Here is a 144179-nt window from a genome sequence, read left to right on the forward strand (position 1 = left end):
AATTCAAGTAAAATTCTTTCACCAATTTCCAACATCCAGGCAACATTTTAATACAGTTTTATAAAATTATTATTATTATCATTATTATAATAATTTTTTTTTTTTTGTCTATCACAGTCATCCTATTCGACTGGGTGATTTTTATACTGTGGGGTTCCGGGTTGCATCCTGCCTCCTTAGGAGTCCATCACTTTTCTCACTAAGTGCACTGTTCCTAGTAGCACACTCTTCTGCATGAGTCCTGGAGCTACTTCGGCATCTAGTTTTTCCAGATTCCTTTTCAGGGGTCTTGAGATTGTGCCTAGTGTTCCAAAGATTATGAGTAATATCCACTGGCATATCCCATATCCTTCTTATTTCTATTTTCAGGTCTTGATGCTTATCAATTTTTTTCTCTTTCTTTCTCATCTACTCTGGTGTCTCATGGTATTGGCACATCAAATCTCATCTACTCTGGTGTCCCATTGTATTGTGACATCATTATTATTATTATTATTATTATTATTATTATTATTATTATTATTATTATTATTCAGAAGATGAACCCTGGTCATATGGGGACCTCTTGACTTGGCCCAACTAACCAAGACAGAACAAAGTGGAAATTGCTAATGATCAGAGACGAAGATGGGAAAAGTTCGGTAGCATTAACCTGTATGTTATCCAGCATTATCAAAACCTACCTCTAAACTATTACGTCACTACATTAGACATGTGCTAGGTGCTATGGGATGCTGCCACAGATATTGGTGAAATGTTCCATGAAGGAATCTGTAACATCAGACTTCTCACAATTGCCAAAACCACAAAAGTTCCCTCTGTAGGTGGCTTCTGCAGTCACAGAGTTTAGTAAAACGTTCATGGTTGTGTAAAATATCAGCAAGACTGAGAGACACCCTTCTAGCTAGGTACAACTGAATTTGGCTCTAACATCCGTGACTGCGACAGTCAAGGAAAAATCTTCGCCACATGAGTTTTAAGTGTTAACCCAAAAACTGAGTGACTGAAGAGACTCTTGTTACAAGGAACCAGTAGAAACATTACCTGTGTACTGTCTCTCCTCCTTCCCTTCAATTATAACTCACTGTAATTCCTTCTGCCTGCTTGATTGTTTGTTTCCCTCTTGGGTGGTTGGTTTGCATGCCATTAGGATTATTCCAAGTTATCTGTCGATTTCCTTGAAAAACAATAACATTCCTTTTATTTCCAGTTGAAGACTGCAAGTGGAGATGGAAGAATATCAGAGATACGTACTGCAAACGGAAGAAAATGAGCAAAATGGATAGAAGAACAAAGAAAAAATGGCACTTGGAAACGATGATGAGATTTCTTGACAATGTCCACTGTGGGAGGAGGTAAATTGGTCTATACCAAATGTGTAGAAATCATAGTTCTCTTTTGCCTTAATTGTGTATTATTTACATTATTGCTTCCAATATCTTTCCAATTTCCCAATGAGCAAAAAAAAAAAAAAAATCTGTTTCAAATACAATTATGCACAATGATTAAAGTCTAAACTTCCTTTAACAGATCGAAAAATCACTTGTCTACTGGAATGAACGAGGGTATTGTGGACATCACTGACACGGCCTTTAACTCTGCGTATGGAGCAAAACCCAACACTGCCTGCCCAGGCAACAAAGAAAGTCCCAGAAATGTACAGAGAGTCACCATATCTCCAACTTCCCACATGGACACAACTCCACCTCTGGAAGACACCAAAAGGACAAGGAACTTGAAGAAAAATACCATTAAGGACACTGAACCGGACGACCTTGCAGAAACACCAAAGGAGCAGACTACTGAACAAAGTACTCCAACTAATAACGTTTTGGGAATGCAAGATGACCACGTTGACCTTTTTTTCAAGAGTGTAGCAATGTCAGTGAAGCTCCTTCCTAGACACCTTATCAGTAAAGCTAAATTGAGAACCATACAAATGCTAATTGAACTTGAGACTGAATCTTCTACAGTCAGTTCTTTCTCTAACAAATAGGAGTACCTCTCATACAATATCCCTCCATCTGTGTAAGGAACCATAGTAATTCTAGTTTCAGTGCATTTGATTGCATTCATTCCAACACTAAGCCCTGACAACCCCCAAAAAACACACTGGTCCAGAAGGTGGACTTTGATATTCTTGAAATCAGTCAACTTTCACAAGCCATACATGAAATATGTGTACATGTACTCTAATGTTTATAGATTACCAGTAATATGGTAATGTTTCCTCCGTGTCCAGAATAAAGTATTGAAATAAACATACGAAGTACTGATTTGTCTCTCATTTAATAACATATTACATAATATACTGTAATGTTCAAGCCAGCTGCTCGTCAAGTGTTACTGAGTAAAGAACAAGTTTAGTAGAACATTTCTATGGGCTGTCTTGAACTAGGCTCTAAAGAGGCTCTATAGTGTTAATAATTCTCTGGATTTCTTGTCATTTTTCAATAAATTCCTTCATCAGTACATTCAAATTTATTCAATTTTGAATCTATTTTTGTAGATGTTCTTTCTTTAATATTGCTATCCCCATATTATTGTCCTCTTCTGATTCCACTGAAGGGTAAATTAAAGGCTTACGGTAATTTTTCAGAAGAAAGTTATAAAAGACAAGGAACACAATACTGTGGAGCAGCACAGCAAGGCCAGTGGCTACAGAAATGGGGTGCCACTTGCCTCATGCCTTCAGTCTAGAAACTGTGGGTTGACATGACCTATGTCACTGGGGGAAGAAATACAAGACCTCTAGACATAGACCTGACAAGTGTAAAGAATAAGTCAGGATGACGTCACCAAATCTGACAAATTGGACCTATTGCCACTTGAAATTTATTCAGGATTCTGAACAATGAAGATACATATTCTAGACTCACTTGAGTGAGAAGTGAAACTTCGAGCTACGATAGATACCAGGTGTCTTTCAGTTTTATTAGTTTTCTAAGTTGCCTTTTTTTTTTTTTTAAACAAATAGAGAAGCCCTCTGATGGCTGTTGATTCCATCTCTGCACTTTTTCTTTCTTTGCTTCCCTTAACTATAAATATCTTGATAATCATCTCCACCTTTCTACCATCCCTTGCATAAAAAACTTCTATGCAGTTATGTTTATCTTGAGGGAATGGAATCAAGCCAGCTGATTAGCTGAATGTCTGCAGTTAAGGAAGCAAATGAGCAAATGACATGCAACTGAGAGGAGCAGGCCAGACCCACTTGTAATGTAACTTCGTGGAGCAAAGATTAACAATAACCTTTATCCAAATGATACGGGTAACACCTTAAGCAAAGTGAATTATGCGTGTGTGTATCCTCCTTGCCTTTGTGGAAGGGTGTTAAGCAGTTCCTGGTGTCAGAGAGGCAAAGGGCTATTTTGCAGGCCTTGCAGACAAACCTGGAGCCATGGGCATCCCCCTTCTTTGAACAGAACTTGTAAGTCTGCCTGTTGGGGACGAATGCTGGTGTGTGCTTGGCCTGGTCTGCCCTCTGTCCTTTCTTTGGCACTGATAGCTCCAGTTGTAGGTCAGGGGACCTCCTGGTTGCTCTCAGCCTCAAGGCCTTGGGTGTCTAATATGAACTATAATAAGAAAAATCCTTGAGTGAATGGTAGTCACAATAACTCACTCAAACATTGACCATACACAAACTAAGCGATATTGCAATTCTAAAAAATGGTCCTGCATTGCAAAACAGTTCCCTGAATGAATGGTAGTCGCACGTTATTTCACTCAGTTGTTGGTTATACAAATAAGACATTCAGGACTGTGACACTTTTCAAGCCTAACATGTAATGATTATTTGCTGTGGGGAGAAACAGCAACAAACTCACGTGGGCGTAGCATCCTAATCAGGAAAAGCAGCAGCAAAGCCTGAGCATGTATAGTGTGGATTACAGGAATGGATGACCAAGGGCTACATTAACGTTTCACTTATGTATGTAGCACCTTAATTTTCATTTCTGCTCATTTTCACTGTTACGAGCACTAAAATCCATCAATCATGATCACTAAACTCCACTTGCAAGAACCTACCTGCATTATGGAGATCATAACAACAGGGTTTGTTGGACTGATGACAACCCTTGTGGACTATTTTGTTCCTGGAACGTTGGTGCCGGTTCTTGGCTCTCACAGTTTTGCTGTTTGGAGATGCCAGTTCTTGGCTCCCACAGCTTTGTTGTTTGGAGATGACAGTTCTTGGCCCCTACAGCTTTGTTGTTTGGAGATGCTGGTTCTTGGCTCTCACAGCTTGTTGTTTGGAGACTGTAGGGGTTTTTAGTGAATATCAAACAGAGACAGAGGAGTCTGTGAGCATCTTGGAATGAACGAGTAGCACGACCTGATTCTAATTTTTTTTCTCCTTCTAAAACATCTGTTGCTATTGTTGATTTATGCACATACGAAACCAATTTTGATGCTTTGCTCAGTGTAACATTTAACTGTCCTGCTTCTTTGACGCCATCTTTCACAACCAGTTGCAATGTATGTGCAAAGCAGGAATTATGCTCAGCTGGTAAAACTTCCAACAGTTCAGCAGAATCAGTGCCACTACCATCCAAATCATCGAGATCCTCTTCTTCCTCATCAGTGTCATCATTTCCTTCTGAAACAGCATCAGGAAATTCTGGCAGAGAAAATGCAGTGATCATATTAGTAGCCTTGTCAGTTATGATGTTTGTAATTTTGAAGCCTATACCAAAATCCTTGATGATCTGCTCACACTCCTCCACGATACTGCAGGCAGTATGGCGTCTACGGAGGCACTTGCAAGCTAGCACTACATTTTCAAATGACCAGTTGATAATGTAATGAGCTGTGATTCCCAAGTATGATCTCATCTGATGGCTAGACCAGATGTCAAGTGTCAGACATAGGGTTTTTGCCCTCCCCAGATTTTTTTTTAACATTCCTTCACCTGTGAGAGTTTGTCTTGTAGCAATTTGTTGACTAATGGCCTGTCCACACTAGCGGGCATGCCCGACGGGCACCTCCAGCTGTTTATGTTTTCTCTTGCTTCTGAAGCAGTGTTACCAGACAATCGCATCGTTCTGGCTCCATACTCGGTCGGTCAGTATAGTGGAACGGGTTATGGGAACAGTGTTTGCCCGTCGAGCAGTGCCCGCTAGTGTGGACAGGGCTTAAGTGCTTGCTTGTAGGCATCTGATAACGAGGGTCAGCTGAATTGAGTAAGCCACTGAAATAAGGGCTTTCAACAACAGAAAATGGCACAAGATCGCACGCCACAAAGAGCACCAGTGCATCATCACGTTGCTTTTGCCGAGAATCATGTGGCCCATATTTCTTTGGGTCTGACACTGTAACGAAATCTTCCATGGTTGACTGGCTTGTTCCAGGAGACTCAGTAGTGTTCCCACGAGCACAGACTCCTCTCACAGGAAGCATTGTGTTTCCGCTGGAACAAAGAGAAAAATAAACATTAATATATAAGAACATCTACTTATAGCATGTGGAGGGTGGACCATAAATCAGGAAGGGGTTTGAGTATTTAATATCTCGTTTATCTTTTATTTGAAATTTGTGATATTTTGGTATGTTACAGAAAAATGATGTGAGCTTTACACATGCTCTTTTTAAGGGGTTTTCCATAACAGCCCTTACGTTTGGGGATCCAGTGATCTAATTTCTGTTATAATGTTATTATTAAGATCTGCAATTGAGTGAAGGCGAATTTAGCATATTTTTGCTAACAAGGAGAATAAATATCCATAAGATTGATTGCTATGTTTGAGATAAAAAAAAATGTCAGGTATTCGTGTAGTTCGTTATCAGCCATACAGTATATGCTCAAGATATAGGTAATTAGGAAATCATTACTTAATGTTAGCATGCAACAATGTCAGCAGTTTGTTAATGACACTTGAACAATACACGTTTGTCTTATGTAATACGTACCTCATTCAGTAATGTGTGGCGAATATACAAATAATAATTTATCGAAATTATCATCATTTTAATAAGATAAAAAAATCAAATGTGAAACGAACATGTTCTTTTTGATACGGAAAACAAATTGGTAACTAATAATAAAACCCATAAGCTATTTGCAATAGACTTAATATCCCACACAATCGTTAAGCAAGAAAGTATGAAAAACCCTTCAGAAAAACATTTGCTTCAACATGTTTATTACATCGTTGCCTGACGTCTAAACATGATATAATTAAGCATTTCTTATTCTGCATGATAATATTTTCATTCCTTCAATAGTTATTAATAAATGGAGATTTGGGAATAATTTACAAATACGCAGTGAATAATACTAGGCCGTAAGACACCCAAGATGTTTTAATGAAAAAATAGAAATTGTAATCGAAAACTTATCTCTCTCTCTCTCTCTCTCTCTCTCTCTCTCTCTCTCTCTCTCTCTCTCTAACATTAATTTCAGCTTTGATATAACCACAGTGTATGTAAATTACTGCTACGAAGTATATTAATATGCAAGGTATCAATATGTTATCAAGTTTACATTGGAAATGAACAAAAAAAACAAAAAACTGATGATGCTGATTTATTCAAAACATCCTATTTGGCAAGAATTTATGTCAGTGTTCGACGTAGCTATCTCCGTTTAAATATTGCATTACTGAACATTTTAAACAAAAATTTTAAGATAAAGTAAAAGAATTTGTTGTAACCTTTCAATTTGTTAATGAATGGTTGCGTAAATTAATCGGAGTGTTAACCAATGTTCAAAATCGCATCTGAAAACCAATTGCAGTTTGATATGAGAAACGATTGCGAGTTGGCATAGATTATGATGCTATTAGTGACCATTGCAATGCACGGCAATTAAAAAACAAAAGACAGTGATAAATAGTGCTTCCAAATGAATTTTTAGGGAAAACGGCATTAATTTGAAAGCTTCTGCAAATCAGTTCTTAATAACATTCTCATCCCTCTCTCTCTCTCTCTCTCTCTCTCTCTTCCGTTCCCATATCTCTAAGCAATTTCATAGCTCTCTCTCTCTCTCTCTCTCTCTCTCTCTTCCATTCCCTTGTCTCTAAGCAATTTCATAGCTCTCTCTCTCTCATCAACTTGACGCAAAACATTGTTGTTTTGAGTAACTGTTCAAGGTCACAGGCTATCGATTGGGTAATTGCTTTCCTGATAGTTTGCTGACTATACTATTTTGAAGTTATAATAGTAGTAAGCTGACAACAAGTTGAACGTTTTATTTCTCTTTCCGTGTATTCTATGTGATCCTTTTAACTTGGAATTTTATTACAAAATTAAACAAATGGGTAAGAAATACTGCCCTCTGTAACGAGAGGTCCTTGGGTCTATGGATTCATACGGATGATTGTTATTTTTAGGTTTATATTTATAATTTACTTTTAACTGAATAATTTTCGTAAAAGATATTTTTATATTTTCATCACGTTTATTGTTTAACATTTTGTTGCCTCGTTGTTAAAGGGAACTATGGGCCTGCTATATCGACGTGAAATAAGTATATATATATATATATATATATATATATATATATATATATATATATATATATATATATATATATATATATATATATATATACTGTATATATTATGCGATAACTTTGCCATTGCCCCACAACCACAACATGTCAAATTTAAGAAACTCAGCTTACCTTCATATGTTTGTGAAGACTGGATGTAACCTTTCTGGAGCATGGTACCCCGCAAGCACACTTCTTGCAGATTGCCTTGAACGTGCCACAGGTATCCTCTGGCAACTCGAAGTGGCTCCATATGCCCGAGTCCTCAGGTGATGCCATAACGACACTAACACAGCTATGAATTGATGGCTACTGAAAGACTGAACACTGTACAGAACTGATCATGACACTACCGCAGCTATGAAATGATGGCTACTGAAAGACTGAACACTACAGAACTGATCGTGTTGCCTGCAGACACAGACACGAAGAGAACAGGTTGTCGCAAGTTCGTTCTCGAATTGATTGCACGAAAATCGACTGATATTCTGTTGATGCACTACATTAGATGTTAAATTATTTGAATTAAACTTGGTATATCTTTATTACCGACATACATGATTCATTACAACAAAAAATCCACGTATTATCGTCTAGTTATTGTCGCTAATAGTGCAGGTTTTGTTATACGATTAGTTATGCAATGCAGCCTACTAAGTATGTAATGTACTTAAAAAAGGTACTTAAAAGTACTTGATTTTTCAAGTACTTTTTGGCCAAGTACAAGTACATTGAAATTTAAAATCTCAAGTACAAGTACAAGTACTCAAAAAATTCGCACTTGAGGCCAAGTACTTGTGCTTGGACCCATGCCTGATTTAAAACGTGTAACGGGAGGAAAACCTCTCAGTTGCACTATGAAATAATTGTTAGGAGAGGCTCGATAGCAAGATGGAAGAAAGATAATATGAACGGAGGTACAGTAAAAGGAATGAAAGGGGTTGCAGCTATGGACCAAAAGGACCCTGCAAAGAACCTTCAGTAATGCCTACGGTTTAGGCGGCTTTCGGTTTTATCCGCTTTTCTAAGCCGAGAGTTTAATTCTGGCCGTCAGCCTACAGTGAAAGGAGCGAATGAGTGAATGAAATGTGGTGTAGAAGAACAGGGCAGACCCACTTGTAAGGTTTATTGATAGAAAAATGGTTCATAAGCAACTACGCAATACGTAGGACTAAAACAACCAACCGCCTCATATTAGCGTCATCTGTTTATGCCGTTCATTTTCTCAGGAAATTAAATCGTAAGATACTTAATAAACTTTGATAAATATTTCCTTCTATCGGTCTATTTCGTTATATTCTATTCCTTATATTGTTGTTGCTTGTGTTGGGCAAAGCTGGCATGATGCCAGCGTAGTTTTTTTTCTATTTATTTATTTTTATTCTGCCTTGCGACCGGTGCAAAAATCTCACCGCATCTCGAGTCCAGCATTCTTCTTCTTCTCCTTTGTTAGTAACATTGTATCACAACTCGACTTTTTCAAGATTCCTTCTACTATACATCAACCAAAAGCATGTATAACGTGAAAAATGTGGCTAACAAACAACTAACTCATCGAGTACACACACGCGCTCACACATAAATATACACATGATCGTACACGAACACACATACACACACACATCGCATACCGACAGACTCCTACACTAACACCGTCAGACCAGAGGTGTGATTATAGTCTCGATGAGGTTGCTACGAACTTTCAAAACTCTTGGAGATATATTTCGATCAGCGGCATTTCTCTCTATGAAAATAAACTTGAATATGAGTAAAAACATCCGGAAAAAGAGAAAACACTTCCCAGTGTCCAAACTGCGACACTGGGGGCCCATCAGAATGTTGGGTAAAACGTGCAACGTGATGAAGATCCTTCAACTTAATATTAGACCAACAGAGTATAAAGGGGACAGACGAAGGAAGCAAGGGAATATTTGCAAGAAGAAGAAGAAGAAGAAGAAGAAGAAGAAGAAGAAGAAGAACAGGCTCTACCCCCTCCGGGTGTTCGTCCCTCCCTAACCCCTACGACCTCCCCCTTCCAACAAGGGAGTTCCACGCCCCTCATCCACCACCATCCCAGGGATGGCTATCTGATTGACGTTGGAAAAGGGGAAGAGAGAGAGAGAGAGAGAGAGAGAGAGAATAGCGATTGTTAAGAGGGGTGAAAGAGAGAGAGAGAGAGAGAGAGAGAGAGAGGCCACATTGGAAGGGGACGGGAAGGGTTGTCGAAGGGAGATGGTCGGGGTGGAGGGGAGGAGATGGACGGGGAGAAGGGGGGAGGAGGGACGGGGGGATGGGGGGGGAGGGGGAGAAATTGCTCCCAGCTGCAGAAGAAGTGTACAGCGTTGCCACGTCTGGGTCCCACAGCGGCAACGCCCTCCCCACACATGATAATGAAGCTGTGCGTGTGTGTGTGTGTCTGTGTATATGTGTGTGTGTGCCACGTCTATCTCTCCTTCTCCTCGTCAGGGCGGCGTTGCCAAACTCTCTCTCTCTCTCTCTCTCTCTCTCTCTCTCCTTCCAGTAGCGACAGACGAAGGCAGACGGCTGCGAGCCAATATGACCCTTATGGTATTTGTGAACTCGTATGATTTGCATGACAATGGCGTCAGGAGCTGGTGGCATGCATTCCGTGCTGCTGGTAGCCATATATATATATATATATATATATATATATATATATATATATATATATATATATATATATATATATATATATATATATATAAAATCTGTGTAAAAGAACTAAATCGAGACTCAGGAACAAGCTGATGTCACACACATGACGTACGGGCGAATACATTCGGTTTTACATCCTGGGCACGTTAACGTGTATGCCCACAGCATACACCATTCATAATAGCAACTCCGGCCCTCATCATATGGCTTGATATATTTGGAATTTAGCCAATAACGAGGAAATGAAACGATCACGTCACCCTTTACTTTTTTTTTTTTTCCTGTAAATCATGACTTTCTGGAGACATCAGGGATGTGGGACAGCTCGCCTAATGCATTTTTGGAGCCTTCTGATTTCCAAACGTTTAAGCGAGGAGCAAAATGCATTCCAGTTCTCCGCTGATGACGTCTCCTGAATTCCGGTGTATCTTTTATTCTCTATTCCCTGATGTTCGTTTGTTTATCACCTTTTCCTTTAACTTATCTACTTCCCATTCGAGACCTCTTGAGTTTATAATGAAAGTCTGATTCTGTCCATAATGGTTCACGGATATATCAGTTGAAAGGAGAAAGAAAAATAGAAGATTGTTAAGAGAACGGGACTTGCAACGCGGATAAGAAAGACTGCGAAATAAAATAAGAGAAAAACAGAAATTATGATTTTTTTTGTCATTGCCACTCACACGGGGAAAGTCCAAATATAAAGAGTATTTGAATAATAATACATTTATCAGTGGTTTGCCTTCGAGTAGCTTAATATTAAAGATAAAATTATTTCTAATAAAATCATTATATATTTATATATATATATATATATATATATATATATATAATATATATATATATATATACCATATATATGTGTATATATTTACAATATATATATATACTTATATATATATATATATATATAATATATAATTGTATATTAATTGTATTAGAAATAATTTTGTGTTATATTAAGCTACTAGAAGGCAAACCACTGATAAATGTATTATTATTCAAATACTCTTCTATATCTTGACTTTTTTATATATATATACTGTATGTATATATATATATATATATATATATATATATATATATATATATATATATATATATATATATATATATATATATATTATATATATATATATATATATATATATATATATATATATATATATACATATACACACACAGTAAGTAAAGTTAAGGCTACCACCTAAAAAAATAATTTCACACTAGGTAAAATAAAAAGTTGGAAATCGGGTACTCACATGGAACTTGGTACTTGGTGGTATCCCCCTGGCACTTGACTACTTCCTTGAGGCGTTTAGGGACACTCAAGACCAGGTCCTGGAGGGTTTCCAAGGGCAGCTTCCCCCACACCTGCCGAATGGCTGCCTCCAGCTGAGGGAGAGAGGAGGTCGGATACTGATTCAGCTGCTTCTTGATTATGGCCCAGAGAGTTTCCATGGGGTTCAAATCGGGGCTATTCCCCGGCCAGTCCTTGAAATATGGCACAGAACAGTCTGCAAGCCAGCACTTGACGCTTTTGGCGGTGTGGCACGGTGCCCCATCCTGCATAAGAAATTCAGCACCACTTTTTTCAAAACTTGGCTCTAACACATCGTTGAGGAGCTCGTAGTAGTTGTCCTGGTTCATCACTTGGTTCTTAGGAAGAACCACTAACTCCCCCACACCCCCATACGAAAAGGAGGCCCAGACCAAAAGACTGGGGGTGTGTTTTACGGTATTTACCATGGACTGGGGGAGGTGAGGGTCCGACCCGGACGGCCAGTATACGTGCTTTGCGCTACTACCAGTCACAAAAAAAGTAGCCTCATCTGTCCAGAGCACTTTCTTCCACTCCTCTTCACCCCACACTAAATATTTCTTGGCGAACTTAACACGCTGGAGCTTCTGGGCATCAGACAGAAGCGGCTTCTTCCGGGCCTTGTAGCTGCGTAGCAGCAAATTGTCATGGATGCGCTGCTGTACCGTCCTCAAAGAGACCTTCCCGAGCAGCTGAGGGTTTATTTTCTTCACTTCTCGGGCTGTAAGGGAAGGATCAGACTTCAGATTGCAATGAATCACCTTTAACGTCCTCGGAGATATTATCCGAGGGCGGCCAGACTTCGGCTTTGGGACAGGGGTAGACGTACTGCCACCCTCCTGATATCGCTGCACCCATCGCTGCACAGTACGAACACCCAGTCCTTTCTGGGCTGCAATATCCTTACTGCTGATGCCGGCTACGTGCAGGTCTATTATAGAGGAAATCACATCAGGTCCCACAACACTACGAGACATGGCTCAGCATAAAAAAAAGCACAAACGCCATGAATGGTAGGCCACAATTAGGGGTCTCACGTGGAGCAATATTATTTGTACCCGATCAGCAGCAAAGCCTTGAGGCAGCTGACACTGTGGTATTGGTTTAGAGGAGTGCTGCCATATCGTACGGTGCTGCCAGACATCCGCCTTAACAATTCTCTTACTCATAGCGATTTTAAGGGATACTGTCAAAAAGTGCTAAAAGTCAAGGCACCACCTTGAATCTGTCCATAAGGGTTTTCAGATATATCAAATGAAAGGAGAAAGAAATAAAGAAAAAAAAAGGGTGTTAAGAGAACGGCATAACACGGATAAGAAAGATTGCGAAATAAAATAGAGAAAAACAGAAAAGATGATTTCTTTGTCATTGCAACTCACACGGGAGAAGTCCAAGATACAGAAGACCATTTGAATAATATACTTTTATCAATAATTTGCCTTCTAGTAGCTTTAAATAACACAAAATTATTACTATTAAATCATTATATATTTATATATATACATTATATATACATACACACATACATATATATATATATATATATATCCCTAAGTTTCGTTTCGATATTTTTCGGAAAATATGCACCCTTGTGACGTCACAAAGACTATGAATCATTTGCCTATGGAATTCCGATGCATAACCAGCAGTGTCGTCCTAATTACTGAACCTATTGCTGCCAAATTTCGTAGAGAGAGAGAGAGAGAGTAGAGAGAGAGAGAGAGAGAGAGAGAGAGAGAGAGAGAGAGAGACCTATATATAATTTCTGATGAGCCTCTAATAAATATATAAATAAATAAATATACACAAATCTATACACACACACACACACACACACACACACACACACACACATACACATTATATATATATATATATATATATATATATATATATATATATATATATATATATATATATATATATATATATGTACATGTTCTGGTCACTACGTGAATGGTGATCACCAAGTTAATCCAATATCGGCCGGCATAAGAGCGCAGGTCATGGGCTGGTAGCCTCTCCGCGGAAATAATAATAATAATAATAATAATAATAATAATAATAATAATAATAATAATAATTCATTTAAATACCATTAAAAACAAATTCATTTTTCAAGTAAACTGTGAAATAAATATTAGTATTACCGCCTCTCGTGGAGAGAGAGAGAGAGAGAGAGAGAGAGAGAGAGAGAGAGAGAGAGAGAGAGAGAGAGAGAGAGAGAATTTCCGAAGGTCGATTGATTGAAAGGAGATCTATAAGAAGCCCGAGAAGCATGGGGATAGGGGGATGTGTCCCTGGGGAGTGGGGCCGGGGAGAGGGAGAGATGTTTGCTTGGTTGGCTGGGGTGGGTCTTTTGGGAGGGATGGGGTATGGTGGAGGAGGTAGGGATGGGTGGGGGTGGCATGACAGGGGCCATTGACTCACGCAAATGCTTCTCTCCCTCTCTCTCTCTTTATGCCACATAATCCCCCCTCCCTCCCCCTTCCCCTCTACTCCCACAGGGCACTCATCAAACCCCCCCCCTCCCCAGTAAGTCTTCATCCATCTTACACTTCTATAATTGAATACACCTTGTTTTCGCATAACCCCCCCCCCCCACCTTGCCTCCCTCCCTCTTCCTGTCATCCTCCTTCCCCTCTCTCCCCCCGTTCTTCCTTTCCTCCTCCTCCTCTCCCCCATCCCGGGACTCGTTCTTCCCCCATTCACTAAACCTTCGTCCGTGGCCTTCAAAAGCCTTGTTATACACCGCATCCCTTCCCCCCCCCCTCTCTTCACTTATCTTCTGTGTTCTCTTCCCATTTCGTTCTTTGCTTCCTACTGTCTCTTCTTCTTCTTCTTCTTCTTCTCCTTCTTCCATAGGAATACCTCAAAAGCTGAGTATATATTACTTACGCATGTCCAACAACTAACCTTGTAATGCAATACCGAAGTATGATACTTCTTCTATAACCACGAACATTTACATTAAAAAACAAACTACTTATTTCAAAAGGCAGAAAAGTTAAGATATTTCAAACTGCATATTTTTAATCCCCATTCTTGCCATTTTTTGAATAGTGGCGAGAGCTTAGATTTCTCTATTTTCTACGTACAAATAAAGTTCACCAGAGCTCTATGGACAAGAATAGACTTTGACCGACACTGAGTAAAATTAAGTGAAATATTTTTTACCCTAAATAAATTATAATCATTCTTGCGCCAAATTACGTTAAATTTACTTTACGCTGAACGCTGCACTACTACGGAAGGCTAACACGCGTAATGCAATTGCAAATCTTTCGTGAATGGAAATTTATTTACGAAAACCGTCTAGTTTTTTACGTCAAATCTCTTCAGAGAAAACAGGACGACCTTAGCTTCTATATGGGTAACTTGTCACTTGTAACTGATATTTTTTTTATTTTCCCATTTTAATTGTTTGTGGAATTTGAGTAATAGCCATAATATAGTAATAATATCAATAATTACATATATATGTGATGTCTTTCTCAATGAATAAGAAACCTGTAAAATACGTCTAACGACATCTGCTACTTCTCTACGATGATTTAATGGCATTCTTCAAGAACAGGTTCTGCTTAGTGGATTTTCATTTTTTTGGAGGGGTGGGGTGGGTAGGAAATGTACACAGGGGCTCTCCAAAGGGCCCCATAGACGACACGACCGCCTGATCAGGCCGTCTGAAGCGGAAGTGAGCCTCAGTGCCTGCGTCGTTCCCATCCGACCAAAAGTGGGCGGAGTCCGTCGGCCTCTCCGAGCTGCTCGCAACCCGCCGGTCGCTCGCTCGCAGCTCGCCGGGTTCGAGCGGCGTCCGTTCTAGTTCAGGTGGCCCGAAGCCTCCGTCGCACCGGGATTTGCTCGTTCAGTTCCACCCAGACGCTCGAGGGGAGACAGACATGACGGCCACGTCGGCAGATAAGCAATATTGGGAGGAGTTTATCGAACTTTACAGACAGCATCCTTGCCTGTGGAAGATGAAGAGCAAGGATTATTCGGACAAAGGAAAGCGCAACAAGGCTTACAACGTGTTGGCTGAAAAGTTGCGGGAGCGGGACGCGACGGCCACTCGAGTGACCGTGGCCAAGAAGATAAACAACCTCAGGAGTTGCTTCCGGAAGGAGATCAAGAAAGTCGAAGCCTCGGTGAGGTCGGGGGCTTCGGCGGATGACCTGTACGCCCCGGCGCTGTGGTACTACGACTTGCTGCTGTTTTTGAAGGACCAAGAAACACCGGGGTCGTCCACGTCCAGCATAAATGATGAGGTTAGTGATATGGGTTGTTTGGTATTTTAAGGCACAGTCGGCATCGTCGAGATCGTGTCAGGCAGTCTCCCCATCATCACTTATAAAACGATCCACTCTCTCTTCTTCTTCATCCTTTCATACGAATCCATAAAAGGTGCGTTTATTTTACTTATGAACTACACTAGAGGTCATTAGTGGATGCAAATGGTCTTTAAAATTGAACAGGCCGCGACCAATATGTATATATATATTATATATATGCATGTGTATGTATATATATATATACATATATGTGCTTGTGTGTACACACACCACAGACATACATATATGTATTATATAATATATATATGATTATAATCACTTTTGTATGTGATTCATTTATCTCACATTACCACAACTGAAAATGGTAATGTGAGAGATATATATATATATATATATATATATATATATATATATATATATATATATATATATATATATATATATGTATATGTGTGTGTGTGTGTGTGTGTGTGTGTGTGTGTGTGTGTGTATAGTGTGGGTGTGTAGGCATATTAAAATGTACAAAAAAAGTATATTCTTAGAAAGCAATCCGTAGTCAGGTAATAATAATAATAATAATAATAATAATATAATAATAATAATAATAATAATAATAAAATGGAATATGATCCACATACCGCACGAACAAATACATGTGCCTAACAAACAATTTTGGCTATCGGTGACTTAGACCTTCAGGAAGGAAAGCGAAGGCACGGCCTCCTTCTTCAGCAGCCTCTTGTTCTTGGCACTCTCAATCTGGAGCAGCCGAGCCTTCATGTCGTCAATGTAATCCTCCTTCGTGAAATGTGCGGAGCAGACGACGGCGTTCTGAGGGTTGAACTCGTCAGCGCGACCGCAGGCTCGAATCCAAAGACCTCTGGCCGCCTCGCCCTTCGGGAACGTAAAGTACCTCACGCTCGAACCCCTGGTGCTCGACTTTCTGTTGAAACAGCCGAAAACTGCGCAGTTATCCGGCATTGTTATTGTTATATCGAATAATGGCCGGAATCGACGCTCCGCGTCACGGAGATACAACCGGAAAACTGAGGAGGCTGAACGAACTTGGAGCGTGCAGGCTATATGCTATCATATTGACCTTGAGGCCATATAAGAGAACCATCGGCTCGTGTGACGTCACAGCGACCGCGAAGGGATCGCCCGACCTCCTCCGTCAGGAGAGATCTGGCGACGGTTGGGGGTTCTTCTGCGCGCCACGGGAGTGACGGCGTCCCGGATGGCGCTTGGCTTTGGCTTCAGTTTGCATGACCCGGTTGATTCGCTTCGTAAAAAGATTAGTGTTCGCTTTGCTCATCTTTTTTTCTGTGTGCAGAGTGTTGCTTTGATTATCATTTACGAAAATGGTTCATTTTCTTCGTTTATCACGAATATTTATGCGTTTACATAAGACTGTGTGCAATGGTTCCCACGATGATCAAAGTTGCTCACTGTGCTAGTCCAGTGGTAGGGGAGGGCTGGGGTTATCCCACCAGGGAGAGCCTCACTCCCCCCACCTCACTTCCCAAGAACCCATTACAATATCCTCGGCTATAAGCAATTCTAATATTATGTATACTGTATATATATACGACTCGTGACATTTATTGAAAGAGAATATTTAATATCGCATTATCTCCGGGAAGTTACGACTGGCTGGTGTCGAAGCCTATTGTGACGTCAAACTAATAGACCGACCATATCTCATAACTCAAAATCACTAACTAAATATGGCCGATTTTATCAGATTTAATTCTTCGCGTGCTTATTTTGGAGGGCCAGGAAGTCCCTGGTCCTATGTAGCCCTGCAAAGGGCAAATTAGCATTGTGACGTTCCGTAGCAGATGATTTATTTCTCTCTCTCTCTCTCTCTCTCTCTCTCTCTCTCTCTCTCTATATATATATATATATATATGTATATATATATATATATATATATATATATATATGTATATATATATATATATATATATATATATATATATATATATATATATATGTATATACGCATACATACACACACATGAATATATAATATATATACATGATACAAACCTGTACGCATTTGCGTGTGTACATATAATTCATCCATAAAACAGCAACGAAAGAAAGATAAGCTTATATCCCCTAAAATTAATTTCATATCTTGCTACAAGAAGTAAGATGGCCCAAGCGAAACGTGGTCGGGAGGTAAGTTGGTACTAAGCAAGATCTTGGTCCGGCGGCCGTAAGGCAGAGAGAGCTCAGGAGGATCTGCCACTGCCGTAATTTTAGCCTCAGGCCCACTTCGGGCGGCCTGATGAGGACCATACGTCCGCCTTTAACCTAACAGCAACTCTCGGCGGGGGGGAATATCACGACAATATGACAGCCACGTCGACTGACAAGGAGTTTTGGACGGCGTTCATCGAGCTGTACAGGAAACAAGAGTAGCACTACCTTTGGCTTGTTATCTAAGAGTCGCCCACTCCGAGGTGCTAGTACTAAACTATTAATCCTGGTACTAAATGTAAAGTAGACGGCCGCATGAAGATATCATTTACTTATATAACTTGTCGACTACACAATATACAAATGGGTGTACATAATACTTTGATTCCCGAGGGGTTAGTACTAAACACGGCGTCCCAGGGAGCTTCCGCCATGTTTAGTACTAGCACGTAGAAGAAGATCCGGTGCCGCTGCCGAGTAGGATGCATACGTTCCTACTTTATGGTACTACGACCTGCTGTATTTGACCAAGGGCTAAGAGATGTCTGCTAAGTCCTCTTTTCCTCATGGAGATGAGGCAAGTTGAACATGTTTGTCCCGTAAGTGATTTATTGAGTAATACTGAATTGAGGTTAAACCCGTTTTCTGCGAGGTCATTTAAACACTTAGGATATTAAGCTGCATTCAGAGGAGTCAGTTGCATAGTAAATGAGAGAGAGAGAGAGAGAGAGAGAGAGAACAGATCCTATCACGTACTCTGCACCTCTCTCTCTCTCTCTCTCTCTCTCTCTCTCTCTCTCTCTCTCTCTCTCTCTCTCTCTATATATATATATATATATATATATATATATATATTGTACAGTAACACTGCTCACTGTTACTATACTTATATATGTGTATATATATGCATAAAACTATATTACTATTTAAGCTAAAACTGTGATATATATATATATATATATATATATATATATATATATATATATATATATATATATATATATATATATATATATGTATATATGTGTGTGTGTGTGTGTGTGTGTGTGTGTGTACATACATGAACATGTAAACATTTGCGTGTGCACATAGCATGCAAAAAGAACAAGCAATTCATATTTAATTTGATTTTGCAAGAGAAATCAAAGAGCAAACGTGGTCGGTGTTGGGGAGGGGATTGAATGGGGGGGGGTGATCCCCATGCTGGGGTATGGAGTGAGGGAGGGGGAGGTTTGGGGGGGCAGAGTGAGAGTATCAGTCCCCACACTAATCAATACTCGGCTTCCACGAAAGGAGAGAGAGAGAGAGAGAGAGAGAGAGAGAGAGAGAGAGAGAGAGAGAGAGAGAGACTGCAAACGTGCCTTTAAACACTGAGTTTTACACCAAAATTATTATTTTGATCAGGAAAATAGAGTTTTATATGAAATACCAAGAAAAATATTTAAAATAGGAAGATCCAGATTTGAAAATATTTCACGAGCGAATTGAAAATGAATAATAAGACTATCATTGTTCTTGTTAAGAACGCAAAAATAAAAAAAATAAAAAAACACGTGAATATGGAAGGAAATCTGAACACATATGATTTGTTGAGATAATAAGGGTTGCCATAGTTATTCCAGATAATGCTATATTTGCCAAAGTCAATCAAAGATTACGACGAGTGAAATAGACCAATATCCATTCTTTCCGAGCAGGCTTGAAAAAAAAAAAAAAATTAGTCCTATGCCATTCCCTTGATGATTTATTTTTCGTGTATCTTTGAAAAAATATGCAAATGAGCCTCATTTGCATAATAGATGCTTTATACAGGTAGCTCAAAAACCGACTTGCTATAGCGGATAACTGTGGACATCTGCGTCATGGGGAAAAATGAAGATTGGACACGTAAGCCATATTACACCGTCAAGGCCAAAGTCTAAGCGCAGGTGGTGACGTCACCTAGCCTGAGTGTCCTAAATTATAGCAAAACGGAGTGATTAATGGAGGACTTTTATTTTTATGTTATTTTGTCCACTTCTCTGTCACACTATTTAACTTTATTAATTTCAAGTATATCATTCGTATTTAAAGAAAAGATAATATATATAGTATGATTAAAATATGTACGTAATGTTTCTGTCTGTTCTTGTTATAGTTTAAAGTTATTATTGGTGAGGAGTAGCCAGTTTACGCTGTACTCTGTAAGTAAATTACTGTGTAATGTTATAAATGACTGCGTAATATTATTATTAATATTATTATTATTATTATCAGACTTAAGTAATTACTTAGTAATTTATAAGAAGTTACTGCAGTAAATGAGTAGAAATGAGAGAGAGAAATGAACAAAGCATCGTGCGCATTATAATGTAATTTGGCATTTAATTAGATAATAATTAAGCTTGTATCCTCATGTCCGTTTTTGTAGATTTTCCAGCTTACCTTCTGCAGTGGAATAATTAGCAGAAAGTGATGAAATAACACCGAGTATAATGTGTATGTGGGGATTATGTTAAATAAGAGTATAGTGAAACTTTGACATCTTTTATCATAAAATTAGCAGCAAACTCTTATAATGTTCATAAGTGAAGAATTCAGTCAGGTTTAAAGTCGAGTAGGACAGGGATTGAAGGCAGGTAGATTGACATAAAATTATGAAGAGTTATTATACTCACTACAGAAAAACATAAACACAAATCTATCCACATGAATACCATTATACAGTGCAGTGACCTACACATTCTGTTTCTAATTTCAGACCAACAGTTTTGCAATTATTCCAGTTAAACGGGGATGCAGCAGTATGAGGAATTAGGAATGTCGAGTAATCAGAGTAAGGTTTGGCAAAAATAAGCGTGAAACTAATGAAGAATATTCTGATTTGGAGAAGATGACTGATGAGATAGAATAACTGTAGAAAAAGAGATGAAAATACAGCAATTGGGTATAAGTGGACAAACTGTAATTGAAAATTATTGTGGTGTAATATTCTTATTAGCACTTGAGCATACTCTCTCTCTCTCTCTCTCTCTCTCTCTCTCTCTCTCTCTCTCTCTCTCTCTCTCTCTCTCTCTCTCTTTATGAATTGAATAAAACCGTTCTACATCATCTTCCACCTTTCTCCTCTATATCGGTAGTTATCCAAAACTAGGTTACTGTTGGTACTATTTAGCTACTATTGTCCCATTCCGACTAATACTTGTTCGAACACTGATGAAAGTAAACATGAAAAAAATATCAGTGTGACTGACATACACTAGTCTTAATTTTTCTTTTAACAACTGAGTATTATGACACTTACTTAATGTAGGATCAGTGGCTGTGTCCTGAGTTGCTGGTTGAAGTAGCTCAATATCCTCAAAAGCACTATCTGAAATATGACAGTTAAAAGTTGTATACATTTATATTGATGCCGTACTCCTCGTTTGCTACAGAGATTTTTCAGAAACATACTTCGATGAGTCAGCCATGTAGGCCTAGCTTATAATCCATTTTAACAATCGAAGGAGGATTATATATATTAATATATGTAATATGTATATACTTAGATATATGTACATATATATTCTCTTTGGTTTCCTCCGATTGTTAAAATTTTAAGTATATAAACACTGCTGGTAAAAACCCGATAACTCGTTTTTTTATATCCCACAATGTGTATACAGGAATGTTTAAAGGAACCTTCTTAAGCTTTGTCCTTGAAATTCCTATGAGTCCTTCGTTTAGTATCGGCAAAATACTTATACTCAAATTTAGATTTCGAGTTACTGTGTCATTGTTAGGCTCACTTAGATTCAGGGGCTCACCTTTAGAAGCTGGAAGATGGAGTGTTGGTACCGTGTTAGCTTTCAGCGTTCTCATTTTCTTGGGGATCGGCAGATCGAGGAGTTCATACTTCAAATGTCTTTTGTAGTCGTTCTCGTGAAAGTGCCGGCTGCACACCCTTGCAAAAGCAGGATTTAAACTTTCTCTGTTGCAAAATGTGGCCCACCTTTCCCTCAGAGACTCGTCTCGTGGGAAACTGTGAAAAATGGTTCCATCTTTGTTATCATAACTGGATGTGCAGCCACTAACAGCACAATTGCTAGGCATGTTTGATTGTCGCAGCCACAGTGCTGCGCACAACACCGGCTCGTTGCTGCCAGACTGACTCGGTTCCATGTAACGGACCCAACATTTTGCGGGCTAGATGACGTCATTGCGCGGCTCGTGCTGCTTTTTGGCAGCAAGCGAACAGACTTATCTTTTATTATACTTCGGGCTAGATGACGTCGTTGCGCGGCTCGTGCTGCTTTTTGGCAGCAAGTGAACAGACTCATCTTTTATTAGACTTTGGTCAAGGCTATATTGACGCAATCTCGATCAATACTGATCACATGACGGTTCGCCCTGAAAACGTTTCCGATACTGTCAATATTCACTGACTGGCGGGGGCTAATATTGTCAATATTGGTCCGCTGATCGAGAACATCGCGCAATATTCTAACCAGGTGACGTAACATCGGTCTAACTAGCTAGCTGGGTCTAGCTTAGCTGCTTTTGATTTTTCCAGTGTTTAATTGCTTCCACTTCTATGCCTTTTTCAGTTGTAGTTCATATTTTTACTATTTATGTCTCAAGTGTCCGAATAATACGTCTGGAATTTTGTATAACCAGATAGTTAGGTATAGTTACTTTTGATTGTGAAGAGTGGGTTAATTTTCATTGCTTTTATGATTATTCCAGTATTTAGTTGTTTCTACGTCCATTCCTTCGTCTGTTATAGTGCATATTTTTTCTCTTTATGTCCCACGTGTCCGAACAATACGTCTTAAATTGTCTGACGGCCAAACACGGCAAGTTTGGAGACCCGTCCTTTTGAACGGTCCCGTAACCTGACATCGCCTTTTTAAACTCTAGTTTGTTGTAACAATTTTTTTTCTAATTGCTCCCATACACGTCTGACCCGCCTGTCTTTTTCGTGTTCTTTATTAATCTTTAAAGATATTTCATCCTCAAATGCGCGGATATCTTAGCAAAAAAAAAAAAAAGTTATCACTTTCGTAAGGTGTATACAATTTTACCCAATCAATGCATTCGGTCCGTGAATCAGCCTGACTCTATAATTCATTATTTTAGTTCCTTTTTTGGTTCCTGGAATTAATTTGGGTATTTATATATATATATATATATATATATATATATATATATATATGTATGTGTGTGTGTGTGTGTGTGTATATATATGAGAGTTTATTCTTCTATTACTCCCACACCATTTTTTTACCTGTTTTTATTCACAAGATTCTCTTGGTTTATTGATAAGGTTAACTCCCTCGCATATGCTCTTAGCCATTTTCATGTTCACTATTGGACTCACATGAGTTATTCAACAGTTGTTTCCAACATTCAGTTCATCACCCACTAGTGCATTCCATTGCCCAACAACAACAGCATGATGTTCAGCCTAAACTTGCAACTCACTTGATGCAATCTTTGTACATTTTTAATTTATTCACGACAAAATAAGTCTTTTTCCTTTTTAGTCAAAATTAGAAAAAGGAAGATGTGTACGAATGCCAACGTGGGAGGGAAGAGAGAGAAAATGAGCAAGATAGAATATTTTAAAGCTTTTGCTGATGAAAGTTTAATTGGTGTAGTATACATTCGAAATGGCTGGCTTTTCTCGCTTTACTGAGCACAGGATTCTGTGCGGTAGGATAGTATCACCGTTAAAGCTTTTCATGTAATTTATTTAATATTTCCCTGAAGGTTACTTTGCCCCAATTTTGCCAGACATGTTAATAAATGTGTGAGAATTTCAACCATTCACAAGAAAACTGTGATGTGTCAAGTTAATGTGCCTCTGAAAATTCTTCCATCTCCAGGATGACCTGACCCCTGCGGGCAAGGAGGGTACGTCCCATGACCCAAGTACGACCACAACTCTGCCCCGTAGTCAAGAGAGGGTGCCAGAGAAATTGAACGAACGAGCCGCTGCAGACTATGGCAGCGACAAAGTTCCCATGCCAAAGAGGCACAAATCATCTGCAGAAACGTGCCATACTCATCCCTGTCAGCCGGCTTGCCAGCAACAGCGCTGCTGCCTGCACGGAGAGTCTCCCCTCGTCCAGTCCTCCACAGAAGTCAGAGATGAGTTCAACAGTAAGTTTCTAATTCTCGGTCATTTTAACCTGGTTTTGTATCTTTTCAGGTTCTTTCCCTCTGTTCTATTTGCTAAATCGTCTGTCTCCTAAAAGTGTTTGTTGTGCTTCAATCAGTTTCCCCACCCATTCTACTCCCTCTAGTCCTTTTTACACCAGTAACAATTCTAAACTCCTTCAATAATCACAGTCTTCTCTACGTCAAAACTGTTTTTTTTAAATTACTCCATGCCTTTTCACTGTACTATCACAGTTAGCAATACCAGCGTGGCCTGAAATGCATAACAAAGTCTGACAAACTGTCCTAAAATTATCAGTGGGTGTTTATATGTGTGGAATACGTATTTTAATATTCCTTCATTCTTAGTTCGCAGTAACTAAGCATTTGTAACTTCTCTTGCATTTCATTTTCTGCCCGACAGTCTTCGCAGACTACGTAGCGAGCGAGCTGAGGACTGTGACAGACAGGAAGGCTCTGGCCCTGGCGAAACACAACATCAACACCATCCTCTTTGAAGCAACGACTGGGCTGTACAGCAAACATAATTCTAACGGTGACTAGGGACCAGGATGGAGACATCTGAGTGATTCAGCTGATAATGTAAGTTGGAATGGACGAGAACCGTGAGTCAAATGGGACTAGGGACCAGGATAGAGAAAGCTGAGTAACTCGGCTAGTAATGTAAGTTGGAATGGACGAGAACCGCGAGTCAAATGGGACTAGGGAACAGGATAGAGAAAGGTGAGTGACTCAGCAAGTAAATGTGAGTTGTAATGGACAACATCCTTGAGTCAAATGGGAAAAATGACTGGGACAAAGATAACTGAGTACTAGGCTAACGTAAGTTGGAAAGTGCAACAACCGTGAGTCAACTGGTACTAGGAACCAGTACCAGGAGTGAAACCTGATAGGAAGTGTGAACTGAGATGCAAAAGATCGCACAAGAAGCAAAAGAAGAAGAAACAAAGAACAGTGTTGCAATTCACGCCAGTACGGGCCTGGTGTGTGCCTCTGGAGTCAAACCAACCTACGGAGACAAGCTTCTCCTTGAGACCAACCAGTGCTTTGTATACAATTGTACAGAGAACTTATATCATATTGTATTTTTGTATTTTTTGATATTGGTTACCCTACGGCCTATGAATTTGTAGAATTAATGTAAGATTATTGTATCTTTCAACAAAAATGGGTGCAGTGACCTTGAAGATGAAATAAAATATAAAATTTTGTTTATTTACAAATTTATTTAATTTAATTCCATACCCAAAGTAGAAAAAATATACTTACAAAACAATTATTAAAATAGGAGTAAACACTGATACGTTACAAGTTACAAAAATAATTTTTTTTTAGATTTGCTTTAAAAGAAACTAAAAGGTTTAAAAAAATTAAATAAACGAGTAGTTCATTGAATACGATTATTAGCAGAATAATCACTTACGACCCATCCAAAACATTCTCTTGTCCGGATCTAATATTTTACCAAACAGAAAATGTAGAACGTAAAAGACATTGTACAATGTAAAACATTCAGCAGAGGACGATGTCAGGTACCGAATATTCTAAAAAGACGACGCCAGAACATCATCACAGCCAATAATTCAGGGAATTATGACTTAGATATAAGAGAATCGTGTTCGCTTTTTGTAAGAGGAATAAAAATATATACATATTTTGAAATGAACGAGACTCCTTGTAAAATGATATTTGTCCAAGATATGAACTTTTGGAATTATAAAAAAAAAGGTTGAGAAAAAGGAAGGTTTTGTCCATTTATTAATTTGTACACATACACAGCACTGTAACCACTTTGCACATACACATCGCTGTAACCACTTTGCACATACACAGCATTTTGTACCCACCCTTTAAAAAAGCAATATATTCATACATACACTATCACATACCCTCACATACACTTCAGTATGTCCACATATGAACAGTATAAACACATACACGCAAAAAATGCATATATCCACACAATGCAGTTTATCATCACACATAGACCGATATATCCTCCCTCTCTCTCTCTCTCTCTCTCTCTCTCTCTCAGCAAGTTCAAATAGGAAAATTGTAACATTGGAAAAATCACTTCCTCTTTGTCAAGAGAGAGAGAGAGAGAAAATTTATATTCCACAACAAACAGAAATCTAACATCGACATTATCTCTCTCTCTCAGCAAGTTCAAATAGGAAAATTGTAAAATTGGAAAAATCACTTCCTCTTTGTCAAGAGGGAGAGAATTTATATTCCACAACAAACAGAAATCTAACATCGTCATCAACATTCACACCCAACGTACAAATAAATTTATAACATTCGCAACCGACGCCAAACGTTAGTCTCAACACTGAATTCCAAACATCACTCCGTTTTGAGTTCTTTGTTCTAAGGAATTAGAGAGAAAAAAAGTGCTTTTCGAATGCTAACAAAATGTCCCATTTCAACTCTAAAGCAATTACGAGGCGGTAATTACATTCCCCTGGAAAAATCTCGACGGGAACGGCAAAGAAGAAGAAGAAATTATTTTTTCCATTTTCCCGTCATTCGCATTCTGAACATGAGTCTAATATTTCGGTTGGTGCACAAATAGCTTTTTTTTCTGGGCGTCTGTTGCTGTGAATGCTGTAAATATGCTGTATGAAAGATAGAATGCTGTTGTGTGTTCATGTATGAGTGTGTAAGAGAGAGAGAGAGAGAGAGAGAGAGAGAGAGAGAGAGAGAGAGAGAGAGAGAGAATCAATTGTTAATTGATGTTTCTCCAACGTCGATGGAGAGAATCTGATAGGATTTATTTAAGTAAACTTGAAAGACTATATCAATGAGAGAGAGAGAGAGAGAGAGAGAGAGACATCAACTGTTAATTAATGTTCCTACAACGTCGATGGAGAGAATTTCATAGGGTTTATTACTTAATAAACGTGAAAAAGTATATATACAAACTCGCTCTCAGAAGAACTGAAGTTCAAGAAAATAAAAAAAATAGCTTTTTGCAGTTTGACAAGGTGGACCCCTTTTGGCAAGTCTCCTTTCAAAGACTTTTTACTTTAAAGGTCTATTTGTCAATATCTTTAATGATCGGAAAAGAGGTCATTGTGGTCACTCTGAATATTCGCTCGCCAACGGAACAGACAAACAGACAAAAACACATCAACAGCGTCACTAATTTCCCCGTGTGTTGTAATTCTAGATGAGCGGCGTTGCCACGTCTCCCGTACCGAGAGAGAGAGAGAGAGAGAGAGAGAGAGAGAGAGAGAGAGAGAGAGAGAGAGATCCTGATGCGCTTGTGCCGCGTCACGTTCCCTGCGTGCTGATGTGCCACATTTATCTTCTCCCCCCCACAATACCCCCCTTCCTACCGACCCCCCTCACCAGGGGAGGCAACGGAGGCGGCGTTGCCACGTCTCCTCCGCCGCAGGCTATTCACAGGGTTGTTTGTACGAGTCTAATTAAAACACCGAATGCAACGGCTTCATCGTTTATCTCACCCTCGATAAAGTAGCGGAAGATCTTTCTGGCGTTGCCCACGACGATCGAAAAGGCTCCAAACGTTCTCGAGGAGCGATGAAACCGGTGCAATCTGGTGTGCGTGGTTATAACGGGGTTGAATTTTTACGGGGTGTGTGTGTGTGTGTGTGTGTGTGCGTGTGTGCGTGTGTGTGTCTGTGTGTGTGCCGTCAGCAGTATCAGTTATGTATATGTTTGGAGTGTTTCCCTTCCATGCTCAACCATGACTTTGGCCAAGGGCAAGATGCACTCTAGACTCCTTCTTTCATTATCTCCTTTTAAGCCTTAAAAACGGATAAAAAAAGTCCGCAATAAAACAGATTTTCTATTATATTTAAAGCGTCCCTTCAGACGACCAGCCTCTTGGACGCGCTATTTTGCGCGTCAAAATTTTTTGTCACCTAAGTTGATTCTCTCACAAAACGGTTCCACTTTTTTTTTTTTTGCGCTAAACGCCCATTGAAAAAAACAAAAAACATAGTCAATCATGAAAATATCTCCTCCGTCATCGATTAGTCTAATTGTTATGGAGACGTGCATAAAGCTTATGAGTCACTCCTGGCTTAAAGGATATATATTCAGGTATGAGGATGTCAAATGCTGTTGATGTTGTTTGTCTAGAAAGAGAAATAATGCTGCATCCTTTCTAACAGTGTGAATTTAATCCGGATTACATTGTGTCCTTAGACGAAAGAAATTGTAATCTATAATGTAAGCTAAAAAAAAATGTCCTATTGATGATTTCCTGAGAATATATATGACACATAGGCCTATTTCTGACGATAGGCGCTTCGCCGTAACTCACTTTACTAATCAGAACAAAGTAAATATATATATATAGTAGTCACACACATTATATATATATATAAAATGTTTAAGATAGAGATATATCACAAATATCAACAAGTCTGGTAATCGAACATGTTAGTTCAAACGAAAGTGAGTTTTATAATCTGGAATAAATTCAAATAAAGATATCGAATCGTCTGGCACTCAGATATACTGTATATGATATATATATATATATATATGTATATGTATATATATATATATATATATATATATATATATATATATATATATCCTGTAGCCCCAGATGTATTTAGTGAAATATGCTGTTAAGTAACATGCAACCATACATATATATTATATATATACATAATATAAATGTATACATGATTATGAACCAAATGTATACGTCGTATTATTGCAGTAAAACTAGCTTTGAGATTGATATTCATGACGTTCATATTTTCAGTTACCAAAGACGCAAGAATAATGGAAAGACGACGTTGCAAAAGGGATTTGAGGAATGATGGAGTTTCCCCAATTGACAAAGTCGGAAACACTTCCATTTGCAATAACTGAAAAAAAAATTTTTGAAGGCTTATGCTCAATCAGAATTCGATATGAAAAGGGGGTTTTCAGTGACTGGCTCAGTCGAGCTAGGCGTATTATGTTTGAAAATCTTTCTGGTATTTTAACTGATCATTTTCTCGTGTTTTCAAATGGCCTAACAATGGAATGGAAGGGAATATGAAAGGCCATGCACTGAGACCTATGAGGTCATTCAGCGCTTAGAGGGAACTGAATAAAAAGGCTTGAAAGGTTTAACAGAAGGAAAACCTCGCAGTTGCACCATGACACATCTGTTAGGAGAGGGTGAAAAGTAAGGTGGAATGAAGAGCAAATGAATGGAAGTACAGTAAAAGGAATGAAAGGGGTTGCAGCTAGGTGCCAGAGGGATGCTGCTAAGAACCTTGAGTATTGCCTACAGTGCATCGCATGAGGTGCAGTATGTTAGCTACTCTAGCAGTGAAAAAAACTTGGGTGTTTTATTTACGAAAGTTATGTAGAAACATTAGATACACTGTGTTCTAATATAAAACTGATAAACGCATTTCATAGGCCTGGTCTGTTAGCCATTAGGAGGAAGGATGATTTTGTAGCCAACCTGACTGACTAAAGAAATAGAAAGTTTGGTTTTAAATTTTCAGTGAGTATCTTTGATATGACGCAGGCCTACATTTTATATTGCTGTTGGACTTTTCATTACTTTTATTTTATGATCAATAACCGTCATGTATACATTTTTATGTTTAAATAAAAAAATCTGATTAATTTAACTCTTGAATATCATCATCAAACTGTAAGATTAGGCCTATAGCGCGAAGAGAGCCAAATGGCGTTTATTTTAATCCCATCAAAAATAAACGCCACTTATCTCTCTGCGCACTTTAGGCCTAGTCTTACAGTTTGATGATATTCAAGAGTTAAATTAAACAGCTTTTTTTTTAAATTTATACATAAAACTTTATACATGACGGTTGAGATCATAAAATAAAAGCAATGAAAAGTTCAACAGCAATATAAAATTTAGGCATACGTCATATCCAAGGTAATCACCGAACATTTAAAAGCCAAACTTCCTGTTTCTCTAGTCAAAGTAAGGCTGCCTCCCAAATCATCCTTCCTCCTAATCCTATTAAAAACATTTCGTCGAAAAGAAAAATAAAACAAGAGGGCTGACTTGTATCTCGCTAAATTGGACAATATGTTACTCAGACGAACCAATATTTTCTTCAACTTTTTGGCGCCAAATTTTGTAAGTGGCCTTCAAGATGCACCCTACACGATCAACTTTTTGGCGCAAAATAGTTGATCATCATCTAGGGAGACCGTTTAAAATTGCTCTCTCTCTTAGTTGATCGATTCTAGGGGGACCTTCAATTAGAAGTTTTTCTCTCTCAGTTGGATGTGTTCCAGCCAGATTCATTCTTTTTTTTCTCCCTCTCTCTCTATCTTTCATTCACCAAATTTTCTCCTCCCAATCTGTTTATCGCATGACCTCCCTTTCATGTTTTGCTTTGTCAAGTAGAAGCGGTTACCAGTATTTTTTTATCCTTTGAAAAATCACTTTCACTCTCGTACTTGCATACTTGTATAGAATCTTGATGAGAGAGAGAGAGAGAGAGAGAGAGAGAGAGAGAGAGAGAGAGAGAGAGAGAGAGAGAGAGAGAGCATTCTCCCGAGACGGCTATCGGGAACTTATGAGACTAGTTAGGGCGCCGTATCGCCGCTCGAAGGATTATCGGCGGCCACCAACCACATTTTGTGCTTTCCGGTCGCGGCTCTCGCGCGCACGCGCATCTCCCGCCAAGAACCGAGGCTTTCGGCCGACATTTCCTCGGCAAGAGCCCGTGGTGGCATAAGGCCAGCTTAGTGTATATGCTGATTGACTGGTTATCAGACTACGTTTCTGAGACAAATTATTCAGTGTTGAGTGTTTGAAGGTAAGTAGAGAAAATTTTGCTTACAAATATATACATTTATTTTCTTTACATAAACATGCCCAAAGAATGACTGAAATCCTTTTCAATTCCTTAATGTTTAATGAATCTCTCTAATAATCTGAGATGTTTAGCTTAAATCAAGGTCTAAATGCCTATTCTTCAGACATTGTTTGAATAACTATGCAAGTTAAGATGAATGATGAAAAATGAATCGGAATCTAAGAATTGACAGCAAAAATACAGCCAAAGCTTCAAACACCTCTCTTCTTGTTAAAAAAAAAAACATTACTGAAACTTGCAACAAAAGTTAGGGGTCTGGAGCAAGCAGCCACTGGTCACAAGCAATATTATGAGTCATTTGGGAACGTGACCATTGAGCACCAAAGTGGGAATTCATTCAAGAACTCCAATTATTTGTACATGATTGTAGGAAGACACTGGAGAGTTGTCAGGGAGACTCGCTGGCTCCGACTGTCACTTAGGTAGCCTCAGAACTTGATGTATTGAGGCTATAGCCTCAGAACTTGAAGTATGGGATACGACCTACTCTAGTATAACTGCAGGACTTTGAGCCTTCCCTGGAGCAGTAACAGAACGCTGGACTTTCTCTGGGGCAGTCACGGGACGCTGGGCTTTCTCTGGAGCAGTTACAAGACGCTGGACTTTCTCTGGGGCAGTTATTAGGCACTGGACTTTCTCTGGGGCAGTTACTCGACGCTGGACTTTCTCTGGGGCAGTTACAGGAAGCTGGACTTTCTCTAGGACAGTTACAGGATGCTGGACCTTCTCTAGAACAGTTACAGGAAGCTGGACTGAATCTGGAGCAGTTACAGGACGCTGGACTATCTCTGGAGCAGTTACAGGACGCTGGACTATCTCTGGAGCAGTTACAAGACGCTGGACTAAATCTGGAGCAGTTACAGGGCGCTGGACTATCTCTGGAGCAGTTACAGGGCGCTGGACTATCTCTGGAGCAGTTACAGGACACTGGACCTTATCTGGAGCAACTACAGGACACTGCAGTGGGGCTGGGATCTGCATGATGAAGTGACCATCGCTGGGCGTCACGATTCTTGAGATACTTCGCAGCGTTCCCATTTCCCCTTCAAATATGGCGTCGTTGATCAGCTTGCGAACGACGGAACATGTCTCTGGGGATTTCCTCTCGATGTCCTCCAGTCTCGCGGCCACGTACCTCCCGAAATTCTCGTAACTGTTGCCAGAACTCTCCGGCCTCTTCGTAGCGGGTGGATCGGACGCGTGTTCGGATGTTCTGAGGACACGGATTTTCTTGAGTGGCTGTGGACTGGTCAGTATCTCCAGTGGCCTGGTAGAACAGCTTTCTTCATCTCCTCCCTAAATTGAGGAAAAATGTCATACTGTATTAACTAGATGGTATTATTAATTAAACTATTCAAATTGAGCAAACAATCATGTGAATTATGCCTAAAAGGCCATTATTATTATTATTACTATTATTATTATTATTAGCTCACATCTACATAGGGCAAAACAAAATAGCCAGTAACTTGCAAAATAAAGCTGATTAGAAAAGAATAACGTCGTGTGAAAAGGAGAGAAACAAGCGTATAAGCCGTGGCCCATGAAACTTTAACCACGACCCATTGGTGGCCTATCCTATATCATAGCCAGAAGCACAATTATAGCTAACTTTAACCGTAAATAAAATCAAAACTACTGAGGTTAGAGGGCTGCAATTTGGTATGTTTGATGATTGGAGGGTGGATGATCAACATACCAACTTGCAGCCCTCTAGCCTCAGTAGTTTTTAAGATCTGAGGGCGGACAGAATTAGTGCGGACGGAAAGACAAAGCCAGCACAACAGTTTTCTTTTACAGAAAACTAAAAAACCCAGGACTACAAATTTATGATGGCCAGTACTAAAGCTACATGGTACAGGATACTGGATTTCTCTATTACAAAAATTTTTTGGCAAATCCATGAGGTTCTTCTTAGCTTAATCCCTAGCAGGGGTCGCTGCTTGTAATGGGCTGCCTTCAGCTGTTTCATCTTGGAAGTTTCATTTCATAATTAGCTCTAGCAGATGTTTTCTGTCCAGATGCCCTTCCTGACTCCAACCCTCCCCATTTATTCGGGCTTAGGACCGGCTCTGAGAGATTGATTGATTGATTGAATATAGAATTTAGGCCAAAGACCAAGCACTGGGACCTATGAGGTCATTCAGCACTGAAACGGAATTTGACAGTAAAAGGTTGGAAAGGTGTAACAGGAGGAAAACCTCAAAGCAGTTGCACTATGAATCAGGTGTTAGGAGAGGGTGGACAATAAGATGGAAGAAAAAAATATGAAAGGAGGTACAGTAAAAGGAACGAAAGGGGTTGCAGCTAGATGCCGAAGGAACGCTGCAACCTTATGTAATGCCTACAGTGCGCCACACGGGGTGCACTGACGGCACTAACCCCCTACGGGATAAGGCTCTGAGTGAGACAAGGCATGTGCACTACTGTACTCATAAGCTAATATGGCTCAAGAAACTGCAAAAACTGTTTGCAGCAACTGCAAATAACAACTGTTCATGATAATTGAAGAGATACTGTTGCTGATGATGGTGATGATTACACTGGCTTTATGCCAGCACAGGCTCTTGCTCCAAGAGTAGATTCTCTTGGAGTCCTTTTGGTAAATAAACCTCTGTATAAAATCACTATGGATATTTACTTTTAATTCTTGCAAGCAAATTTAGCATTTTTGCATAAATTTCTGATTTAGAGAGAGAGAGAGAGAGAGAGAGAGAGAGAGAGAGAGAGAGAGAGAGAGAGAGAGAGAGATGCATTTAGGATTTTGAATGTCAGAGAGTTAAGCGAGTTCCCAAGATCATTCTCGAATGTCATTCACAGACGGACAGTACTTGAAGACTGTCATTCCTGACAACGCACGATCATTGTGTGATGTCATTCCTATAATTCTTAAGTTTTGAAGACTGTCATTCGTGACAATACAGGATCATTGTGGAATGTCATTCCTATAATTCTTAAGTTTTGAAGACTGTCATTTGTGACAATACAGGATCATTGTGGAATGTCACTCCTATAATTCTTAAGTTTTGAAGACTGTCATTCCTGACAATACAGGATCATTGTGTTATGTCATTCCTATAATTCTTAAGTTTTGAAGACTGTCATTCCTGACAATACAGGATCATTGTGGAATGCCATTCCTATAATTCTTAAGTTTTGAAGACTGTCATTCCTGACAATGCAGGATCATTGTGGAATGTCATTCCTATAATTCTTAAGTTTTGAAGACTGTCATTCCTGACAATGCCGGATCATTGTGGAATGTCATTCCTATAATTCTTAAGTTTTGAAGACTGTCATTCGTGACAATACAGGATCATTGTGGAATGTCATTCCTATAATTCTTAAGTTTTGAAGACTGTCATTCGTGACAATACAGGATCATTGTGGAATGTCATTCCTATAATTCTTAAGTTTTGAAGACTGTCATTCCTGACAATGCCGGATCATTGTGGAATGCCATTCCTATAATTCTTAAGTTTTGAAGACTGTCATTCCTGACAACACAGGATCATTGTGGAATGTCATTCCTATAATTATGTGAATTATAGGAATGAGCAACAGGTGAGAAAGTGAGTGCCATATATATACATTGCTGGTGAATGACATAAGATCAACTGAAATGAAATGTCCTATTATAATAATTTTCGAATGTATATTAACAATATTAATATACACGACTATCAATCATTAAAAATAAATGAAGATATTAAATAAACTGACACAGAAAATATTTCTCCATGAAAATAACTAATGAATTAGTCAATGCCCCTTTAAATAAACTCTGCAGGACCTTGCACTTAGGATGAATTGAATTGAATATAGAATTTAGGCCAAAGACCAAGCACTGGGACCTATGTGGTCATTCAGCGCTGAAACGGAAGTTGACAGTATAAAGGTTTGAAAGGTGTAACAGAAGGAAAACCTCAAAGCAGGTTGCACTATGAGTCAATTGTTAGGAGAAGGTTAAGGAAAGTCAAATGGAAGAAAGAGAATATGAAAAGGAGGTACAGTAAAAGGAACGAAAGGGGTTGGAGTATACGTATTTAATGAGTTACAGGGACTAGTCCTACCCACCTCTGGCGCAGCCTCCACCGAGCCCCGGTTCTTCGTCGGCTTCTCCAAGTCCTTCAGAAAGAGCAGTTCGTAAAAAACCCACGACGAAGGCTCGTACACTTCTTCAGTAGTGACGCCACTCCTCTTCGAGTCGTGAACCTTCTTCAGTTCCCTCCTGAAGTTGCTCCTCAGAGTGTTCAGTTTCCTCTTCACGTCGTCGACTGTGGCGTCGTTCTTCATGAGCCGGAGAATGTCCAGGAGTTTCTCGTAACCTGCGTTTCTCTTGTCTTTCCTCACGTAATTCGGATTCTGCGAGTCCCAGAGTTCAGGCAGATCTTTGTACGCGTCGATGAAGCGCTGCAGCAGCGCCTTGCTGCTGCCGCTGTTCTCCGGGGGCGTCGACATTTGGGCACTGAAGGTATATACTGTGCGCATTCACTCCGCGGGGAACGTGAGAACACTGACTGACGCGACTGACATTCAAGACTCTTGAACGGACGACCGTCAGTCTTTCCACTCATTCCCTAAGCTCCGCCCACAAGCATGATGGCGCGCTAATGACGGATTTCATCAAATTATTTTGAAATCCACCATTCACGGTTTTCGTGACTGACGTTCATAAATCGGAATGACATTCGCGGAAACGCTGACATTCCGAATGATCGTGAGAGCTCGGCTTTTCAATTTATTTCTAAATCCTTCAAGAAAGTGGGTTCGTTGAAGACACACGAGGACGGCTCGTGAACGCCAACAGCGCATGCGCCACTTCTTCAAGACTCAATTACTTCTTTAGCTCTTTCCCAAAATTGCTTTGCAATGTATTTATCTTCTTGTATTTTATTTTTGATTGACAGTTTGTGTTTCAGAAAATACGTTAATACTGATGGGAATGACAGTATTGCAACGGACACTCGATCAGTTATTTCATTTGGACTCCGTCCACATATGGACTGATAGATTTAAGATCCATCGGTACAAATTCTCGGTACTGACAGTACGTCAGTAACGGAGTGCATACCATCAGTAATACTGACAGTATAGATATTACTGATGATCCTGATGCGTGCGCCTTGCTCTGTAGTGTCTAAACGAACACATATGCCCTATTCCCCCAAAAAACTTTTTTTTTAGTGCTCTCTGGGTTTTCCCTTCCACAAAGCGCTGATAAAATCCAGCAGAATTTCTCTTTCCTTTTCCCTAACCGTCGTGAGAGTCCTTATAATAACCATGTCAACAAAACAGGAAATTTAAATACGATTGACAGGTTGAGTCTGATACGCGGGCGTTTGCACACAAGCTTAGCCCCGCCCACTATGCTCGATCAGGCAACCGACCACCAACATGTTGGTCAAACATGTTTGAAGTTAAAATAACCCTGTCAAATGTCTCAAACACGCTCACAACCGCCGTGTTGTCAATCAAACATGCGTGTGAGTGACCTCCTGGTTATATAAGCAAGCAATTGCTGAAGTCTTGGAATATTTCAACGAGGAAGGAAAGCTGGACATTTGGAATAAGCAGCAATAGATGATACTAACTCGACCTCTTCAAGTGGATTAAAATACTGTTTTTATTTTACTAGGATCGCGTGATGTTTGTCTGTGACATGAGAAGGAAGAATCTTAAAAGATCATCTATGATACCTTCCTTTGTTTATTTCTAGGCCTAATCCCACAGGTAAGAGGCTGAGTAGGCCTATCTGTAAACCTGTCAGATGGTGGTTTCACAACACTACAGAATGCTGATAAGCAGCGCGCCAACCCCCTTACAAATACTACCTCTCTCTCTCTCTCTCTCTCTCTCTCTCTCTCTCTCTCTCTCTCTCTCTCTCTCTCTCTCTCTCAAACGCAAATCTAGGCGTATATAAATTGGAATTGGGATATAAAATTTAAGCCAAAGGCCAAGCGTTGGGACCTGTGAATTCATTCTCCGCTGAAAATAATGTTGAAACAACTGTTAGGAAGGAGTTAAGGAAAGTAAGATGGAAGAAAGAGTATGAACGGAAGTACAGTAAAATGAATGGAAGGGGTTACAGCTAGGAACCGAAGGGACGCTGCAAAGAACCTTAAGTAATGCCTACAGTGCACCGATCTAGACGTATAAAACCCATCGTAAAGTAAACACGTTAGACATACAGGACGAACTATAACCATAATCTAATTCTAAACTAACTATTAGCATGGAAGTATATACCTTTACGAGATATTCTGAAAAACGTCAGCCTAATCTCGCCAGCCAGTTCTTCGTAGCAGTGATCGTTCAACCTTTTATTTGTGAATTCAGGAAACTTCACTTTCCTCGAATCCAGGTAAAAAAAAGTCACAGGAAAGTCACAATAATCTTTCCTGGGTTGCGACCCCCAAAGGTTTTAACTTATGTATCCACCTTTGCGGCGTGTTTAGTACAAGCCCGCTGGGGAACTCCGTATAAACATAAACAAAACATTGTAAATATAAAAAATATAATGATGACCACCAAGAAATATTGTGAATTTTTCCCCTGTGACTTCATTACCGGCCATCATAAATTAATGTGACTTTTTTTTCATAGCCAAAACTGTGACTTTTTCCCCTATGACTTTATTACCGGCCACCCTCTCCCCAAGGCGTTGGAAGGTTTTGTACAGTTCGATTAATTCCCCCTGGAACTGTCTCGGATGATTTGAGGTCCATCTTGAATTTCGGAACACAGGGGATATGTCTAGACCAAGTGACTTCTGGATGTAACCGATGGGTTCGGCCTAAAGACTGATTATAGAGCTCCAAAGACCGGCCAGCTGTACTCTGATGTTTGACATGAGAACAAAACACACACACACACTAGTGATATTAGAAAAAAACAATAGTTCTTTCGTTTTATAAGAAATTCCATCTTCAGGCATTTATACACTCCAGTTGAAACTTGACAAGCAACAGTTATGGCTACCTTTCAAAAACACTTCGTTTTCCCTAACAGGAGCGATAAAGAGATAAAACACCACGAGTCAATTTTACCATTCATACGTCACTGCTGAATCCTTAATGAACCTCCTGTGTAGAAACTTAAGAAAAACATTGTGTGCTTTATACACCTAAAGTGAGGGCTCATCGCCAGCCTTTCGAATTTCGGTACACTGGCACACCTGCACCAATCGCCTATATCTTGCCTGCACTCTCTCGCTATCAAGGCCTTTCCTTGATCTACTCTCTTGGAGCGGGCGGCTCCTAACGGCATTCAGCTCCAAGTTTTAATAAGTTCATTACGGACAAGCTTTCATCCCCACGCTCTCCACTACCACTGGGGCCATTACACCACAGTCAACCAACCCCCAGGAACATAATTCACTGCTTACGTCTCCAGGGGCACAATGTACACACATTCGTGGTAAAAAAAAAACAAGCATTCACAGACTATAAACGACCCACCAGTAAAACTTGACTAGTCCAGCAATGGCAACTTCAAACTCTGAAGTTTTCAAATAGGCCTTTCAAGTTGCTGAAGACTAAACCTCCCCAGTTACATAATTCTCCTCAACTATAATATTCTAGACCTAGCATAGATCAAATATAAAAAAAAATTCTGGTTACTTAGGGGAACACAGAGTCCTTTCTCCCATCTTGGTGTAAGGGACTTATCCTCAGTACCTCCCCATTTCACTTTCAATTTCGATCCCTACACAGGAGCCTTTGTTTGTGATATGGCTAACTCTTGGTTATCTAAGGAAGAGTGACATTTTTCTCCTTTTGGCATATAGCTAGTTTACCTTTGTCCTTACGTAGGCCAGTTCTCATGAGGCTTAAGAAAAAGTCACTTTAATAACAAAGTTGTCAGTTCTTTTACGTTCGTGTGACTTTTTTTTTTTTTGGTAAAGAATAATTACTAATGCTTAGCCCAGTTTCATTGTATAGCAAGGATAAATTCTTGTATATTTGATACCTTGAGCACAAATACTTTCCTTCAGAAAATTTAGAACATTTATTCTGATGTCCAATTATTTGGGGCTTACCAAGGTTTTTTTCCTTAGCTTCATTAGCAACCTTGCAGTTAAAAGGCACTGCCAACCTTGCAGTTAAAAGGCACTGCCAACCTTGCAGTTAAAAGGCACTGCCAACCTTGCAGTTAAAGGGCACTGCCAACCTTGCAGTTAAAGGGCACTGCCAACCTTGCAGTTAAAGGGCACTGCCAACCTTGCAGTTAAAGGGCACTGCCAACCTTGCAGTTAAAGGGCACTGCCAACCTTGCAGTTAAAAGGCACTAGCAACCTTGCAGTTAAAAGACATTAGCAACCTTGCAGTCCTGTCAATGGCAACCTTGTAATCATGTCAATGACAGCCTCGCCTTTCACTACTAGATACCTGTCCAACAATGGACATGTATCAATTCTCAGTATCATACTGGATCTGCAATAGGATGCCGCTGGATTTATCGAAGCTCCATTACAGAGGAAAATTTAATTTAAGCTTAATATCCAGAACGCTTACCAGAAGCTCTACTACTTTCAATCAGACATTACTTGCTTGCAGTGTTCAGTTGTCAGTCATTTCAATAAAACCTTTTGGTCCAGAGCAATTTCAAATATGAAAGACCATGACTTCAAAACATCCTTCCACACACACTAATCAAGGTTACCAACCAATGAAGGTTAATCAGTTCTTAATTGCAGCTTAAGTCAACAGGACTGACAGCTGTCAGCTAATTATAAATCCACAAAAATTTATCTAAAGTATGGTAAATACTTTACATTATGCAACTGATAAAGACCTAGCCCACCTGTGCACCCACCTGCTCACATTACTCAAGAAGCTGGTAATTAACTTTCCAGTTGTCTTACAACTACTTAAACTGACTTCCCCAAATTGGCTACATGAAAACTTCATTACAGAACCCCACACTATCGAGGCCCAAAACAAAAGCTAGCTTTTAATTTATAGCGTAGATTTCTTAACTAGGTAATTGCAGACTGGTAACCTTAATAGCTATAGTGTTTTCATTAGACCTTTCATGCACCAAGATCTTAAAAATTGCAATATTGAACCTTCAAGTACCTAGTATTTTAAAGTTACATATTAATGCCTCAGGTAAGCTTTAAGTCACAAATTTTCTGTTACCAGAAAATCTAAAAACTGCATCACAGCACCTTCATTCTAATGCTGCGTCCACACGATCGAGCTTTGTTCGACGAACTTTGTCCAGTGTGACGTCAAAGCGGGCAAACTTCTGACTTTGCTCGCCGTTTCTCCGCTTCTGACGTCACACGGACAAAGTTCGTCGAACAAAGCTCGATCGTGTGGACGCAGCTTTAGAATCAAGTCTGGGGCAACAAGACAATGCATTAGCCCATTTATAGACCTTGTTTTAAGTAGTATCCAACCTCTAGCTACTTAACGCTTAGTCCAGAATGACAATTGCAGACTTTTGTAAACCACCTTGCATTATCTGAATTAACTAGACTAAATTATTGGACACTAAAGTGCTTTGAAGCCATTTCTTTATTAATGAACACCTTAAACCTTACATTAATCACCCAATTCTTGATATTCTCAAACATCTGATACTGAAGTATCAGCAGCAAGTTAAGTCAGGTAAGGTAAAGCAAATGTGACATAACCAAATTTTATTCAAAATTTATTAAGTCCTGAGAACCGAATTTCAATTAATAGCATTTTACTTTGTAAAACGTTTTTTGCGCTCGTGTATTTTTGCAGTGTCAGAACTTTAGGGAATCTGCCTTCCCTGAAGGAACTACAGGGGAATCTGATTTCCCTGAAGAAACTACGGGACACTGCAGTGGAGCTGGGATTTGCATGATGAACTGATGGCTTGGGGTCAAGTCTCAAGTACGTTTCAGTGTTCCCATTGCCCCTTCAGACATGACATCACTGGATCAGCTTACAAGCAATGGATTAGGTCTCCGACGATTTTTAGTAGATAGCCAATCGTAGCCACATTAAAAATCCTCATGAGGTTCTCAGGACTCTCCACTCTTAGACAGGTCCCATGCATGCTGGGATTTGCCGGGCCCAGACTGCTGCTTCAATGACTGGAATGGACGGTAGCCAAATTCCCTTGTAGTTCCATCCATTCAACAGCCTCTGCCCTCTTCCTACAATTGAGGAAACCATTGACAAGTAAATATTCAAACGAGCAAAATCGCCTCAATTATGAATATTCAAGGCCAATACTAAAAATGAGCTCACATACAGGGAAAATAAAAGCCAAGTACTCGAAAAGCAAGCCATACTAGTTAATATAACCATATGTGAAAGACTACTGCAGGGCATTTATGATCAGTATGACAGCTTCAAGACAAGACTTCGGGACTGTCAGGACCATAAACATTTCCAGTACTGTCAGTATCCTCTCGTGCAGACAGCATGTGGTGGAACTCCAAGTGATACTGGAAAATATGGACAAAGTGCACTGCAATTTCATAGACTGGACTGCAAGATGCCAACCTAGTTTAAAAACCCCTGCAAAATAAATGGTATGACCCACTTAAAAAGAAACTTGGGTAATTACAAGTTACAGCTCTGCATGGAGATTTAGTTTAAAGAAATTCTATGACTAACTATACAGAAAAAGACTTATATGATGTAGTACAAGTTGGATAACTTTAGAAACTTACTGAATGAGAAATTTAGTTTTTTTACATTAATCCCTGAAGGGATGGTACTAAACATAGTAACCCTGTGGAAAAACAAAATACTGCATATTTCTCACACTATTTTGGTAAATTTCTCAAGTGGAATCACCTGTACTGCATGTACACCAGTCTCTGTACGGTTCAGTTTCAAAAATTTCATTAATGAACTATCTCCATGTGGAGATCTTAATCAGAATTACCGAAACGTTGATGGAAACACCAAGAAAATATTCCAGGAAGCATTTCAGCATATTAAAGATTGACACTAACTTACGTATAGACAAAGTGAGAACTTTCACATGTACTCAAGTTTGGCAAGGGAAAATGAACAACGGTGTACAGTACATGAAATACGTGAAACTATAGTGACTGTGCTTCAATATAACATTCTACGTCACTGTGTACAAAGTTTGTAATAAGTTCAGTAATTTTTGAATATTCTAATTCGCACACTGTACGTCGAATTACAGTGTCAAAAGTGGTACATATTTGACCTATCAAAACTTGAGCTATGAAGCCAAGCACTAGGGCACTTAAAACCATTCAGCAATTAAGAGTTGGAGTGGTTGGGCTGCAAGATCCGAGAATTGCACTGGAATGTGATCAGTCTGGAGTTCCCAGACCATAACTGACCTACCATAAACGCCCGAGAAATCCATAGAAATTGAAGCATGCCAAAAGTTTCTTAATACTAAGTCTATTGTGCGCAGCTAAGTTTCTTGACTTTCAAATGCCTATAACTTTGGTCCGTGGAGAGCGCTTTGTCAAAAGAGGGGTGTCTGGAGGGTGAAGCAGCGATATAGACTTGTGATTCTTTTAAAGTATGAGAAACTTCTAATAATTAAGGGCAATCTTTAAAGAAACTGCTAGCAACTTATGAAAAACTTAAATTAATCCTGTAACAAAGCTTTTCTCATGTGTTACCTAAACTGCGTTTACCCCAAGGGTAATGGTGAGGGCAATTGCTATTTTGAGTCAAGTGGCTCTGGGTCAATCGTTAAAATTTAAGAACCTCTGTACCTGAAATCGTGATGAACCTTTGCAAAGCGTAAAAAATAAACCGACCCCCTCAAATTAAAAAGAAAGCCATGCCTTACAATGATTTAAATATGAAGTCCAAAAATATTTACAATATTTAATGTCATTCCTGAGAGAGAGAGAGAGAGAGAGAGAGAGAGAGAGAGAGAGAGAGAGAGAGAGAGAGAGAGAGAGAGAGAGAGAAGAGATTAAGATTATAACAGGTCAAGATTGAAGGAAAGGCATCCACAATCCGTGAGTTACCTTCGAGAAATTGAAACATGTCAACAGTCAGGAGATTTGGCGGGGGGTGGGGGGATGGGGATGTCTGAGACATCAGTGGTTCACCTATAAGAAACTATCGGAGCGCTTAGTCTAAAACTAAACCGCACTCCTGATTGAGGAAAACCTCAAACGACGAGAAGCGACAGAAGAAACATGTGGAGGTTCCACACTGTAGAAAACAGTTTAGGTTTGACACTCCCTGTTGTACATGGCAGACAAAGTCCGCCATGTACAACTTAAAAGTCCAACTTTGCCTGAGGCAGCACAGCCACCTCGGCAAAGGTGGACTTCGGGGAGTGTCGTTTGAAAACAAATATAAATGAACAGCTACATAGCACAGTATCAGTTCTACTTTACAACCCTTAAATTAATCTAACTTTCAAGACAGCTCTATAATAAAACAAAAAAAGTTACACCATAAGTGAAAACTTTAAACCAGCTGAGCTGGACTAAGTGTTGGCCCCCCCTTTAAATATTTCAAAAGTTTTAAAATAATTTTCCAAAATTCACTTACAAATTTGCTAGTAAAAGTATTCTTCAACTGAGGTTACACACGCAAAATACACCAAGTATGATACTGTACTATTTTCATATTATAATGAACTATAAATTAAATCTCGAAGAGCTGCTTTGCGACACCAAGGTTAAGTAAGTACTTGTTAAAATAGGCCTAACTCAACACATCAACTGCTATTAATTCTCCTAACACCTATGAACAGTTCTCCGATCGAAACTGAAGTCATTAATACGGGTTACACTAATTGCAGTTTTACAGAAAGTTATGTTGGCAAATTACAGTTTTCCATACCAAAGTCAACACAGTTTTTTTCCCCTGAGTTCAGTAGCTTCAGCACAGAAGTTAATATTTCCTGCTAATTTTAAAGACAAAAGCTTTTAAACACTATTATGGTCTTAGTACGAAAATATATGAATTTAAGGGTATACGAACACAAGCCTCCCGTGACTAAAGGAATTCGCCTAGTTGGAAATATTCAAATCAAATATATTGAAACCAGCAAAAACCACGAAAACATTTTATCTGTGGTATAAAATTAAAACCTGACTCAAGTCATTAAATTTAATCGCTAAAATCAAAAGGGTATAAGTTATATCTCCCTACACCTATGAGACTTAAAGACTCCATCTGAAAACTCGCAAATGCTTATCCAAACTATGGTTAACTTGCATGGGATAAAACCACGAATCCTTAGATTCTAAAGTAAATAGCTTAAAAAGCCTCAAAACTAAAACAAGACCCCTTAAAAATGGTAATATATGTAAATAAATTACACACGAACTAAACTCCCTTTACATTAACTGACCTAGACCTATGGCTCGAACGCGCATCAAAATATAGCAAACTTACGTCACACCATCTGCTGCGAATTTGAAGTTTCTCGGTGACTACGGCTGGCAAGGTGAATCCATAATGAGTGCTGGAACGCCTATTATCAAGGTTCAACCTGCCGAAGATTCTCAAATTAGTTTTCTTGCGAGATTCAAAACCATTTTAACGTTTAACAAATTATCAAAATCTGTTGCAAATTGAACACGTGAAAACTCAATAATGCCTATGACTATACAGCTTACAAAGCATCGAGGTTTTAACTAAAGAACGTAGTTCTAAGATTAAAAATTACCTTCAAACGGAACAATAAGTACCATTAAACTAATCGCAAAATTTGCACGTGAAAATTTCAATCATGCTTAGGCCTATGCAGCATTTTAAAAACCAGAGGGTGGTTCAAACACACTAGGAAACCATACATAATTCTCCTGAGAGATTAAAAATCACATTCCACGTGAAAACTGAAACCATACCTTACTTAAAAAAGCTCGAGTTGGGTCCTAATTGACACTACAAAAAAACCTAATCCAAAAAGTTACGGAACACTTACGTATATATATTTACAAAATACACCAGCGGTTGTCTACAAAACCTAAACACTAGAATTTAGCCAATTCAAGAATCACCATCACAGAAAGGAGGAAAAACGAAAATATTACCAACAGGTAACAAAACTAAAAAAAAAAAAAAAAAAAAATGTACACTTACCAGCCACCTACGAAAGCACGGTCGGCCAAAACACTCAATGTAAAACACTACATCAAACAGCTCGCTAAACACACCACGCGAAATGACTATTCAGTGCGACTAGCACTCGCGAAGCCACCGCGAATATTCGCTAGTCGGGGATGACGGAGTTAGAGGAACTTCAGAAGAGGACCCACGGATTATTATTGCCGGTACTTTTCGCAGGGACCAGGACCCAAGCAACAGACAGGGGGCGCTGGTAGTACCGCTCAGATGCGCCGAAGGAAAGAATGGTGAAAATAAAATAAAATGTGCTTATTATTATTATTAGTATTATATTACTATTAGCGTGTGTGTGTATGTATGTGCGTTTGTGGCACTTGCACACACGTCACTATCTGTTCATATCTTTCAACATACTTTCCACTCTCCCCTAACGGTTGATTCATGGTGCAACTGCGAGGTTTACCTCCAGTTACAGCTTTCAAACTTTTTTAGTCTCTATTTCCGTTTCAGCCCTGAATGATCTCGTAAGTCCCAGCGCTTGGCCTTTGGCCTAAAATCTATTTCATATTCGACAGTACTGAGCAGCGGATTTTCATGGCGCGAACCTATTGGGTCACCAATTCGTTTAAGCAACGCCAGAGTGACTTTAGGAGAAAATAGGTGCAGAACTAGGTAACCTTGATTCAGAAGATGGCACGTAGGCCGTCTGCAGACGTCGCCTTCGAAACGAGTTGCAAAATGGACAACAATGCATGCATAGGAAGGTTGGGGTGTTACGTTGTACCTATTTTCAGAGACAAGGACGATTTTCCATAGGCTGCATATTCCTACCAGTATCCTGTTAAATAAATATACTTATATATTTTACATATTCTAATTATTTTTTTTTCCAATTTCTCGTTCAAGGTGTGAAGAATTGCAACCAATTATTTTCTATGTGACATCTCAGTTTTCGTCCACGACTCCTACCCAAGAAAGGAAGAAGACGGAGGAATCGGATTTTCCACAAACAACAGATGTTCACAGAGAGGAATTGTGGTTTCATTGACAATGCAATATAAAAAAATTCCCGGTAGGATTTGTTCGACAGTCGATTATCAGTTCGACAATTTTCAAGGTACACTGGCTAGTCAGTGCAAAGGCAAAGTTTGCTGGACCTTCACCTGAACCACATTTTAATTTTTGTGTGAGCCTACGTAAACATTCATATACTTAGTTTGGTTTGTCAACTTACATTTGCCTGATTTACGGCAATTAGCAAACAAGAATTATAAGCGAGAGCAGAAATATCTTCAAGTTTTCTATCTCTGAAAAACGAAATAAATAAAAATCGAATCGAAGTACGGTTTTCAATAGAAAATCTCATATAGTTTTCAGTGGTTTACAACGAAAGAACATGTCAGCGCTGCCAAACGCACGACGTCTTTCATCATGGGCAAAGTTTCAGTAGGTTTAATCAAAGGGGCGTCCACTTTGGCACTCCAAAATCCTGAATATCATTTATAAATTTGACTTATGATATCGTTTGTTACCAAAAACATTCAGTAAATCTAACATTTCGTTGCCATGTACGACAATTCCTTCTCAGCCGCATGAATCGTGGGTGAGAACGAGGTTTGTTTTCATAAACAAAAGTTTACTGACCGGTGTATATTTGTCCGGGTGGTATTGTTTACGAAGAATTAATCGTAACTTCCGCTGCAGAGTAACGTAATGCCGAGATTCAGTAAAAGACGCAGGTACTTGCAGGAGTCTGGGAGACGATTAGGTAAAATATACGGCGGTAAAAGAGCTAAAGCCCAGGCGCTCGCTGCTCTTCGAACATTAGAGGTAATGTTCAGAGGGAGGCAGTATGTTGTGATTTACTCGTAACTTCTGCCGCAGAATATCATAATGCCAAGAGTCAGTCAATGAAGGAGGTTCTTGCAAGAGCACGGAAGACAAGTGGCTATATGAAGGAGAGAAAAACAAAGAGCAAACGCTCTCTCCCCTTCGTGGGTATGGTAGAGAGAGTGAGATGCGGGCAGCGAATAGCGATCCACGTGTTGCGGAGCGGGTTCTGGATTGCGTCATGTCATGTTTCTCATGCCACTCGGAACTACGTTATTTATTATGTTCCGGAGTGTATTTAGGCCTTTCCTAATTTGACATAAAGACCAGAATGACTTTTTAATTTTTTGTTTAGTCTTAGTAAAACTGAGAGGTACCGATAAAAAGTGACAGATGTCGAATTTTAATTTCTTGCGAATTTCTCAATGGGAAACATTCTACTGATGACAGCCGTATGAAATTATGCAATAGTCTTGCCTCTAAAATCGGTAACAAGACTTGGTAAATGGGGGTCACTCGCATGACATTGGCGTTTTACTTGCTCAGTGCAACTTACTGAATATATAAAAACGAAATATTTTTCAACCAGTCCGTTTTTCATACATCATTTTCCCTACTGTGTGTTACAACAACAACAACTCGTTGCTGGCAACGAGGTTAAGTTCAATGTCACTGACTGGAGCAGTGCTCTTCCCACAGTTGGTCTGAGAGGTTACCCCGCCACTCTATATTTTTCAGGTGATTTTTGCTCGTTTCGTTAATATTTACCTACCATGCCTCGTGTCAGTGCATATAAAAGATCACTTCAAGCCAGGGGACGATATGCATCCCGTGTTAAACAGAGAACCTTGTACGAAAGACGTCTTGAAATTTCATGTTCTCTTTACGAGGACTGAAGAGTAAGGTGAGTTTAATGAGGTGTACCGGTAGGTGTGTGTGGGTCGTCTTGCAAAACAACCAACTTGGTCTTTCTGCCGTTATTCTTTCGTTTGTGGAAGGTGTGGAAAAGTACTTCTTGGGAAAAAGGAACGGAAGGGGAAAGGGTTTTGGGAATAAATACAGTCAGCTTTCATAATGCTACAGTAAGTGCATAACACATTTTTTTCTGTGTTGAATGGACAGTTCAACAGGGCATCAGAAATGAATTATTTGAGGGTATTTTATATAAAACATGTTTTCTAAAGTTCTTTATTGATAAATATGTTTTTGCTTGAAAATGTTCATCCCTGAGTTTATTATTTAAGTATCAATTAACCTAGATCCTAACAACTTTTTTGCTTTATGTTGGATTTTTAAGAATGAAAAAAATATTAATCTACATGCAATCTATAAGCATGTCCATTGTGCATTTTCTTTTCTGTACATATTTTTAAATAAAAAAAATTCCATCTTAAATACCTTTTTGTGTATAAAAATCAACTCTAACTCCAATAATATTATCATGAGAAACGAAGATAAAGGAAACTGCTATAAACTGAGACAGAAGTAGTTATATTATATACACACATATATGTACAGATTTTAAGATTTGAAGTTTACGCTGTGCTTGATATAGTTGTTATTAATTGATTTCTCATTATTGGAATTATAGCATTACAGTGTATCAGCTGTTTACATCATTATATAAAATTTGAAGACCTAACTTTTATATAACAACTACAACTGATTAATGCTTGTAATACGTCTTTCTTACCAGACTTGTAGCTACCGGAGGATCCTTTGCTTCCCTTGTTATCCAGTTTAGTGGTGGAGAGGCCACAGTACACAACATTGTCAAAGAAACAAGTATTGCTGTATGAAAAAACGCTGCAGCCACTTTATGTGCCAGTACCAAATGTGTTGTCTCACATGTACATTTCAGCTCAGCAGCCTCTCCTCACAGAGCGTCTATTGTACCACGATCTTGGTGGCTACGAGCAGTAGGGTCATATACAGTAGGGTGCTCTCGAACCAAAGTTATTTAAACTCCAGTTGCATGATGATCGTAACCACTGCAGACTTGCATAGACAAATGAAACAACTGGTCCAGCCCTGTGCGTGACTGGACTTGAGAATCGAGTTGACTCTGGTCTGCTCGTCTGGTGTGAATGGTTTCTGCATGCAGTACAGATGAATGTAATCTGGAGTGTTAACCTGAGATGAGTAATGCTTGACTTGATTTGTCTGATGGAAATGCAGCCATAAGATTCTGAGAATACCAGAAGTGTTTTAAAGTTATCCAAGATTCCTGGAAAAGATAAGAAACATGTTTGACTGAGAAGTCTCGGCGAATTTCAGATTTAGTACTTATAGCTTCTGCTCAGTGCAGGTTCTTGAAGTTACCTGCTAAAAGTAAAAAAGAAACTAGTTCCTCAAGTACAGTGTGTAGTAGTTAAGGAAAGTTTTCATTTTGTTACCAATGACTGAGTAAATATTTTGTATTTTCTTATTAAGTTGTTTTTGTGATATATCCTAGTAAAAAGTGGTACATTCAAGTTTAGAAGTGGTCACTGGGCTGCCTGATCATGATACTCACCTGTGAGGAAAGCTAAATCCCTAAGAAGCAAAATAGATTTCGGCAATTGCCCCATTTGCAGGGATGGGCGTGTGTTAACCAGTGGTTACGAGTTTTGTTTATCTAGTTATGTAAACCTTTGTGTGCTGAAGAGGCTAGAAGAGAGGCCTATGGAACAGCTGGGATTTTCCCAGTTTGCCCAAAAAATGCTGAAAGCTATATATATCCATTTTTCTTTTTCCGACTTCACGGCATATACATTTTTGGAGCTTTTTTCATAATTTATGATCAAGAATAAAGAAAATAAACTATATACAGCAACCGTATAGGCAAGTATGAGTATGATTGCTGGGCTAGGTGACGACAAAGTAAGGAAGCATGCGAGTGATGCCTCAGGCTGTTTATGGGGGTAAGCTGTCATTTGTCTAGGATTTTTTTTTTCAGGATGAACTACCATTTTCAATAAAAGAAAAATGTCATGGAAAGTAATTATTATTTAAGGGGACTAGTATCTTCTGTAGGATAATGGCAGGAGATTATTATTTTATGGTTGACTGTGCACGCCATTGTTTGATTCTCTCAAGATAATTGGCTGCTCTTCATGCATTTACTCACCAAATATCTTCTCAATCTTTTACATGCACACACTATATACATATACACACACACATATATGTATTATATATATATATATACATATATATATATATATATATATATATATATATATATATATATATATATATGTGTGTGTGTGTGTGTATATATATATGCACACTCAGAAAGTCACAGAAGATATATATTTTAGTATAAGGGAAATCTCATGAAAATAAGTCAGCCACCAAAAAAAAATGCCCTGCAAGATGCTGAAATAAACAGCGAAAGCAGTATGTATGTTAATGCTTTTGATAACTAATTATGTATATATTTATATATATATATATATATATATATATATATATATATATATATATATATATATATATATATATATATATATATAATATATTTCTAGCCACCGAGTAAGGACGTTGTATTTGAAAGGAATAAAAGTTTAACGCTTCTACTATAATATCTTCATCCGTTCGAGTTTTACCGCCCTTACCCATGTATTTCCAATATATATGTAAAATAAAAAAATAAAAGAAGAATACAAGAAAAAAAAATGCCAAAGTTATTATCATTCGTGTGCCAGTGACTGAGTGACGTCACTGTTTGTTTACATCGCCATGTTGGAAGTATCGCAACACGTGAGTCCTATTGAGTCCTGGACTCCTGACTCGAAAATTACTATCCTGGAGAGGGTACATTGAAGGGCGCCGTTGTGATGGCGATGCCGGACGCTCGTAGTGTGACAAATGACCAGATCCATCAATTAAATAGTTCGTAAAGACAGATATTTGGGGGAGAAGTGTGATTCCTGGATTTTGGGGCGTCTTTCAGCCGCGGTTTTTTCAAACAGAACGAGATGTGTCATGCCCCCCGGACCATATTTTCGGCCAATAGACGTCCATTTTCGATAGGCCCGCCTGACTTAGGGCCCCTATTCTTGCACATTTGGACGTAGGGTCATCACGTCGAACGGGTCTCGAGGAGAGGGAATATTTTGGATACAGCCTGTTCGAGTATTTCATTAAGGTAAGACGAGTATTATCGGCTCTCTTTTTACGTCAGTAGATAATGTTTGAGAAATAAATTGTTTGTGGTTTATGCTGCTTTTAATTACTACTTAGTTCTACCGTCAGTTGCCACTTTTCAAGTATGTGGTACAACGGCATAGCCATTCCAATCAAGCATGTTAAGTCGAGGCCTCTTACTGCCAAGGTTCCCCGTAGTTGGGTACTTTAGGGGTTACTTAAAGTTCTTTGTGGCGTGCCCTCGGCCCCTAGCTGCAACCCCTTTCGTTCCTTTTACCGTAGGTACCTCTCTCCATATTCTCTTTCTTCTTATTTACTTTCCACCCTCTCCTTACAATGTATTCATAGTGCAGCTGCGAGGTTTTCCTCCTGTTACGCCTTACAAACCTTTCTACTCTCTATTTCCGTTTCAGCACTGAATGGCCTCACAAGTCCCAGTGCCTGGCCTTTGGCCATAATTCTGTATTCGGTTTAATTCAATACTGCCATGGTTTGGTAACGTACCCAGGGTCGGTTTGGTTAGGTTAGGAACGCTTGGTTAGGGCGATCTAATGGACCAACTTGTAGAATATATTTTTGCATGGGTAGATAGATAGATAGGTTGTATTCATTGTTCTGATATAATTTTGCCTGTATGAAGCTGGAAGCCTTCATAACCAGACCTTCCTTGAAAATTTGCTGCCGATGAAACCTTCTAACGTTCCTTGGGCTAATGTAGATGGAGGGGTCAATTAGTCTGGGTAATTTTTCGGAAGACTCCAGCCAGCCGTTTTTGCATGGAAAACCAAATTTTCTGGTAGTTTTTTTGTTGTTTAGTTGTGCTCTGATGATGATATCTCGCGCAAATGTATAGTTTGCCCCCTTACTCTATATGTATGCAAAAGGAATGGGTAGTAGGCGGTAAAAACGGCGCCGCGCCTTTATTTGCATTTTTTAAAGATTGGCAGGCACGTATATATTAAGCGGTAACCAACGCGCCGCCACAGGGTCACAGGACATTAGCAATTAGTCAGTGCATTAAAAATGACACTTTAGACTAGATTTTGTTTCCTTACCTTACTTCTCGGAGTCTGATGTTTCAGCAACACCACCAGGGTGAACGAGAACACAATCCTTGCCACACTTGGGACACTTCACCTTCTTTGAAGAACGCCGTGATCTCTGAAAAATTGTACAGATTCGTCATTTTTCTTGCTAATAGCCTCATATTCAGTTACAGCACAACTGTCACAATTGGAAGCCATGACTACACTAACTTGGTTTTCAGTCTGAACCGGCTTTTTCCAACGACATCCTTGGAAACACGAAAGAAAAGTACTGTATAAAAATATCTGAATTCTGATTGACGATTCAAAATTCAACTCCAGTAGGTCAGCACAGATAAGGAACAACTGAGGGGAACGATGCGCAAACGGGTTGTCGTCGTAAAACACACCAACTGAAGTCCAGCAAAAGCAGGTGCCAATAGTAATGCTTTTACTATAGGTACTGTATTCTAATTGAAGAATCTTGTTTAGTGGGTGGAGTCATTGCGCATGTAGGCGAAAATTGTCACAATGCACATTTATCAGGAGTGAAAACAAACATACGAACGTAACAAGAGCTACCCATCTTAACAGTGAAAACATAAACAATGGACTTGGAAAAAACTCGCAACTTATGTAAGTTTAGTATTTTTTTTCTCTGTTATTAATCATTTGCGAAGATAATGCATAGAGAAGAAGTTTGTAGTTTTTATGTCTTTTATTCAAGAAAAATATAAATTTTAATGTAGAAGGTGGCTGGAGTCTAACGAAAAATAACCTTAGTCTGGCCTAGGCTACCCCTGAACTGCAGTGGGCATTTCAGAGAGTAGCCTATGACCAAGCCGATACTCACTTTCGCCCAACTGTACCTGGTTCATTGTGTCCTTACCTGGCAGATATTTTCAAATCACTTTAAACAATGTAAGGATTTGTGATGAACATTGTTGTATAATTTAACATTGTGTGTTTTTAATTTTGGTGGTAGGGGCCTTCGTCCTTTCTAGAACATTTTCTAGTACCTCGGTTATTTTTTTCTGGTTTTCAGTGGAAAATCGCTGGTTATGTATGCGTACCTGTACAAGCCTTATACCACTATACCAGCCCTCCCATCTAGGTTAGGTTAAGATAAGTTTGGCTTGAGTTAAAAATTTTACATGAAGGCAGTTCAAGAGAACATTCAAATGCATTTTACATCAAAACCAGGGCTTAATCTCCACAGATGTACATAGTTACATACATCATATTTACACCAGGTTTATTCAGATCATGATAATATGTAAGAACCCGTAATTTGGCCTTTTTAGCCATTCTTGCGTTGAACTGTTAATCCATGATTTTTTTCTGTATAGATTTAATATATTGTAAACTTATTTCTCATTTTAAGGTGCAGATTGACAACGTATTTCACCAGACTTCCTCCCCTCCTTGTTTTCATTCATGACATCAGACCAGAAGAAGAAGATGGAGGCACTAGCTTGCCACGCACAGCCGATGGTCATAAAGAGGGATTGTGAAGCAGGTGACAAGGTACTTGTAAAATCCCTGACTACAGTAATGCAGTGAATAAAAAATTAAGTGTTAGACTCAAGTTTGGTAAAACTGAAGACTACTACCATGTCTAATTTCCTGACTGAACATCTGCTAAATTTGTCGATTTTGCTTAATTTTGGCCAGGTAAATCATATGAAAAGGCAAAAGGCTGCATATGGTAAAGGGGACTGTGGTGTGAATATGTGTTTTTTTGGTAAAAAGGCTTAGTTTAATGAGACCACTGAGCTGATTAACAGCTCTCCTAGGGCTGGGAAAGATTAGATTTATTTTTTTTGGCTAAGAACCAATTGGGGAGCAATGGGACCTACAATTGTGGACATTATAGGGAGAAATGAATTTCTATCACCAGAAATAAATTCCTCTAATTCTTCATTGGTGATTTTCGGAGATTGAACTGATTTTGAGAAACGGAACCCACTCACCCAACGAGGGAACTGTGTTTTGGGTGGGGGCATGAATACAAGGGGATAGGATACGTGCATCTTTGGTGATTTTTGAAAAATCCTTGAACATGTTAGTGGAAACAGTACTTTTAGAGAAGTAGACTTGCCGTTCTGCTTTCAGCTGCAGTGACAATGAACCCCCTCAGTTAAGTTTATGTTTGGACATGCAGACTGGCCTAAGCGACCGATTGCCTACAGTAAGCATTTCCTAAAAAATGCTACCCAACCACACTTGCCCTAAGCTAACCAATATGTGCCTCAGTGTAAATATACAATAAAAGAGTACCTTGTAATTGGGATGTGTCAATATGGAAACAAATATCAAAACTCCCAATTATGGGAAACAGGTGGGTGAAGGGTGGCTGCAGCATGTATGAACACAAGGAAAACTATCTTTCCATCCATATTTTGGGTACAGCCCCCCCTAGTGTCCCTCCAACCCTGCATGATTTTCTGTTGAGGCACCAGTTTTGGGAGTGATTTCTGTTTTATGAGTGTGTCGCCCAACGGTCACAAATTATTTTGGTTCCCAGTAATATCCACATGCAGTACTTATTTAAACAACTAACATCTCCCTTGTGCGATCGGGTACCAGCACCTTGAAAGTTCTTTTGGACTCCTGTTCAAGTTCCCCAAAAACCCACTCTCCTATGTGCCTTTCTTTATTTGTGTTTTCCAAATTTTTTTTCATCAATCTCCACAACTTTTCCAGGACCACTGATTAGAGTATATACATTCTAGTGCTCTCAGTCTAGTGCAGCACCACTTCCTGGCGACTTCTACCGGTGTCAGTCTGCCAGCAGTGAACCATAAGCAGAACTGGGTTTTATTGTTCAATTTTATGACACTGAAGCACTTGACTTGGGCACTTTTATTTTAACTTGAAATGTTATGCACTGAGAAAGCATATAGAGTGGATGGCCTGTGCATGTGTGCAATTTCAAAGGTATTAACTTCCTAGTGGGAGCACAGATCCATTGTATTTACCCGGTACTATGTTTGTTGTAAAAAATCAAATAGACGAGTTTCAGGCCAGTCAAAAGTGGGCTTTCTGATGTATTTGCAATACGTAGAATAACTTTTCTTCTGTGGTGGTTTGCTCATAACCTGGTGCAGTAGTTACAGAGGTACAGGCTGTGGTAGTATTCTTCACTTTTACTTTATTCAGCATTTTTTTTTTTCTCATGCAATGCATTGTTCAGGAATAATTTTTGTTTTACAACATTGTACAATATATGATCACACAAAATGAAGAGACATTCATGCAGCTTGTTAATTACCATTTTGTCAGGAACCAGTGGACATCAAGCCCTTTCAAGAGGCAAAAATTGAAGAGGAGGACCCATTCAACATCCCAGCCTCAACAGTTCAACAGCGGGACACCCCAGGGGTTCCATTTGAAGGCTTCATCCCTCTGAACAAGCTCTGTTCATCGGATCTGCAAAAGCCCAGTAAGACGTCAATGGAGTGTGATGTGACGTAGATAGTGAAGACAGCCGTGTTGATTTTGAGGCCAAAAGTGAAAGTACAAGGAAATGTTCAAGGAAGCATTTAAGCATCCAGGAAAAGCTGGATGCTGTTGCAAAAGTAGAAAGTGGTTCATCTCAGAAAAGTGTGGCTGAACATTATGGTATCCGTGCACAGACAGTGTCTGACATTATGAGAGCTAAAGGTAAACTTGCAACATTTAAGAGTAAAGGCTATGATATTGAACATGGAGGAGAGAAGGCTGGTGCTCCTCGAAAATTTATGAGGGTATCGGACAGTGACAAACTTGAGGAAATGGTACTGAAATGGTACAGAGAGCAACGTGCAACAGGAGTCTGCATCACTGCTGAACAGCTCATTGAGGCTGCCAAGAAATTGAGTGTTCATGCTGGACTAAAAGATTTCACAGCTTCGCTTGGTTGGGCTTTTCGCTTTAAAACGCAGGCATGGTATAGGCCGAAAAGTAAAAGTGTCAGGGGACACATTGTCTGCTGACGAAGATGCTGCTGCAAAATTCAGAGAAAGGATTTGCCAGTCGATTGAGGATGAAGGCTTGCTGCTATCTCAAGTTTATAACGCCGACGAGACTGGCCTTAATTTCAGGAAGATGCCTGATCGTACGAATGTTATGTCGGAAGAAAAGAGGGCAAAAGGCCACATCAACGTGAATGACCTGCCAGTTCTGTATGATTTTTCGAAGAATGCACAGTTCACCATGTGTATCTTTAAGCATTGGTTCTTCAATTATTTCATCCCTGCCGTCATCGCTGCCCTTTGCCTGCCACTGCCACATGGGAACTTGTTCTTCGCCTGTCATTACCACATGGAAATTTGTCCTTCGCCTGCCACTACTGCAGAGGGACTTAAGATCTTCAATCCACTTTCAAAGTGAGTACAGCCATTTTAAAGTAGCGTAGGCCTAGGCTAATTTCATTAATTTATTTTATTATTTTACTCAAATATTTTCCATGTTCATTGTACAGCTAGGTAAAATTTGTTATTGTTAGTGTTTCTTGAATAATTTGCATTGCTTTCAACTCTAAAAATTATAATAATAATAAGGCTTTTATCTTACTTTACAGGCACTATCTGTATATACCCTGTATAGCAAAAAGAAAAATGGAATGACTTCAGTACTATGAGAGAAAACTTGATTAGTTGTCACACTTCTGTAAGACAGACTTATTTAATTTGTTTTTTATATGGATATCTTGCTACGTTTACATTAATATTGATACTTTAAAGTTAGTAAATAATTGTTATAAGTGTTTAGGGGTGTACTGTACATTATATACTTATGAGTAACAGCTGTAGAAAGGTAATGTAAGATGACTGGGTGTTTTGGGATGTCCAAACTATTAAATTAGACAGTGAACTGTTAAAATAGGCAGTTATAAACGTTTTAGTTTAAGGGGCACAGGGTATAAATATACTTTATAGCAAAAACACGCATTCACGTATGTATACAACGATATACAGTATCAGAGTTTCTTGTATATCGGTGTAGGCTCGGACGCTTTTATCCATTATCCTGGTGAGCTATTGTACTGATAGCAGCGAGGAGATCCCCTTTGCGTGAATATAAGGCGAGGAGGGGAGGGAGTGGGAGAGGGAAAGGTGTGCCTGTCTCTCTTACAAAAATTAGCTGTAAGTGTATGGAAATGTGTATAGGTATTTCTCAGGTCCCTTTTATCCAAAAATGTACATATAAATTTTGTATTTTTATAGTTTTTTATAATTTGTGTTGTCAAACAGATGATTATTAGTTATTTTCAGATTAACAGGGAGCAAAGTTACAGGTATTTTTATTTTCCAGTAATTAAAGTCTATACAGTATTTTTTATACATGTATTTAAAAAAATTGCTTTCTTTATAATAAATATTGTATTCCTTAGTATCTTGGGTTTTCATATACCGTATATTCCCATCCTGGAAGTTTTTTATTCAAAACAGACCCAAATGACTGCAAATGGCCATGCATAATTTCCATCAGCTCGGGAAGGGGGCGGAATACACTTACATCAATAAGTCGATGTAGCACAGTTATTTTCTACTTTTCAAAAAAAGTTACAATAGCGAAAACATCTTGTATTTATGCTTAGGTTCTTGACAGATTTTTTTTTTTATTATCCACGATTTATGGACGTGCCCAGCGAAGTGTTAACTTGTCATTTTCTGTTGATGAATTCATAGTTAATACATACTAACATCTGACATAGAAATAGATAGATCTAAAGATTGTTTTTTAGAGAAAAAAAATTGTTGGCATTTTATCTTTTCCTTCATTTTGAAGTATAAGGTTGGATGAACTGAATCAAATCTCTTTCATATAATGGAAAACCACAAAATAAAAGTAACATTATTTGTAAACAGTCATTTTCATGCTTCCAGAATGTCAGAGCCCCTCCTTTCCAACACCTCCATTTTAATCCAGCATAGGGTGGGTCGTCCTTCTTCCATTAACCATTTTGCCACGACTTATCATCGCATTTCTCGCCCCTTTTGATTCTTACACCACTTGGCTCTATGCAAACAATATTCCTTGTACTGCTTAAAATGAGCTTCAGCCCTTTTTCATTTATTGCCATTCAGCTGCCACTGCTTGTCTGTAAGGGAGAATTGGCTTGACAGGTTTATTTTGTGCTGCATTCCAGTCATTGTTTATGTACATACATATATATGAAATTATATAATATATATATATATATATATATATATATATATATATATATATATATATATATATATATATATATATATATATATATATATACATATACAACATATGTATACTAATGCACAGAACAATTGTGTATGTGATAAAGTTAATATATATATATATATATGTGTATATATATTTATTTATATATATATATATATATATATATATATATATATATATATATATATATATATATATATATATATATATATATATATATATATATATATATATATATATATATATATATATATATATATATATATATATATATATATGCATATATATAATATATATATATATATATATATATATATATATATATATATATATATATATATATATATATATATATATATGCATATATATAATTTTATATATATTTATGTATGTATGCAAACAACGACTGGAATGCATTACAAAAATAACCTGTCAAGCCAATTCTCCTTTGCAGACATGCAGTGGCAGCTGATAAATATCCGTAATTTTATCATTTGAGAAATTCTACTCTCTCTCTCTCTCTCTCTCTCTCTCTCTCTCTCTCTCTCTCTCTCTCTCTCTCTCTCTCTCTCTGTACGTTATGTTAGTAGATGTAAATAATAGGAAGCTAATAAAAAGCAAAAAAGACAAGAAGGGAATGAAGGACTCTGACAAGAGAATAGCTGAGTAAGACGGCAACAACGTACGCGGAGGTGCCATGACGTCATCGTTTGTTTATACCTCTGTTTTCGTCTTGCCAGTTTACTGAAGAGTTCAGCTCGTACCCGATAGCCGCTGGAATTTGCCTCTAATATTAGTGAAAGAATCGTTAAAATGACTCCAAATTTGTGAAAGAATGATTTAGATTATTCAAATTATTGCATCCATTAATACAATGCTGGTGACTTGTAGCGTTGTAATCGACTGGATCCTTCAATTGAAATGCTACGGGAAGGTGGGTGCCATAGCTTGACCTTTTCAGTCTTGTTTTGGAACGAGAGCCCGTGCTGGCTGCTCAGTCGTTATACGAGGACCAGAATGGGGTGTTTCGGCAAGAGGATTATAATGGCTAGTCGAGTACAGAAATGGTCAGATATCGCGTATTGCTTAAGCAAAGGTATTATTTTTTCAGAAATTATCTACTCTTAGCTAGACCGTTTTATATTTGTGTGGGGTCTATTTTTATTTGCACTGTCTCTTTAAATTATGAGATGCAAAGAGAGATATCCAGTTTTCACCAGGCTGCATGCCATCCTTATTTTCATGTAAGACATCAGACCAACAGAGGAGGAAGACGGGGGAGTTAGTCAGATACGAACAGAGGACAAAATGCAATTGACGAGGTAGTTGTAAACTTTCCACTAGACTTCATTTCGCACTGCTCTGGTGTATGATAAATGTAAAGTAGACGGCCGCACGAAGACCACACAATGCTGTATAGAAATGGGTTTATATAATTCTTTGATCGCCGAGGGGGTTAATATTAAACGCTGCGTTCCCAAGGAGCTTCTGCCATGTAGATAACAAGCCGAACTAGCAACGAGGAACTGATATCTAATTACCGTTCACAGATCTGTTGAAAGAAGAAATAAAAAATGGAAGAATTTATGAAAAAAAATTGATACTATATATTATATACTTAAAAGCAATAAAGCGAGCTTGGGGAGCAGTTTTCAACGGCAACCCACATCATAACCACATACCAGCACTATGGCGCGAGGGAGCCGTTTCAAAGGTAAATCCCGTCCATTACTACTATTAAGAGAATGCCACTTGTTATGACGCCTAACTATTCCTAGTTCCGACTTGTGTCATGACGACTGATGAAGCTCTGCATTTATTAATATATATAGTTCGTCAAGTGAGATATTTGCTTTATTCAGATTTGGAGCGTCAGTGTTTTCATGTTGATATAGATAAGACTGCTTTTCAGTGAGAATACTCCGGTTTGTTCAGAGCCTAAAGCTACGTCCCAAGTAAGCTGTCAAACTGCAGGCCTTCGAAGGGCGCCGTGTTTAGTACCGGCCCCAGTGTCCGGTGAGCGTAAAAACAAATAAAAGACGGTTAATATCGTAAACAACAAAAGACATAAACATAAGAGCATAAATAAAATCAGGTAAATATGACGATGGGTGACTTGCGCGAACCAGGCTGCGGTAGTATGTGATGCAAGGTCAGTCTTGTTCTTTCACAATATGGATAATGTGCGTTTCCGGTCCGAACATCCCTACTGTTTTCGCATCTTCATAAAAAATGAAAAAAAATATTCGATATAATTCTTGCAAACTAATATTGATCACCATATAAAATAAAGTATATGTAAATGATGAGTTTTTCTAAGTTTTAGTTTTTCAAAATGCACTTTGAAGGGACATTTGAACCCCCAGGGGGGCTAGTACTATACATGGCGAAACAGTGTAGATGAATCATTGTTTTGCCATGTTTAGTACTAGCCTACATGTGGATTTGGATTTTGGATCGGAAACGAACTTTTACCCCCAATATCCTGTTCCCTACTGAGGAATTTTGTGACATGATTATTCTTTCCTACATCATTAAGTCTTCAAAAAAAAAAAAAGACATGCTGTTAGTTTCTTTCGGCAGTCACGATTGTGGAATAGCCTTGAAATTTTCTAGGTTGCAAATTTCATAATAAACATTAGTGGCACATGTCATAATCCGTGAATCATATTGATGAGGATCTATTTTGATTGGGTGGATTTAAAAAACCAAGAGACCTAGGGCATGACTTAGGTCATCCAAGGCTAGGGTTGGGCTGGCTTAGAATTCCTGTGACCTGGCAATAGGGTAATTGGGGTAACACATTATCATCACCTGTGTATTTTCATATTTACATCAGATTCATTCAGAACAAGAAAATATGTAAGCGCACCCATAATTCAGCCATTTTAGCCTTTCTCGTATTGAACTATAATTCTAACGGATTTTATTGTCTGAATTTTATCCATGTAAACTGATAGTAGTTTCTCTTAAGGAAAATATATGGTGACTTTAGTGTACATTTTTTTCCATTATTTCTATTTTTAAGGGGCAGAGAGTGAAAACCAATTTTGCACCAGACTACCTTCCACCCATGTTTTTATTTGCGACTTCATACTAGAAGAAGATGGAGGAAGAGGAATTAGCTAGCCAAGAACAGCCGGTGGTCAGAAAGAGGCGACGCAAAGCAGTTCACAAGGTGCAGTATACTTGAAAAATTCCTGGTTAAAGTAATACAGTGGAAAACATGGGATGAAAAATAAGCATTGGATTAAAGTTTTTTCATTTTTTGGTTTCTTATGCAGTGTGTTATTCTGGGCAATGTTTATGTTGTACAGTTTTATACATTGTAAGATTAGACACAAATGGAAGAGGCACTCATGCTGTTTATTAATTTCCATTTTCTCAGGAACTAGTGGACTTCGATCACTTTCAAGATATAAAAATTGAAGAAGAGGACCCATTGAGTACCCAACCCTCGACAGTTCTTCAGAGGAACTCCTCTGGCTTTTTGGAGGCTGCATTCAAAAATGAGCAACCTCAATGGATGCAGGAGAATGATGAGGTATTGCGATTTTATTTTCCTGTTTTTGATTCTTTACTTTGGGATGTTCTTGTTATCCTTTGTTTGTGGGTTTTTGGCCATTAGGACCAGTTTGACCCTAATTAGGCTGCAGGGCCAAAGCATTGTTGGGCTAGGTTACCTGAGGCCATACCATTTAGTTATTGTGAGTTATGTCAAATTTTAAATTAAAATTCTGTTGTGTTTTGGAAATCTATTAAAAATGCTTAAATTCACTAGTTTCAAGACCAGCTGGTCTCTGCTTCAGGTGATTGCAATATAATACAATAAATGGAGGTAAGTTACAAAAGTTAAGAGGAGAAAAAAAATTAATAGCCATCTTCGGCCATTACCAAACTACCACTCTAAGAACAATAATTGTTGAACATTCAACAACATGGCAATCTTGTTAATGGAATGTACCATGTCCCTTATGAGCACTGGAAAAAAGTTTATACTGTATCGGGGAATCAGGAAGGTCTGGTGATCAGCGATTGAGAGAACATATAGAAAAAAAGTTAAAGTATACCTTAGTTTAACCAGACCACTGAGCTGATTAATAGCTCTCCCAGGGCTGGCTGGAAGGATTAGATTTATTTTACGTTTGGCTAAGACCAGTTGGTTACCTAGCATCGGGACCTACAGCTTATTGTGAAATCCGAACCACATTATACCGAGAAATGAATTTCTATCACCAGAAATAAATTCCTCTAATTCTTCATTGGCCGGTCGGAGAATCGAATGCGGGACCAGCAGAGTGCTAGCTGAGAATGATACCCACCCTCCCAATGAGCAACAGAACATATAGATAGGCAATAAGAAAGGGAGATGTGAATATTCTTTATGCATGCACGTATCAACTAACCATAGTGTTAACTGGCAAAACTGTAATGCTGGTATATATATATATATATATATATATCATTTAAACGCACATGCCATATTTACTTTTTGTGTATTTTTTATGTTGACGATGTAACGGTGTAGTTTTATGGTTTCTTTAGTTATTTTTATTATTTGGCAACTCTTACTCTTGAAGTACTTTATTTGTCCTTGAACAGTTGTGTCTCAGTGCTCATTGTGGAGGGTCACACTTTTTGCATTTATGGTAAGCATACTAATCAGTATTTTTGAGAATTATGTTTTGTTTGTTGTTTTCAGATATCCATATATTGTGTTTGTACAATATTAAGAATAATATTTGGTTGTTTAGTATGTGAAAATTACGATTTCATGTTGTGGTACATGGATGTACCATTATCCCTTTCATGGAACTTTCTAGAATATTTTCTTCTCAAATATTGTTAGTTATTACAATAATTACTGGACATAATTTTGAAAGAAAACGGTGTTTTTAAGGAAAACCTCGTTTAATGGGGGTCTAAAGTAAACCACAATGACTTGTTTCAGATAACAGGAAGACAGAGAATATTCAGAATAAATGAACATGATATACATGAAATCTTATTTGGAGACACCAGCGATACAGAGGACGCTCTAGTACTCGATGAGGAAGGTGTAGGATTTCTTGAAGATGATGTTGAAGCATTAGAGAACAACAATTCTTTGAATAAAGATTGCACAGTAATAATTGATCCTGCTGATTCTCAGCAGATTCCTGTAAACCTAGAGCAAGCAACTACTTCTAGGCTTACTGAAGAGGATTCTCTCTCATCTTCATCATCCTCTTTTGACAACAGGTGGCACAAGATTAGTGCTGAAGATGTTGAAAAGGCTTTGGATGTTTCAAAAGATACAACAGATGAACAGTTTGGCCAAATTCTTAAAGATGCTACTGAAGATCCTACTCCGTATGAAGTTTTTGGTGATGCAGCTAAGTTTGATAAATTTCTTCAAGATACAGTCATCCCTGAAACTAAGCTATCGCCACACAGAAAGGCCATATTTTTGACACTGACATAAATGGACTGAAGGCATTTTTTGGTATGAACATTGTTATGGGATATCATATACTGCCTTCAGTTAGAGACTATTGGTCAAGTGACCCTGATCTTGGTGTGCCATACATGGCTAAGATCATGTCACTGAAGCGATTTGAGGAAATTCGAGCCATGCTACACTTCAGTAATAATGAACTGATGAAAAAACCTGATGACCCTATGCATGATAGAGCTTTCAAGCTGGGACCTGTACTAATGCACTTCAATGATGCATTTTTGACTGCTCTTTCTGCAACTAAATATCAAACAATTGATGAACATATGATAAAATTCAAAGGTCACGATATGATAAAGCAATATGTTAAAGGTAAACCTGTAAAACGGGGATTCAAAATGTGGTGTAGGTGTGATTCTAAATCTGGATACTTGTTTGAATGCGATATGTATACAGGAAAGAAATGTGGCAAACCTTGAATGTGGGTTACGGGAAGGAGTAGTTTTACAACTAACAGGAAAAATCAAAGGACTGGGATGCCAAATTTTCCTTGGTAACTTTTTCAACTCTCCTTTGCTGCAAGTTTTGCGGATACATCCTGGACCTTCACATTTATCATGGTGCGTCTCATACTCCATGATAGCGTGGTTTGGCTTTTGCCACCATATTTGAATAAGGGATGCTATGTCTTCATGGATAATGCTTATAATTCTGTGGACCTTTCTGAGGAACTTTTGGAGCATGGCATCCACACTACTGGCACTATGCAGCTGACAGGAGGAGCACCAACACCATTGCAAGTACTCTCACGTTCCAAGGTGCCTTGTAATACCACCTTAAAGGAAATTCTTTTATCATATGCTGGCAGGACACTGACTTGATCACCATGCTCACCAGTGTGGATGGTGTGGACCTTGACGATCTTGTAGTGTTGGAGGATGGCGATTGTCACAATGCCAGCCTCCTACAGGAAATACCATTGCCCCACACAAGGCCAAGGGTTTTGGATCCTTCTGGACGTCTTGAGACTGCATCACTGTGGCATGTCTTTGAACAGCTGCTGTCAGGAGGGAGACAAATGCTGCTGCATTTGCCACAAGAGTGGGAAAAATAAAGATACTTCTGTCAGTGCAGCAAGTGCAAAGTGGCATTTGCAAAAGGGGGGATTGCTTCAAGAAGTACCACACCCTTCACAAGTACTGGTCAACAGCTTGAAGGCATGGTCTAACAAGCAGCCTAGGTGAGTGTTCTGGGTTTTGTTATATATACTGTACATGTGTACCGTATGTATACTGTTTGTTTATCAATATTTGTATATTCATCTGTAAAATCTTAGATATTTCTACACAGAACTTTACACCACTTTGTCATTTTTTTTTGCATTTTCTTTATCATAATTATAATTTAGTACAACTAGAAATAGGTACTTTATTCACATACATTATGAAGCAACAGTTAAAATTGTATCAAATACTTTTTTGTGAAGGAAAGTGCAAAATGTTCTCTTGGCTATGTGTATACATTATTTTATATACATTTATATATATTTTTTTATCTTATTTTTATGATACTGAAGTAAGGATGTGGGACTGTCCTTACCCTTTTCAGAGGAACTTTTTATTTTTGTCAATGCCAGTGAGAGCAGGTGTCAAAGGTTGATGGATATTCCTCTCCTTATTTCACTGGAGGGACATTGCTTGCAAGTCCCCAGATACTTTCTCCTGTGGTAGCTGTGTAGGCACACATCTCTGGACAGACAGTTTGCTTGAGTGCTCCTTGCTTAGAATCAGTCTGGGGGGAATGGATGCAGTGACAACTTTCTATTCCTGGAGTAGCATGTAGGCTGAGTTTTCCCCTCTGCTCTCTCTTTTAACTAGTGGAGGGCCATGGGTAGAGCTACATTTGTGACCCATTACTTGGTATTAGCTACAGTTAGCTGCCTTCGAATTGAAGGTGTGCTGAACTAAGTAGGTGACCTGATCCACAGACCAGAGAATGTGTTGGCCTTTGGTAGGTCTGCCAAGTTGCTGACTCGGTAGTGGAAGTACTGCCTCCCAGAGGTAGCAGAGGCCTAGCGTTTGCAGGTAGAACCATCAGCTAGCAGTATGGAGCAGTACTTTGGTATTGAAACATGGAAAATTTAACAACAGAGAGAATAGAGAGAAGCCCACATTTTGCCCCGCTGGAAGATGTAAGGCAGGGTATTACTGTGTACATAAGATAGTTGAAGTAGACTAAGGTAAGGATCAACATCAGTATTTGTGTGGAATATTTGGAATGTTTTGAATGTAAAGTAATAGGTAGAGAGTTTTGTTGAACTGTCCAGCTCGAAGTTAACCATATTTTAGAGGACATTGAGGCAAGAATGTTCCATGAATCCAGTGTCTTTTTGATGCGTGTAGTGTGTATTAGAGATGAGTTGAAGGAAAAATGGAACTGGAAATATAGTTTGTTACATTTTGGGGGAAACTGAAAATGATGAGGGAGAGAATCTGGTACATTACAGGTGGTTTTGTGGAGGATTTTAGTAAGAATAAGGAATAGGAGTAATTCATTTAAGTAGGAAAGATCAAAGCATTTAAAAGACCCATTGTGTCCTAGAAAGTGGAGTTTGATTATAGAGCGAAAGTAAATGTTTCATGGGTATGTAGGCTGTGTTTGAAAGAATAAGAAATGAGGATATATATATGCAGGTGGAAATGGACCATTGTATATTGAAGTGGTGTGGATATAGAGAGATGGGAGGATAAATTGATAAGCAGTAAGTATGAAGAGAAAAAGCATGAGTAGCTGCTAAGGTTGGAATGAGATGTGAGTGTGTTTACTGAAGTACATGTACTAGTTTTAGACAAAGTTCCTGTTCGTAGACGTTCCAGATGAAATAATGGTCTAAATTTTCATGCTTAAGGAACACTTTGGATTATGTAAATGAGGATGATTGATGCAGTTACTGCTGGCTTGTGTTTTTCTTAAGTTACCTCTCTTGACGAGTGTTATGCTGAAGAGGAAAATATATGCTTTCGTTACTTTATTTCAGGTGCAGTTTGACTGTGATCCCTGGGAAACAAGAATGCATTCAAATGAGTGTGAATTCAAAGAAGAAAAAACCAGTTTTGAGATAGAGGATCCTGGATCTCCCCAACACAGTACATCTGGCTGTTGTGACCAAGTCGGAGACCAGAGTGTTAGGCATAAGCTGCCCGAAGTTCCGTCAACAAAGAGGGAAATACCTCACAAGATGGAGTTTCATGTACTTGAAGATGGTGAATTTGCAGACTCTGATAGTGAAAATGATGAAAGTGATGAAGACAATGATATACTGGATGGCTTAGAGTTGTCAGGTGACGAGGATGATGACAGTGACGTTAATGATCCTGCCTACCAGGAAGAGCAGTATACTAACACTGGCAGTGATGAAAATGCAGATTCTGAAACTGAAGCAAGTGGGGACAAAGCAAAGAGGTCTTTTCACCCACGTGGCGGCGCCTGAGATTTTGGGGTAATGACGCTTCACCTAGAGCTTTGCAGGATGATGGTTGGACAGAAGGAAGTGACTATGTACCTAATGATTATAGTTTTTACTGGGAAGGCAGGGGTGACAGATGCATTTAGATTGAGTGGTAAGAGTGATGAGTCAGACTACTTCAGACTTTTTATGGACGATGAGGTAGTGCAAATCATGGTTGATGAAACGAACCTTTACCATGGTCAGCGCGTTGCTGATCAGCCCCCAGGCTTGGGTAAGACGAAGCCATGGCAAGATGTGGGCCTGAAGGAAATGATAGTGTTTCTTGCCATCACGTTACTCATGCCCCATGTATCTAAACATCGTATTAGGGATTACTGGTCGACTGATATTTACATTCATACTCCAGTATTCTCACAGAATATGTCCCGTGATCGGTACCAGACCCTTTACAGATTTTTACATTTTACAAATAACAATTTGAAAGAGGCCCACTCCAAAGACCGGCTGTGGAAAATAAGGAACATTATGAATCAGATTCGGGAACGATTTAAAAATATTTTTATCCCTTTCAAAATCTTGTGATAGATGAAAGCCATGTTTTGTTCAAAAGTGGCAATATTTTCAAACAGTTCATTAGGTCCAAGAGGCATCGGTTTGGTATAAAAATACATGTTATTTGTGACTGTAAAACTGGGTGTGTGATGGATGTTGTTTTCTGTACCGGAAAGGATGAAGATATTCCTGCGATTGACCCTCTAGGCCGCTCGGGAGCAGTTGTGAAATCGCTTATGACCCCTTATCTGGGAAAGGGTCATATTCTGTACACAAGCCATTACTACACCAGCCCAGGCCTAAGCGAATATCTACACCACAGCAACACTGGGCTGGTTGGTACTGTTCGTGACCAAAGAACGGGGATGGCTATCTTTCCCTCAGGCTTGAAGAAAGGAGAGACTGCACTTCGGAAGAAAGGGCATCATCTGGCCGTCAGATGGAAAGATAGAAAAGAATTCACCTTGTTGACAACAATACACACCGGTCAGTTAGTCCCCACAGGGAGATGTGACCATCAGACAGGGGTCCCATGCATGAGGCTGGATGTTGTTACTGACTACATAAAAAACATGAGGCTTGTAGACAAGTGTGACATGCGGATGGGGAATGTGGAGTGTGCAAGAAGAACGCTTAAGTGGTACAAAAAAGCATTGCTACATCTGATAGACATTTGCATGTGGAATGCTTATAATGTCTACAAGCATAAAACTAGAAAGCCCATGTCTTTGCGAAATTTCTCTCTGAGCGTCTGCAAGCAACTGCTTGACAAGTATGGCACATTTCAGCCAGAAAGGGGCAGAAGGGTGTCAGCGATACAAATTGATCGCATTGCACCCCAGCAGTGGTGCCAAGGCACCACCTTGCACCTGTGCCACCAACGCAGAGCAGAGCAAGAGGACAAAGACTGTGCTATGTGTGTGCAAATACGAAGAAAAGAAAGCAGGTCAAAAAACAAGAAGGTTTCGACTTGGTGCCCCGGCTGTAAGGTGGCCTTGTGTTTAGGTTGCTTTAGAGAATACCACAGCTCTGTCAAGTTCTAGAGAGAGACGGAGGGGGGAGAGATCGTCCCTGGGGGAGGAGTGGACTTGAGAAATGGACAAAGTGCATGAGAATCTGAGCACAAGTTGCATATATTTCTGTTTCATAATTGCTTAGGGAATGCTTCTCTTTCAGTTGTGTATCTCATCGTTATACCTTGACAACATAACATAGTTTTTATAATTTGCTCATTCATATTAAGAGTTAATGGTGAAATTTTATTTTTTGTTACATCCAGTAGTGAATACATATGTTCGAGTGTTCCCTGTAGTAGTAATTTTGCAGTATCAACAAAATTTTTGAAACATAAAATTTATTATAACTATAAATTAGCTGCGTTTTTGTATACGTTTTGGCTAGGAGGCCAGTCATGAAATCTTGCCCAGTCAGGAGTGTAGCAGGCATGACCACCAAAGTGAAGCCAAGTAAACGTGAAAAGATAGTAAAAAATCTTTTGAAATTATGGTGTTTCCTGGAAGTGCTTAAAAATGTGTGTGGAGTAGGGAGTCTGGGGACTCCCAGATATTTTACCTGCATCATCTGTGGTATTTCAAGATAGGACTTGAGATAAACTCTTAAAAGGAAGGTAGCCAAGCCTTCTGAAACTGTAGTACAGTACTTAAGGAAATGTATCATTCTGTTACAGATGCTCAATGCTGTATATGATTACATGTTTGTATTTAATCGATTGTTTTTGTATTATGTCCCTGTAAAGAGCAACTTCGAAGATTTTCATGTTAAGAATAAAAGGGAATGCATGTTACATGATGGTGTTATCCTAGGAAACTTGCAGTACAGTCTTAAATGCAAGTATTGGTTAATAGATTACAGTACAGTACAGTCTTAAATGCAAGTATTGGTTAATAGGTTACAGTACAGTACAGTCTTAAATGCAAATATTGGTTAATAGATTACAGTACAGTACAGTCTTAAATGCAAATATTGGTTAATAGATTACAGTAGTCTTGAATGCAAACATTGGTTAACAGATTACAGTACAGTCTTGAATGCAAAATGATTACAGTAAGTCTTGAATGCAAACATTGTTAACAGATTTAATGAATGCAAACATTACAGATTACAGTACAGTCTTGAATGCAAAATTGGTTAACAGATTAAGTACAGTCTTGAATTGTTAACAGATTACAGTACAGTCTTGAATGCAAACATTGGTTAACAGATTACAGTACAGTCTTGAATGCAAACATTGGTTAACAGATTACAGTACGGTCTTGAATGCAAACATTGGTTAACAGATTACAGTACAGTCTTGAATGCAAACATTGGTTAACAGATTACAGTACAGTCTTGAATGCAAACATTGGTTAACAGATTACAGTACAGTCTTGAATGCAAAATTGTTAACAGATTACAGTAGTCTTGAATGCAAACATTGGTTAACAGATTACAGTACAGTCTTGAATGCAAACATTGATTAACAGATTACAGTACGGTCATGAATGCAAATATTGGCTCATAGATTACATTGGTATCTTAAATGCAAATATTGGTTAACTGATTACAGTACAGTCTTAAATGGAAGTTGTTTGTTAGCAGATAGTAGGAATTTTGAAATATTTGAGTGGAGTTATTGAAAATAATGTTATTGTTCCTTCATTTTATCACTGGAACGAATTAGTAAATTGCTACGGATGGATATATTATAACAATAAATATGACATTGGAAAGCAATAGAAGGCAGATCTACTTACTAAGATATTCATTGGGTACTTTTAGAAGAAGCATAAATACAGCGCGGATACATTTTCTCGTTTATTTTTATTCTCTAAAGAGCACGAGTTTAAAATAGAACTATGTAGGGGGTTACTGACGTCAGTGCATTTCACGCGGTGCACTGTATTTAGAGGGTTCCTTCGGCCCCCAGCTGCAACCCCTTTCGTTCCCTTTACTGTACCTCCTCTCATATTTTTTCTTCCATCTTATTTTCCACCCTCTTCTAACAGTTGATTTATAGTGCAACTGCTTTGAGGTTTTCCTCCTGGTACGCCTTTCAATCCTTCTGTCAGTTTCCATTTCAGCGCTGAATGACCTCATAGGTCCCAGTGCTTGGCATTTGGCCTGAATTCTGTACTCAGTTCATTTAAAATAGAAAATTATCACTGACGATTTTTGAGTAATACCTAAGATTGGTTAGGCACTGGCAGTGAAAAATCAAGTTTTATTTGTTTTTACAGATTGCTGTGAGTAATAAGTAATGAAGCCTTTATAAAAAGGTAATGAAAATAAGATAGCAGGAGAGATAACTAACGTTTTATCATAGGGAAAGCTGCACATGCGTAAGTACGAAGTCGTGCTGGACACAATGCGACACAGTCGGCGATTTCGTGCGCAGACCAGTCCCGAATTACTTTCAGCGTACGAAAACTGCACTAATGAACACATGTTTGGTGCTAGAGTGCTCTCTTAAGTTTCATGTTTATTTATTTATCTACTAATTAATGAATTTGTTTATCTGTATCAAAGTATGTCACTGAAAAGGAGAAGTTAATCCTATCGCCATTAAACGAAGATAATTTTTCACATTCGTAGCATTAATATTTTTTGAGTAATCTTCTTGATCCTTGAGTGACGTTTTTATTTTGGGCTTTGAAGTAAATATTTTCATTAATCGTTGTAAACAACGCCCCTGCTCTATTAAAAGTTGCCCAAGGCGTAAGAGAGAAAGAATGGGAAAAAACAAAGAAAACTGAATGATAACTGCACTTAACTCCTCGTAGTCACAAAATGGGGTCGGCTTTCAGCGATGAATCCGTTTTCACGTCCTGCCGCTTAAATAGACCCGAGTTTCTTCGGTAGATTCATATGGTCACCTCTCTCTCTCTCTCTCTCTCTCTCTCTCTCTCTCTCTCTCTCTCTCTCTCTCTGTGACGCAAGATGTAATAATTGTAAATAAATTTAGAGTAAAATGCACAGGTTCAGATCCTGGTCAGATGTAGAGGGAAATAAAAAGTGGAAGGAAGTTGATTAGGAAAAGAAGAAGAAAGAATAAGGAGCAGAAACAGAAGAAATAGAACAGAGAGTAATGAAGGAGAGGAGACAAGGAGGGACAGGAAATAATTCCAGAAGCTTAGAAAATATTCCAGTGAAGAGTTGAAGAGGAAATCGAATAAAAGTGAAATGTCTATTATGCTAATAAATATGATATATTACATATACAATTGTATTCCGTTGTGAAAGCTGTCCAATTTTTCCACACTGACTTGCTTAATTTCTGCTTTTTAAATATTTATCTGATATACTACTTTGTTATTTGAGTTTGTTCCAATTTTTGTTCGTTATTTTGCTCTTATCTTCGACTTCATATGTGGAAATTATTATTATTATTATTATTATTATTGGATAATTCACCAGTATCATTGAAAATCTTGTGACATTTCAGCTTGCAATGATTTCAGATGTAAAGCTTGATATTTTGTACGTTTTTTTCAAACAAAGACAGATTCACATTTCTTTATTTTTTTTCAGTTCATAGCAAGCCCAGTGTTCGTCTGTAAGCCCAGGCCCGCAGAAGACGGGAAGTAGAAAAAAAAACAATGTTTAGATTTAACGATTCTGGGCTTTCCATGGAACTCTACGGTCAGGTGGGAGCGGCAGTGTTCATATTGAAATTGATTTTTAGTTTTGTCTTATGGTTTTATTATTGACGAAGTGGGAAGAAAATTTCTCGGAGGTTAATGAATAAATAACCTGAAGAAATGTATTATTATTATTATTATTATTATTATTATTATTATTATTATTATTATTATTATTGAAAAAATAGCCTTCCTCTGCAAATTACGAGTAATATATTATTTGATGATAAATATATATATATATATATATATATATATATATATATATATATATATATATATATATATATATATATATATATATATATATATATATATATATATATATATATATATAAATGGTTTCTGTAGTCTCTCTCTCTCTCTCTGCGTGTCGTTTCGGCCGCTAACTTATATACTTACTATTACTGCAGAACTCTCGCCGCTGAATCTCTTTTGCTGTCGTTTTTATATTATTGCCGCTTTAGTCGCTCCAAACCCTGGCAACTAAACGTCCTATTTGTCGCCTTGAGAAACGTTTTGTAGTCGCTAAAGTTTCCCAGAACATCATCTGTCGAACGTTTCAACATCTGTCGTTTTGTAGTCGCTAAAGTTTCCCGCAGAACATCATCTGTCGTTTTATAGTCGCTAAAGTTTCCCGCAGAACGTCATCTGTCGTTTTATAGTCGCTAAAGTTTCCCGCAGAACGCCATCTGTCGTTTTGTAGTCGCTGACATTTGATATATGATGTTCTGTGTCGTTTTACAGTCGCTGACGTATACCGCAGAATGTCCTGTCGTTTTTTGTTCGTATATCTTGACCTTAATCTGTTTCGTCCTGTCCAGTATTAGCAAAAAATAGTCATGTCGCAATATTAGCAATAACAAGTCTTTAGTATTAATAGCGGGAATAATAGCAATAATAGTAGTCATTTAGCAATAATAATAATAGTCATTTAGCAATATTAATAACAATAGTCATTTAGCAGTCTTAGCTATGGTGATAGTCATTTAGCAATATTAGCAAAAATAGCAATCGTGTAGGAATGCTAGATACAATAATAGCCATTTAGCACTATTAGCAATAATAATAGTCACTAAAGAGAGAGGACTTAACAAAAGCGTGATTATGTAGTGCAGAAACTATTATTATTATTATTGAAATCAGCCGTCCTCTCTTCCTGTTGCGTCAGTAAAATAATTTTGATTTCATTTTTGTATACATAATACTAATATATTACTTATGTCAGTTTAAAATATGTATTTATACCTTACAAAACAATATTAGTAACCACGCAATACTGTTATCATAGTGTGAAGCATTGTAATCAATAATTCATATGAATAGGGTTCATCTTCTGAATAATAATACAATAATGTGGATTCGTGTTAGATATAATCCCTACAGATATCTTGCTTAACTGATGATAATATTAGCGTCATTTTAAGGCGTGACCATTTGATATGTCCCTTGTATTATCGTTATCAATTTTATTATATTTCTTTGGTGACTCTGTCAAACATTTTTATTCTGGATGAAACTAATATGTATTTAGAAAGAACAAAGCACCAGACGCAGGGGAATTTCACTTGCAAATACCTGTAATAAGTATAAAAACGTTTGTACTTTTAATGATCAACATTTGGACAGTACCCTCTCACACTCCTTGGCACCATTCACAGGTCTTACCGCTAAGGGTGCCATTGGTCTACTGCGGCTGCGGCAGCTTCTTCTGGCTTCCATAGACAGGCTCACGAAATGGCGGCTCGCCACGCATGCGCAATCTCTTCCTACTTCCACATAACGATTTTCGGCACTGTGGGTTGGTGGGGGTTGGGGAGGGGGAAGGGAGGCTGGCAGGGCCAGTGCAGATATTAATGATGGCTGTACAATCAAGATCAGACGAAGCATATGTTGTATCCTACGACGAAAATTGGCCTTTGCTCGTGGTTACGACGGAAGAATGATCGTGACGTCATGTGACGTCACTCGTTGGCATTCCATTCTATGGTCATTTTTCTTTTTTTCCGTCGTCCGGACGGTCGCCCTTAGGACTCACAGCATGAATGCGGCGCTTCTCGTCTTGGTCTAGTTAATATTATGAGTCACATGACTGAAACCTCGGGAGAATTCTATCGCAGTTTCCCATCAAGATAAGCAATCGCGCTCGACGCATCGCCCATTAGCGTTAGCGAGAGTGACGTGAAGACCACGTCTATAATCTTAGAGAAATGACGTGACTACGGCATTAGTAATAATACCAGGATGAGACGGTGAGATCGGCTGTCATTATGAGCAGCAGCAGAAAACAGGTGCTGCTGTTGCTGCAGCAGCAGCAGCAGCAGCCCATCGACCGCGGAGCGACAGCAGCAGACGCGGCGGCATACATGACTGCTGCTGCTGCTGCTGTGGCTGTGGGTAGGGAGGGGGACCCTGCCGGCTCGACGAGAAGACTTGACGTTCCCGGGGCCACAACACCGCGAGTTGTGTTGTTAGCCTGGTGTTGTCCTGGTCCATCTCCCCAGACCTTTATCGGGAGTAGTGTTCAGTGCATGGCGCCGATGAGTCTTCTCGCCGTTTCCCTACGCGCTCCTCCGACGGCCATTCTTCGGTTTCCTCTTCCTCCCCTTCTTCTCCTTCACCATCACCTTCTGGCTCGAAGGCGTGTCGGCACGTCCTGGATTCCGCAGGTGAGTCGTCCGTCTACTTCGGTTTTTGAACGCTCCGATGCTGTTCTCCTTCGGGTTTTTCCCCCCTCCCTGAATTTGTCGGGTTGGCGTTACGTCATTGAAAGCCGTCCCCGCCCCTCCTCCTCCCTCCCTCCTTGCCGAACCACAGCCCTACCCCCTACCGGCTCGGATAGGTCCGCTTGTCATTTGTTCCATAGACCTACGTTCGAACTGAGGAAATCAGCTTGAATTGAATTATGTTTTTAAAGATGATCAAGTCACTGGAAAATTAAATGCCGGTGTTCACTTTTTTCTACCGTGACGTATACAGTACGGGGACATGGAAATACCGCAATGTCGTGTGTCATTGCGGGCTTGACAGTTATTACTGTAATTGGGAAAAAAATCATGCGACTTTGCCGAAGTAATTACCTGGCAACGTGTGTGCCAAGCGCAGGTGAACTACAGCAGCTTTAATGATCGTAAACACGTTTCCGTGTGGCTTCATTTTTTTATTTTGTCTGCAATGTCATAATATGACAGATATCAAATCGCAGTCATAACTTTTATTGCATATCTTGCAGTCATGATATCGATAAGCCAGTGGGTTCAGTATGATGTTATTGGAGAGAGAGAGAGAGAGAGAGAGAGAGAGAGAGAGAGAGAGAGAGAGAGGGGGCTTAGTTCCTAATGGAAGGGAACAGTGCCAAACAAATCGTCAACGTAACCTTGACAACGTTCTTGCGTCACTCGAGTTAAACACCGGGTTCACTGCCCAGCCAGAATGAAAATGGTAATTATGCAGATTTCCGGGTATGCAAATAAAATACGTTGTTATGCTGCAAATGTAGCTGAATTTGTAGACAATTTTGGAACAAAAGAGTGCTATCTCCACACACATACACATACACACGAGTGAAAAGCTGGATAGGCTTAGGAAAATGGTGACAATGAGGCCGGGCACAGTTTCGACATGATATGTCACGATCTCTTGCCTTTATAGCCTCCATCCGTTCATTCCCAAAGGGCTCTTCCTACTTGGCTGTCCGAATTCTTTAACTCTACTTTTTTTTTCACAGTTTTCGGACGAGCCGTTGGAAGTTGAGAAATATACAAGTGGGGGAGAGGGTGGGATGAAAATGTCGACAGAATCGAGCCTAATCAGACGGCGTGCGCTTGTGTGGCGTGTGTGGGGGTGTTCCGATAAGACAGATCCATTGCTCCCCTTATGAACCGCGTAGATTCGCAGGTGTCTTATCGGCATTTTGCCTTTATCAGTCGGCCTTGTCATTAATGCATACGTATGTATGCCGTTCATTTTGTTTCTCATGGTCCTTCCAAGCCCTGGCGGGGTGGGGGTCGGGGGAATCTTCCCCTGCAACCAGGCAGGAATTTTCCTCTGAAGCTCTCGCAATTTCATTGGTTTATCAATGTGCTGCTTGCGTGAGCAACTGAATCTAAATGAAATGTGCCTGGTGCTTTGTAAGTGACTTGGTGTGGTGTTTGTAGATGAGTTGTGGAGGAGGGGGGGAAGGGGAAGGGAGGTTAAGGAGCCCAGAACTTATTATATCTCGTCCAGTGTGACTTGCCAGGCATAATTAGTTGCAATGATGTAAGCGGAATGTGGGCAGTGACTCGCTTTAAAACAAAGAAGCAGGGTATAGTTGTTTTATTTATTTATTTGTTCATTTATTTGTCTAATCTAGATGTTTAAAGTTAATATTCTCAGTAACGAATTACTGATTGTAGCAGACCCCAAATTTAACAAAGTTGTACTATGAGACATTGTAGCGAACTGTGATTACAGTGCCCCTCGTCAGCCACATTCTAGCTGATACCCATAAGTAATCTAGTACATAACTACTGTTTAAAGTCACCGTTGTCGAGGTATATTACAGTAATTTCTGTATTTCCTATTACCTTCTGTTACATCTTTCAAATGAACACCATAATATTCTTTGGAAGCTTGAATTTCAAGTCAGTGTACCCTGTGGTGGGCTCGTTCCATACGATTAGGATTCATCTAAATAATAATAATAATAATAATAATAATAATAATAATAATAATAATAATAATATATTTTTGGGAAGCTTGAATTTCAAGTCAATGTCCCCTGTAGTGGGCTTGTTCCATACGAATAGGATTCATCTGAATAATAATAATAATAATAATAATAATAATAATAATAATAATAATAATGCGGTTCTGACGCTACTACATAATATGTGCCAAGGGGAAAAGTTCGTATATGACGTTACATGAAAGGTAAACGTTCATTATTTCAGGACAGGTGATATTAAGCAGCACGCAGGTACGTACATCAATTAAGTTCTGACGTCTCTGCTCTTGGGGTTATTGATGGCAGGCCGGAAGTCGAGTCTTTTGTGCATAATTGCACAGGAGGTATTTTTAGAGTCGAGTAAATATCCATTTTCTGTCGTGTGCGCCTCTTCAGGTTGTGTTGGACCTTGAACGTTGATTGATAATTAATTTTGTGTCTAAGCAAGGCTTTGTGAGATAGAGATAGATATATATATATATATATATATATATATATATATATATATATATATATATATATATATATGTATATATACATACATACATATATATATATACACATATACATGTTCATTAGTATAAAATGTTCTCTCTCTCTCTCTCTCTCTCTCTCTCTCTCTCTCTCTCTCTCTCTCTCTATACATCTCTCTCTTAGTGCAGCATTGTGATCTAAATTCTTCTCTCTCTCTCTCTCTCTCTCTCTCTCTCTCTCTCTCTCTCTCTCTCTCTCTCTCTCTCTCTCTCTGTAATCAATAGTCATCTCGGCCATAAAGTAAGTGGGTGCAGGATAATCCCTTGCACATTGTATACTGGCAATATCACTTTAACTCCTAAGGCAAGGCTCTTCCCCTAAGTCTTCCTCTTCATTAACTTCAAGGTAAATACACTCCCCTGCCCCTCTTCATAATTTTGTTTTTAATTTTTTTTCTTCCTCTACCTTTATATTACTCTTCGCGTCTTCGTGTCTCGCTGATGCGGAAGAAGTGTAATATATAGTAGTAGTAGAAGTATTAGGGTTATGCCTTTGGAAACGGCTCTGCTGGTTCTCATACCTTGTACTTGAATTTCTTCTTCTTCTTTTCTTCTTCTTCTTCTTCTTCTTCTTCTTCTCCTCCTCTCATTACATCCGATTGGTCACGTGCGCCAGGTGTCAGATCACAGTAACTGGTTTTTTCTTCTATCGTAAACCTGTTTTATTTTTTATGCGGCCTTTAGACCGATATTCCTGTTTTTTTATTTGAAGTATTTCCACATGTATTTTGCCTCAAGTTTCTTCTCTCTATGTACAAGCGTTTTGAACATCACTTTAGCCTAAAGTGAACCGTCTTTGGTCGGGTTAATGAAGAGAAATTATGAGTCAAGGCTCGGCCTTTTTTTTACGTAACAGTGTGGCAGACTGTAAGCCCAGTGCTGTATACCGAATGCTACAGATTCTTAGGCTGAAATTGCCAACATACAAAAAGCGCTGGTGTACAGTTTCACTTTGTTTCACTTTGGTTTTATGTACAGCCCTCCACAGGGATAATTCCCTCTCTGGCGGGTCCTTGTACGTTTTCAAAATAAGGTGCTTCTTATATTTTGTAATTGTCTTTCAGTGTTTTCTTGTCAGTATCGTAGCTCTTGCAGAATAGGAGAATCTTTAGTTCCTTTTTAAATTTGCATTGTCCTTGTAGCTCTTCACTTCAGGCAGTATTTTGTTGCGTATTCTTGGTGCGCAGTGTACAAATACTCTCTCGCCTGACTTACAATTTGTTCTAGGTTCAAATAGCCTATATGCTTCACTTGCATGTCTGATTACATTATTCATTTCGGGTCTAAAGAAGCTTAAGCAGTTTCTCAGATATGTTGGTTCATCATATTTTAGTTTAACTGCGAATCTTCCTGGTACCTATTTTAATGATTTTAAACGAATGTAACTTAGCTTGTAAGGTCCGACTATCCACTCGAGAGATCTGAACGAACTTTGCCTTAGTTTATCCAGATGATAATGTTTTCGTAAGTGTAGACTCTCTCTCTCTCTCTCTCTCTCTCTCTCTCTCTCTCTCTCTCTCTCTCTCTCTCTCTCTCTCTCTCTCTCATATAGCACCTGGCTGCTCTCGTGTCCTGAGTGAAGACTATTTTGCCCCTGTTATTTCGGAAGATCCCGGGAGGTCCACACCAGGCCTTCTAGTCCCTTTCACACCTTACCTATCTTACGGGCCACCTTAGGCCGAGGGCCCATATCTGTCTATAAACCATTAAACCAACACGAGACTAATTTTATAAAGCCATCTTTTCTCACTTGCAGGTAGTGTGAGCCTCTAACATAGACAGCCATGAAGATCAACAGGCGATTGGTACCTCTTAAAATCCACTACTTCTTCTTCTTGGGATGTAAGTAACCCTGCGGGTTTGAAGTTTTTTTGGTTTCGATGTTTTGAATTTGGTTTCTCTTCTGTCGGTAGGAATCTGGAGAGCTATTTTTTTCTTTTAATTTTGATAAAAACAACGTCTTTCCACATTCGCCAGTTATATATGACTTGATGTACAGTGTTCGGTGAGTTTACTTGACAAGAAAGAAATATGGCACAGTTTTTTAAGACTACAGCACTCTAATTTACTGAAATCATAGATATCCAATGTTATCTATCTTGATACGGTCATTTGGAGAAGCCTAAGAATTTATTTTTGGCACTGAGCACAGGTTGTTGCCTACTTACCAGGTTCAATTGAGTCCACAGTGTCAATATATTGATGTAAGGGCAGTTTACGTCAGTGCTCTGTGGCCAGGAGGCAGATACGAGAGACTGACGATGCAAAATTAATTTTTAAAAGTCTCAGGTGTTTACACTGCTTAACTTTCACCAGGAAAAATGTGGTTGATATTAGACAATAGAGAAAAGAAACATCGTAGGCAGTACAGGAAAGAAAAAATGGGTTAGTTCTTAGACAAATATAGGGTAGTTCTTAGGTAATGCGGGAAAGAGTCACATCGCATGCCCAGCAAAATTATTTTTAAAAAACTGGTATCGTGATGGAAAGGGGTGCTGATAAAACATTTCAAGCCTTACTTTAAATGCTTTTGTTTCTTGTGGGGAATTAGTGTGAACAATAAAGGTAATGATCAGTAAAATTGTAAAGAAGCCATAAAACCTGTTTTCTAAGTAAATGCTAGAAGTGATGATCTCTAGTCCTATAGTGTCAAGTTGCCCGGATATGTTCTTTAGACAGCATTTAATGGACACTTAGTTTTTCGTTGAATCTCACCCTTTATCTAGTGTTTACACAGACTTAAACTCAATTCGTAATTTGAGATGAGATATCCTTACCCAGGTTTTTTTTTTTTTTACTTCATGGCCTGATACTATGCAGATTTATCATTTGTACACTAATACACACATGGCAAAAGCAGTGATGCTGTATTTTTCACTTTAATTCGTAGACTAATTCGGGGCGCAGAAATTCATCGTTTCATCTTTGTAACTTATATCAATAGGGTTAACTGTTTCAGACCCAGAGTCTGAACCTCTAAACAGTTATCGAACTGTAAGAAGCTGTGGATTAGTGAACCCAAAGCAGAAAAGTTGTCATTATCTTTATCTCTCAATATGGGCAAAGTAGTTAGCCGTTCTTGGCCAATCCCACCTTCGGATCAGCTTGGGAACTGAAAGTAGTGCGGCAGCTTTGATCATCGGGATTTTGCATGTCTCTTGAGCATAATGTCAGTACCACTGCTGAGACCATGATAGAGGACCTTATGCTTTTGCTTTTAATAACACTGCTTAGGTTAATAAAACCCGTGACGTGTCAACACAAGTGATTTTATCTTTTAGACTAATCGGTGCTACTTTGGCTTATTTAAGCATCAACTACTCTGAGGTGCTGGTAGTAAGCACCTTATGGTAAATGTAAAGTAGATGGCTGCACGAAGATATCGTTTATTAATATAATTTGTCGACCACACAATATAGAAGTGGGTGTACATAATACTTTGATCCATGAGCAGGCTAGTACTAAACACAGCGCCCCAAGGAGCTTCCTCCATCTTTAGTACTAGCGCCTCGGAGAAGTTGACGCTTAGATAACAAGCCAAAATAGCACCGACTAATCCTTGTGACTTCTCTCTTGTTGTAGGTATGGCCCCCATACTGCCCTTCATCATAGTGGTAGCAGCGCAGCTTGGGATACCCGTGTCCATTCAAGGGACACTGTCAGCTATCATCCTCCTCATGACTGTGCTTGGAAAGCCTATCATAGCGGCCTTGGCTGACACCTTCCCCAAGTACAGGAAAGGCATCTTTCTGGTCACGTTAACGCTGATGGTTTGTTGCTATACTTCCGTGTGGTTCATTCCCCCCATGAGAGAGACGCCCGTCCTCAGCGGGCAGCTTGTAAGGGCATCTGTCAAGTCTAAAGCGCCCTCCAGGGTATCCTTCTCTGGGGACAGCAGGGCTGCCACGGCAGATTTCACTTCGCAGCCTCTGCTGTTGTCCTATGATACTGGTCAGTTTGTTTCTGTTGGTAAATTATTACATGATAGAAAATTGTTCATCCTTTCGGACACTTTTGTGACAGGTTTTGCAAGATATACTCTAGTTTTTGTTGCATGGTTTTGTCATGACAAGAGGCCACTTGGTGTCCAAAGAGTACTATAATGATATTGGGAGAGAGACCTGCAGGCGGCAAAGTTCTGCTTTTAGTGTTATTGTTCGTCATTTATTTTATTATTTCTAGTTTATTTTAAAGTAGTTTAAGAAGACCACTGAATTGTTTCAAGACCGTTAGCTCCTCCGAAGGATTAGTTCTTAAACAAAATATGAAAATGGGATGGAAGTAAAGTTAAAGAAGTGGAACAGCTATGTAGATGGGAGGAGTCCAAAGGTAGCAGATAAAAGGAAATGGTAGACAGGAACACCATAAGCTCTACCCCAATGAAGTATTGTGTCTCTAACCTTGACAGAGGATGATGCCATCTACTTTGCAATAAGCAGTTTCTTTTTCATGTAGATATTTGATGAATGAAATTCCCAAAAAATAAAATGGGAATTTTTTTAGAATTTACATTAAAAAAGACCCAAGTAATGAAAACAAAATTGGCACTTTGTTTTCATTACAGCTTCAAAAATAGGTTTAAGTAATGTAATATATAGAATTGGCTCTTTGTTGTCATTGCAGCTGAAGTGATTTTTCATGCCCAGAATTACAATTTTTTTCGTCTAATGTTTGGAAAATCAGCAACTGCTTGTTATTGATCATGGAATGTGGACTTTTTGCTTACAGTTGACCCCTGGTATTCGTGGAGAATGCATACCAGAACCCCCTCCCCATAGCTAAAATCCGCGAATACTTTGACACCCCTCAAAAAATGCTTATAACTGCCTATTTTGTAGTTCAAACACCAAAAACCCCCTCAAAAAATGCTTTTACATACCTGAGTATTTTAATCATTTTATCACAAAAAGTGCATTTAGTCGCAAAAATGATATGAAAATACAGTAATTAGTGAATATTTCTCTATGAAAAATACTGCGAATAGGCGAATTTCCCTCGAATAATGTGTACGTACATTCCACAGAAAAATCCACGAATAGGTGAAGCCTGTTACATTAAATATGATTTACAGTTGAGTGCAATGTTGTCTTTGGACTAAAAGTTTGTTTTTTTACGTAATTTTCTTGGTTTGTCAGTTCACCTTAAATTATTTCCATAATGTGGCTGCATGCTCACTCACATGTCTGTTCCAAAGTTGTTCTTCAAGCTTTTAAGCTTCAGAGCTCTTATGATATTGCACAGGACAGAAACCACTAGCAGATTGTCAGTCAAGTCCTTTATTTATACCCTATCTGTATCTTCAGTCCATAAAGTTCTATTTTATGTTTTGTTTTGCTTTCTTGTACCAAATTTTTTATTATTTACTTCATAATCTTTTATATTATGTACTTAGAATTGTTCTTATGCTTCAGATGGAAAGACATACATTCTCATTTCCATAACGAAGCTTCTCTTATTTGTTTTCTGAAAATTGTTACACTAGGCATTGCAAGGTTCTTGAATTCTCACTGTCTTGTTGCAATGTCTTCGTCTGATTTGTTCGTTGATGAGAGAGAATGGTGACATCCACACTGCTTTCTAGTACTGTACATCATTGCTTAGTTTGTTAGACCCAGAGCTTGAATGTAACCAAACCACATTCTCTCCAAGATGTGCTTTGCTCATTTGCTGTAAAAATGTACAGAAAGGAATAGCAGATGTGCATACATTGTTAGTATTAAGTTTGTGTCATTGTTTTTAAGGTTTAGATGATTATTACACTTCATGCAGGACTCCAGATATTTCTTATCCACAGAAAGGAAACATGATGAAGTACAATGATTTCATTACAATATTACATGAGTAAATTAAAGTTGATGTATTTATTTGCTCTTTTGAGTATTGTGGGTTGAAGTAATGATCTTTCAGTCACCATCTACAGGAAGCTGTTACATAGCTGTAGCGTGGGATTGTGTAACTTTGTGTAGCGAGCCGTGGATGTGCATCAGTGGGAATAGCTCTCGAGGAAACATCAAAGCCAGGAAAGTCGACGGAGACCAAGAATTCCAGATAGCCACTGATCCATCAGACGTCCTCCCGACTGATGAAGATTTGGTCAGTCGAGACAATGTCACGATGCTCAACTGGACAGTCCCTACAGAAATTCCTTATGACATTGCCAAAGGTCATCTTTATCATTTGGAGGGTATTAACATATCCTGGGATCACATGAGTGAAAATGTAAGGTACGATTCTAGAATCAGATATGTAAAGTAGATCTGTTTCTGAAATACGCAAACGAGAGTGCCTAATTATGATGAACAGTATCTTGTACATATATGAGCTCCATTTGATAAAAACATTTTTCCCATAGCTACCTTCATAGCTCCTTTGATGTTTGTTCAAATGAAATAAATAGCTGTTATATATGTTTTTATTTGAATCAATTTTTTCCTCTGAAGACGTTGCTAGAGATGACATTAATTCAGTATACCCTCAGTGTCCCGTATGCTTTGTGTACTCAGAAGGTAGTTATACTTCTCTAGTATGTATCTTTTAACAATGGAGAACCCAAGGTAGTCAAGACTGCTCAAATCCAGGCCACTCGTCTTGAAAAGATGTATGTTAATGGAGGTCTCTTTTCAAACCTGTTACAGTTTGGTGTGTTCCCGAGCAAACATGTCTGGGCAGAAGTGTGAAGCTGCGTGGCACTACTGGGAGTTCTGGGTGTACGTTTTCCTGCTGCTGTTTGGACAGATATCCTTCGCCACAGGTGTTTCCATCACGGATGCCATTGCGGTGGATTCTACCAGTAAGGAGCTGTTGCTAAACATTCCTCTGAGCATTGGCACAGTAATAGAGTAAAGTTCATTTTATTTTCCTCCACTTCCTTTCTGAGTTCTTAGTTAATTTGTTTATGTAGTTTTGTACTTATCTTTTATGTGTTATATAGCGTTTACTTTTTTATTGTTCTTCCGAATACACTTATACATTTTCTTTATTAGTATGTATTTCTCTTGACTGTGTTTGTTTTATTAATCATTATTTTAATGTACATTTATGCTTGTAAATGTCATCTTAGCCCATTTTTATATTATATATAGATATTCTCAAATGCAGGAGCTTGCTATGTAATTTGTGCCCTTTTGGATAAACCACAGGATAATAATAATAATAATAATAATAATAATAATAATAATAATAATAATAATAATAATAAGTGTACAGCCACTGTGATTATGGTTGAATTAATATAGCCAATTTTATGATATTTTTATTTTTTGGTTTGCCTCTAAAACAGCAGTTGCACTTTCACTACTCTCAACAAACATTATCTCTGAGAATCTGCTGTGTTGTTTCCATTTCCGAAGTACTATTTGATAATTTTGTATTATTCCTTTTGTCATTGGGAAGTTAAAACTCCCTGGATTTTCCTGTTGTGATGCTTTTGAAGTTTCTCAGCTGGAAGTTATTCAAAATCTAGATATTTTAAAGCTCAAGCAAGTCCAGAAATATTTGGGAGAAACCAAAATTTCCTTGGGGCTGGAAGTGTTGAGAAACAAATAAATGATTCACATTTCACAACAGTGCACTTAGGTCTTTGTATCTGGATGGTGCAACCCAATCGAATCCTTCTAATCTAACATTCCTCAAGCAGGCAGTCTTTTCAAACGTCCCTCACTATCTGTTACTTTGTTGAAAGGGGAGCCCTGTTATCTGTCAACTGTGGGAAATGTCATGTTTAGCCTTGTCAGAAGTGCCTTTCATGCCACGCTAACCTTCAGCACTTGGAAAGCTGGTTTGTACTTGAATGCAGTGCCGTGTGAACCCTTTCTCCCTGAGAGATATGGACAACAGGAAATCTGTTGCAATTTTTAGATCGTACCATTTTGGTACCTAACATGTTCGCCTTTTATCTCTAAAAGTTCTCTTACTCAATTACATGTACAATGAAAATCTTATTCTGATTACAGTAGGCTTTTATCTTATCGGCTGCTTTAGTGGTGTGGCCATCTGATAAGTTACATAAGAGATGTGTAACAAAACTTCTTTCTAGACTGGACAAGACAGTACCTTCTCTTTATTATTCAGTATAACTATTTATCAGCAAATTGCATTATGTTTGAAAAGATAGCCTACCAGAGACTACTACCATAATAATGAAGCTGAGATGGAAATAAGCCTGATAAACTGACCTGTAATAAGTTGTGGGGTTACTGTGTACTGTACACACAAATAAGCTAAAATACTTTTGGTTTATGAGGTCTGAATGAATGGTGAAACATTAGTTCACAGTCAAAAAGTCTTACATGTATAGTTATAGAGAATGGTGTATTTATGTTGAGAATTCTTTAAGAAAATATTGAAAGAGAATACTACAGACTTGCCTGAATAAATAAGTTGGTGTATTTATGTTGAGAATTCTTTAAGAAAATATTGAAACAGAATACTAGAGACTTGCCTGAATAAATAAGTCTTAGAACTTTAACAGATGCACAGACGCTGGAGTAAAAACTGGACTTATATTTTTCATTTTCTGGGGCCCTAATTATGTAATCATTATTGCAGGCGATAACCAAGGCAGTTACGGCTCTCAGAGGGCCTGGGGTACTGTAGGATGGGGTCTCATGGGACCCATCAGCGGGCTGCTCGTAGATTTGTGGTCCGGGTCTTCCATCACGAAAAACTATACCCCGGCGTTTCTTCTGGTCTTCATTCTGGGATCCATGGATATCGTCACTTGTGCTTCTTCTCTCAAGGTATAATGATGAGATGGTAGTAAGTCTTTAAAGCCTTTCTGTTCTGTAGAAGGTTTGTGCAAAAATCTAGCAACTCTGCGAATGAAAGTTTGGCAAGGCTTGATAATGCTCAGAAGTAAATCTTGAATTGTGTAACTTTTGAGGTATAATTCCTTTGGTTTTTAAGCACCTAGACATGGCCGTATCCAAGTTCATGAGAGGGAACTCTTCTTTTGATGGTCTGACTTTGTGTTCAGGCAATGGAAGGAATGGTTATATCCTGTACAGGTTGTACAGTTGTGAACGTGCCTTTCGTTTCTCAATAATTATCATCACATTACTCTTTGTAATTCTGATTTACTTAGGCTTTTCCTGTTAACAAAGTTTTCATGACATAAATGAAAATGCCATGAAGGAATTGCTTGCCCCCCTTTTCTGTGAGTCCCAGAAACAGGACATGTCCATAAGTTTTCCATTTCCTCCATGTAATTTTTTATACCCAAGAGGGGTAACATGAATCATTCTAATACACAGTTTTCTGTTATATTTCATGATGATTCTTAAGCAAATACAGTATATGAAAAGGTTCAATATAATTTGGTAACCACGTTTTACATTTTTCTTAGTTCCAAGACTCCTACTTGTAAAAGATACTTTATATTGGAGCCAAGAAATTGTGCCTCGTTTGAATTATATTTGGGAATAATAGAATTTGAAATTGCCGCATATTACTGCTTTTTATTTTATTTTTATTTCCCTTTTTATTTATGAACAGTTTTATTGTCATTTATAAAGTTAATGCTCAGATTTTTTTTTCATCTGATGGATATGAAAGTAGAATACATATGTGGTTGAACAATCAATTCTAAATTCGGTCAATGATTATGAAAGAGTACAATGTACTTTGTGTTGAACCTTTTAATGTCATTTTAGGGAGCATTACATAAAAAAACATGTCTGAACACTAAAAGATGTGTTATCCTAGAAAGCTCTACTTTTTTCAGGTTCCACAAATTGGAGGTGAAAAAAGTGTCATGAGAGATGTTGGGCCTCTTCTCCGTCAGCCGAGGTTTTTCATCTTTTGCTGCTTTGTCATTATGAATGGCTTGTTTGATGGTGTTGTGGCCAATTTTATATTCATGTAAGTATTTTGTACCATCAAATGTAATTCCCTTTTCTATAAAAATGATTTTCTGTGTGTATTTTAATTCAGTGGCCCACATTCTCTTGAATCATGCATAGTTGGTGGCAATATCTCTAAAACCAGAAGGCTCAACGGCTTTATATATCTTCCGTGATCTACTTTCAGACTGCAGGAGGAAATGGCTCGAGGGACAAGTGCAATGAGATATATGAAGTTCCTTCAGGGTTTCACTCTCTTTGTTCAGTGTTCCATTGAAGCTCCTTTCATGTTTGTCTATGGTGAGTAGAAAGAAGTTTGCTTTGGTTTGTGCTTGGTGGGTGAGTTGTAGCAGAACCACTGGGTAATCCGAGAGGGAGAGAGAGAGAAAGAGAGAATGAAAAGTACAAACTCTTTTTACAAATTTTTCTACCAGTTTTTTATGAGTTTCTGATCCTCCTATTCATTTCCTGAATCTGTCACTCACTGCAATCTCAATATTGGCTTGTTCGCCATCAAATCCTTCCGGATTTTTGCTGGTTGTCACACGCTTTTCACTTTTTAACCCCAATCATCATTCTCAAATCTGTGGGTGATTGATAAAATTTGGTGTCATGTCCAATACTTTATGTGGCCTGCTCATCACTACTTTATAAGGGTGCTGGTTTAGTTTTCCCCTAAGCAGCTGATAGAAGTGGATGCTGTCAGCATTACCAGTGGTTTAATTCCATATTACCAGCATTCCTTCATTTGCTTTGCAAGATGCACGTCTGCCCTTTCGTTGGCACTATGTGAAGAGTATATAAGCTAATGACATCAAAGCATATGGTACTGGAAAGACTTGTTGAGCAAATGATGATACAATCTCATAACACAATACCTAGAGTGAATAGGTAACAGGTATACCAGAAGTATTTGAGGTAAACAGTAGTGTCTGTCAAAGATCAGGACTGAATCCATTAATTTTCATCTTAGCAAAGGAGGGAGTTGCAAAAGAGTGCAGAAAGAGAAGTCCCTGATGCTTGCTGTTTTCAAATAAGCAAATGCCAACAGCAGAATCAAAGGAAAAGGTCTATTAAATGTCTAAAAGATGGTTGAGTGGGCTGTAGAAAGGAGAATTCATAATCATTGTAAGGAAGCAAAGGATAGGGCATTTAGATGCTGCAGGAGAGTTATAGAGGTGACTGGACCTGTGTTTTTTTACTACCACATGAAGCTGTATTGTGGTTTGATGAATACTTTTTGGTAGGTTTATATTTTAAGTTTAACCATTTCTATTATTTGTCCATTTCCACATCAAGAGAAGTATTCACACTATTGATCTTTTCAGGATGGTTTATGCGGAAATTAGGAGCGCAGAGAGTCACATCTCTGGTATTTTTCTTGTACATCTTCCGTCTACTTGGCTTGTCCATGGTTGGTTTTTATGGCCCTGTTTGGGCCACTCTTCTGACTGAATTACTGAATGGACCATGTTACGGGCTCGGTTACACGGCAATAGTAGTCTTCTCTGCAAAAATTTCTCCACCAGGCACATCTACAACCATCCAGAGTATTGTCAACATCTGCTATGAAAGCTTTGGTAAGCCAGATACTTCTGGTACCTTTAGCCAACTTGGAATGACATGAATTTTATTTAGGTTTAATCATGATATAAGTAGTGACTTGATTATAGGAGAGGATAAAATAAGTAATAATGAAATAGGGGTATAATGTATTGCATAGCTTGCATGGACTGTAATCAGTGCCATTTAGAAGTGATTGGTAGAGGATTTGATGCCTGACTAGAAGAACAGAAGAGTGAACAGGATAGGTTGAGAAAATATTTACTCCTGTCATATTTCAGGTTATGCCTTGGCTGCCTTTCTCGGAGGTCTGTTATTTGAAGCCTTAGGGGGCGCTAAGATGTACTTGGTCATGGGTTTTGCATCAATCGTAACTTTCATCCTGCACTATTTGTCACTTAAATTCCTTCCACCTCCAGAAGGTAAGATATCACTTATATCTATCTTATTTGTGCATGGATGAATACTTAAGGTAATGCACAGACCATGTCCTCCATTTCAGATTTACAAGAGTATGCTTAATACTCAATTATTCCTATATGTATTTAATACTCATTTATGCCTATGCTTTGTTCTTTATGAGAACACTTTTGTGATTTTGTACGAAGTACTAGACTGTTGCTATAATTGTGTACTTAATATCATACTGTACTAGGTCTTATTGTGCTTTCTTTAAAAACTGTTTGAGAACATTTAGACAAAAATAAAGATAGTTTCCTGTTAAAAGTCATGTTTTTAAATCTTTCACCTATAGTTTACAGTAGTTTCATCAGCCCTCTCCAATTTACAGAGTTTGCCAACGGGGTTGCGGCGTCCCCGAAAAGAGAGGAGACTGGAAGAGATCCAGAAGAGGAAGTGGCCCTCAATGAGGCTGATGATCCCGACAGAAGCCACCGAGGAAGTATTGAGTCTGCCCAGACTGTAGAGGAGACAGTTTCGCTGGAACTGAAGTAATCGTTATGGTATTACTTACATTATTGTTATTATTTGATTGTTATTATTATTTTTATTATTATTATTCTTATTATTATAATAGAAGTTAGGCTGATGATGAATCTGTTGTGTCCTGAGTGATGGCAGACTTGTGTACTGTTCAGCATTTGCTAGACTTCATGATTCACTTGTGGTTCTTAATCATTTGCATTCTGAATTTTGTAGTACCTGTGTATTGTTTACATTACAAAACAAAAAATGACTTATCTTAAAAGTTAGACATAGATTGTTTTAAATGCTATTGTAAACATTTTGTTATGTAGACAGTTAGATCTTTCTTATTTAGAGTTTAATTTTTGCATTCAACATCAGTTGAAAAATTTTTAATGCAGCTGATTTAGATTTATTTAGGAAAATTTTCCCAAGATGTACATACGTATTATAATATTCTGTGTATGTTGTTTGTCCATATAAATTACTTATCTTGCATCATTTCAGAATCTGTGATTCTCTGTCACTTACGTAACATTTAGCTCAAAACGCTCTTTGCATTTTACAGCGTTTCAGATAAACTGCTTAATCAAAGAAGCTAATGCAGCCATGCCACTGCATATATGAGTGTGTGGGTATGAGTCTGAGTATTTGTGTAATGTAGTATTACTGTATTCATTTATTCCTGATGCTGACTTTACAAGTGTTCGAGACACTGAAATCACTGTTGACAATAATTAAAGACTGCATTATTTTTACGTTTCGACATAAGGCAAGTGGTGCAGCGAAAGGCAGCCGAGACGGCCTTGCTTAGCCCAGGTTGGAGCGAGAGAGGAAAGAGAGAGAGAGAGAGAAAAAAGACTTTGCTGCATTAATAATTATATAAATCTTTAAATATTTCAGTATTCTATTAATTTTCCTTAAGGTTCAACAAATACTCAAGGAGACAGGGAAAATGTAGGGATGGACATTATGTTGCTAAGAAAATACTAGGCGTACTTTTTTTTTTATACGGTATAGACACAAACAGATGGAATCTGTTGGTCGCTTCTTTACTAAATATACCTTATATGTGTTCTTAATAGCCAGTGACCTCTTAAAAAGAAATTGAGAAGTTAGGAGGGCACTTGTTTCCGTTGCAGATGCTGCATACAGCAGTATATATAATCAAGGAGATGTATGGTACAGTACAGTATTGCTAAAGTACTCGTACCAAACAAGTTCCATTTAAGGCACTTTATTTTACTGTATTCATAATTTGCTTTACTTTAATATAATTGTCATGTGTTTTGTAATTGCTGCCAATTTTCATATGGATGGCAGAACTTCTAAAGCAACTGCTTTCAAGAATTATTTCACCAATAATATATCTATTTTTGTATCTAGGCATTTGAAAAATGAAAAAAAAAATGGTCTTCTGTACAAGGAAGACAAATTTGATATACAGCACTATATAACTCAAACATTTCTCTGAACTTTATATGTTCAAGATTTTTTTGTATGTTGTCCACTCAAAATGAACAGTCAATCAGTTTATGTTTGGAAAACTTAGCCAAGCAAAGTCATGAGAATTAGACTATGCAAAAGTTTATGATTAGCACCTTGCGAAGGACTGGGCTTTGAAGGGGGTTCAAATTTAAAAGGTAGTGTCTGAGTATGTTTGTTGCAAGAAAAATAGTATTTCACGAATTCTTAAATATTCATAAGAGACTCAGTATTAGACACAGAGCAATAACCATTGTATTTCTAACATTTTTGTGGATATTGCTTGCACTGTGAACACTGATCTTGATAGTTACCGTAACTAAAAATTTTGTTTGTTGTATTTTGAAATGACTCCCCAAATGTTAGTTGACAATTTATAGGTGGGCAAGTCTAATTTACCTTTGTATAACATACTTTTAAATGCACTCTGAATATCATCTCTCTCGAAAATGCACAGAACTGAGAAATTAGAAAGTTCTTCTACTTATTTTTGGTAAATTTTTCTCATTCACATATCTTTAATAGATAGTTAACCAAGCAAATGAATAGGACTGACCTGTTTATCGTTGTATTTGACCATTCTTGCATACTGGGAAGAATTTTTGAGGTAGTTCCACCTGTTATTCACATTCTATTGAGCTACAGTAACAGAGGTGGATCTGCTTAATTCTGTTGTTGCATAAGTAAAGAGATTAATCCAGTGTGTCATGGGTCAGTGTGGTACTGTAATTGCCAGACATTGTATGAAACCATTGTGCTGCACCCATAGATAGTAGATTTTAAGACAGTGTCATGTATTGTCAATTCACAATCCCTCTCCACAGTTAGTTCGTTTGCATTGTAATGTAACTAGTGTGATATTTTGGCTATGTAAAACCTGTAGTTGTGACCATCCTTTTTGTATGGTGAGAAAATCTTACATGAGCAACCTTCTCAGATGTCCTGAGCAGAGATGACATGCAGTTTGCTGATACCCAGTCCAGTTCCTTAATCATGTATGAATAGAATGAAAGGGGAATGAGTTTTATGTATTTTCATGCAGGGGCTTTCATATTATGTATGGCTCTTTTTCTCAGTAGGTATAAAATATATTCTAGTTGACATTTTATATCTAGTAGAGCATTATATATGCTGAAGATATTTGTAATGTTAACTGCTTACTATAAAACTGTATCATACACAAATGTACTTGAAGTACATTTGTATGTGATATTTTTATATATACAATGTATATATTAAGGTATATTAAGGACTTATTGCCTTTGAATAACAATACTGTAATGTTAAGCACACCTCTTTTAGAGTTCCCTGTCTTAATGAAATAATGAAGTTTGCAAGAAATTATGCAGTTCTGTGTATAAAGGCCGATTTCAGAAAATGTTGTCCTATAGTTTTTCTTGCAAAGGAAGATTGATTTTTCGCTCCTGAAGACCTTGGACTTCCATCCTTGATTTCCTCGTGCGCTGCACTGTAGACATTACTCAAGGTTCTTTGCAGTATCCCTTTGGCCCCTAGCTACAACCCCCTTCATTCCATTTACTATACCACATTCATGTTCTCTTCCGTCTCACTTTCCACCCTCTCTTAACAATTGTTTCAATATCATTTGCAGTGTTGAATGACCTCATAGTGCCAGCACTTAGCTGTTGGCCTAAATTTCATGTTCCAATTCCATCCTTGATTTGATTGACTATAGAGGTGAACAGCTCACTGTGAATAGGGCAGTTCTGTGTGTTGCATCAAACAGCTGATGTTACGGAAGTTTTTTGCACAGTGCTTCATCCGCAGTCCAGCTGTTGAAGCAGGAATGTGACAGCACACAATGACTTGCTTTTTCTCAGGGTCTCTCCTTAACTTATCAAATACCTTGTGAATCGGACCTTCTGATAAGCAACAAAAACAGTAATTTTGTATAAAATCTGACCTAATTACTGTGTACTTTACAGTTATTGTTCAGTTTAAGAGATTTTTCGGTAAAATTATTGTTCAGTTTAAGAGATTTTTCTGTAAAATTAAATACAAGCTGCATATGATGTTATACATTAGTGATGGTTGTGTGCATGGTAAAAATTAATTTCAAAATACTACCTGGTCCAAAGTTCAGGTCGACATGCCTTGTCAATGGCTTGTATATTTTTGTTACTGTGGTATGTATGTTATTGTTCTTAATTTAAATTTAAAAAATTAGTTACCTTATGAATTTTTCACAAAAAGATAGAAAAGCATTACGAAGTCTCCTTTCTCATTGTGAGTAAACACTTCTAAGATACATTTCATCTTAGGAGATATGTTTACTTTTAATTTCTATGATTCGAAATAGCTAGTGGATTGAAAATTTATTAACGCAATAGGTGACTCGGGAAAAAATAAATGTGAAGAGGGAATTAAGGATAAAGGCAAGAAAACAATATACATAATTGTGTAGTGTTACAGGCGCAATTAGATGTGGGCTTCTTCTGACCAGCAGGTTCCATATTCATGCAGTTAGGGTGTATGCAAATAGTTTATAAGGAACTATCAATTTTGCAAAGAATGGCACCAAATTTTTCCCCAAATATGAAATGTCAAAATGATAACAGTTCAACTTTCAGCGTGTAGAACTTCAGAAATGTTAAGAAAAAATCTTTTAAACATGCTTTAAGAGTTTAATTGACAAAGTTCATGATGTAAAACTAATAAGGTTATCAGGTTCAATACTTCACTTTGGTATTCCCTTCTCAAATTGTGCTGTGTGGATGTGTAAATATGAATATCAGATACATACTGAGTAGAAGAGTAACAAATCACTTTTACTGTACTGTACATACTTTGAAACTTGGAACTGTGTCATTTCCTGAGGTGACAAAACAAAGATAAATATTTTTGACACAAGATAATAAAAGTTAAATTTTGTAAATTACGTTGGTCTCGTTTTCCTTTACAGCCTGATGCCTTGACCCTCTAACGAAACCTTAACACTGCGTAATAATGATGTAATCATTTTTTGTACGTGGCATTGTCTAATGTAGGATTTTTTGCTGACGAAATGTTTAAATCTGATTAGTGAACAGAGTTGGTGATTTTTTGATAAGGCAGTTTTAAGAAAAAGATCTTGTATTCAATGCATAGGAGCGCTTTGATTGACACATTTGTGACTCCTAGCTGGTCAGTATGTATTGTATATTGTACAGTATAGACTATCAGGATGTATCAGTCTTATATATGTATATTAATTGTTTAAATATTCAATCTTATATACATGCCTACATGGGTACAAAGCACTCATACACATGCGTATGCAGTTTACATATGTATTTGTGTGTATTTGGGTACATGCCCATGTTTCAGTATTAGAATCTGATTTGATTGACTGAGTGCTCTAAGAGAGTGCTGTGGAATAAATCCTAGCTTGCTTTGTGCAAGATCAAAACTATTCTTATTGTTCATGTGCCAGAATCAAGTTGCCAAAATACAGTATTGTAGGGAATACAGTATTTATATGCCTTAATGAAATGTATTAGATAGAGTACTTTGCTTACCATCTTAGATAGATTAAGTCCACAGATTTTACTGTGGAATTTTTCAGAGTTCAAAGTATTCTATGCTACTGATTAGTTTGGCCTCCTCATAAATATATGGCAGGTTTTCTCACTCATGAAAAATCTATGTAGTATACTTAGTATTTATTCTTTAGTTTTAGTAAAAAAATATGTATTATATATATATATATATATATATATATATATATATATATATATATTATATATATATATATATATATATATATATATATATATATATATATATATATATATATATATATATATATATATATATATATATATATATATATATATATATATATATATTTGTGGTGCCAACTTTTGTGCTGTTTCAGCATTTTGGAAGAAAAATTTTCCATAATCAATATCTTTTACTGCACTTGTCCAAAAGAGCCGCAACAATTCTCGGTGTGACTTTGTAACTTTTTGGAAATTCTGAAGTAGTTTTTTTTATTTTGTCCTCGATTTTGTTTCTCTAGATTAAAAATCAGGCCTCTGGTAGAGCTGATATTGAATATCTTCGCTGGAATCTTTCCGTTATCCTTTCCTTTGTCCTCGTCTCCAGAGATGTGTCTTGCATTTTGCACGTGTGGTTGTGACACAAAACAGCAACGAGAAATGTTGAAGTTTATTTGAATATTAAAATGTAAGTACTGTTATTCAATTTCTTGTTCTTGAAACTTGTTTAGTTTAGGAATTTAATTATAGGAGAAGTTTATTTTGAATACTTTCATGGAGTCTTTGCCTCCTTGTACTTTTAACCCACTAAAGGAATATGAAAAATAAATGCTTGCAAAGCATTAGATTGTTTTATTTAGTTCCCCTGTTTTGATTTACCTCTTCCCCAACTTGTAGAATGTACGAAATTACTGAAGTACAGTAATCAACTCTGTATTATTTTATTTGAAAATGTGATGGCAGTCACCGGGTTACGCCGCTTTTCAAATATGTTCATCAGAAATTATTTTCCGGTTTATGACGCATGTTCCGGGGTTACGACGCCGATCCAACGGAAGAAATATGGCTACAAAATGGCAGAATAATCAAAATTTGGAATCTTTTTATGAAAAACTCAATAAAAATGCTGTTTACATCGTTTTCAATACACTCAAAGCATTAAAAGTAAGGTTTTCTTAGGATTCTTAACGATTCTCGACGATTTTTCGGCTTGTGACGATTTTCGGTTTACGATGCACTGTAGGAACGGAACCCCCGTCGTAAACCGGGGACTGCCTCTACATTGATTTGAGTATATTCTTTACGTACCAAGATTGCTGTGAGGTGAAACAAAAGGGAAGCCTTAAAGCATGTATTCCGTTAAACTGTCGAAGAATTTTGGATAGGGAAAAATATGAGAGGAGGAAGTTAGTGAAGAAAGATAGTATTTGAGGGTATATATGAATGGTAGGTTTAACTAATGAAAAGGACTTAATTAAGAAATAGGTAATTGCCATCAAAGTAATTAAAGACAAAAGTGAAAATGTGTGTGTAATGTATTTAAGTGAAACTGAAATTCACTTATGGATTACTCTAATCAAATACAATTCCTTACTTCGTTAGATTAATGTTTCAAACAGTAATCAAATTACTCTTGACTCGACAAATAGCTGGACTTAAGTCCTGACAAGTACGATAGGAGGCACTTAATTAGACACTACCATGGAAGTTAATACGGTAGTTTAACCGACAAGCTTTTTCCATCAGTAACGGTGTTTTTGTCTGTTTGAAGTAGTTCTTCCTGTTAGTGATTATCTTCTCAGATCTTCAGAAAAGGCCTGGAGTTCAGGCGTGGTGGGTAGGCTGTAGTTAACCACCTAGGCAGAGCATTCATGCTCTGGTAGTCCACTTCTGTGGTTGCACATTGGAACTAAAGTGACTGAAGCATTTGGCAAACACATGGAGTTCTTGTCACTGTATCATCAACTTTTTGTTGGAGAATGATTGTTATACAAGTGCTTTTCTTCCTCATAACAGAAATGTTGATGAGGACGCTTGACGGAATGGGACGCATCAGCTGACTGAGCCTAGCCAAATTTCTTCTTGGCGCTTGTAAGGTATGTTAAAATGACACTAGTTCAGAGTAAGAAAAAGAATGAAGAGAAGCAGAAGAGAAAAGATTGGGGAGAAAATTGGCTTATTTGAACTACATGCTGCGATGCTGGTTGAAAGTGTATCGTCTTAGTATATATAATATATATATATATATATATATATATATATATATATATATATATATATATATATATATATATATATATATATATATATATATATATATATATATATATATATATATATATATATTATATGTATATATATATGTGCATATATGTATATACTGTGCATATATATAGATACTCAAATTTCGTTGAATTCTTTGGCTTTTTGATTATTGATCAACTTATTACTTTGACAGTATTTCTGAATCTTCTACGTTCTTCCGAATTCAGTTGATGGAAAAAAAACGAAGATTAACTCTCTGTTCCATTTACCATAACCACAACACCACAGCTGTTCCGTCACTCGTCGTGGCCTCTTCAAAGTGTATAATCTGGGCATGTTTTTGTTTGAGCTGGCTGGCACGGGCTCTTGCAGGTGAAATCTGGACATGTTGTTGTTTCAGATTTAGCTGGCCTTGTGCCAGCACGGGCTCTTGCTCCTAGAGCAGCCCGTAAAAAGGACATAGCGTAGCGTCTTGTTGTTTTGTTACAGTGTGCTGACAGATATGTAGCGTCCAAAATAAATCATTATAATATCAATAAGTACAAAATAAACACTTTTAATTTATTTACAGTTATTAAAGTTACAATACAATAAAAATTTATAATAAGAACATAATTTACGTTGTGAAAAATAATGAAAACAAAAAAGCGTGTGATTTAAAAGGTGTTGCTGCCGTTGTTATGGTCGTTACTATTAGCGTTGTATGTAGTATGGCGTCTGCTAGATGGGAGTTGTTTGTCCAGTGTAGGATTATGTAATAAAATGCAAACAGATTCAGCTATGATTAATTCATGGCGACTATGTTCTGTGCAGATGATATCTGTATTCTCCACTATGTATTATAGCTCTTGTGTTGTAGGTTTGCGGTTGTAATGGTCTATGTAGTGTTGGTGGATGGATCCATCATTTCGATGGGCCTGTAGGCGTCTTTTTAGTGTGGTGGAAGTTAGACCAATGTACGTTTTTTCGGAGGACTGGCACATCCTCTCTGGGCAGGTAAAGCGGTAAACGACGTTGGTACTGTCTTCCTTGTCTGGGTTCGGGCTGGTATTATTTCTCATTACGAGAGAAGCTGTCAAATTCGGTTTGCAGTAAACGCGTCCATGGACCTGTTCAAACGGGCTTTAGGTGTTATTCCTCTCTTGGTGATCGCCTTTTTCTCTTCCTCGAATCTATCGTTGCCTGGTTTTTCGGTGTCGTTGGTGTAGAGCTGTTCTGTTCTCCTTCTTATTACTTCTGCGATTACTTTATCTTGAAAGCCATTATTTGTCAAGAGCTGTTTGACGCCCTCGATTTCAAGGTGGGTCTCGCGCCACGTGGAGCAGTGGGTTATAGCTTGCTTTATGCAGGCACCCACTACCGATCGCTTGTAAGCTGCTGGGCACTCCCTCCTCACGCGCGATAAGACACAACCCCCGCCCCGCCCCCGGCGTTTTTTGCTTTCGTATAGATGTTTGTGTCGAAATTTTGTCCCTTTTGTGTTATGAGTATGTGTAGGAAAGGAAGATTTTTTTCTCTGCTGATTTCTATGGTGAAATTTAGGGAGGAATTCTTCTTAAATTCTTCGGCTAATTTTGTGGCTTCATTTTCATCCTTCATTGTTATGAAAATATCATCAATATACCTCGCGTATATGCGTGGTTTTTGATGACTGACGAAAGTCGTTGTCTCAACGTGGTCCATGTAAATGTTAGCAAAAAGGATTCCGAGTGCGGACCCCATTGCTCCGCCGTCGCACTGTCTAAGTAAGTCACCTTTGTGTGGGAGAAAAGGGGCCTTTTTAGTGCACGCTTCCAACATCGATTTTAATGTCCTCTCCGGCACTGGTAGTGGTTCGCGGTCGGTATGGTATATACAATTGAATATCAGGTTGATTGTCTCGTCTACTGGCACGTTTGTGAACAAACTCTTCGTCGAGAGAGACGATGTCTCCTTCTGGCTCTGTTCCGTTGAGTAAATCGATGAATTCTGTGCTCGATCTTACTGAGTATTTTGATGGAAAGTATGGAGTTATAACTTCATTGAGCTTCTTTGCAAGTTGGTAGGTGGCCGACGTTATTTGTGAGATTATAGGCCTCAAAGTCTAGAGTAGCCTACACTCTGTAGACCTTGATAGGCCTGATGGGGTTCCCGGTCTTATGTGCTTTTATCGTCCCATAGCAATATCCCGGTTTAAAGTCACCAACTATTTTCGGGAACTTTATCTCATATTGTATTTTGTTGGCATCTTCTGTAAGGCGTAGTGCTTTTGTCTTTAATTCATTTGTTGGTCTTTACCGAGGGCTTGGAACTTGCTGGTGCCATTTAAGATGTTGTCAAGTTTGGTGTTGTATTCACTTCTGTCCGTTATGACGTAGAAAGCAGCTTTATCTCCTCTACGTACGATGATGTCGGTGTTCTGTCTGGGTTTTTTCGCTGCTTGTCGTAATTCGGGGGTGAGGGGTTTGCTATGATAATGTCCGCGCGTTCGGTTGGCTTCTCCTGTGAGTTCTGGGATGCACCCTGGTTTTATTTCTATTTGGTTTTTATTGTTTTGGACGCTACAAGTCCGTCCGTACACTGTAACAAAACAACAAGACGCTATGTCCAGATTAGTTACGGGCTGCTCTAGGAGCAAGAGCCCGTACTGGCACAAGGTCAGCTAAATCTGAAACAACATCAAGTCCAGATTATACACTTTGACGAGGTCACGACGAGTGACGGAACGGCTGTGGTGTTGTGTTTATAGTAAATGGAACAGAGAGTTAATCATCGTTTTTTTTTGTCCATCAACTGAATTTGGAAGAACGTAGAAGATTCAGAAAATACTGTCAAGTTAATAAGAAGTTGATCAATAACCAAAAAGCCATAGAATTCAACAAAATTTGCATACAAGAAAAACTTTGCCCCAAAAGCATTAAAAGAACTGGAGAAAGTGGAAGGAGGTAGAAAACGCACTCCGACATCGTGTGAAGGAATCAACTGGAAAAATCCAGAATTTAAATCAGAGTTTAAATCAAGAAAAAGAGAAAACATGGAACGACTCTTGTGCGATCACCGCTTCAGAGACCCGACAGACCATTTTTAATGAGGCCTCGTTAGTAATTGTTTTAATGCAATGTGTAAGTGATAAACTTAATATAATGTGCGTGTGGGTGTATACATACATGATAGCAGTGTGATTAAGCGTGTCTCTTTTGCAACTTGATGAAACACCACAGGATGTGTGTATGATTAAAGCCTTGGAAGGATAAACAACCGTCCTCCAACTCCGTGAGAATCAGCCGATAAGCTGCGTGTGTGTGACGGTTGGATCATCGACGATGACATTCTCCAATCCGTTGATGTCGAAACGCGACGCCAGGCGGATGGTATTCCGCCATTTAGAAGGCATGTGTCAGCCGGCAGCGTATAGTCTCGTATTTCTCAATTCTCTGACGTTAAAGTTTATCATTTTTTTTTTTCAGAGCTGATGCTAACGTTATATTTAATCTCTTGCGCGATTTATCCCGTGTTTTTTTAAAATATTTCTTCAGAGAAAACGGAGGATTTATCTCAAGAGAGACTTGCAGGGGATTTAATCTTAGTTTTGAAGGGAACAATGAAAGGCTGATACTAATTTTATATTTAATCTCTTGTGCGATTTTATCCGTTTTTTTTCATTTCTCGAGAGGAAACGGAGGATTTATCTCCAAAGAGACGTATAAGGGATTTCATCTTATTTTTGAAGAGAACACTGAAAGGACTACGTCAAAATTACTCATGAGTATTTTGATACATTTTATTTTTTATAAAGGAAATGACTTCCTTTACTTAAATATTATTCATCCTTGGCGTAAACACGACTATCTAAAGCGCTGGCAATTCATAAATATCCGTTGGAATTTTTTTTTTTTTTGGAGAGAGAGAGAGAGAGTATTTAGTGCTTTGTTTCAATATAAATTATGCCTCAATTTCATTCTGTTTTTATAATTAATTCATATTTTCTCTGTTATCTGATAATCCCATTCTGCTCTTGACCTCAGCATTGAACTAAGTAAATGGTATCTAGCTGACTGCAGTGGGTTAAAGCAACAAGGGTATGGAAAGGCATAAAGCTAGAAACTTCATTCCTTTATCTATATACTCGCAGGGGGGTTAGTGGCATCAGTGCACGTCACATGGTGCACTGTAGGCATTACTGAAGGTTGAAGGCCCCAACTCCCTCTTTCCAGTTTCAGGCGCTGAATGGCTGGCTGGAAGTGGCCCAGTGCTTTGCTATGTAGCCAGATTGTTATAAAGCACCTTCAACTCTGTATTTACAAAAGATTACGAAGACTCAACGTATAAGCGGAGGTAAAAGTCTACGAATGGCACGAACTTGTCCGTTTTGTTTTAAAATGCTGGTGGGTACATGGACTCTGCATGGGGTGGCAATCCGTTTTCTTTTATCTATGCATAACTCAAGAAAATAACAAAACAGCTGCTTTTGAATGAGTGCGGACGGACAGACAAAGCTCTGACTAGCAATTGGAAACCAAATCAAGATTGTTATTTCCTTTCTGTGACATGACGAGTGACCAAAAATAACCGAATGAGTAAAAAAAAAAAAAAAAAAGAAAGAAAAAAGCACAGGACATCGCCGATGGGTTGTCGAAATGACCGGATAAGAAGCACCACAGGACGAAACCGCTTATCTAGGGAATGAATCAGAGAGAGAGAGAGAGAGAGAGAGAGGGGGGGGGGGCACGGATGATGCCCTAACCTCATTCTGGAATGAGGGAGTTTCGTCATGGTCGAACTTCGACTATTTATATCGCTCATCGGAGGTCCTTCCGACTCATTCGGTGGCTGTTCAGCGTCGAGGCCTCGTCTGATTCTCCGTCTGTCTCCTGCAGAAGGCCGGGTGGGGGTCGTTTAGGCAGAAGAAAGGACAGAGTTTATTTCTCTCACCTTCTCCAGAGTCCTTGGAAAAGCTCTTCAAGATGACGCCGAGTAAACACTGGTCGTACTTTGTAGGGGTCTTCCTCACATTGTCTTCGAGTCTCCTGCAAGTCGAGAGCAAAGGATTTCACGGAATCGAAGGCAACTTCTGTCGTAACAGGTAAGCCGTTGCTTTCTGCGTCTTTTCTAAGATTTAATGTGATGCAACTTCAGTACTGTAAGATTTCTATACGTGATTTTTCCAGTAGAGTGGCACGCAGCGAGAACCCTTAAAATCTGATGTTATAAATACACCATACACACATCCAAAATGCGAATCATACATGTATTTAGACGATGTTTAAAGGAATTTCTAAAGGAAATGCAAGATTTACAGACTCCCTGAGACCCTGGGGGATAAGATTCGTGAAAATACATAGCCTGTAGGTGGTGCAAACTTTAGGGTCAGCCGCTTCGAAGGTCCTTTACCAGAGAAGCGAGTTACCAGTCGTATAGAAGAGAGATCCATGGTGTTTTTTTGTTTTTTTTTTTGTCTCCTCTGTGCCTTTATTTTTCAATTGCATGACTAAATAGATAGATAAACTTCTGAGAGATGAACCTGGGTTGTGGAGTTACACAAACTACATACATTTCACTTCACTGGTTCATCCGTCAGTTCCTCTTGGGGGGAAAGTAACTTTTCCTATTTTAATTCAGTATGTCCTCACAGTCGTCCTGAAATACCCTAGATAAAAGATTCATGCAACAAAAAAAAAAAAATGCGAGAATAACAAGGAATTTATCGTATATGAAACAGCCCAGCTATAAATACTGCACCGAGTGATTTTTGATAAACGGGTGTCCGCTAGTACATAAAAATTCAATAAAATCTTGCGATACATTTCCAACCTCTCCTGTCTTTTTCATTAGATGGAGATTTTTGGCCTATTTGTCAGTCGGTGTCTAGCATACACGTCCCCGTAGGAAGGTAGTGCCTGCAGTGCACCTCATGTGGTGCACTGTAGGCATTGCCTGGAGTTCTTTGCAGCGTCCCTTCGGCCTCTAGCTGGGACCCCTTTCATTTCTTTTACTGTGCCTCCGTTCATACTCTCTTATATCTTTCTTATCACCCTCTCCTATCAATTGTTTTACTGTGCAAATGCAAGGTTTCCCCTCATTTCCCTTCCAGCGCTGAATGACCTCAAAGTTCCCAGTGCTTGGCCTTTGGCCTAAATTCTGTCTTTCATTCCATTAGCGCACATGTGATAGAAATAGATGATAGAAATCTTAAATTATGAGAATTGCAGAATAGTCTCTTCTTCCCTTGTGAGCGAATTTTGAGTTGAAATTAGATAATATTTTGTTGCTTTTTGTCATTTCTTTTTATATGTGACAACTGTAAGAGTTAATTTTCTATTGATAGCGAGAGTGGGAACTATATTTCTATTGATTTAAACTGTATCTTAACAAACTGTACTAAATATTTAACTGCCCTTGGTTCATCATGGGCAACGGCTCACTTTATGCGGTAAACTCTGGTGATCCTTTTCAGTGGGTCCTGGTCAAGGGGTAACAATTCCGAAGACAAAATAAATAAATAAATAAATAAATAAGTCGGATGTTCGCCAGAATACTAGAGAATCTATCACAGCACTGTTATTGTCAAACGCTCGAGTGACACACATACACAACCGGACGTCATCACCTCCTCTCTCCATCACAGGTATAAGGAGCTGTTACTAACGTCTCCATAAATAGAGAGGAGCAAGAGCATCCGGCCAGATCATCTGGAGAGGCGATAAGAAGCGATGATTAGCTGGGGGAATCGTAACCTCTCGGTCTTTCTTTATCCATTCCGATTTTTGTTTTTACTTTCGAGTCGCAATACGTTAGTAAAATGATGATATAGAGGTCATCACATCCCGTCAGACAACATTTCGTGACACCATGAACCATTTCTCCTTCTTCAGAGAACATTTCATGACGTCAAAAGCAACGCCTCCTCCTTCAGAGAACATTGTCGACTCTTCTTCTTCTCCCTCAGGCAACCTTCCGAATGCTGCGATGACCGAATGGACTCCTGCGAGGTGCCCATCCAGGGCACCTTCTGCTACTGCGACGAGTTCTGCATGGTTAGCGAGGACCGCACGGACGACGACTGCTGCCCGGACTTCTACGAGGTCTGTTTGGGCCGAAAGGTGAACCACTCGCTGCCTGCTGTTGGGCCCACAAGGCTCTACTTGAATGACCCTCCTGAGGGCAGACCAAAAGCTGGTAAGTTGTATTGAATAAATGTTATTGAATAAGTTATTTATTTATTTATTTATTTATCGTGTCAATGTGAATTCAAAGTGGAAAATACTTAATGAACGTAACCAGAAAACTTTTGCTGGTAAAATGGAATGAAATACGAGGCAGTATATCCTTCAGAAATACAAATTCTATTTATCATGCTTTTACGAATTGGTTCATCATGCTTTTAAGAATTCATTATTTTTAAAGATTTTTTTTATCATGTTTTAAGAATTTATTTATCATGTTTTAAGAATTTATTTATCATGTTTTTAAGAATGCTAGTTTATTGTTTTTTTTCCAGCCTGTGATAAAAATGGTGTTGTTGTACCCCATGGGGAATCGCTGCTGGTCAACTGCAATGAATGGTAAGATGAATGTCTTTTCAGATATAATTCCACGACATTTGTGTTTATATTTCTATTCATATCTATCTGCTTATGCCCCAGGGGCGTAATCTTTCACGAAGACAGTTTTCACTGAAGATTGTGTTCCAGTTTTATTTTATTGTCATTTTTTTTCAGTGACACTGTCATCCATTATTGATTATTTACGGAAAAGGATTAAAATTATTTAACGCTACCGAAATCGAAAACCTTATAGTGCACCACTGAAAATACAATATGTCATACCAGAAATGCAATTCTGAAGGTTGTTCCAATCAAATAATTCATAATTGATATTCATAATCACAGCCACTGCGATGACGGGGAATTAAAGTGTCAGGAAGACCTGTGTATGACGGACGAGTTCATCGTGTCAGCCATCAACGAGGCTCCAAGGAAGTACGGCTGGACTGCGGCCATGCATTCCGAATTCTGGGGCAGAAAGGCTCAGGACGGCCTCAGGCTTAGGACAGGAACATTCAGCCCTCAGGACAAGGTAAGACGTCAGGTGCCAAGGATCTTCTTCCTCCTCTCTATTCATGGATAAGTTAGTAATAGCTTCTTTTCTGTGACGGCGAAAGGAGATGACGCCCGCCTGTGTATCTGTCACTTATTTATTTATTTGTTTATTAATTAATTTATTTATCTAAGTTTCAAAGAACAGATTACAGTTCACAGACTTACGGTTCTCTAGTACAAGGTTAGATAGATGCTGGCAGGAATGTCGCGTAAAAACTGGGAAAAATGTTGATCATTTCCGTGAATTCCGTTAGAAGTAATTCTTCTTCTCGCATTCACTACAATAACTTTAGGGCCAACAGACGCAGGATCTTTTAAAGGAGATTTGTTTTTTAACATAATCTTGTTGTGGTCGTGCAATATAAAAGTCTGAGAATTCGTAATTGTTTCTGCATGATAACCTGAAGACTAAGCGTCAAATTCATTCTCATCATGTACTACAATTTTAACTAATGGGGAATCATTGCCATCGAAAGTTCTCACAAGCGACGACAGAGATTCAAACTGAACATTTTCTGTTTTCATTATAAACCAGTCGCACGAAATGCACCCGATTCGACTCGACCCGGACGTTTCCAAGATTCCAGTGAGCTTTGACGCCAGGAAGAAAGTCGAATGGGCAGGACGCGTAGCAGACGTCTGCGATCAAGGATGGTGCGGATCCTCGTGGGCGTTCTCCACCCTCGGAGTAGCCCAGGACAGGTGAGTTCTTCCTTTGACGCAACGTTGGATAGACAGTGACTCTCTGGAAACGAGCTAGATTGTTATACAACTACTGAAACGAGATATAGGCAGTGTTTTACCTAATAAAACGAGTTAGATGGTGCTTATATTTATTGTATGAAATCGTATAAATACAAAGTAACTCATAAAATGCTTTGCATCTTAGGCTATCGATTCTGGCCAAAGGTCTCGAGCGAATGGAACTGTCCGCTCAGAATCTGCTCAGCTGTGCAGAGCTAGGCCAGAAGGGCTGTGAGGGAGGTCACATAGACAGAGCCTGGAATTATTTGAGGGCCCATGGGTAAGTCTTGACAATTATTTTTTGATTCATGCATTTCTATGTTGCTGTTATTCTTTTTTTTAGTAATAGCTACAATCTTCTTTAGATTATCTAGCAAGGGATATCTTGCTAAGATGTCATAAACATGTTTTATATCTTGATAAACAAAAACAAGGAAAACGTTCATGTTTAGCTAAGAAGACTGGACCTCCTAGTGTCTGTTTTGGGCTAATATGTTGCTGTACACGGAAAATTTATAATAAAAGAATAAATATGTATAATATACGTAATCATAATGATTATCTGCAGCATTGTAAGGGAAGAATGTTACAAATACGAGAGCGGAAATTCCGGGAAAGTGCCCAAATGTGTCATCAGGAGAAACGACCTTTCCCAGCTTACTTGTCAGGTGAGTTCAGTTAGTTGCCCCTTGACTGAAGTAGAATTTGTAAATCAAACACACACACGCAATAAAAGAAAATGGTCTTTAGGAGCTTAGTTTGAACACTTGCAGTTTTCAGTCTTGCTATACACGCTCTTTGCAGGCCAAGGATCGATACAGGTTCGAGCCCGCGTACCGAATTGCTAGCACGGAGGAGGATATCCAGTGGGAGATTATGCACAATGGACCCGTCCAAGGTAAGACGCCACTAGCACTAGATCTTAACACGTCACTTTTCTCATCCGTCCTGATCTTAGTTTCAGTAAATAAACACCAAAACCGTATAAATCGATTTGGTATTACAAATTTATTTGCCAGTTGTCACGTTATGTCTGACATATGGACGAGACAATTCAGAGTCTTAAATCATTCGACTCCATTTTTCTCTCGTCCACAGCCTTGATGACCGTTCATAGCGACCTCTTCATGTACAACAGCGGTATTTACAGCTATTCCGGTCTGACCTCCGATCGTGTGAAAGGCGGCGACACGGCAACTCACTCTGTCAGGATCATCGGCTGGGGGAGTTCCCGAATGATGGGTTCGAACCCCATAAAGTACTGGGTAAGAAAGAGAGATCGGCATAGGATCGGATTTTTCATGCGTGTTTTGGATCTAATAGTCTCACGTTCTTTGCTGACCCGTTTTCAAGTCACGGAGCAGAAAACGTGAGACGGAAAGGACATAAATAAGTGGTTTTTCATTCCTGTCTTTATCTTTGCAGCTCGTGGCCAACTCCTGGGGATCCCAGTGGGGCGAAGGAGGCTACTTCAGGATCAAACGAGGGACGAACGAGTGTGGGATCGAATCCTTCATCATCACCGTCCGCGCCAAACTTGCTAATTTCATGTACGGCCGTCAAAAGGACTATTAGTACCGGAGGTCATCATTTGCTTTAAGGGCCACCATCAGTTCATAAAGGCCACCATTAGTCTCATCAACATAATTGTTCCACTTTTTTTTTTTTATCTCCATTTCATGTTTTCCAGATGATTCCTTTAGAGTTCTTTTTATGTAAAAAACATCAGTAAAGCACTTATTTATACTCTGACTCGGGAAGCCTTCCATCACGAGTTTTTATCATCATTATTAGTGAATTTCACAGATATTTTCTAGATATCATTTCTCTTCTCTCAGACATGAAGAGGAGACCTGCGTCTGAAACATCTTTGTGACTTATGCTTAAGCATTCCAAGCAATATTATTACTGTGTGCGTGTCTCTATAACGTAACTCACTTATTTTGAGCACAAACAAGGTCACAGTAAATGTAACAATTTATATAAAAAGAAAAATAATAACAGTTTTTATTTTCCTTCCCAAGTTTTCCTTTGAATATTTGATTGTAAAAGTACATTCTAGATTATGTTTATGGTACATTTTAAGCAAAGGCCAATGAATTATGGGAGAGCTTAAGGATTGTTTTTAAACTGAAAAGTTGGTCGACGTTCTGTTACTTACTGGATACTTTCATATCATGAAGGTGCATTTAGTGATTTTAATCTGCTCAGTAGAGACGTAAACATCTATTTATTTATTAATTTATTGGTGTAGGCTAATTTTCACACTTTTATAATGATTTAAATAATATTTCAATTCATTTAGGCGATTATGTAATTTAACATAGTTTATCAAATTTACTGATCCATTTTCTATGAATGAGAAGAAAACGTTAATGTATTTCATGGGTGACCAAAGTATCTAGCAACAACTTCCTTTGATATAGCCATTGTCAAGGACTACGTAAATAGACATGGGGCTTGGGTTTCACGGTAATTCTCAGTAATCAGAATAATTATTTGAGACTGAAACAGTCCATCTGACCTTTATAGCTGTTATCAAACGAATTCGTTGTAAATTAACGACTTAACAGCATATATTAATATGTCAAAGGAAAAATTTAAACAATCAGAAAATACGGTAAACATAGCAAACAGGACCATCAGTGCTAAGCTTTAATTGCTCTTGTGCATTTGAGGTTTACCTTTACAAAATTTCGTACGTCTGGCATCCATGAATGGCTGGAAGGAAAGAAAAATGATCGATGGTTTACTGAAGAGAGTAAAATGTTCCACCACCTCATTTTCGCGTGAGACTCTCCGCTGATCAGTAACATAAATCTATAGTAATGTAGTGACCAAGTGTTAGCAATCTGACTGAAAATGGCTCAGAAATCAGACGAAGAAAGTGACAGAACTTGTGTGGTTGACTTAGCGTTGTTCTAGGAAATCAATCTAAGAGTGTAAGCTTTATTTTCACCCCAGGCCTACACAAGGCTTGAGTTACTGGAATTGAAAATATTCCGGTCTCGAAAAGGTAGGTTTTATTTTGTATTTGCATATTTGAAATACCAAGCAGACTAGTCGGATGCCTTACAAAATACGATACAGAAATAAGTTATCCCAAATCGATGTGCAAGATGAATCCTTCATTGTAGGAAGTGTTTTATTCAGTCGTGAAACTCTTAAGAAGTATTTTTTAGCACCATCTTGATCATTTTTATCAACTTATAATCATGAATGCTAATTTACATGCAGTATGTCTTTTTTTATAATAATTGTAAAATCAAGAAGCCTAGGCCTGTAAGGAAATCAGACGAGGTTCAGAGTGCGTTTGTAAAGTCCCCGCTCAACGCGTTCTCTGTAATGAACACCCCGTTTTCTGCGGTGCCAGTGTCCATGCATTATGTACATGTAACTGAGTGGTTTTTGTAACACATCAGACATTATTACTCATTATGTTTTCTGCATGTACCCGTCCTGTTTTTTGTAGAGAAATAGTTTGACCTCACGTCACCTGTAAATCCTTGTACCCGCGGTCTCTGCAAAGTACGCAGACGTCTGCACGCCACTTTATAAGCGGATCACTTCATCAATAAACTGTTACGGGCTGCTCTAGGAGCAAGAGCCCGTGCTGGCACAAGGCCAGCTAAATCTAAAACATCATCAATAAACTACCGCAACCAAAATCACTTTCATGCATCATAATGAAGTTTTCATCTAACCTACCCATCTCACAGACTCATCAACATAGAGTTACGGGCTGCTCTAGGAGCAAGAGCCCGTGCTGGCACAAGGCCAGTTAAATCTGAAAGAACAACAACAACAACTCAATAAACTAAGAGCCCGTGCTGGTACAAGGCCAGCTAAATCCGAAACAACAATCAATAAACTAGCAGTACTTGTCTTCCTGCTCATTATTTCGTACTTTTCTCACACGTTCAAGGTCGTCTAGTGGCTTGTAACACTCGTCTTCTCTTTATTTCGAGGTCAAATCGGTTTCATTTCCCATTGATTCTAACACTCTGAACAACACAAGTCAAATACAAATTTAATAACAGTCTTTCTTTGCGAAATTTTTGTCTGGAGATGTTGACGTCCTGCTTTCTTGCGACTATCAATAGTTTCATCCAGGTTTTGCTAGAATTACCTCACCAATGCCCTATTTTTATTTTTCTTTATGAAGGTATTCATGCGTGCGCGCGTGCGTGCGTGCTTACGTGTGTGTGTGTGTATCTGAGAGAGAGAGAGAGAGAGAGAGAGAGAGAGAATGTGTACTCTGTCAGGGACGTCCATAGGAAACAGTCGCCAGGTATAATTTGTCACTCTCTCTCTCTTTCTTCTTTCTTTTTCTTTCTTTGTGTGTGCAGATTATTTTCTTAGTACTGCTAATTCTGCAACTAGTTTGGCAACACCTGCATTACCACTAATTTTATTTTTATTACTGATTCCGACGCACTTACGCTTTGACTTTACTAAATATGGCATTTCCGACTTAGAGGAAAGTTTGCTCTCTAAGTTTTTCTTTTCCGAAGTATATCTTCATCTTCGGTTCAGGCCAAAATGAAGAAGCCTAAGTTTGATAAATGTATGCGACTTATATTTCTTGATAAATCATCTTAATTTTTGTTAACAATCTGGCTCTCTTTGTCTTTCCCCATGTCTAAAATGAAATTATATCAATGCTAAATAATAAAAAAAAAACAGTTAACATAATTGGTAAAATATTACTGGAACACTTCTTACCTGTCAAGTGTCGACGTCAAGTATATCAGTCTCTCGGTGTCTTGGCTATAATCGACTTTTCAATATCAATGAAATGTTGCAGACGTAAGTTATTCCACACATATATTTATAGATTTACCGTTTATTTATGTGTAAATGTCTTACGTTGTTTTGGACATTACGGCCCAAATGACTTACAGTTGAAATGACCAGGACTGTCTCGAAGTAGGCACATTGTTGAAACTTGAACCAAGACATAAAGTGGCCTTTTTTTTTTGTACCAGTTTTAACAGTTTACCAGTCTGCCGTTTAGAAATAAAATCTTTTGGGCGCAGGGTGACGATGGCCTAAGTTTCGCAACACAGGTGGAGTGGCTTAGAAAGATGTCATATTCACCAAGGCTGTGCTATCAATAGCAACTATTCATGTACAAATGCTCCGTGCCCATTATTGCTGCTAGGAAAACTTTTTGAAGGCATGTAACCTAGCTGAACGTGTGAGTCAGATTGCATTAATTTTCACAGGAGTTTATTTAAACACTCAAAAATGAATTGTCAAAACCAACAGCTCTGTTAATAGGCAAGAAAACATTGGTGTTCAATGTGACTCGGACAGAACTCTGAAACACCTATATACAGTGCCTTCATATGTGATGTAATTGGTGCTGATTGATAGATGACACTCCTTTATTTTTGCATGAGGTATATTTTAGGCATTAACTTTTTTTTTGGAGGTTTTAAGAATTAGAGTCTAGACTTGACAAATCATAAACAGCTGATGCTGTACACTATTTCCACCTGATGGAGAACACAAAAATGATAATAGTTTTCATTTGCTCACTCAAAACATCTTACCAGCAGATACTGTGTATCTTGGCTTAGTTATAATTAAATCTTCAGTATTACCGGACTGTTTCCAGACATTAAGTAGTGTGATAATCAATAATTTTATGACACCTATTACTGACATAATATAGCAGGATTTATTTTTCATTCAAAATTTACTCGATAGTGATAGTTGTCCTTTTTGACTTCTCAAGAGAAGACCAGTTCATAAAATGGCTAAAAGCATAGAATGTCAGCACTGTATTTAAAATTGAGGGCTTGTATGAAGGATAAGGAGCAGCTGATATATTGGCAAGTGTCAATTTTTTCATAAAGTAAGAAGAGAGAAAGGGGACAGATGTTAAGTAGAAGGCTGAAAGTAATGCGTAAAAACACTTTTTGGGGACCACTCACATATACAGTAAACCCCCCCCCCCATGTTTGCGGTCTCACGATTCGCGGACTGCCTATTCGCGGATTTCTCTATGGAACATATACACGCATTATTCGCAGAAAATTCGCCCATTCGCGGTATTTTTCACTGAGAAATATTCACTTAATACTGTATTTTCATCTCATTTTCATGACTAAATGCACTTTTTGTGATAAAACTATTAAAATACTCGGGTAGTGCTCAAGTTACGGTAATTCGATTTTGCAATGGGGTAAGCAATTAATACCGATACAACAATTTTTAGAAAATATTTTTAAATTTCGCACGGGTGCAGGCGGCAGTGTACAATCAGGCAGCGATAGAGACTAAATTACAATAGACGAACTTCTTTTCCTCCATCTCTTTATCCCATCTTCTAGTTAAAAAAGGAACAGAGAATGATGCTAGTTAAAAAAGGAAAAGAGAAGGATAAAAGTATTGTTAGTAACGTTATACTCTTTCGTAAATCCGTACAGCCATAAACAACCGAATGAGAAATTGCTGTTTTGCTTATCACCGAATCGGATAACAACAGCCGTTTTGCTTGTATTTCAACCATCGTACATTAATAAACAATTATTGTTGTTACAGTACAAATGACGTTAAGTAGAATAGGACTGATATATTTTTATATTATACCCTTATTTTGTATGGATAAAAGATCAGCAAGGAAATATACTGCTAAATTTAAGCCGCAAGTTGTAGCTGAAGCTGAGAAAACAATGTTCAAGCAACTAATGACTATAAATTATCGTGCATTGGCAACATGGGTGAAACTCGACCGTAATTAAAATTGGAGAGAAAGTATTTTAATCAAAACTACTGGGCGTGAAAGAACACATTACTGCTGTTTTTACGCCGATGAACGGTAAATACGTAAAGCTCGTATGATGATGAAATCAAGTAAAAATAGCGAACGGAATCTTGATTTTTTTACACAAAACAAACTCCCCCAAATGGCCAACGTCATCTATTAACGAAAAAAATAGCTAAATTAATTTCACAACGAGACGTATTTAAGTTATATTTCGACTTAAAAACACTTCGTTTGACGAAAAATAACCTTGCCCAATATGAATAAAGCATCTAGAGATTCATTTACGCTAACTAGAAGCAAGAAAAGCGCCCTGAACTTGGTTAAACATGGCGAAATAAATTTACCGCGAAATCGATTTCCAAACTAAAACATTGATCGCTATGATCGCAATTTATAATACAAAAGCAATATAAGAATATATACAATATTATTGGATACAGTGAATTAAGGCATAGCATTTTAAAAGATCCATGGAAAAGATGCATATTCGTTATGTTGATATTTGTATGATACGATATTATGTGAATACACAGTACAGTATAATGTAGGCTAGCAGTTTGTGTTGTGTGGATGTGTAAATATGAATATAAGGTACATACCGAGTATAAAAGTAGCTTGGAAGCTTGGAATTGTGTCATTTCCTGAGGCGACAAAACAAAGATTAAATATTTTTGACACGAGATAATAAAGGTTAAATTTTGTAGAATACGTTGGTCCTTTCCTTTACAGCCTGCTGCCTTGACCCTCTTACGAAACCTTAACGTTGTGTTGTAATGATGTAATAATTTTTTTGGTTCGTGTCTTGGCGATTGTCTGATAAGACAATTTTAAGAAAAAGATCTTGTATTCATTGTATAGGAGCTCTTTCATTGACACGTCTGTGACTCCTAGCTGGTCAGGATGTATTGTATATCGTACAGTGTAGGTACTATCAGGATGTATCAGTCTTATATGTGTATATTAATTGTTTAAATATTCGATCTTACATACATGCCTACATGAGTACAAAGCACCCATACACATGCATATGCTGTTTACGTACATATTTGTATGTATTTGGGTACATGCCCATGTTTCATTATTAGAATCTGATTTGATTGACTGAGTGCTCTAAGAGAGCGCTGTGGAATAAATCCTAGCTTGCTTTGTGCAAGATCAAAATTATTCTTATTGTTCATGTGCCAGAAGCAAGTTGCCAAAATACAGTATTGTAGGGAATACAGTATTTATATGCCTTAATGAAATGTATTAGATAGAGGACTTTGCTTACCATCTTAGATAGATTAAGTCCACAGATTTTACTGTGGAATTTTTCAGAGTTCAAAGTATTCTATGCTACTGATTAGTTTGGCCTCCTCATGAATATATGGCAGGTTTTCTCACTCATGAAAAGTCTGTGTAGTATACTTAGTATTTGTTCTTTAGTTTTAGTAAAATATGTATGTATATATATTATGTATATACTGTGTGTATATATAAGTATGTGTATGTAAATGTATGTATATGTATATACTGTATATATATGTATATGTATATATGTATATGTATGTAAGTATGTGTATATATGTATATATATAAATCTATATATATGTATGTGTATGTATATATATTATATGTTTATATACTGTGTATATATATGCATATATATGTATATATATGTGTATATACATATATATGTACATACTGTATATATAATATATATATGTATATACATATATACACGTACATATATATACATATATACATACATATACATATATATACATATAGATATATACACATATATACATATATTTATACGTATATATACATATATACACACATATATATACATGTACACAAGAGCACATTAAAAATAGCAAAATCACAAAACACTCCAGATAAATTACACAAATAATAAATAAAAAGTTGTTTAATTTTAAGAAAATTTTCAAAGACAGTAATATACTTAAACAAAAAGCAGAAGACGGCTAACCTTACAATGTAAACGACAGAACCACACTAACAGTAAAAAAAAAAATATATACAGAAAAACAAAAGAAAAAAAATCAGAGGTAAAAATAGTAATGAGCTATGACAAAAAATGGAATAGAGGCAGTTTGAGTGGTCAAGTTTAATGAGGGAACCCGCAGTTTAATATTTAAAGACTCGAGTATCTGAAGTTTCTGTAATTTATGTGCAGTTTGCACTGGGTGGCGTGATTTCTTATACAGGATAGCCCTGGATTGGACGGTCGGCATCCAGTTCTATAACTCTCCCCTTACGAGAGTCGGCCCTGACCCTGAGAAGCCTCCTGGTAGATCCAACATATGTTCCCAGACTACATCTGGGCAAGTATATTCATAAACAACACCAGACGACATCAAAGGGCAGAGCCGAGCTTTAAACCTGAAGAGCGAGCCGATTGTCTTTGGATTTGGTCCCAATGTAGTCTGGGACATATGTCGGATCTACCAGGCGGCTTCTCAGGTTTTGCACTTGGTGGCATGATTTCTTATGCAGGACAGCTCTGGATTGGACAGTCAGCATCCAGTTCTATAACTCTCCCCTTATGAGAGTCGGCTCTGAACCTGAAAAGCCGTCTGGGAGATCCTACATCTGGGACCAAATCCAAAGACAATCGGCTCGCTCTTCAGGTTTAAAGCTCGGGTTCTGCCCTTTGATGTCGTCTGGTGTTGTTTATGAATATACTTGTCCCAGATGTAGTCTGGGAACACATGTCGGATTTACCAGGCGGCATCTCAGGGTCAGGGCCGACTCTCGTAAGGGGAGAGTTATAGAACTGGATGCTGACTGTCCAATCCAGAGCTGTCCTGCATGAGAAATCATGTCACCAAGTGCAAAACGCATATAAATTACGATGATTTAAAAGTTACTGGCCTAGCACAGAACCAACAAAACCAAAGATACTTGAGTCTTTAAATATTAAACTGCGGGTTCCCTCATTAAACACTCAAACTGCCTCTATTCCATTGTTTTTGTCATAGCCTCCTTTAACTAAATTTGTACCCATGGTTTTTGTTTTTGTTTTTCTGTATATATTTTTTTTCTGTCAGTGTGGTCTGTCGTTCGCATTGTACCTTTTCTGATCTTTTTTTTTGTTTTTCTGAGATATAAGAAAATAGGTCACACTATAATTTTCAATTTTAAAACTTTGTCTCTGAACACTTTTTGAGGAGATTCACCATATCCGAGTGTGGAAAATTTTCTGTCGTTTGTTTACATCCAGTAGTCCCTTCGGGTATTATTACAGTTTCGGTCAAGTCTTAATATTTTTTATATATATTTTTGTCATGATTCATATGAATATCTCCGCAAATTAAGAGTTGATATTTCGATGAATTCTTTAAAATGCGTTTATCAGTTTTTTCTGATGCGTTTTTTTTTTGTCAATTAAAACATTCAACTTTTGTTTTTCGTTATGAATTATTACGTACAAAATGCTGAAATTTTATGTTAACTGCGATTTTGTAATAAGCCGGCTTTTATTCACGTCTGCAGTCTTACATTTTCCATGGACATTTTGCTATTTAGTACACTACCATTTTAATGAATTTGCTCTTGTGTAACTTGCAACAATCATTTATGTGTCCGAAACTATTCACCCATGGCGGCATGTATCTCTAAATCTAATCATTTGTAGTGATTTTATGCTTTGTAATTTTATGTCGGAAATGTATTTAACTGTCGTGTACTTGATCCACTGGAGTGTGTGTAATTCTGATGTTTCTCAGAAAACTAGCCTTTGAATGATTTTCGATTTTTGACTTATAAGGTTAGACAAATGTCCCCCAACCCTCCATAGCTAATGTTTTAAAACGAAAAATATTAATTTTACTTTAATTTTTTAGCGGAGTTCTTCTTTCAGTAAAACAACTTTTATTTATTATTTTTACTTTAATTTAATGTGTAGATTCCCCTGATGATGTGATTATGAATCACAGCCTTGTAGCTAATGACTAATGTTTTAACGTAATTCATTTTTAGCCTTCAGTACTTTTATTTATTTAAAAGGAATTCTGATGTGTGATTATGAATCTCCAGAGTATTCCTGCCCTTTGACTACAATTACATATATATATATATATATATATATATATATATATATATATATATATATATATATATATATATATATATATATATATATATATATATATATATATATATATGTATATATATATATTTATATGTGTGTATGTGTGTGTGGTGCCAACCTTTGAGCTGTTTCAGCATTTTGGAAGGAAAAATTTTTCCATATTAATCAATATCTTTCACTGCACGTGTCCAAAAGAGCTGACTTAGTAATTTTTTGGAAATTCTGAAGTAATACTTTTATTTTGTCCTCGATTTTGTTTCTCTAGATTAAAGATCAGGCCTCTGGTAGAGCTGATATCGATTGTCTTCGCTGGAATATTTCCTTTATCCTTACCTTTGTCCTCGTCTCCAGAGATGTGTCGTGCATTTTGCACGTGTGGTTGTGACACAGAACAGCAACGAGAAATGTTGAAGTTTATTTGAATATTAAAATGTAAGTACTGTTATTCAATTTGTTGTTCTTGAAACTTGTTTAGTTTAGGAATTTAATTATAGGAGAAGTTTATTTTGAATACTTTCGCAGAGTCTCTGCCTCCTTGTGCTTTTAACCCACTAAAGGAATATGAAAAATAAATGCTTGCAAAGCATTAGTTTGTTTGATTTAGTTCCCTGTTTTGATTTACCTCCTTCCCAACTTGTAGAATGTAGGAAATTATTGAATTGCAGTAATCAGCACTATTATTTCATTTGAAAATGTGATACATTAATTTGAGTATGTTCTTTACGTACCAAGATTGCTGTGAGGTGACGTCGAACAATTTTGGAGATAGAGAAATAGGAGAGGAGGAATTCAGTGAAGAAAGATAGTAATTGAGGGTATATTTGGATGGTAGGTTTGACTAATGAAAAGGACTTACTAAAGAAATAGGTAATTACCATCAAAGTAATTAACGACGAAAATGAGAGTGTGTGAAGTATTTAAGTGAAACTGAAATTCCTTTACGGATTACTCTAATCAAATACAGTTCCTTACTTCGTTAATATTAATGTTTAAAACAGTAATCAAACTACTCGACTCTCGACAAACAGCTAGAGGTAACAATAATAACGTTGTTTAATAATAACGTTGTTATTACTACTTGTCGCTTAATATGTCAATTGTCCAGACTTACATTCGGAGGCTACCATTCAATTTAGGACAATTAACTCAGACTAGACTGTACATAACCATCCAATCCTGGGCACAGGCTAATACAAGTGTGACACATCGGCCGAGGTTAATAATAAACCCGGGACTACTCTTAACTTGAACTGGTACTTGACGTCGGAGACGGACGAATCTTCATTTCTGGTTAGAGTTGAGGGAAAGGCTGAATCTCGCCGTCTGTTTAATGCTTCTTAGTAAGAGGGTACATGGTGCAAACAACTTATTCCTATGTTCCTTCCATAATTGTTAGAACTGGTTCTTATAATGGTTCTTACACTGGTTCTTACGCTTACTCCTATATACTGGTTCCCTGTAATACAATAAGCTCAAATAGGATAGCAATCTTGTGCTTAATATGTCAGTTGTCCTGACTTACATTCGGAGGCTACCATTCAATTTAGGACAATTAACTCAGACTAGACTGTACATTTCCTTAGCCTAGGCTATACTGTACTTATGCCTAACTGTTACATTACACAGTTAGCCTGGCTTTACATGCATAACAGGTGGAATTTAACTCAAGAATTGACGTATTCATAAAATCATGGAAGAATATCGCACATCTTAGCCTACTTTTGGTTGCATTGCAACCACAGGCAAGCTCATCATGGTGCAACTTACGTAACATTACCATAACAGCTCTTGGTAAAGACATTCTCAGCTTTGACTGGTTAATTTAACGTCTTGAGATGAAAACCAATTCGTTTTTCCAGTCCACCAGTTATGAAGGGTGTTGTCATAAATTTGATTGAAGGATTTCAATCATTACAGCACGGATTTGTCATTTTTGTTTTAAAATGGTGATGGGCACATTGACTCTGGGGTGGTAATCCGTTTTCTTTTATCAATGCATAACTAAAGAAAAACCAAACAGCTGCTTTTGAAGGAGTGCGGACGGACAGACAAAGCCGTCACAATAGTTTTCTTTTACAGAAAACTAACTAGCAACTAAAGGCAAGCTCTAACTACCAATTAGAAGCCAAGTCAAGATTGTTATTTCCTTTCTGTGACATGACGAGTGACTAAAAATAGTCGGACGAGTAAAAAAAAAAAAAAATTGGCCCGATAAAAGCACAGCAAGACGAAACCGCTTATCAAGGGAATGACAGTAAGAGAGAGAGAGAGAGAGAGAGAGAGAGGGGGGGCGATGATGCCCTAACCGCATTCTGGAATGAGGGAGTTTCGTCATGGCTGAACTTCGACTATTTATATCGCTCATCGGAGGTCCTCAAGACTCATTCGGTGGCTGTTCAGCGTCGAGGCCCCGTCTGATTCTCCGACTTTCTCCGTCTGTCTCCTGCAGAAGGTTGGGTGGGGGACGTTTAGACAGAAGAGAGGACGAAGTTTATTTCTCTTGTCTTCTCCAGAGTCCTTGGAAAAGCTCTTCAAGATGGCGCCGAGTAAATACTGGTCGTGCTTTGTAGGGGCCTTCCTCACATTGTCCGCGAGTGTCCTGCAAGTCGAGGGCAAAAAATTTCAGGGGATTGAAGGCGACTTCTGTCGTAACAGGTGAGCCGTTGCTTTCTGCGTCTTTTCTAAGATTTAATGTGTTGCAACTTAAAGTACAAAATACAGATGGGGCAAATTTCCCAAAGCTTTGTTTTAGTGTCTGTCTTCCTTTTCATGCATTTTTAAAGATTTCTATACGTCATTTTTCCAGCAGAGTAGCACGCAACGAGAACCCTTAAAATCTGATGTTTCACTTTGTTTGGTTTTATGTACAGCCCTCCACAGGGATAATTCCCTCTCTGGCGGGCCCAAGTACGTTTTCAAAATAAGGTGCTGCTGATGTTTTGTAATTCTTTCAGTGTTTTCTCTTCAGTGTCGTAGCTCCTGCAGAATAGGAGAGTCTTCAGTTCCTTTTTAAATTTGCATTCTTCTTGTATACTCTTCACTTCAGGCTGTATTTTGTTGTATAGTCTTGGTGCGCAGTGTACAGATGCTTTCTCGCCTGGCTTACAACTTGTTCTAGGTGCAAATAGCCAATATGCTTCGCTTGCATGTCTTGATTACAATATTCATTTCGGGTCTAAAGAAGCTTAAGCCATTTCTCAGATGTGTTGGTTCATCATATTTTAGTGCTTTAAAGACTGTAAGTAGTATTTTATATTCTATTCTAGCTTTTACTGGGAGCCAATGTAGCTCAATTAGTGCTGGAGTTATTCTGTCACGGGAACGTAGTCCTTTTATTAACCTGGCGGTTTTATTTTTTACTCCTTGCAATTTTCTTAGTAGGTAGTTAGGGAGACCGTAGTATATAACGTTGCAGTAGTCAAGCCTCGAAAGTATTTGGTTGCAAATTGCTGTTTTCAGAGTATCTTCGTTGAGGTATTTTCTAATAAATGCAATGTTTCTGATATGATAGTTACAGGTTTTTGTAATATGCAACATATGGTTCTTCATCGACAATTTATTATCAATAAATACTCCTAAGTTCATCACTATGCTACGATGTTTATTGTTGACGAACCAATAGTTATTCTTTTGAAGTGTTCATATTTTCGCAGTGCACTGTCAGATCCAAGTAGCATACACTCAGTTTTGTCTTCATTAAGTTTGAATTTCTTCGCCGACATCCATTTTTTTATATCTTTCATTAATGCATCAATTTTACCAATGGTGTCTTCTACCGTTTCGACAGGAAAATAGAACTGGGAGTCATCAGCATACAGTTTATACTTAACCTAGTGCTTATTTAGAATTCTAGATAATTCAGTTGTGTAAATGCCAAATGGCAGTGGACCCAGAACGCTGCCTTGGGACACTCCTTTTGTGAGGCTTTTCTTTTCTGATTTCACATTTGATATAACCACTGTATAACCTTGTAGCTTTTGTACCATTTGTGTACGTCATCTTCGATGCCTAGTGCTCTCAGGTCTTCAAGCAGTAGATTGTGGTCAACTGTGTCAAATGCTGCACTTAGGTCAAGCATAACCAGGATGCCACATTTTCCATTTGCTACAATTTCTACCATATTTATAATTGCACACAATGTAGTCTCTGTCGAGTGGTTTTTTCTGTACGCTGACTGATCATCAGGTATAATGTCGAGTTGTTTCAAGTGTTTCCATGCTTGTTTGTAAACTTCCATTTCTATAAGTTTTGATAAGTACGATAGGTTCGATATTGGTCTATAGAAGCTTAGATTTTCTTTATCACCTTTTCCTTTATAGGCCGGTTTTATACAAGCAAGCTTCTCACTATTTGGGAAAGATGCCTGTGCTAGACTCGTGTTGACAATATCAAATCATAGCTCCCGCAACTGATCAAAGTTTTTTGCCTCTTTTATGTCACTTATGGGAAACGGGTCCATTTCACAATACGTGTTTTTTACTTTCCTCATCATTACTGAATTTGCTATTTCTCATTGCGATCACCGGGAGATCAGGAGGGATCTCCTTATTTAAACTAAGGCAGAATCTTTCAATTTTTTCTTCAAAGTAGTTCACAAAGTTATTGACCAGGTTTTTTAGTCACTAGTTACGGCAGGTAGAACTTTTTCTTTTTTGAGTCCCAATATTCAGGCTAAATTGTCATGAATTTTTGGGGATTTTAATCTACACTAAACATTTTATTGTAATATATTTTCTTGGTTTTCATAATCAAGTCGTCGTAATGATTTCTAGCTGTTTTATACAGTGACCAATTTTCACTACTTGATTCTTTCGATCTTTACCATATATCTTCCACCTTTCTGTTTTTCTTAGCTTCACGTAATTCACTGTTAAACCAAATGGCATTTTCTTTAACTATTATTTGCCTTGTTACTTCTGGACATTTATCGTTGTAGCTTGACGCCAATATACTTTTGCTATGGAGTGTAAAACAGCTTACGCATACTTGGTCGCCTGTCAAGGTATTCCTCAAATTACACCGGCACTCCTGGCTTGTTTCTCTTAATTTCTTTATGCTCTCAACAATAAATTCATCAGCTTTAAAGTTGGTTTTGTTTTTGTAAGTGATAGTTTTTTTCAGTGTATAACCTTTGCAGATATTTATACTAAATATAACTAGTATAACTAGTTTATGTATTGGAGATATCACGCAGTCAGGCTCAACTTGTACGTCACTCACAATCTCGTCGTTTTTGTTTTGTATCACCAGGTCAATGGTATGGTTCAATAATGATGTCGGTTTTTTCACAACATTTACGAGGTCGTGGCTTTCAAGTAACTCTATAAATTCTTTGAAACATTTACGAGGTCGTGGCTTTCAAGTAACTCTATAAATTCTTTGAAACATTTACGAGGTCGTGGCTTTCAAGTAACTCTATAAATTCTTTGAAACATTTACGAGGTCGTGGCTTTCAAGTAACTCTTAAATGAAAATTTACGAGGTCTTTGAAACATTTATTTTGAAACGAGGTCGTGGCTTTCAAGTAACTCTATAAATTCTTTGCAACATTTACGAGGTCGTGGCTTTCAAGTAACTCGATAAATTCTTTGAAACATTTACGAGGTCGTGGCTTTCAAGTAACTCTATAAATTGCAACATTTGTAACATTTATGAGGTCGTAATTTTGTAACTCGATAAATTCTTTTGAAACATTTACGAGGTCGTGGCTTTCAAGGTCGTGTTTTCATAAATTTTTGACATGTTTGTCATCGGTATCATCCAGATATAGGTTGAAGTCACCACAAATCGGTATATCTATGTTATTATCAGCTAGCAAGTCGAGGAAGTCACTGAATTCATCTAGGAATGATCTCTTTACTTGTGCTTGGTGGTTTATAAACTCTTATGATTTGTATGTGTTTGTTTATGTGTAATTTTTGATGATGTATTTACATTTTGGTTCATTTACTTTGTTTTTTGAGTTCCACCACCTTTTTTTCTCTTGGTACAGGTCATTTTATTTTAGGATAATCATTACGTTATTCTTAGCCAGGTCTCCGTTAGCATGCATATATCTAGATTTTTATTTTAAGATTTGTAATAGCGTTAGTTTTATACGGACTGTATGTTTATTAAATTGCATAGAAGATTATTAGTCAAAGCCGCGGTCCGTATTATTTTTCACCTTTGACACATGTTCTTTATATACTGTGCACGTATTGCCATCATTTTATGTTTAGTATCACTATGGCCTTTCTTGACACAGTTTTTACACTTGAAGATGCTACTAGCACATTCAATTTGTGATTTTCTCCACATCTAGGGCAAGCTTGGTCATTTCTACAATTTGTTGCGCTATGATCAAATTCCTGACATTTATAGCATTGATAGGGCATATAACAGTCTTATACTTTGCAATGGCTATACAGTGTCAACAATTTGTCACCTCTTATCACAGATAGCCTTTCGTATCTGTGGTATGCATTTGATGATATAGTGTTTATATTTGTCATCTTTGGCTATCATTTCCTTTACAATTTTTAGGTCGTCATTTTCAGAAAAGAGGTTACCTATCCATGGATTTTTTCTTTACAATGTTATCGACAATGTCGTCTTCGTCCTTCGGGACATAGACTACTTTTATTTTTGGTTTAAGTTTACCCTTCTCATTTACTGATATATTGCTGATTTTCTGAATCTCCATTTTTGCTTTTTCTAAGTTTTTCCTGTCTGGAAATCTCTTGTTGTTTTAACCTGCTCACCTGGCATCGTTATTTTACTCATAATGTGTCTCTTTTCACTTTCTGCTGTGCTCTCGTCGTTTGTAGATTTGATCAGAAACACTTCATTTTGTCTTTAATGATTCAGCATAAGTTTTGTCCACGTTTGTCATTGTCTTTACACCTTTATCAATATTGTCAATTTTGTTTTGGATTTCATCTACGTTGATCATTACATCACTAGTTTTCTGAGACGAATCCTGAATCAACTTTGTTAATATCTCTGTTTCCTTTTATTTCTTCAAGTTCATCTTCAATGAGTTTTTTATGTGTTCTTTGTTCAGGCCTCTTGCAATGATTACAGATGTAAAACATGTCGTCACTACGAAGTATGGGTGTGTATCTGACCTCGATACCTGAGCATTCATAATGGAACCATGCGTCAGCAAGTTCCTTCATCATCAACTTCCCCAGAGCAATGTCCGCAGGTTGCTGACTCTCTCTCGATTTGGGTTGACTCATCCTTCTCCAGTATTTTCTCTAGAGTTCCACACTTACGTGCTGCTTCGATAATTATGAGATAATGTTCGTAAGATAGTTTGATTTCCCTTTACTTGATTTAATTTCTACAGTATTTATTTCCATATTCGTGATTATATCTTTTCTTGCAATTCTCTGGTTATGGGCAGTCCTGGCATGGCTAAAGATGGCTCCCTCTTGGGCGTGGCAGGAAATCCTCTTGAGAAACGCATGGTGGTCGTACAGATATAAGAACTGAGGCGTCCTCGGACGCTGAGCCTGAAAAGAGAATTATAAGGAAAATAGAAAAGATACTGTATAAGATAAATTCGCATAATACAGCCATCCTTTTTAATAATAATAATAATAATAATAATAATAATAATAATAATAATAATAATAAGGCGTTTTCTCTTAAAATCTTTTTCCATAAACCTGGTGAAACAATGATAACATTTTTTTGTCCTGACTTTCCGCATAAAGTAAGCTGGTCTTATGCCAGCGTGGGGTCTTGACCCTGGAGCATCCCATAATAATAACCTCATATTTATGATTAACCAATTAACCGCCCAGCTCTCAGCGAATCTTTTATAGGGATGAAGTTGCAAGACCTACACCCTCCTTTACCATGGCTGCGATCCTTGGCTGCTACTTTGCATTAACTGTTTCAGTTTTGCATTAATTTTATTGTAATGGTAGTCTACCAGTAACCTGTTTATTTATCAGTGCCAGTTATTCTGTTAAAAAAATAAGTCTCATATGACACAACTTAATTTTTCTATCGATAGCGAGGGTAAGAACTATATTTGTGTTGTTTCAAACAGTATCTTAACAAACTGTAATGAAGATTACTCAGAATACCTCATGCATCCAGTAAATGAAAAGAAATTTTTCTTTAAGTAACCTATATATGTATATATATATATATATATATATATATATATATATATATATATATATATATATATATATATATATATATATATATATATATATATATATATATATATATATATAAATATATATATAGAGAAAAAATAAAAGACCTCATTCAAACTGGAGTATCTAATGGAGTTTTTATTCTGTCAACAAGCTTTCTTGATTTTTCACATTATCAACATCCGTACTTGATAATGGTACGGAATGATAATGTGGACTGTTTGTCCAAAAAACACCGAAACTTTAGATACCATCCAGTTTGAATGAGGTCCTTTTAGTTCTACATAAAATTTGAACAATTGTGTATATGATAAAACACAAGCCAGGAAAAATAAAAGAATCTGCTGTGTTCTTTCAACACATTTTAGGTACAGCAAACATGAGAATATCTAACAAAGCGAACAAAATTTGGTGTATCGAAAAAACTAGTAAAAATAGAACAGCTCAACAGGTGATTAAAAAGAAAATTTTACAAATCTCTTTACAAATGCGTCTAATTTGTACATACCCTGGCTTACATTCAGTAAGTCACCGTGATATTTAATCAAAGCAGATTCAACAACATTTCTACGAGTTATATTGTCACAGTATAAAACAACTTTTGCCCCCTCCCAGTGAATCATATGATTAAAATTATTAACGTGTAAAAATAGAGCATTCGACATATGTCCCGTTCTCACACTATATCTGTGTTGTTTAATTCTCGTCTCCAGTCCCTTCCCAGACTGTCCTATATACAAGCACTTGCAATTCATGCAAGGAACCCTGTAAATTCAGGCCTGAAAAACTCTGGGAGAATTCCTTATTAATATATTTTTCAAGGCATTTGAAAATTTAAAAACATTAATATTAAAATTCTTGCAAAAATTTGGAACCCTACATGGGAGATCACTATATCGTAAAATAAGTACATTTTGATTGTTAAAAGCCATTCTGGTAGGTACTGAATAAAAGTTTTTTGTGTTTTTTGTAAAGCACATTCAACGAAATATTTGGGGTATTTTAATTTTTCTGATATGTTAAAAATATTTTCAGACTCTTCTTGAAGAAATTCAGGGCTGCAGATACGTAAAGCTCTTAAAAACATGGAAGAAAAAGTGGCCTTCTTTTTCATTATGGTTAGAATAATGATGAGTGTATGAATTCACATTTGATTGCTATTTGGTTAGAATAATGATGGATCTAAAAATGAGAGACAATCATCATGTTGTTCTTCATACATTTGTAGGTTTCCTATAAATGACTGGTTGAATATTTATCAGAATGTTTAGGTAATTACCCTTGTCCACCCATAACACTTCAGAACTGGTTAAACTTTGCACTCGTGATTCGGTTTGTACTTTTGATGAAAAATTTTATAGACAAAAATTTGGTATGGCAATGGGAAATCCTCTTTCGCCTGTTTTAAGTAATTTATGCATGGAATTTTTTAAAACTAGATTTTTACCTAATATTTTACCATATGGTGTTCTGTGGTTTAGGTATGCAGATGATACTTTCTGCATATGGCCTCTAACCGAAAATGTGAGTACATTTCTTTTCAAACTGAACAGTTTGGTAACTTCTATTAATTTTACTTAAGAAGAACATGATGGTTGTCTCTCATTTTTAGATGCAAATGTTCACCGTACAGTAAATGGCTTTAAATACTCAGTTAATAGGAAACCTACAAATGTGAATTCATACATCCATCATTATTCTAACCATAGCAATCAAGTAAAGAAGGCCACTTTTTCTTCCAGCCCTGAATTTCTTCAAGAAGAGTTTGAAAATATTTTTAACATATCAGAAAAATTAAAATACCCCAAATATTTTGTTGAATGTGCTTTACAAAAAGCACAACAAACTTTTTATTCAGTAACTCCCAAAATGGCTTTTAACAATCAAAATGTACTTATTTTACCATATAGTGGTCTCCTATGTAGGGTTCCAAATTTTTGCAAGAATTTTAATATTAATGTTTTTTAAATTTTCAAATACCCCGAAAAATATATTCATAAGGAATTCTCCCAGAGTTTCTCACCGCTGCATTTACAGGGTTCCTTGCATGAATTGCAAGTGTTTTTATATAAGACAATCTGGGAATGGACTGGAGACGAGAATTAAGCAACACAGATATAGTAAGAGAATGGGACAAATGTCGAATGCTTAATTTTTACACTTTAATAATTGTAATCATATGATTCATTGGGAGGGGGCAAAAGCTGTTTTATATTGTAACAATATAACGCGTAAAAATGTTGTTGAATCTGCTTTGATTAAATATCACGGTGACTTACAGAATGTAGTAAGCCAGGGTATGTACAAATTAGACGCATGTGTTGTTAAAGAGATTTGTAAGATTTTTTCTTTTGAATCACCTGTTGAGCTGTACTATGCCTGCTGTACTAGTTTTAACCGGATCTTGGATATTTGTGTTTACATTTTTTTCAGCTTTTATGTTTACTTTGTTGGATATTCTCTGTGTTTTTAGCATTGTACCTCGAAAATGTGTTGAAGGAACACCTTCTTTTATTTTTCCTGTGGCCTTGGCTAAATATATTGTCACGCGCTATTTAGTGACATATATATGTATATATATATATATATATATATATATATATATATATATATATATATATATATATATATATATATATATATATATATTATTTATGTATACATATATTTACAATAGTACTATATATTCAACTGCCCTTGGTTCATCATGGGCTATGACTCCCTATATGCGGTAAACTCTGGTGATTCATCGTTAATAACATGTCTGGCTGACCTGCATCAGTGGGTCTTGGTCAAGGGATAACAACCCCGAAGACAAAAACGTAAATTAATAAACAAATAAATAAAATAAGTCGGATGTTCGCTAGAATACTAGAGAATACATCACACCACTGTTATTATCAAGGCTCGCGCGACGCACGTCCACAACCGGACGTCGCCATCTCCTCTCGCCATCACAGGAAAGGAGCTGTTACTAACATCTCCATAAACAGAGAGAAGAGCATCCTGCCAGATCATCTGGAGAGGTGATAAGAAGCGATAAAAACTGGGGAATCGTAACCTCTCGGTCTTTCTTTATCTATTCTGATTTCGACGAAAATAGGTTAGTAAAATGATAATACAGAAGCCACCACATCCCGTTAGACAACATTGAGTGACATCGTGAATGATTTCTGCTCCTTCAGGAAACCTTTAGTACATAATAATGAGCAATTTCTGTTCCTTCAGGGAACATTTAATGACACCAAGAACAATTTCTGATCATTCAGGGAACATTTAGTGATGTCTTGAACAATTTCTGTTCCTTTAGGGAACATTCAATGACATCATGAACAATTTCTGATCATTCAGGGAGCATTTAGTGATTTCTTGAACAATTTCTGCTCCTTCAAGGGACATTTTATGACGTCATGAACAATTTCTGAACATTAATGATGTCTTAAACAATTTCTTTTCTTTCAGGAAACCTCTAGTACGCAAAGAGAAATTTCTACTCCTTCAGGGAACATTTCATAATGACATCACGCAAAATTTCTGTTCCTTCAGGGAACATTAACGACATCATGAACAATTTCTGATCATTCAGGGAACATTTAATGACATCATGAGCAATTTCTGATCACTCAGGGAGCATTTAATGATATCATAAACAATGTGTAGTGCTTTAGGGAACATTTAATGAATCACGGAGAATGTTTACTCCTCCATAGAAAATTTAAAGTTGGAGATATGGTTACAAGTTGTCAAAATGGCTGGCTAAGATTCTTTCACCTTTAGTAGGAAGCATTTCGAACTCTTATATTAAACATAATGTAGATCTGGTAGAAAAACTAAATAGCACAACTATTAATCTTAAGTTTAAAATGATTAGCTTTGATGTTGTATCTTTACAAAGGTACCTATAAATGACTTGCTTGAATATTTATCAGAAGTTTAGATAATTATGATTTACCCTTGTCCACCCATAACACTTTCGAACCGGTTAAACTTTGCATTTATGAATCGGTTTTTACTTTTGATGGAAAATTTTATACACAAAAATTTGGTAAGGCAATGGGAAATCCTCTTTCGACTGTTTTAAGTAATTTATACATGGAATTTTTTAAAACTAGATTTTTACCTAATATTTTACTATATGGTGTTCTGTGGTTTAGGTATGTAGATGATACTTTCCGTATATGGCCTCTAACCGGAAATGTGAATACATTTCTTTTCAAACTGAACTTCTATTAGTTTTACCCATGAAGAAGAAGAACATGATGGTTGTCTCTCATTGTACCTCGAAAATGTGCTGAAAGAACACGAAAGCACTTGGTACTCCTTTTATTTTTCCTGAGGCCTTGGCTAAATATATTGTCACGCGCTATTTAGTGACATAAGCATGTACAGTATATATATATATATATATATATATATATATATATATATATATATATATATATATATATATATATATATATATATATATTTTTTTACAATAGTACTGAATATTTAACTATCCTTGGTTCATCGTGGGCTATGGCTCACTTTATGCGGTAAACTCTGGTGAGTCATCGTCAATGACTTGTCTGGCTGACCTGTATTAGTGGGTTCTGGTCAAGGGGTAACAACCCCGAAGACAAAAACGTAAATAAATAAACAAATAAATAAATATAAATAAGTCGGATGATCGCTAGAATACTAGAGAATACATCACGCCACTGTTATCATCAAGGCTCGCGCGACACACGTACACGACCGGACGTCGCCATCTCCTCTCGCCATCACAGGAAAGGAGCTGTTACTAACATCTCCATAAACAGAGAGAAGAGCATCCTGCCAGATCATCTGGAGAGGTGATAAGCGATAAAAACTGGGGAATCGTAACCTCTCGGTCTTTCTTTATCTATTCTGATTTCGACGAAAATAGGTTAGTAAAATGATAATACAGAAGCCACCACATCCCGCCAGACAACATTGAGTGACATCGCGAATAATTTCTGCTCCTTCAGGAAACCTTTACTTCATAATGAGCAATTTCTATTCTTACAGGGAACATTTAATGACATCATGAACAATTTCTGATCATTCAGGGAACATTTAATGATGTCTTGAACAATTTCTGTTCCTTCAGGAAACCTTTAGTACGCAATGAGCAATTTCTATTCCTTCGGGGAAAATTTAATGACACCATGAACAATTTCTAATTCTTCAGTGAACAATTTCTAATTCTTCAGGGAACATCTAATGACTCATAAACCGAGCCTTCTCTTTCAGACATTCAATGACACCATGAACCATTTCTCCTTCTTCAGAGAACATTTCATGACATCAAAAGCAACGCCTCCTCCTTCAGAGAACATTAAGACAGCGTCGACTCTTCTTCTCCCTCAGGCAACCTTCCGAATGCTGCGAAGACCGCATGGACTCCTGCGAAGTGCCCATCCGGGGCGGGTACTGCTACTGCGACGAGTTCTGCCTGAATGACGAAGAGCACTCGGAAGACGACTGCTGCCCGGACTTCTTCGAAGTCTGTTTGGGCCGAAAGAGGAACCACTCGCTGCCTGCTGAAGTGACCACAGTTCCCTACCCGAATGACGCTCCTGAGGTCAAACCACAAGGTGGTAAGTTGTATTAAACATACTTTCATTTATATATTTTATATATCTATTTATTTTATTTATATACTTATCGAGTCAAGATGCATTTAAAGCGGAAAATGGTTAATGAACGTAACCAGAAAACTTTTGCTTGCAAAATAGAATTAAATACAACGAAGGCAGTATTTCTTCAGTTGCTTATATTTATCTATTTAGCATGCTTTTAAGAATTGTTTATCATGCTTTTAAGAACTAATTGATTATGTTTTTAAGAATTTTTATCATGCTTTTAAGAATTGATTATCATGCTTTTAAGAATGCTTGTTTATTGAATTTTTGTTTTTTTGTTTTTCAAAGACTGTAACATAGCTGGGGCATCGCTGATGGTCAACTGCAATGAATGGTAAGATGAATGTCTTTTCAGATATAATTCTACAACATTTGTGTTCATATTTCTATTCATATCTAACTGCTTATGCCCCAGGGGCGTAATCTTTCACGAACACAGTTTTCACTGAAGATTATTTGTGTTCCAGTTTCATTTCATTGTCATTTTTTTTTTCAGCGACACTGTCACCCATTATTGATTGTTTGCAGAAAAGGATTAAAATTCGAGAGTCAACGCTATCGGAATCGAAAACCTTAGTTAAATTTTTGTTGTGTTCTTTAGTAAATAGCAAATTAATATACAAATATCATACGGTGTAATAATTATAGTGCACCACTGAAAATACATGTCGCACCAGAAATACAATTATGAAGGTTGTTCCAATCAAATAATTCATAATTGATATTCATAATCACAGCCACTGCGATGACTGGGAAATAAAGTGTCAGGAAGACCTGTGTATGACGGACGAATTAATCGTGTCGACCATCAACAAGACTCCAAGGAAGTACGGCTGGACTGCGGCCATGCATCCAGGGTTCTGGGGCAGAAAGGCCAAGGACGGCCTCAGGCTTAGGACAGGAACATTCAGCCCTCAGGACAAGGTAAGACGTCAGACGCCAAGGATGCTCTTCCTCCTCTCTATTCATGGATAAGTTAGTAATAGCTTCTTTTCTGTGACGGCCAAACGAGATGACGCCCGGTTGTGTATCTGTGTCACTTTTTTATTTATTTGTTTATTAATTAATTTATTTATCTAAGTTTCAAAGAACAGATTACAATTCACAGACTTACGGTTCTCTGGTACAATTTTAGATGCTGGCAGGAATGTCGCGTAAAAACTGGGAAAAATATTGTTCATCTCCGTGAATTCCGTTAGAAGTAATTCTTCTTCTCGCATTCACTGCAGTAACTTTAGGGCTAACAGATGCAGGATCTTTTCAAGGAGATTTGTTTTCTAACATAGTCTTGTCGTGGTCATGCAATATAAACGCCTGAGAATACGTACTTGTTTCTGCATGATAACCTGAAGACTAAGCTTCAAATTCATTCTCATCATGTACAACAATTTTAACTCCTTTGGGGAATCATTGCCATCGAAAGTTCTCACAAGCGATGACAGAGATTCAAACAAAACATTTTCTGTTCTCATTATAAACCAGTCGCACGAAATGCACCCGATTCGACTCGACCCGGACGTTTCCCAGATTCCAGAGAGCTTTGACGCCAGGGAGAAGGTCGAATGGGCAGGACTCATAGCAGACGTCTGCAATCAGGGATGGTGCGGATCCTCGTGGGTGTTCTCCACCCTCGGAGTAGCCCAGGACAGGTGAGTTCTCCCTTCGACGCAACGTTGGACAGACAGTGACTCTCTGGAAGCGAGCTAAATTGTTTTACAACTACTGAAACGAGCTAGTCAGTGTTTTACCTACTAAAACGAGTTAGGTGATGCTTATATTTATTTTATGAAATCGTATAAATACAAAGTAACTCAAAACGCTTTGCATCTTAGGCTATCGATTCTGGTCAAAGGTCTCGAAGGAATGGAACTGTCCGCTCAGAATCTGCTCAGCTGTGCAGAGCTAGGCCAGAAGGGCTGTGAGGGAGGTCACATAGACAGAGCCTGGAATTATCTAAGGGCCGATGGGTAAATTTTCGTAACTATTTTTTGATTCATACATTTCTATATTGTTGTTATTCTTTTTTAGTAATAGTTACAATCATCTTTAGATTATCCAGCACGGGATATCTTGCTAAGATGTCATAAACATGTTTTATATCTTGATAAACAAAAACAAGAAATACGTTAATGTTTAACTAAGAAGACTGGACCTCCTAGTGTCTGTTTTGGGCTAATGTGTTGCTATACATGGAAAACTTATAATAAAGATAATTATGTATAATATACATAATTATAATGATTATCTGCAGCATTGTAAGGGAAGAATGTTACAAATACGAGAGCGGAAATTCCGGGAAAGTGCCCAAATGTCTCATCAGGAGAAACGACCTTTCCCAGCTTACTTGTCAGGTGAGTTCAGTTCGTTGCCCCTTGACTGAGATAGAATTTGTAAGTTAAACACACACACACGCACACACACACACACGCGCGCAATAAAAGAAAATGGTCTTTAGGAGCTAGTTTGAACATTTTCAATTTCCAGTCTTGCTATACACGCTCTTTGCAGGCCAAGGATCGATACAGGTTCGAGCCCGCGTACCGAATTGCTAGCACGGAGGAGGATATCCAGTGGGAGATTATGCACAATGGACCCGTCCAAGGTAAGACGCCACTAGCACTAGATCTTAACACGTCACTTTTCTCATCCGTCCTGATCTTAGTTTCAGTAAATAAACACCAAAACCGTATAAATCGATTTGGTATTACAAATTTATTTGCCAGTTGTCACGTTATGTCTGACATGTGGACGAGACAATTCAGAATCTTTTATCATTCGACTCCATTTTCCTCTCGTCGACAGCTTTGATGACCGTTCATAGCGACCTCTTCATGTACAACAGCGGTATTTACAGCTATTCCGGTCTGACCGGCGATCGTATGAAAGGCGGCGATACGGCAACTCATTCCGTCAGGATCATCGGGTGGGGGAGCTCCCGAGTGAGGGGATCGAACCACATTAAGTACTGGGTAAGTAACAGAGATCGGCTTAGGATCGGATTTTTCATGAGTGTTTTGGATCTAATAGTCTCACGTTCCTTGCTGACCCGTTTTCAAGTCACTGAACAGAAAACGTGAGACAGAACTGACACAAATAAGTGGTATTTCATTTCTGTCTTTATCTTTGCAGCTCGTGGCCAATTCCTGGGGATCCCAGTGGGGCGAGGGAGGTTACTTCAGGATCAAACGAGGGACGAACGAGTGTGGGATCGAATCCTTCATCATCACCTCTCGCGCCAAACTTGCTAATCTCATGTATGGCCTTCAAGGGGATTATTAGTACCGGAGGTCATTATTTGTTTCAAGGGCCACAATCAGTTCATAAAGGTTATCATTAGTCTGATCAACATAATTGTTCCACTTTTTTTTTTTATCTCCATTTCATGTTTTGCAGATGATTCCTTTAGAATTCTTTTTATGTATAAAACATCAGCAAAACACTTATTTATACTTTGATTCGGGAAGTCTTCCACCACGAGTTTTTATTATCATTGTATTACTGAATTTCACAGATATTTTCGAGATATCATTTCACTTCTCTCAGACATGAAGAGGAGACATGTGTCTGAAACATCTTTGTGACTTATGCTTAAGCATTCCAAGCAATATTATTACTGTGTGCGTGTCTCTTACGTAAACCACTTATCTAGAGCGCGAACTAGTCACAGTAAATGTAATAATTTATATAAAAAGAAATAATAATAACAGAGTTTTTATTTTCCTTACCAGGTTTTCCTTTGTATATTTGATTATAAAAGTACATTCTAGATTATGTTTATGGTACATTTTAAGCAAAGGCCAATTAATTATTGGAGAGTTTAATTATTGTTTTTAAACTGAAAAGTTGGTCGACATTCTTTTACTTATTGGATGCTTTCATATCATATGGGTGCACTTTGTAATTTTAATCTGCTCAATAGAGACGTAAAAATTTATTTATTTATTTATTGATTTGGGCTAATTTTCACAATTTATAAGGATATAATTAATACTTGAATTTATTTAGGCAATTGCGTAATTTAACATAGTTCACCATAATTACAGATTCATTTTCTATGAATGAGAAGAAAACGTTAATATATTTATGGGTAACCAAAGTATATAGCACCAATTTTTTTTCAATATAGCCATTGTCAAGGACCACGTAAATAGACATGGGGGTTAGTTTTCACGGTAATTTTTCAATATTCAGAATAATTATTTGAGAATGAAACAGTCCATCTGACCTTTACAGCTGTTATCAAACGAATTCGTTGTTGTCAAAAATTGCCATTTATTCCCCTTGAATAAAATTTCCTAGTTTTCTTGAATACTTATTTTGATGTATTTCCCAGTTTCTATGAAAAAAATACGTTGATGTGATTGTTTTGCTCCACAGAAGAAGTTTTTCATTATATTAACTATAGCAATGAGTTTGTATAAATTAGTACATTAATATCTAAAGTAGTAAAACACCTTTTCAAATTTTATCCATCTCTATAAAATTAAATGACGTCTGATTGCAGTGTTGTCAAACTTCTTCCTGTTATGTTATTTTCTCGTTGTAAGGGCACATGCCAGTAGTTTAAGCTTGCCTTCTGGAGAAACCCTTTTTTTTTGTATGTTGGGTTACGATTAAACAACTTAATGTTTGTGTTTTAGTTGATGGTTTGTTACGTAACCCTGTAGTTTTGTAGATGTGACAACTGTGCTATCCAATATACCTCCCGAGTTTTCTTCCAGGGTGAGAACATGAAGCTCTGCCTGTTTCGCAGCAAACTCCAGAAAGGCAAGTTAGAGAAGAAGTTCTCGTAAAATCCAGCCCCATCACCTCGTGAACTGTCGTCGTGATTGCAGTAATTTCTTCATAAGAATATTCTGAAATCCTTTTTGCCATTTATGTTTTCCTCTATCGAAGTAACGTAACGTTTTGTCAATTTTTTGCAGTAATATGTTAATGTTTTCTTGCTTCTTAATGTAACTTGGATGATTGTTGTGTCCTTTAAATATTAATTATATGTGTTAAACTTTTTAATTGCGTATTTGTGAACCCGTGTGGCATCACCCAAAAGAATTGGTGCAGGAAATATAGTTGATTGTTTCTCAACTGCACTTTGTTGGAAAGAATATAATGTTTCTTGACTTCATGGTACATTTAAGTAAGTTAGTAAACTCCTCAGCACTGTAACTTGGTCTTATTCAAAGCTAGGGCAGGAGGGCTTAAGGTTGAATGAAATCGTACCGAATGTGGGCCTAAAACTTTAGAGTGTCACCACAGTTGTAAATTAACGACTTAACAGCATATATTAATATGTCAAAGGAAAAATTTAAACAATCAGAAAATACAGTAAACATAGCAAACAGAATCATCAGTGCTAAGCTTTAATTGCTCTTGTGCATTTGAGGTTTACCTTTATAAGATGTCGTACGTCTGGCACTCATGAATGGCTGGAAGGAAAGAAAAATGATCGATGGTTTACTGAAGAGTTGAAAATTTTCCACCACCTCATTTTCGCGTGAGACTCTCCGCTGATCAGTAACTTAAATCTATAGTAATGTAGTGACCAAGTGATAGCAATTTGACTGAAAATGGCTCAGAAATCAGACGAAGAAAGTGACAGAACCTGTGTGGTTGACTTAGCGTTGTTCTAGGATGTCAATCTAAGAGTGTAGGCTATATATTCACCCGAGGCCTACACAAGGCTTGAGTTACTGGAATTCAAACTAGTCCTGTCTCGCAAAGGTAAGCTTTATTGTGCATTTGCCTATTTGATGGTTATTTAGATTACGATTTTTATTGAAATACCAAGCATACTCTTCGGATGCGCCTTACAAAATAAGATACAGAAAAAGTTATCCCAAATCTTTGTGCAAGATGAATCCTTCATTGTAGGAAGTGTTTTATTCAGTCGTGAAACTCTTAAGAAGCATTTTTTGTACCACCTTGATCATTTTTACCAATATCATGAATGCTAATTTACATGCAGTATGTGTTTTTTTTATATAATAATTGCAAAGTCAAGAAGCCTAGGCCTGTAGGGAAATCAGACGAGGTTCAGAGTGCGTTCAAGGTCGTCTAGTGGCTTGTAACACTAGTCTTCTCTTTATTTCGAGGACAAATCGGTTTCATTTCCCATTGATTCTAACACTCTGAACAACACAAGTCAAATGCAAATTTAATAATAGTCTTTCTTTGCAAAATTTTTCTCTGGAGATGTTGAAGTCCTGCTTTCTTGCGACTATCAATAGTTTCATCCAGGTTTTGTTAGAATTACCTCACCAATGCACTATTTTTATTTTTTATGAAGGTATTCATGTGTGTGCGCGTGCGTGCGTGCTTACGTGTGTGTGTGTGTGTTTGTGTGAGAGCTGAGAGAGAGAGAGAGAGAGAGAGAGAGAGAGAGAGAGAGAGAGAGAGAGAGAGAGAGAGAGAGAGACACTCTCTCTTTCTTTCTTTGTGCGTGCAGATTATTTTTTTTAGTACTGCTAATTCTACAACTAGTTTGACAACACCTGAATTACTGCTACTTTTATTTTCATTACAACCTGTTCCAACGCACTTACTCTTTGACTTTATCAAATATGGCATTTCCGATTTAGAGGAAAGTTTGCTCTCTAAGTTTTTTCTTTTCTGAAGCACATCTTCATCTTCGGTTCAGGCTAAAATAAGGAAGCTTAAGTTTGGTAAATGTATTCGACTTATATCTCTTGATAAATTACGATAACTTTTGTTAACACTCTCGCTCTCTTTGTCTTATTCCATATCTAAAATGAAATGACATAAATGCTAAATAACAAAAAAAAAAAAAAATAGTTAAATTAATTGGTAAGATATTATTGGAACTCTTCTTACCTGTCAAGTACGTCAATGAATTGGTGTTTTGGCCGCTGTTAAATTCTCAGTATCTATGAAATATTGCAAACGTAAGTTATTCCACGTAAATATTTACAGTTTATTTACATTTAAAATGTTCAGGCAGAAGTATTATAGTGTATTATTTTCCACAATTGTAAATGTAGAATAAGAAAAGTAAATTTAAAGAATTGCTTTTTTCTTATTTACTTTTCAAAACTTAATATTGTCTACTAATCAAGCAAAGTCAAAATGGTGTTTAGGAACCAAAATATGATTTCACGGTCCCTAGTAAGTCACTAGTAGGTTTATATTAGGCTCAAAAGCTGGTAGGCCCACCAAAGTTAATTGTTGTAGCGTAGGCCTACGTTGCAGAAGGCTCCTCCTGGAGAATTAAATTTATATATTTTTTCCTGCAATGTTACGTCCAGGTTGTGCATTGAAGGTTGCATTGAATAGCAACATTTTTTGGCATGTAGAATATTAGGCTATGGCCAAAAAAGAGGTCAATCTTAAACCTATCGGCCCACGCTGCCGTAAACTTAACATATGCCCTTCTTAAATGGGTAGGCCTTTTTAACCATTTATGAAGTATGCTTTGATGGCTTCGGCAGCAACCCTTATGTGTCGTATGCTAGCCTGTTAGGGTTAGTTAATCTGTGGCCTAGGCCTGTTTAGTTTATAATGGTGAGAGTGGTGTCCATAGTTGTGAAGAGTAACCCAGCATAAGCTACTTAAGCAGGACTTTGGTGGAAAGTCCAGAATTATATTTGTGTAGCCTAGGTCATGTTGTAATGATTTCTAGGCTTTCCTAGAAGGAGGTCGAGTCGTTTCGGCTGTAAGTCATTTGGGCCACAAGCACGTTTACATGCAAAGTGGTCTCTGTGTTTAATACCAGCCCCTAGGGAATGTACGTAAAACATAAAAATAAAATGACGGTAAATCACATAAATATAACGTCTTACGTTGTTTTGGATGTTATGGCCTGAATGACTTACGGCTGAAACGACCAGGACCGCCTAGAAGTAGGCACATTGTTGAAAATTGAACTTGAGACATGAAGTGGCTGTTTTTTTTTTTTTTTATACCAGATGTACCAGTTTTCCAGTATTCTGTTGTAAGTAAAATCTTTTGGGCATAGGACAACGATGGCCTAAGTGTCTCAACACTTTGTTGCTCATGAGGTGTGACATAGAAAGATGGAATATCCCATTCACCAAGGCTGTGCTGTCGGTAACAACTATTCATGTACAATGCTCCGTGCTCATTATTGCTGCTAGGAAAACCTTTTGAAAGTATGTAGCCTAGCTGAACATACGAGTCAGGTTGCATTAATTTTCACAGGGCTTCATTGAAACAATCAAAAATGCATTGTCAAAACCAAGAGGTCTGTTGACAGGCAAGATAATGGTGTTCCATGTGACTCAGACAGAACTCTGAAATGCCTACAATACATTCATATGTGATATAATTGCTGCTGTTTGATAGATGACCCTCCTTTATTTTTGCATGAGATATATTGACTGTATTGACTTTTTTTTTGGAGTTATTAAGAATTAGTCTTGACAAGTCATAAACAGCTGATGCTGTACACTATTTCCACCTGATGGAGAACACAAAAATTATGAAAGTTTAAATTTGCTTACTCAGAACACCTTACCAGCAGATACTGTGCATCTTGTCTTAGTTATAATTAAATCTTCAGTATTACCAGACTGTTTCTAGACATTAAGTAGTATAATATCTAATTTTGTGACACCTATTACTGACAGAATATAGCAGGATTAATCTTTCACCCAAAATGTGCTTAATATTGATAACTGTTCTTTTTGACTTTTCAAGACTAAGTTCTTGAAATGTCTAAAAGCATAGAGTGTCAGTACTGTATTTAAAATTGAGGGCTTGTATGGAGGATAAAGAGAAGCTGATATGATGACAAGTGTCAATTTTTTCATATATGTACATACTGTAACCCTGATTTGAAAATTATCCAATACCGGTACTGTAAATGTCGAACATCCAAAAATAAATTTGGTATATTTCAAAACTGATGTAGGCAGCACTGATGTTTATCGAATTAGTCCCACACTGAAATCATCTTGATTGTGAAATAGGTCCTGCATAGATCAGTGTGCAGTAGTTGTACAAGCACATTCAAGCATAATTAACTTTTTGAAATATTTGATATTAACCAAACAAACTGCCTGTTAATGCCAGTAGCCTAACCAAAATAATTAATTTTGGGTCATATGCAAGAAGATTTTTCATGAGTGGTGAATTGGATAAATTATTTGTTAGCCAAAGCTTTATGCATGCCAAAATCATATTTCTGTTATTGAACTTTTTTGTTGCACCAGGTCTCATGGTTGAAGTCTGTTAATAGCATATTCAGTTAAAGATCAGAATATTCAGTGACTGCATTCCTCACATCATTGGGGTCGTCTTTATGGCTGTTTGAGCGTGGACAGGCGTTATAAATATCCTCTTGCTGTAGTCCTAGTCATAGCAGAATGTGCTGTTACTTTGCTGGTAATCCTAGATATAGTTGACAAGATCAGTGCAAGTTTTATGTTAGAATTTCATTCTGAGTAAGTCGTTATTGTTAAGCGTACTGCAGTAGGGTTACATTGACTTGTGGTTGCAGGCAGAATCATTTTGAATTGGTACTCATAGCAGTGGTTCTGGTCAAACCTACCTGGCCTGTTTTCTCTGTAGCTTATATTGAACAAATATAGCTATAGCTGATATGGAACAAATATTTTATAGCTTATATTGGACAAAGCTGTGTGGTGCAAAACTTTATTGGTGTGCGAAGTTTGCTGTGAAACCTGTGGTATTATGCTCAAAGGTTACTCATCTCAGTGTACATTAGAAACACTGTATCCTTGCTGTTTGCCATGGTGTGTCTTTTTTGACTGCTGCTGTGGTAGAGTTTGGACAAAATTTATTAGATGGGCCAGACTTAAAGAATGGTTTGGCTAACTGTTATATGAACTGGTGGTTTTTAGTCATGTAAAGAATTGGTAATGAAGTTTATGCGTGGTACTGGTTCTCAAATGTCAGGCATTGAGATGATGACTTGGAAACACAGTAAGCTGGATAAAAGCTTTTATTTCCTTGTTACCTTTTTACCTAATGTTTCTTTTAAACATGTGACAGTTAATCATTCTTGCTATGTCCGATATTAATAGCTTATGAGAGGTTGGAAAATAGAATCAAAGACAGAGGTGGTTTAGGCATGTGAGGAGACTGGGTAAGGAGCAAGCTGGTGATGAACAATGAGTTGGGAATTAGTTGATGTGGAAGGCTTAGAAAATCTGGGAGAAACATCTTATCACATTTGGGAAACCTGGCAGAAAAGTGTTAATGATGGGGATGATTGAATACTATTGACATATAGGGGCAGTAAGTGTACAGTGTTGATTATGATGTAGATTATTGATAGAAGATATCTAGTATGTCCATCTATTCTGTTTTGGTAGAGAACTTCTTTGCCTCTAGAAGTACTTTGTCACAGCGGTAGCATCCACATTTCTTGTGGTATAACTGTGTCACACAAGTAGTATCAGGCAGTGTTAAGGTTGTTGATGCATCCAAGTTTGAGCTGTGACCTCACTTGGAAAGTGTCAGTTGCTATCATCTTCATATCCTTACTTGTTTCTCGAATGTTGTTATAAATGATGGAATGTTTCTTGATATATTTTTTAAATTTCATGTGTTTTTATTTACAGTGTTTCGTGATTTATTTTGTAAATTTCATGTGTCTTTATGTATAGTGTTTCATTATTTATTTTTTAACTTTCACATCTCTTTCCAGTTATAGACATTTGAAAAATAGTAGTTTTACCTGGGATTGGGGAATATTTTAATACAAAAAAATCTTAAAATTAATGCACCATCCTTCACCTTGCAAGGGCTGTAAACCAAAGTGACACCTTAACTAATGATATTTCTTATTTGTTACAGGTAACATATCATGTGACCCATCGCTGCCCAAGTCAGACCTCTCTTCATCACTCAGTTTTGTTGACCTTTGGTATGCAGTACTTGGAGAGAATTCAAGAGAATGCTTTGTATCATCATGTAGATCTTCACACCAGTCCTCTTCCGTCCACTGTGCCCTCCATTACCAGATGTGGTGTTTTTAACCCTTGTGTGCCTCAGCCTTGCTTCACAATTTATGGAAATTGGAGATACGTTCTGTACTTCCATACAGTAATGAGTTTTTGACACAGCACAGGTGCTAATGTTAGTATAAAGAGCAGAGGGTTGAGTTTAGACCTCTGTGAAGATTTATACAAAAAAATTTTTAAAATTCATTATTGTTTTGTCAGCTTTTGTTTCTGTGGATGTGTGGTTTATCGCAATTAAAAGTCCATCAGTTTTATCAAGACCCCTAACTTGTAAACTCATATGGCTGTCTGGAAGGTTACGTTGATAAAGGAGACATAATTAAATTAACATAAGTTTTAAGAAATTGTAAAGCCAAGTAAGAAGAGGGAAGGGGGACACATGTTAAGTAGAAGGCTGAAAGTAATGCATAAAAACATGTTTGGGGCCACTTGCAGACTACTTTTTGATTTACCTTTTGGGACAGATTCAGAACGTAAATGTAAAACACATTTGCTCGTAAAATTCTAAATTTTTTGTCAGATAAGATCATTTGAAAATCAAGTTCCTAAGAAACACTTGTTGTAATTAGAATAAGGGATTTTATTCATGAACAAAGCCACTTATTCAGCCCTGTGAGTGTCGAAGATGAACTTTTGGATAAGAAAGACAGGTAAAAAGAATATTAATGGTATACTGTAATATGGTGGATGCACTAGCCACAATATCATTCAAACAGATAAACTTTAGTGTCACTAGTTTTGTCTGAATTTCTGCTTTGGAAATGACAGTCAACAACAATAATATTAATTTGCTTCTTAACTGGGTCTTTTCAACCCATAAGGAGATCAGAAAATGTCATATGGAGGGCCTGAAACTTATTTTATATATATATATATATATTCATGGCAGTTGTCTATACAGATAATATAGTGGTTGCTTAAAATTTTAGTACAATTCTAGTTTTATGCTTGGGAATTTACAGTACAGTATCAAATATGCAGTATTATAGATTCATAATTGGTATAATTTTTTTTACTTGATTGCATAGTGTAGTTCGAAATTTCTGTATAAAATGGAGTAATTTAGTCTAAGTAGACTACAGATTGTGTCAGAATAATGCCAGCTTTGTACAAAGTACATTTATTAGACATCTGGGTTATATTCATATCTAAAAGAAGTTGTAAATTTAAGGAACTCTCAACTCCACTTTACTCTTTTCACTGTCTTGAGTGCTGAATGGCTAAAAGTGCCCCTGTGTTTGGCTTTATTCCGTAATTTTCATGATTTCGAATAATCTACCCTCAAAGTAGAACCTGTAGTCACTCTCTTTATGGAGAGGCTTGGGCTTTACACTGCTTCAGAGACACTGAATAGCCTACTGTCAGGTTAGGATGCACGTCTAAAGATATACTGAATACTTTGTGTAAGTAGAGTGGATGCAAGAAATTAATCTTTACAGCGTTCCTTCGGCCCCCAGCTGCAACCACTTTTGTTCCTTTTACTGTACCCCCGTTCATTTCTCTTTCTTATCATTTTCTTCCCCCTTCTTGTATCAGTTGTTTCAGTGCAATTGCGAATTTTTCCTCCTGTTGCACCTTTCAAACCTTTCTACTCCCAATTTCCCCTTTTAGCTCTGAATTACCTCATAGGTCCCAGTGCTTGGCCTTTGGTCAAAATTTGTATTCCATTCCAAGAAATTAAAATTCCACACCTGTCATCATTGCCATAGTAAAGTGACAAAACTACTTGCAACATCACTAACATTGCAGCCAACACGAATTACGTCGCTGTTTCCAACATCATCAAACAAACTACCTTAGGCATCACCAACATTGCAGCTGGCACCCGTGCCACCACATTCAGCATCTCAGCACTACTTCAGATGAGATACAGTCTGACATCATTTATACTGATAGCTCTAAATGCCATCAGTGTAGGATTAGATGCAATAATTGAAGGAAACCATTCTCTTTACGTAATACTTTTGTTTTTCTCAGCAGGACTGTCTGAAATGTAGTCCGCAGTTAAAGTTGTTAGAATGTGCCACCACATAAATTTATTATCGGTAAATTTAAAAAGACTTGAAAGACCTTCCTAATAGTTCTGAGAATGCCATTGTTCAACAGATTAAATTCTACAAATAATATTAAGTCACGAATATGCTGAAATACTGTATGTTGGATGCTTGTTCGTGTAGGCATTGATGGAAATGAAGGTGCTGATAAAGCTGTGAAAGCTGTAGCTGCTATGGCTAAATCAGATGTATCAATTTATGTCATGGATTTTTTTTTTAATTTTTTTTACGGTGACTAAAACCCATCCTTGTAAATCAGTGGTAAGCTGAAAAAAAAAAGTCTTGAAATTAGTCATACTCATTTTAGGTATTTTATGAATGCTGTTTAATGAATACAGTACTGTATTATTATTAAGCAAGCTACTGAGTCAGAATACTTGACTCTCATTTGGTTGGTTCAGTGGGTTTGTCATTACAGTATTGTAGTATTTTGCAGTTCTTTAAAAATTTGGTAAACGGATGAATTGAAAATGATAAAGGTTCTTACCATTTGACTTACCGATTGATTTCCAAAAATTGTTTGCTACAGAGGGAAGTTTAGACATTACATGTTAGTG

At 37.7% G+C, this 144179-nt stretch overlaps 8 protein-coding genes and 2 long non-coding RNA genes across 25 annotated transcripts in view; 7 read left to right on the forward strand and 3 right to left on the reverse strand.

Annotated features, from left to right (window-relative positions):
* Positions 1-2274, forward strand: part of LOC136833256 (uncharacterized) — a 27782-nt gene extending 25508 nt beyond the window's left edge. For both annotated transcript variants that reach the window (XM_067095167.1, XM_067095168.1), the window contains 2 exons: positions 1211-1355; positions 1531-2274. In XM_067095167.1, the coding sequence (XP_066951268.1) occupies positions 1211-1355; positions 1531-1996 (611 nt within the window). In that variant the 3' untranslated portion in view covers positions 1997-2274. The remainder of the gene's footprint in view (positions 1-1210; positions 1356-1530) is intronic.
* The window catches only part of LOC136833254 (platelet binding protein GspB-like), a 214499-nt gene extending 192385 nt beyond the window's left edge, over positions 1-22114 (reverse strand). For 3 of the 5 annotated variants that reach the window (XM_067095166.1, XM_067095165.1, XM_067095157.1), the window contains exons 1-2: positions 21778-22114; positions 21273-21341 (exon numbers count right to left, since the gene is read on the reverse strand). In XM_067095166.1, coding sequence (XP_066951267.1) covers positions 21273-21341; positions 21778-22063 — 355 coding nt within the window. In that variant the 5' untranslated portion in view covers positions 22064-22114. Of the gene's footprint in view, positions 1-11430; positions 12523-21272; positions 21342-21777 lie in introns of those variants that run through there. The other 2 variants (XM_067095154.1, XM_067095156.1) reach the window with 2 other exon arrangements.
* On the forward strand, positions 15282-25356 carry LOC136833257 (uncharacterized). The gene is made up of 3 exons (XM_067095169.1): positions 15282-15757; positions 23839-24115; positions 24537-25356. Exons 1-3 carry the CDS (start codon positions 15392-15394, stop codon positions 24674-24676), a joined length of 783 nt encoding a protein of 260 aa, XP_066951270.1. The 5' UTR covers positions 15282-15391; the 3' UTR covers positions 24677-25356.
* Positions 25357-30920: 5564 nt separating this feature from the next.
* Positions 30921-35506, reverse strand: LOC136833259 (uncharacterized). The gene is made up of 2 exons (XM_067095171.1): positions 35053-35506; positions 30921-32271 (listed from the first exon to the last, which is right to left on the reverse strand). The coding sequence occupies exons 1-2, from the start codon at positions 35464-35466 to the stop codon at positions 31459-31461; spliced, it is 1227 nt and encodes a 408-aa protein (XP_066951272.1). The 5' UTR covers positions 35467-35506; the 3' UTR covers positions 30921-31458.
* Positions 35507-40609: 5103 nt separating this feature from the next.
* LOC136833261 (uncharacterized) lies at positions 40610-45167 on the reverse strand. Its single transcript, XR_010851395.1, has 3 exons — positions 45012-45167; positions 44322-44418; positions 40610-41113 (listed from the first exon to the last, which is right to left on the reverse strand). It is a non-coding gene; the product is annotated as an uncharacterized lncRNA (long non-coding RNA).
* Positions 45168-50463: 5296 nt separating this feature from the next.
* On the forward strand, positions 50464-69369 carry LOC136833260 (uncharacterized). 10 transcript variants are annotated; one of them, XR_010851390.1, is made up of 7 exons: positions 50464-50958; positions 53367-53509; positions 55268-56352; positions 61215-61364; positions 61575-61730; positions 63138-64863; positions 66661-69369. XR_010851390.1 is itself a non-coding variant. In XM_067095173.1 (6 exons), exons 4-6 carry the CDS (start codon positions 61293-61295, stop codon positions 67111-67113), a joined length of 681 nt encoding a protein of 226 aa, XP_066951274.1. In that variant the 5' UTR covers positions 50476-50958; positions 53367-53509; positions 55268-56352; positions 61215-61292; the 3' UTR covers positions 67114-69369. The 10 variants fall into 10 exon arrangements, 5 of the variants coding, with proteins under 5 accessions (XP_066951274.1, XP_066951275.1, XP_066951278.1 ...); XM_067095173.1 differs by lacking the exon at positions 63138-64863 and having other exon boundaries at positions 50476-50958; XM_067095174.1 differs by lacking the exon at positions 63138-64863 and having other exon boundaries at positions 50476-50958; positions 53373-53509.
* A 4041-nt stretch (positions 69370-73410) lies between these two features.
* Positions 73411-94233, forward strand: LOC136833258 (major facilitator superfamily domain-containing protein 6-like). Its single transcript, XM_067095170.1, has 11 exons — positions 73411-74950; positions 79279-79364; positions 81105-81473; positions 83443-83746; positions 84158-84312; positions 86070-86260; positions 87244-87380; positions 87549-87661; positions 88690-88941; positions 89206-89346; positions 89715-94233. Exons 2-11 carry the CDS (start codon positions 79307-79309, stop codon positions 89876-89878), a joined length of 1884 nt encoding a protein of 627 aa, XP_066951271.1. The 5' UTR covers positions 73411-74950; positions 79279-79306; the 3' UTR covers positions 89879-94233.
* Positions 94234-101778: 7545 nt separating this feature from the next.
* Positions 101779-107918, forward strand: LOC136833262 (uncharacterized peptidase C1-like protein F26E4.3). Its single transcript, XM_067095178.1, has 10 exons — positions 101779-102160; positions 104024-104253; positions 104576-104639; positions 104967-105153; positions 105712-105878; positions 106066-106200; positions 106489-106588; positions 106725-106818; positions 107019-107185; positions 107346-107918. Exons 1-10 carry the CDS (start codon positions 102042-102044, stop codon positions 107493-107495), a joined length of 1413 nt encoding a protein of 470 aa, XP_066951279.1. The 5' UTR covers positions 101779-102041; the 3' UTR covers positions 107496-107918.
* A 997-nt stretch (positions 107919-108915) lies between these two features.
* On the forward strand, positions 108916-134308 carry LOC136833263 (uncharacterized peptidase C1-like protein F26E4.3). 2 transcript variants are annotated; one of them, XM_067095181.1, is made up of 10 exons: positions 108916-108936; positions 130330-130559; positions 130893-130938; positions 131342-131528; positions 132087-132253; positions 132437-132571; positions 132856-132955; positions 133113-133206; positions 133407-133573; positions 133734-134308. In XM_067095181.1, the coding sequence occupies exons 2-10, from the start codon at positions 130358-130360 to the stop codon at positions 133881-133883; spliced, it is 1248 nt and encodes a 415-aa protein (XP_066951282.1). In that variant the 5' UTR covers positions 108916-108936; positions 130330-130357; the 3' UTR covers positions 133884-134308. The 2 variants fall into 2 exon arrangements, with proteins under 2 accessions (XP_066951282.1, XP_066951281.1); XM_067095180.1 differs by lacking the exon at positions 108916-108936 and adding an exon at positions 119061-119452.
* Positions 134309-137101: 2793 nt separating this feature from the next.
* Positions 137102-143022, forward strand: LOC136833265 (uncharacterized). Its single transcript, XR_010851397.1, has 2 exons — positions 137102-137506; positions 141402-143022. It is a non-coding gene; the product is annotated as an uncharacterized lncRNA (long non-coding RNA).
* Positions 143023-144179: the final 1157 nt, after the last annotated feature.

The sequence above is a fragment of the Macrobrachium rosenbergii genome, chromosome 51 (assembly GCF_040412425.1).
Source record: "Macrobrachium rosenbergii isolate ZJJX-2024 chromosome 51, ASM4041242v1, whole genome shotgun sequence".
Classification (NCBI taxonomy): domain Eukaryota; kingdom Metazoa; phylum Arthropoda; class Malacostraca; order Decapoda; family Palaemonidae; genus Macrobrachium; species Macrobrachium rosenbergii.

Bases quoted from the DNA above. Each gene is read 5' to 3' on its own strand.
- LOC136833258 (XM_067095170.1), top strand. From the start codon at position 79,307: ATGAAGATCAACAGGCGATTGGTACCTCTTAAAATCCACTACTTCTTC. The intron at 79,365-81,104 runs GTAAGTAACCCT...CTCTTGTTGTAG, and splicing joins CTACTTCTTCTTCTTGGGAT to GTATGGCCCCCATACTGCCC. The intron at 86,261-87,243 runs GTATAATGATGA...TACTTTTTTCAG, and splicing joins CTTGTGCTTCTTCTCTCAAG to GTTCCACAAATTGGAGGTGA.
- LOC136833263 (XM_067095180.1), top strand. From the start codon at position 119,334: ATGGCGCCGAGTAAATACTGGTCGTGCTTTGTAGGGGCCTTCCTCACA. The intron at 132,254-132,436 runs GTGAGTTCTCCC...TTTGCATCTTAG, and splicing joins CTCGGAGTAGCCCAGGACAG to GCTATCGATTCTGGTCAAAG. The intron at 133,574-133,733 runs GTAAGTAACAGA...TTATCTTTGCAG, and splicing joins CGAACCACATTAAGTACTGG to CTCGTGGCCAATTCCTGGGG.
- LOC136833262 (XM_067095178.1), top strand. From the start codon at position 102,042: ATGACGCCGAGTAAACACTGGTCGTACTTTGTAGGGGTCTTCCTCACA. The intron at 104,640-104,966 runs GTAAGATGAATG...TCATAATCACAG, and splicing joins CTGGTCAACTGCAATGAATG to CCACTGCGATGACGGGGAAT. The intron at 107,186-107,345 runs GTAAGAAAGAGA...TTATCTTTGCAG, and splicing joins CGAACCCCATAAAGTACTGG to CTCGTGGCCAACTCCTGGGG.
- LOC136833260 (XM_067095173.1), top strand. From the start codon at position 61,293: ATGGAGGAAGAGGAATTAGCTAGCCAAGAACAGCCGGTGGTCAGAAAG. The intron at 61,365-61,574 runs GTGCAGTATACT...CCATTTTCTCAG, and splicing joins GACGCAAAGCAGTTCACAAG to GAACTAGTGGACTTCGATCA. The intron at 61,731-66,660 runs GTATTGCGATTT...ACTTTATTTCAG, and splicing joins GGATGCAGGAGAATGATGAG to GTGCAGTTTGACTGTGATCC.
- LOC136833259 (XM_067095171.1), bottom strand. From the start codon at position 35,466: ATGCGCACAGTATATACCTTCAGTGCCCAAATGTCGACGCCCCCGGAG. The intron at 32,272-35,052 runs GTGGGTAGGACT...TCCTCAATTTAG, and splicing joins CGGTGGAGGCTGCGCCAGAG to GGAGGAGATGAAGAAAGCTG.
- LOC136833257 (XM_067095169.1), top strand. From the start codon at position 15,392: ATGACGGCCACGTCGGCAGATAAGCAATATTGGGAGGAGTTTATCGAA. The intron at 15,758-23,838 runs GTTAGTGATATG...TTCCATCTCCAG, and splicing joins CGTCCAGCATAAATGATGAG to GATGACCTGACCCCTGCGGG. The intron at 24,116-24,536 runs GTAAGTTTCTAA...TCTGCCCGACAG, and splicing joins AGTCAGAGATGAGTTCAACA to TCTTCGCAGACTACGTAGCG.